The 118,894-nt window shown below is 40.5% G+C and overlaps 3 protein-coding genes across 3 annotated transcripts in view; 2 read left to right on the top strand and 1 right to left on the bottom strand.

The window, feature by feature from the left end:
- The window catches only part of LOC140536188 (B-cell receptor CD22-like), a 25,154-nt gene extending 39 nt beyond the window's left edge, over window positions 1-25,115 (bottom strand). The window contains exons 1-19 of the mRNA XM_072657875.1: window positions 24,811-25,115; window positions 24,064-24,130; window positions 22,602-22,928; window positions 22,020-22,256; window positions 20,668-20,925; window positions 20,309-20,578; window positions 19,987-20,213; window positions 10,591-10,609; window positions 7,788-8,045; window positions 6,897-7,166; window positions 5,863-6,117; window positions 4,717-4,986; window positions 3,939-4,196; window positions 3,589-3,849; window positions 3,418-3,499; window positions 3,254-3,296; window positions 2,532-2,618; window positions 2,333-2,413; window positions 1-529 (exon numbers count right to left, since the gene is read on the bottom strand). The exon at window positions 1-529 is cut by the window's left edge and continues 39 nt beyond it. Of these exons, the coding sequence (XP_072513976.1) occupies window positions 509-529; window positions 2,333-2,413; window positions 2,532-2,618; window positions 3,254-3,296; window positions 3,418-3,499; window positions 3,589-3,849; window positions 3,939-4,196; window positions 4,717-4,986; window positions 5,863-6,117; window positions 6,897-7,166; window positions 7,788-8,045; window positions 10,591-10,609; window positions 19,987-20,213; window positions 20,309-20,578; window positions 20,668-20,925; window positions 22,020-22,256; window positions 22,602-22,928; window positions 24,064-24,130; window positions 24,811-24,843 (3,324 nt within the window). The 5' untranslated portion in view covers window positions 24,844-25,115 and the 3' untranslated portion in view covers window positions 1-508. The remainder of the gene's footprint in view (window positions 530-2,332; window positions 2,414-2,531; window positions 2,619-3,253; window positions 3,297-3,417; window positions 3,500-3,588; window positions 3,850-3,938; window positions 4,197-4,716; window positions 4,987-5,862; window positions 6,118-6,896; window positions 7,167-7,787; window positions 8,046-10,590; window positions 10,610-19,986; window positions 20,214-20,308; window positions 20,579-20,667; window positions 20,926-22,019; window positions 22,257-22,601; window positions 22,929-24,063; window positions 24,131-24,810) is intronic.
- Window positions 25,116-41,417: 16,302 nt separating this feature from the next.
- Window positions 41,418-86,459, top strand: LOC140535542 (sialoadhesin-like). Its single transcript, XM_072656942.1, has 15 exons — window positions 41,418-41,682; window positions 42,033-42,299; window positions 44,452-44,703; window positions 44,810-45,079; window positions 45,185-45,442; window positions 45,549-45,818; window positions 45,924-46,153; window positions 67,236-67,254; window positions 69,440-69,697; window positions 69,787-70,056; window positions 70,162-70,419; window positions 70,526-70,795; window positions 84,102-84,341; window positions 84,995-85,109; window positions 86,405-86,459. Exons 1-15 carry the CDS (start codon window positions 41,418-41,420, stop codon window positions 86,457-86,459), a joined length of 3,297 nt encoding a protein of 1,098 aa, XP_072513043.1.
- A 4,560-nt stretch (window positions 86,460-91,019) lies between these two features.
- On the top strand, window positions 91,020-115,591 carry LOC140535541 (sialoadhesin-like). The gene is made up of 21 exons (XM_072656941.1): window positions 91,020-91,062; window positions 91,428-91,766; window positions 92,148-92,387; window positions 93,511-93,768; window positions 93,875-94,126; window positions 94,233-94,502; window positions 94,608-94,865; window positions 94,972-95,241; window positions 95,347-95,604; window positions 95,711-95,980; window positions 96,086-96,334; window positions 96,427-96,508; window positions 101,256-101,368; window positions 101,510-101,596; window positions 102,475-102,636; window positions 107,586-107,924; window positions 108,306-108,545; window positions 109,199-109,405; window positions 109,563-109,702; window positions 115,236-115,302; window positions 115,458-115,591. The coding sequence occupies exons 1-21, from the start codon at window positions 91,020-91,022 to the stop codon at window positions 115,589-115,591; spliced, it is 4,278 nt and encodes a 1,425-aa protein (XP_072513042.1).
- Window positions 115,592-118,894: the final 3,303 nt, after the last annotated feature.

Raw genomic sequence — 118,894 nt, 5'->3', positions numbered from 1 at the left:
ATGAAAGACAGTAGAGAAAGAACATTTCCAAAGCAGACTCTAAAAGCTGAACGCTGCTCTTAAAGCTTCTAAATTTCTCTTTCTTTAGTTCACTTTTCATCCCGATGTTCTACCCAGTACATCACTGCTAACCCCGGCAGTCAGTTTCCTTTCTGACTGCAAGTGTTTTACAGTGTGGACTCCACATGCTGGACTCGGAGGCTTCTCAGATGGGGTGGGACTTACTGAAAGGTCTGCACACTTGGACTCCCAGGCATGGATTTGAGCTGCTGATCTCCAACAAGTTGTTTTAATCTGAATTAAGAAGCAGCTGCAGAAACATTGCTGTATTTGAAGTAAGTCCAGATCTCTGACTGTTAAACTGATCTCAGATCTGCACTAAAGTACTTTAATCATTTCAATACTGAACACCTCACTCAGTTACAACCAGTACAGCATCACTCCACACCCCTCTTCTCACACTCTGTTGGGTGGATCTGATCAGTCTGAGTGGTTTCCATGGTGACAGTCAGTGTTGCTTTCTCACAGTCTGAAAGAAAAAAGAACAAACACAGGAAACTGTGGTGAAGCTTCACAGTCACACACACCCTGAAGACGTGACAGAGGACATAAACACTGTGAAAACACAAACGTACACAATATAGATGTAGCCTATATAATATTATATATGTGAAGTATAATAATAATAATAATAATAGTAAGTAATATAGACAAAGCTGCAACCCAAGACTTTAAGCATGATTCAGCAGAATGGGCCAACTAGGTCTACAAATGCCTCCTGCAGTTTGGGCTTTATTTAGAGAGAAAGGATGATGCCTGCGGTCAGTCAGAGTTTATCATTGGTCATAATTGTTGAGAAGTGCTCTATGAACACAGTCTGTGCTTAATTTCATATGAACTGATCTATTGGGGTCAGGATGGTCACTGAGGTCTGTTCAGATCTTGACCTTTGTATAATAAGCTGTAGTCTGTGCATGAAGAAGTCAAATGCCAGACAAGGAGTCCAATTTCTGACATTATATGTAATAGCAAAGTTATTCAGGTCAGAGAACTGAGTCAAACGGTACCATCTGTTTATCTATAGACATCATAATATCAGCAAAATAAGAATTACAATGATAGTATGTAGCGCCCCCTTACGGCCAGTCTGGACCAAAATTTGCACACCTGATCAGAGTCTCAACTTGTTCATGTGTTTATAATTTTGTGATCATCAGACCAACTGCTGATAAGGTAAAGCAATATAAGTGCTTACCAAGCACCAATACCAAGGCTGCAATGATTCATTGATAGAGAGAATTGTACAAAACTACAAGACAAAATACAAGGACTAAAGTAAAAAGTGTGTTTTTGTAATAGCAAAGTTTAAAAAAAAAAGTTGTACTTTTTGTTAGATTTTTCCTCCCTGTCTATGTTAAGACACTGAAAGTTGATTGGCCAGAATTTAATTTGTTGCACTGATCGACACTGCCTGCAAAATTTCAGCTTAATGTACAGATACTGAAAATCAGTCATGTAGCATTTACAGCACCCCTAATGAGATTCATGAGTTGATGGGCTATCTTAGAATTTAATCTAGTCATTTTTTTATTAAGCATTCTTGAGATGTAGAATTTATTAATAATTGTAATAATTCCTTCCAATAATATTGCTTAGTATATGTCATCCATATTACATACAAATCTCAATATGTGATTATAACTGAGTTTCTAAATTTAGATTTTTTCACACCAGTTATCTGAGGATTGAGAGAAAAATCTAGTACTAGTTTGCAAACGTAGGTGGGGCATATTATGCAAATCAGCTAAACAATCTACATAGGTGGAGCTTTACACTCCTAATTTAGGCAAAAAATATGGAAAAAAGTCTTTGTCTCAAAACTTTGTCTCTAAAAACTTTTTAAAACAAAAATGTGTCAACCTGTGCTGTAATGCCCCCTTATGGCTGACTGAATTGAGTAGTTTACGAAGTTTCGTGTCTCTATGACTTAGGGTTTCTTCTGGCTGATTCGTATCAGGCGAGAACCAGATGATGAGAACAACATAAGGACAGAATAACAGACAGCAGAGGATGTCAGCTGATAGAGACAGAAGAAGAGCTGAAAAAGCAGATGAAGACTCCAGCAGGATCATGGAGGAAGAAGAATCATGAGGAAGACAAACAGAAGAGCTGAGAAAACAGATCCCAGTACAAACTCCACAGATGAAGAACGTGTGAAGCTGTTCAGCTGCTAGTGAAGGAGAGTCCAAAGTGGAGACGCTGGTGGAGCTTAAAGTCTACCAGATCTTCCAAGAGCTCCAAAACAGTCCTCAGTACAAGTGGATTCACTCACTGCTAGAGTGTCGTACTCAGGAGATCTGCACTGAGGATCCAGAGCTGTGTAGACATCATCAGCAGGTCTGGAATCAACAGTCTGTTTGAGGGAAAGACAGAATGAAGCAGAGGAGGAGAAATGAAGACATTTGGTGTTTGTAGGAGTTCTTTCTGAATCTGAATGTCTGAGTGAACTGTGTTTCTGAAGAGACACTTACTGCAAGTGTGTTGTACACATCATCAGAGGACCTGGACATGGGGTGAAGAGCCGTGTACGTGTCATCCTGAGCATTAGGGTCAGCGTTCTGGAGAGAGGAGGGTTAGAGAACAGGAGCAGTTTGAACACAGAACTAAATAAATTCACTCATTCATTAAATCCATTCATCAGAATCTCCTAATTTAACCACAGCCTGACATGTTTGATGCCTCACTTCAAGAAGCTCCAGCAGGAATGTTCACCAGTTTTATCCAGGATGTTACAGAGCTAAACACTGCTCAGTGTAAAGGACTGTTCTCAACTAAGACTATGGAGACGTTTCCCAGAAAACACATCAGAGTGAAGATGTTGAGTTGGTTGTTGACTCGTAAACTATTTCTGAAAGTTTAAGAATCACAGTTTTCTCTCATTCTTCTGGTCTGTGATGTTCATGAAGTGTTGTTGTGAGCGGAGGTGCTGAGAGTGAATCACAGTGCTGGAGAGTCCAAACTGCAGAGCTCTCAGTCAGCACCTTGGACAGCCCTCTTACTTTACACCTGTGCTTCTCTACACACACGTCTTATCCAGTACTGCCATCTACAGGTGGAGATCTGTAATGACTCCAGCTGCTGAAGTTCCTCTACACTGCAGAGTGGAGTGTTTACCCTGCTCGAACCCACTGAATCAGCTCAACAGGTCAGAAACAATGCAGCTTCTCTCCAACAGCAGTCTTTAACAGCTCACCTGGTGGTCGTGTTCCTCCACCTTTCTCTTCTTCTTCTTGTTCCTGCGTTTAGAAAAAAAGTTTGTCAAGAAGGACATCTCTGCAGTTTTGCTACATGAAGGAACATTGACAAAGAACTGATTCACATGTATCAAAATGCGTCCATACAGATGTTCATTCTTACCACGTCAAGAAAACAACAGCCATAATCGCTGCAATCCCACAGAGTCCGACTGCGACCCCCACACACAGAACCATGGAGCATTCTGCTGAAAGACACATAAAGCCAATGTTTTCTACACTACTAAACTCCACCCAACATCTAAACATTTTCATATGACATTTCATTAAGGACCTTGTAAAGTGACGGGTACAGCAGATGATCTTTTAGATCCGTGTTCATGCTGAGCCTCACAGTAGTACCATCCACTGCTTTTGGAGTCCAGGGTAAAGCTGTAACTGTGTCCAGATCCAACAGATGAGCTTCCACCTTCTTTAAACCAGGTGTATTTCTGCACAGGTGGGTTTGCATCACAGCTGCAGGTCAGAGTCACTGAACTGCCCTCCAGTGTTTCCCCAGAAAATGTGATGGACACTGAGATGCTCTTTTGAGGATCTAAAATAAGATATATAACCACAGTGACATCATCACATGACTTTTAATCTTTAGATAAGTAATCTCTACAAAATGCAGAATGCACTCACACAGAACATCCAGAGTTACAGTATCAGAGGATTTCTCTCCATGTTCATTACTGGATTTACACTTGTATCCTCCACTGTTCACAGAGCTGAGCTTCTTCATTGTGAAGGTCTCCCCTGTTGCTACTAATGATGTTCCTTTAAACCAGGTGTAGTTCTGCACAGGTGGGTTTCCATCACTGCTGCAGGTCAGAGTCACTGAACTGCCCTCCACTATTTCACCAGAGGGACTGATGGACACTGAGATGCTCTTTGGGCCATCTAGAGGTAGAATGACACATTACACTTGAAAATTATTTTCTCTTGAATAAGTAAAGCATAAACATCCTACAGATCTTCCTGATGGTTTATTATAGATTTGGCCCAAGATGTTTCTTTTATTCTGTAGGTAACAATAAATAGATATTTATAATTTTCTTTCTTTAAAGTTCTTTATAAGTGTCCTGAAGGGGCAGAGTCAGTCTTACAGGACTGTTTTGAGTGTGCTGACTAAGAGGTGTTAAAATAGCTGCCATCAGTGACTCTCCTGTTGATGAACAGTGAAGTCCACAGTCTGCTGAAAGCATGCACTGCCGCTTTCAAATCTAGCAGCAGTGAGGAACTCAAACAGGCCAGACGCAAAGAGTCCTAACAGCATGTGCCAACCTGCTGGCTGCCCTCTTCATGGACATCTTCAACATCTGTGTATTTATTGTATTTATTTTCATTTTGTCTATTGTCTTTGCATATCACCACACAGAGCCCAGCATGATTATTGACGAAGAACCAAAAAAGAACTTACATAGAACAGTTAATGACTTGTACTCTGATGATCGAGACCCTTGTGTGTTGGCTGCCATGCACTGATATTCTCCACTATCTGCAGATCTGATGTTTGTGATGCTGTACATCTGATTGGTCCATTTCTGCACAACTTCTTTATCCACCTTCTTAAACCAGGTGAATTTCTGCACAGGTGGGTTTCCATCACTGCTGCAGGTCAGAGTCACTGAACTGCCCTCCACTATTTCACCAGAGGGACTGATGGACACTGAGACGCTCTTTGGAGGATCTAGAAAAAAACAGAAATATCATTTTTAATATTTGAGAAGTGGGGCTGCAGTGATTAGTCGATGTAATCGACAGTGATGGTTCGTTGTTAATCTGCAGTGCTGGGGGCAGAATCGCTTCCCTGGTCTACCATGACTGCATTCTGTATTAATGAAGAAGAACATACTGAATGATGGAACAGTGCAGAGAGCGTGAAGAAGATGAGGGAAAAGGCAAAATAAAACTAAAATAAAACATTTATAGGAGCAACAGAAATAAACCAGTGAAACAAGTTGAATGCAGACACTGAAAAGCAGGGTTGTGATTTCATGCGTTGATGCATGAGCATCTGAAACGCCACGAAGCTCCCTGAAGCCATGATGCCTAACATTACTCCAGATGGGTAAGTTTCAGCTAATGCATTGTGCTTTAGCCGGCTAATGTTAGCAATGTTCATTAGATTACCTGTCAGAAAACAAGGCCTCATATATAGTTCTTGCTAAGAGAACGCTAATGCAGTTCTGTTAGCTAGCTGACGTGTTGAGAGCTAAAGTTAATCAGTGATTTATAGGAGTAACATTAGCCTAATGTTAGCCTGCCTTGTCTTTCCTGTTTTACCTCGACTTCACGGTAGCTAGCTGGTCTCTGTGTCAATAATTCAGGTGCAAGAGATTTACTTTGTCATGATTTAGTTAGCATAGCCAGTGCACTATCTGTGAGAAACCATTATAGATAGTCTTTAGCTTGTGATAATATAGCTTTTAGTTTAAAAATAATTGACAGTTTGGCTGACACCCTCTGTAATCATTATTTACAGCCCCAATGAGCAGTCTGAGTGTTTCAGTGTTTTTTAATTTTATGAGTTTAAGTTACTGGTGCATATTAATGAACTACTCACACAGAACATCCAGAGTTACAGTATCAGAGGATTTCTCTCCATGTTCATTACTGGATCTACACTTGTATCCTCCACTGTTCACAGAGCTGATGTTCTTCATTGTGAAGGTCTCCCCTGTTGCTACTAATGATGTTCCTTTAAACCAGTTATATTCCACAGGTGGGTTTCCATCACTGCTGCAGGTCAGAGTCACTGAACTGCCCTCCACTATTTCACCAGAGGGACTGATGGACACTGAGACATTCTTTGGGCCATCTAGAGGTAGAATGACACATTAAACCTTATGAGAATTATTCTCTCTTTAAATAAGTATAAACATCCTACAGATCTACCTGAAGGTTAACTGCAAATTTCCTTCGTTAACTTCAACGTATGAAGATGACTTGGCTTGAAAATGAATTTCACTAAATGACTCACAATAACCAGTCCAAACCTGTCGTACGACCACACGGCCACATCACTCAAAAACAAGGGGGTTGTGTGCGTTTGTCAAGTCAGCAGCAGTTTAGCACCTCTGCACCTCTGACTTGGGGTTCATGATGGTATGATGCAGGCCCTTTTTCCTTCCTCAAGAAATGTGCCATCATCATTGTGACAGTATATATTTCCCCGTAAAGCAATGCTAAGCTAGCACAAACCACACTAGCAAATGATATTAGCAAGCAGCAGTCTCCAAGCGTCTGCACACCTTAGTGGGGGATTTTAATCAGAGTGATCTCAGAACAGTGCTCCCTAACCAACCCACCATTTCTTTCTTGAACGACTACCGTCCCATTGCTCTCAAAAGCCATCAACATCTCCTCTGACCACACGCACCCTAGCCACTTCCTGTTCCAACCCCTGCCATCTGGAAAGGGGTACAGGAACATCAGAACCAGAACTACCAGACTGACCAACCACAAACTAAATAGATACACACTCAGGTTGCTACTGATCACTCGGATCCTTCTGGTTGTTAAATTTAATTGAATATCACCACAGAGCCAGACCTGATTATACACAAAGAACCAAATAAGCACTCATATAGTACTCACATAGAACAGCTAATGACTTGTACCCTGATGATCGAGACCCTTGTGTGTTGTTTGCAATGCACTGATATTCTCCACTATCTGCAGATCTGATGTTTGTGATGCTGTAGATCTGATTGGTCCATTTCTGCAGAACTTCTTTATCCACCTTCTTAAACCAGGTGTATTTCTGCACAGGTGGGTTTCCATCACTGCTGCAGGTCAGAGTCACTGAACTGCCCTCCACTATTTCACCAGAGGGACTGATGGACACTGAGACTCTCTTTGGAGGATCTAAAAAAAAAACAGAAATATCAGAAAATGTTTTTAATATTTGAGTGGTTAGTCGTCGTAATCAACAGTGATGGTGTGTTGTTAATCTGCAGTGCTGGGGGAAGAATCGCTTCCCTTATCTACCATGACTGCATTCTGTATTAATTAATACAGAATGCAGTCATGGTAAATAAAAGGAAGGAAGAAAGCAAGCTAAATAAAACAAAAATAAAACAAATCTAGTAGCAGCGGAAATAAACCAATGAAAGTGGAATGCAGACCTAAAAAAAAAAACAGGGTTGTCATTTTACAGGAGCACTACAGTGAGCACAGTAGCTAGCTTTTCTCTGTGTTGGAGTACATCAATTATTCAGGTGTAAGACAGTTTATGTTATGGTTTAATTAGCATAGCCAGTACACTATCTGTGATAAACTACGATACGTAGTCTTGAGCTTGTGATAATGTAGGTTTATGTTTAAAATAATCGTTGATTAATCGGCCAGTCGAAAAAATCATTGGCAGTTTTGGTACCCCAATAATCATTATTTACAGCTAATAAGCCAATAAGCAGTCTAAGTGTTTCATGTTTTTAATGAATTTTAGGAGTTTAAGTTGCTGGTGCATATTAATGAACTACTCACACAGAACATTCAGAGTTACAGTATCAGAGTATTTCTCTCCATGTTCATTACTGGATCTACACTTGTATCCTCCACTGTTCACAGAGCTGATATTTGTCATTGTGAAGGTCTCTCCTGTTGCTACTAATGATGTTTCTTTAAACCAGGTGTAGTTCTGCACAGGTGGGTTTCCATCACTGCTGCAGGTCAGAGTCACTGAACTGCCCTCCACTATTTTACCAGAGGGACTGATGGACACTGAGACGATCTTTGGGCCATCTAGAGGTAGAATGACACATTACACTTTAAAAATGAAAATTTAGTTATAGAGCCTTTTTCACACATGTGGAAGCTTAAAATGCTTTACAAAAACCCCCACACACAGATCATCATCAGACAAGCATGTTAAATAAATGCTAAGTTAAAAATATGCTCAGCTGCCGGACTGTGAGGGGTAATGAGTTATGGATGGTACTGTATCTCTGGGCTCTTTGGATCACTAAAAGCAATCTCAGACACCTGTGATAATTAGTCTGACAGATGAAATATAAATACTTAAGAAGGATGTTTCACATTATTAGGCAGGCCACGGGTTTCAAGCAATATGGGAAAGAAGAAGGATCTCTCTGCTGCCAAAAAGTGTCAAATAATGCAATGTCTTGAACAAGGTATGAAAACATTTAGATATTTCACAAGATCTTAAGTGTGATCATCATGCTGTTAAGAGATTTGTTCAGAGCACAGACAGGATTTGAGCAGATAAAAGCATAACGAGGAAGGTGTGTGCCACACAAATTAATTGGATTAAGAGAGTAGCTGCTAAAATGCAATTACAAAGCAGCAAACAGGTATGTGACGTAGTTGGTGCCTCTGGAGTCCTGCGAACCTCAAAGTGGAGGATCCTCTAGAGGCTCACAGTTTTGCATAAACCTTACTATTTAGCCGCCCCTAACCAGTGCTCACAAGCTTAAACAGTTGCAGTGGGCCCAGATATACATGGAGGATTTTCAAACAGTCCTGTTTACTAATGACTGCTGTGCAACCCTGGATAGTCCAGATGGATGGAGTAGTGGATGGTTGTTGGATGGCCACCATGTCCCAACAAGCCTGCAACGTCAGTAAGGAGGTGGCGGAGTCATGTTTGGGCTGAATTTATGGGAATAGAACTGGTAGCCCCTTTAGGGTCTCTGAAGGTGTGAAAATGACCAGGGCAAAATATATAGAGTTCCTAACTGACCACTTTCTTCCATGGTACAAAACAAAGAATCATGTCTCTCTATCATTGGCTGCTATGGGCATAAAGAGAGAGAAACTCATGATGTGGTCCTGCCCTGACCTCAACCCTACTGCGAACCTTTGGAGTATCCTCAAGCAATCTATGAGGATGGAAGGCAGTTCACATCAGAACAGCAGCTCCGGGAGGCTATTCAGACATCCTTTATGAGCCCATGAATGCAAGAGCTGTGAAGGCGATATTAAGGAAGGTGTCCTGTGTTAACATGTAATTTGGCCTGTTAAGATGTTTTGGATTGAAATAGCTTTATATTTCAGTAAATTTGCTGAGTTTACTTTACTTACTTACTTTACTGAGTCAGACAGTCACATTATTGCTGAATTATTACTTTACTGAATTATCTTACACAGAAATAAACAGTAAAATATGAAGCTCATGTGGAATTAATTAAACTGTTCATAAAAGAGCAGATATTGTAAGTTATTATTACTATTAATGGAGGTAAAAAAAAAAAACGTTGCAGCAACACTTTGTGATACTGTTGTCTATCATGTAGATGTGACAATGCATCATAGGTAACAGTCCTTCTGTTAATTATGATATCTAATCACTTGCTTTGTAAAAACATCAAATTTGTGTACAGTCACACCAATCAGCAACCCTCTCTGGATCTTTTTGTCCCCATGCCTCCCAGGTCTTGTGTCGTTAGTAGATTACGTAACACTCAGTTTTCTTTATTCAGAATTAGTCCAGATTATTTTAAGAATATTGAATCATGAACCCAATATCATCAATCTAATCAGATTATGGGCTGAGTGTACAGTCACACCCCTGTTTGTTACATTAAATACATAAATATATATATGACAATAAACCAGCAGCAGCAGGAGAGCAGAGATACATGCTCTAATGACCAAACTCTTCATGATCACAGGTGGGTTCGAGCAGAGAGAACACTAAGCCTGCAGCACACAGGACCTCCAGGCCTGGGTTAATGAACACAGTTCTACAGTAAAGGGGGTTTGTTCTCCCTGTGTAAAAATATCATGAGAGCTCTAGAGAACGTCTGTATTTATTCAGAGCATCTATTGATTTAGAGCTTTATAAAGAAGCAGCGTCAGCTTTGGGTTCAATTAGAGCACAATCAGCTCAACATGAACCCTCAGCTCTGTTTGTTTTCTGAGACTGAATGAATGAATCTGTACTTACGACTGACATTAAGAGTGACCTCAGGAGAGTGAAGCTTCAGATCCTCTACAGCACAGTGATACCTGCCTGCATCCTCCCTGCTGACCGACTGCAGGTGGAGTTGGTCAGTTCTGGAGGGTAAAGGAGCTCCATTTCTGTACCAGGTGAATGTTGGTCTGACAGTCAGAGTGAGGCTCGGTTTACATGTGAGAGTGACTTCACCTCCCTCTATCACTCTCTCAGGAACCTCCACCTGGAGATCTGGAAGACAAAGAAAAGCAAACCTGAAAATTAGGATGAGGGTGATCTATGATCTCAGTGCTGGATAGTAATCCTAGATCAGCACTCTTACTCTGATATAGAGACACGTTTTTATCAATGAATAAATAATTCTGTACTTACACAAGACATTAAGAGTGACCTCAGGAGACCTCTGACCATCTGCAGCACAGTGATACCTGCCTGCATCCTCCCTGCTGACCGACTGCAGGTGGAGTTGGTCAGTTCTGGAGGATAAATTTCTACAGAAAGTTCCATTTCTGTACCAGATGAATGTTGGTTTGACAGTCAGATTGCAGGTGGTTTTACATGTGAGAGTGACGTTACCTCCTTCTATCACTCTCTCAGGAACCTCCACCTGGAGATCTGAATGAATGGGTAAATTATGTTGTGAATATACAATCAGGTCCATAAGTATTTGGACAGTCACACATGTTTGTAATTCTGCTTGTGTAAACCACAACAATGGATCTAAAATGAATCAATTAAATATGACTGAAGTGAAGAGTTTCAGCTCGAGGGATGTAAGAAAATATTGCCATAATCATTTAGGAACATAATTACATCATTATGAAGATAAGGATTCATTTTAATAATCAGAAGGAAATACTTTGTAGTTAATGATGGCCTGAAGTCTAGAAATCTAGAGTTTCCTCCCTTGAGATGCTTTGCCAGGCGTTTACCTCCTTCAGTTACTGATTTGTGGGTCTGAGAATTCTGGTTCTCCAGTTCTAAGCAGTGTTCTTCAGGGGTGGTTTGAAGGACTGATGTGATTATATTACAGAACTACTGGAGGAATCCTGTTCACCAGTGAATGAAGTACAGTGTCTTATTTCTGCTGATGGAGCTTACCTGTGACTGAAAGATCTACTCCATCTTTACCCTGAAACTTTCCTCCTTTATCTGTTAGAAATCTGAAGTAGTATTTCCTCTGGTCCTTTTCTCTCACATCTCTCAGTTTTAAGCTGCAGTCGTCATATTCATCTATGAGATATTTACCCCTGTCTTTGTACTCTGGATCCTCTAACAGATCAGGAGGTTCTGCATCCACAGAAGAAACTTTGCTCCAGAAAGCTTTTTTAAATTTCTGACCCTGTGGAGGTCTGTAAGAGCAGACCATGTTCACTGCAGACCCCTTTAGAGCACAGACAGATTTAGGCTTGTATTTCACACCCCAATCCTGAGCAACAGCTCCTGCAACACAGAATCCAGAAGTGTGTAAATGGAGACTCTGTGGGTCTCAGTCAGTAAAGCTGCTACAGAAAGTCTCACTTCAGCTCATTTCTAAGGCTGTTCATTTCAGCTGAGTTTGGAGTAATCAGCTGCAATAAGCTGAGCTCGTTTGGAGCTAAAAGCACAAAGTGAGAAGATCCACAGCTCCTGCAGTAGAGTGGAGGAGGAGCTGCAGAGGAGCAGAAATCAACACAACTGCACACACTGCAAACTCAACTATGAAACCACACACACACACACACACACTCACAGCTGATCAGATCATATACATAAAAGCAGCATTTTGAATTATAATAAGAAATTTACCTGAGATGAAGATCAGAAACAGCAGAGGAACAGTCAGACACACTCTGAGTGACATCATCACTTTAACCTGTACAATCAGATCATAGATGACTTTCATTCTGCTGTACAAAGAGCTCTGAGTTCATACATGCTGTTCCTTCACTTCCTGTTACAGGACTGTTCTGGGTTGAGCTTTTTATCTTATTGAGTTTTTATCTACAGGCCTTGTGTTGCTGATCCACTGCTTCTGGTCATTTCTTAGGTCTTTTATAATTGAACTGACTCTCAGATGTTGGGCTATGCTGTAGTTTTGTATGGGTACACTGCTGGGTTATTGTCTGGGTCAGTCTCAGAGACCTGATTAAGGGTTAGCTTGTCTTGTTAGCAACCCAGCTCTTTCAGCACCTCGTACTATTAAGAAGGAAGCAGCTTGGGCTGCCACTCCTACTGGGAGACCCCCACTAGGAGAGATCAGGTAGGTATACCCATATGTTTTAATTCCCCAATAACTGGTTTAATAAAGTGGCGTCTTGGTGAAGGGGCAGGCCTTCTGCTGACCTCTTCACAATGATGTAACTCAGGTCATTGTGTACCATTAATAAATCCATCTGTGTGATCTGAAACCAACATGAAGTTTAACCTACGGGTCTGCACTGTTTATTATTCTAGACTGTGATTAAGAGCATCATGCTATGCTAACTCTTAATGCTGTTTTATGATTGGAGAGATTCTGACATTACTCATGTAATTGAATCTTTATGGAGTTTATTCAATATTGATTTATTGATTTAATCAGTTTTGTTTTATGGATTTAATCTTCACCAGTCCAGGTATTTTGTTGATGAATCAGGTTTTCAGGGTAGAGATATGCAGAGATAAAAATAAAAATTACAGAGAAAAAGTCAACAAACACCTGCCAACCTGCAACAAAGCAAATGTTCCTACCAGTTAATCTATTCGCTATAAATTTATGCCTCTTTAATAAATCTCTTAATAAGACCAAGATTATTTTCCTACCTTCACTAAGCGACGCTCCTCTCCTGAACCCAGAGACCCAGTTTAAACTGTTGGACTGTGTGTAGTTAAAGTGTTGCTGACTTCTTTCTACATACGCTGACGAGTGTTAATCTGCTTGTCTTCTGTAGGCAGTGTGAGGAACGTCAGCTAAAAATTTCCTTACACTAGACCCTCCTTTCTCTGAACACCCCACACTCTGAGAGCACATCTCATTAGCATGATCAGATAAGGCCGGCCAGTTCAGTGCTAAAAACACTCTACATCTCACCCACCCTTATTGGCTTGTTGATGATGATTGTGTTTCAGCTGCACCTTCCCCCATTCTGTTCACCATCCTCATCCTCATCATCTTCATCATGCCATGTAGTGCTTAGCTTTGACTTCAGGAGAGCTGATTCACAGTGGGATGGACAGAGCGGGACAACTGATAAACATTTAACAGTAAAAAGAAACTGTGACTTTTTAGTTCAGTGCTGATGTCATTTCCTGTGCAGAAGTAACCTCATATAAACTTAGGACAGGGAGGGATATTAATGCTCTCTCTCTCTCTCTCTCTCTCTCTCTCTCTCTCTCTCTCTCTCTCTCTCAGGCTGGTTTGTGGTTCTTTTATTCTGATTGGTCTCTGTGGTGATGATGTCAGAGCTGGTTTCTACTGTTGGTTCATGCTGCCATCTAGAGGAATGTTGGTGTATTTACATGCACACTGTCCCATCAGACCCATCACACAGTGTGTGCAGTCCTGAAGAAAAAATACAGCTTTTACTTTATACTTTTTAAATTCTATGGTTTTATGTCAGGACACACAAAAAAAACATCTGGTCCTTAGCAGGTCTTAATATTAGGAAAATACAACCTCAGAAGAACTAAAACACACAACTGATTCCAACATGAGATTATTTATTACAAAAAATGGATGAGTTTGTTGATGTTCAGGATTCTCTCTCAATATCAGAGCATGGTATAATAATAAGAGTCTTTCAGGCTTTAACTGGATGAGTTTGTTGATCTGACAGGATTCTCTCTCAGCTCTTCTGGATGGAGGCTAAATCAGGACGGCAATAATGGAGGAAATGGGAGATATTTAGAGAGTTTTCTGTGAATATTAGCCACTAAAAGTTTGTCAGAAGCGCTCTGTGAACTGCTGACCGTTTTACACAAAGCTTAGAAAACATCACTTCAGCTTTCTGATGGGATTTCTCTCGTCCTACAGTGGAAACATGGAGCTGGGCTAGTTAGCTAGTGCTAACGCTATTCTCCTGAGCTTCGATCCTGAACCAGTAAAAGTAGGGCGTCCGATATTCAGAATGAAAGACTAAATGCTAACTGCTGTGTGAAAAAAACTCCAAATAGAGGAGACAAATTAAGTAAATCCACTATCAGTTTACATAGCTTAAATATACAGCCAATATTAAACCCTTTTTATTAAAGTATTTTCCACAAAGAGGTAAGAAATTAATGTTATTGTGAGAAATGAGATGAAATGTCCTGATGATTCAAGGTTAAGGTGTTTCAGATGGATTTACCTGTCATATATATATATATACAGTGAGTCCAAGAAGTATTTGATCCCTTGCTGATTTTCTTCGTTGGCCCACTAATAAAGACATGATCATTCTATACTTTTAATGGTAGATGTATTCTTACATGGAGAGACAGAATATTAAAAAGAAAATCCAGAAAATAAATCTAAGGAATATATATTAATTGATTTGTATTTCATGGAGTGAAATAAGTATTTGATCCCTTAGTATTCATTAGCAGTTCTGGCTTTTACAGACCAGTTAGACACTCCCAATCAACTTGTTACCTGACCTGAAGCCACCTGTTCTCACTAATCACTTGTGTGAAAAACACCTGTCCACAGAATCAGACAGATCACACAGATTTCAAGTCTCCAACATGGGTAAAACCAAAGAGCTGTCACAGGACCTCAGAGTCAGAATTGTTGACCTTCACAAAGCTGGAATGGGCTACAAAAAGATTAGTAAGGTGTTGGATGTGAAAGTAACAACTATTGGTGCAATTATCAGAAAGTTTAAAGAGTATAACATGACAATCAACAGACCTCGGCCCGGTGCTCCAAAGAAGATTTCGCCTCGTGGGGTGGCAATGATGCTGAGAACAGTCAGAAATCGTCCTGCAACCACTCGGCAGGAGTTAGCAAATGACCTGAAGGCAGCTGGGACCACAGTTTGCAAGGAAACAATTGGCAACACTTTGCGCAACAATGGATTCACATCCTGCAGTGCCCGAAAGGTACCCCTGCTGAAGAGAGCACATGTGGAGGCGCGCCTCAAGTATGCCAATGATCATTTGAAAGATGAACCAAGTTATTGGGAGAAGGTTTTGTGGTCAGACGAGACCAAAATTGAACTTTTTGGCCTCAACTCCACCCGCCATGTGTGGAGGAAGAAAAATGCTGCCTATGACCCCAAGAACACTGTGCCCACCGTCAAGCATGGAGGTGGAAGCATAATGTTTTGGGGGTGTTTCTCTGCCAAGGGTACAGGGCTACTTCACCGCATCACTGGGAAGATGGATGGAGCCATGTACCGCACAATCCTGAGGGACAACCTCCTCCCCTCTGCCAGGGATCTGAAAATGGGCCGTGGTTGGGTCTTCCAACATGATAACGACCCTAAACATACAGCAAAGGCAACAAAGGATTGGCTCAAGAAAAATCACATTAAGGTCATGGAGTGGCCCAGCCAGTCGCCAGACCTCAATCCGATCGAAAATCTATGGAGGGAGCTGAAGGTCAGAGTTGCCAAGCGACAGCCCACCAACCTTCATGATTTAGAGAGGATCTGCAAAGAAGAGTGGGCCAAAATTCCCCCTGGTGTGTGTGCTAAACTTGTGGTTAACTACAACAAACGTCTCACCGCTGTGCTTGCAAACAAAGGCTTTGCCACTAAGTATTGAGTGTGTTTGGCAAGAGGGATCAAATACTTATTTTCCTCATTGAAATACAAATTAATTAAAATATATTCTTTAAAATTATATTCTGGATTTTTGTCTTGATATTCTGTCTCTTCATGTTAGAATATATCTACCATTAAAAGTGCAGAAGGATAGTGTCTTTATTAGTGGGCAAACAAAGAAAATCAGCAAGGGATCAAATACTTCTTGGACTCACTGTATATATATATATATATATATATATATATATATATATATATATATATATATATAGTGTCTCTTTATCTGGATCTTCTGTGTGACTAGAAGGTCGTTAAAGCATTTCACTGCTATTCGTACTGTGTATAACTGTTTATGTGAGAAACTTTCTTCCAGGAAAATGATGGACCGGGTAGAATACAGGATATAATACAGTAAAATTTAACTATTTTGACTTCTATCTTTAAATGTCCACAAAAAATAAAGTAAAAAGTCACTGGCCTCTCTATCGTAGGCACTAGTAGGCCATAGTGAGCTCTTAGACAGAAGGTTCATCATGGGATGATCTTGCTGGTTTGTCACTAACTGTTGGTTCATGCTGCCATCTAGAGTTCACTAGTGTGTGTGTGTGTGTGTGTGTGTGTGTGTGTGTGTATGTGTACTTCCACAGATGGGTCAAATGCAGAGGACATATTACACTGTACATAGTACAGTGACAAATACTTGCACTTTTACCTTTTACTTCTAGACGAATGTGGGTGTAATTACATGGACACTGTTCCATCAGAGCCAGGCTTTAGGCTTTCCTTTATTTGTCTCCATTGGAAAAGTCCTCCTGGTCTTCTCTGAATGTTAGATTATAAAGGTATATTTTAGCAACAGACCAAAGAGAAGGTATTAAGCTTGTGCTTGGATACAGAGTACAACTTTACCAAATATTGACTTTGCACTTATACAGTTCTTAAAAAAAACACATAAAGAACAGCATAAACATCTTATTCTTTATTCTTCAGCTTAAAACACAATTAGTCTAGCTGAACAGACACGTCTTCAGCATTACGTTCAGTATTAATGTTGTCTAATTACAGGTGCTATAAATAAAGAAACATTTATTTAGTAGTTAAGTAGTTATTTAATGTTTAAATAGTAGAGATGTGACTTTGGTTGGGGAGAAATGCTCTTATATCATTAAACAAGCCTACTGACCTGTTTTACAGCTCTGTTTTGGTTCTGCTGGATGTTCTTTTGAAGGAGGAACAACACTGTTTGAGCTACTTCCGTGTACTAAACTTTCATTATTCTACCAGAACCAGTAGTATTCTTGCTTTTCTATTCTAGTGGTTAAACATATAAAAATATATGATGTGTGTATAAATATATATATATATATATATATATATATATATATATATATATATATATATATATATAATGTTTAACATTTTCCAATAAGTTTAAAATGAATGTATTTTAAAATATATTTAGTACATAGGAAATATATTCTGAAATACAGTTTACTGTGTGAAAGGCATTTTGGAATAAAATGCCGTTTATTTTAAATGTATAAAAATACATGTCCAGATAATTTCTTTCCATAGGGAACATATGCACAACTTCCAATAACAAATCATTGGACACAATATAGAACAAATACAAAATATATGGTAAAGCAAAAACATTATGACATAAGTATATTCAAGTGAAGTATAAAATTCTTTCCATATGGTCACATTAGGTGTGACAATATCCTGGCGCACTCTTTCCATTGAAAAGATACAAGCAGGAAAAAGCTAAATATTATATTTACATTCAACTTCTCTTTGGGATCTTGACCGAAAGCATTTAAGAGAATACAACAATTGTACTTTGTCTAGTAAGGAAATGACAGAAATCCAGTATTACAAGGGACGCAAAGCAAACAGTTAAAGTCAAGATGCTACTGGATTCTACAGCAGATTTTACAGCAGAATTCTCTCTATAAGTTGCTGTGTAGGAAATTGTCAGTGTCGTTTGGGTAAACATGCATTTGTGGTCAGCAGTTGCACATGCATCATGCACTTTGCACTGTGTTTTTTTTCGTAGGTTCAAATGTGGTTTGACCTTGTTGATGGATGGGTATTTAACAGTAGTCTGATAATAATAATCCAGAGAACATCCTAAGGCTGTCACACTGACTGATGTACGAAATAGCCATGGAGAAATTGAGGATTAGGTGCATGTAAAATGTGGTTTACGTGGAACTGATAACATGTCTTCACCATCCAGGGGGCATCCAGTCGAAATTTGCAGATGAAAGCTGTACCCCTGGGTTAATTGACACTGCTGTAGATCACTGAGGAACCCTCAAGTGGTGATGCAGCAGACCTGCAACAACAGAACAGTGTTATCCACCTGAAACTGATATTAAACTATATGTCCAAATGTTTGTGGACACCTCTTCTAATGAATGCATTCAGCTACTTTAGGTTGCACTCATTGCTGACAAAGATGTGCAAAAGTGTGCACACACACACAGCTTGTCTAGACCCTGTAGAGAGATCTTGCCAATATAGCCACTTATATATAGCCACCTTTGTCCAAGCAGTGTATCTTAGTTTTAAAAAGGACAAAACAACTTATTTTAACAGCTTAGTAAGGTTGGTTCCTCTCACCTGTCAGGAGCACCAGTGCGGGCAAATCTGAGACTAGCATACTTAACGTTGTTACCATCCACCTTTTCTGTCTCTTCATCTTGGCGGTGCTGAACACTGGCATACTGGACCTCTTCATCAGTTCCAGAGGACGAAGCTTTCACTGCAGAGCTTCCAGCATTCCTGGGGTGTTTAATACTGGCGTAATGAATACCATCCTGATTGAACTGATTTGGATCAGGTGTTGTCTCGCAGGCTGCTGATATCACTGCCACATTACTATAAACGTTCTCCTGAAGAAAAAAAAAAAAAAAAGACAAGAGAAATGCTGATGAGGTCTTGCACACAAGCTTTGTGGACATTAATAGCAGAGTTTATAAGATAATTTTCTCAAATCAGTGCCTTTGAAAGTTCACTGAAAATACATCTCTAATTAGTTATTTTAGAAAAATAGCAATAGAGATTCAAAACAATAACAAAAACAAAAAAACAACATTTGATGGTGTGTTTTATCTGGTGTGTTTTAGGTGACTTGCCTTTTTCTTGTCTACATCATCAGCTGCATCTTTCTGTCTTTTTCTCCTGATAATAATAATAAAATAATAACAAAAACAATGATATTATTATTATCAATATATATAATAATATAATATTATTAGAAAAGTGGTTCCCACTGCTAGGCTGTTACTAGGCTGTTAATATGGTATCCCAGGTGGTTGCTCTGGAGCTGTTAAGTGATTGCCAGATGGTTGTTCTGGTATCCCAGGTGGTTCCTGTGGTGTTGCTAAATGGTTACCGAACTTTTAATAAGTGGTTGCTAACATGTTGTCATGGTATCACAGGTGGATGATATGATATGGTGTTGCCAAGTGAATACTAGATGGGTGCTATAGTGTGATGATATGATTGTTATAGTATTTCATGGGGTTTGTTGTGATGCATCACAGATGGTTGTTGCTGTGGTGTTGCTAAGTGGTTGCTATGGTATCACAGGTGGTGCAGTGGTTTTGCTATATGGTTGATAAGGTTTTCCAGGTGGTTGCTGTGGTATTGCTAAGTGGTTGGTAGGTGGCTGCCATGGTGTTTCTAGGTTGTTGCTGTGGAATCCCAGGTAATTGCTATGGTGTTGCTAAATGGTTGCTATGGTATCCCAGATGGATGCTATGATGTTGGTAAGTGAACGCTACATGGGTGCTATATGGGTGCTGTGTCTTATCAAAAAGCTGTATACCAAATCACATACCTTAGACAAACAGCAGCGATGACTAATATACATCCACAGAAAATGGCCACTCCAAGAACTGCATACAGCACTGCATATATCGACTCTGTGAGCCAGTTAATGATCAAATAATTAGGCAGTTATTCTACATTTAAGGAATATAACTGAAAGTTAATCAGCCAAAAATCGTTTTCCACCAACAGTACCTTTATTGACCAGCGAAGGTATTCTGACCATCTTTGCAGCTGCTATCCGAGAGCCATATGTATTCTGAGCTACACAGTAGTAGGATCCACTCTGTACAGCACTGTAACTGTGTCCAGATCCTACAGGTGAGCCTTCACCTTCTTTAAACCAGGTGTAGTTCTGCACAGGTGGGTTTGCATCACAGCTGCAGGTCAGAGTCATCATACTGCCATTTAGTGTTTCACTGCTGGACACCAAGACATTCTTTGGAGCATCTATGAGATTAAATGGTAGAAAGGTATCTGTTAAAACAAAGATAGATGTCTCCGAATACATCAGGTTGAATTTTACAAAGAGAACAAGAACTTACATGAAACATTTATTGACTTGTACTCTGATGATCGAGACCCATGTGTGTTGGTTGCAATGCACTGATATTCTCCACAATCATCAGAGCTGATGTTTGTGATGCTGTAGATCTGATTGGTCCATTTCTGCAGAACTTCTTTATCCACCTTCTTAAACCAGATGTAGTTCTGCACGGATGGGTTTCCATCACTGCTGCAGGTTAGATTCACTGAACTGCCCTCCACTATTTCACCAGAGGGACTGATGGACGCTGAGACATTCTTAGGAGGATCTAAATATGTGTGAGTAAGTGATCTAATCAACGCAGTATATTAAACAAACAGAAAAGGGAATAACAGAAAGAAGTAAACAATCACTCACACAGAACATTCAGAGTTACAGTATCAGAGTATTTCTCTCCTTGTTCATTACTGGATCTACATTTGTATCCTCCACTGTTCTCAGAGCTGATGTTCTTTATTGTGAAGGTCTCTCCTGTTGCTACTAATGATGTTCCTTTAAACCAGGTGTATTTCTGCACAGGTGGGTTCGCATCACTGCTGCAGGTCAGAGTCACTGAATTGCCCTCCACTATTTCACCAGAGGGACTGATGGACACTGTGATGTTCTTTGGGCCATCTAGAAGTAGAATGACAATTTACACATTTAACAGGTGCCTTCCTATTAGAATACTGACACATAATGGCAATAGGTCATATAAAATGTCTGGGAGGGGAGGGGCAGGGGGAAGTAAAGAGTAAGCTGAAAAACATTCCTATTGGACAATCCCTGATCTGTCTGGGAAGTGGCACAGAATGTTCAATACTAAGACCAGAAAGATTAAAAGATTAAGTGTCTATCCCCAAGACTTCAGATTTCCAAAATCATTTTCCAGTCCACTTATTATTATTATTATTATTATTATTATTATCACAGTGGCATGCAAAGGTTGTGTCATACATGATCAGAATATCTAAATCACTATAAGGACAAAAGTATTGGGACACCTGCTTATTCATTGATTTGATTGCATTCAGCGACAAGCGCATTAGTGAAGTCAGGATGTTGGACGATCACCACCCCACCTCATCATCCCCAACTTCCCAACTCATGGTGCCATGAGGTTCATGTTTATCAGCTCCAGAGAGTCCTATTCTATTTGGCACTACCTCTCTACACGGACTAGAAAAGCTGTGTGTCCCCAAAGCACCACCATGCTTAACAGTTGGCGAGTTGTTCTTTTCGTAAAATTCTGCACTTCTGTTTTTCTAACATACTTTTGCTCATTGCAGTCTAAGTTTCTATTTTAACTTAATCAGGCCACAGAGCTTGTTTCCAAATCCTATTGTTTAGATGTTCCTCTAAAACTTCTAAACATACATTTCAGACTTTTTCATAAAGTTCATTCTTGTGCAGGTGTCACTGCACAGTAGAATAGTGCACCACCTGCTGAAGGTTTTTTGCAGTCAAACATGGGTCTTTGTGCTCTGCTTGTGGGCATCAATTATTTAAAAAATTGATTGGTAGCTGTTTAAAGGAGCCAATTGATTTCTGAAGTTTCTCTCAATTCTTAATACAATGTTCTCCTCTTCACTTATCTAGTCACAATAACATACATTTTGACTAGAGGTGCCCAAGCTCTTGCATGCCACAATTTAACAAGGAACCAGTAGAAAACCAACAATGCTTGCATTTCCTTACACCATGCTTTAGCTAAATAATTCTGTACTTACACAAGACATTAAGAGTGACCTCAGGAGAGAGCTTCTGACCCACTACAGCACAGTGATAGCTGCCTGCATCCTCCCTGCTGACCGACTGCAGGTAGAGTTGGTCAGTTCTAGAGGATAAAGGAGTTCCATTTCTGTACCAAGTAAATATTGTTCCGACAGTCAGACTGCAGGTGGTTTTACATATGAGAGTGACGTTATCTCCCTCTATCACTCTCTCAGGAACCTCCACCTGGAGATCTGCCAACAAGAGAAAACACACAGCGGCATGATCAGTGTGGAAGAGTAAAGCCAGCACAGACCTCCTGTGAAGTGTATGATAGTTAATAATGTAGTTAATGATTTACTGTCAACACAGCACACTTAAACATAGTAAAACTTTGCAATGCACTTTCCCAAACTCTCCATGACTGCTGTTCTGTTGCTTGTAAGTCTCAATTACAAAGCTATATCTTATTTTAAATAAATAATTTCTTTCTAAAGCAATCTTGAGGTGCAAGAAATGTGCTTTTAAATAGAACAAAGGAATAAATGTGATTCCAGGTGAATGAAGTACAGTGTCTTATTTCTGCTGATGGAGCTTACCTGTGACTGAAAGATCTACTCCGCCTTTACCCTGCCACTTTCCTCCTTTATCTGTTAGAAATCTGAAGTAGTATACACCTTTGTCCTGTGCTGTTATATTTTTCAGCCTGAGGCTGCAGTCCTGTTGAGTATCTCCAATATACTGTGAATCACCTGACAGTCCAGTAGGTTCTGAACCACCTACAGGCCAGGATTTTGTCCAGAATTTGTTTTGGACGGTGTAACGAGTTGGATATGTGTAAGTGCAACCCATGGTCACTGTAGATCCCTTTAGAGCACAGATAGAGTTAGGGTAGTAATACACACCCCAATCTTGAGCACCAACCCCTGCAAAACAGAATCCAGAAGTGTGTAAATGATGACTGTGATTGTCAGAGTTTATATTTTTATAGTTTATACTATACATGCAAAACTGTACAACCCTGAACAATATTTGGCCACTGTTAATATGTTAAGTACTGTTAAGTAAGTAGAAGATGAAATTATATAACTGTATTCTATAAAAATAAATATTATTTTGACAATTTAAGGAAAATTAGTCCCTACAAGATGTTTAGTGTTACATAACTTTTACCAAGATCTCAGGTTAATTAGCTTATTGGAGCTGTGGCTTGTTGACAGTCATCGTTAGGAAAGACTGGGTAATGGAAATGTCAAAGCTTTGTAAATACTCTGACTCATCAAACCTTGTCCCAACAATCAGCAGCCTTGAGCTCCTATAAGCAGCTGTCTAGAACTCTGGATATTAAAATAACTGATGCAGGAGAATACTGTAAGAAGCAGAGTGTTCTCAGATATCCGTTTCCTCAATTTGTAATATAGTTAACAAATAGCAGTTAACAGGGATGGTGGAGGTGAAGTTAGGGTACAGAAGACCAAGAAAACGGTTTGACAGAAAATTAATAGGATTGCTTTAAAGGCAAATAAAAACCTACATAAGACCTTCAGGAAAATGTGGTGGTGCACTGATCTACTGTACAGTGACACAATTATAACATTCATAAAAACATTAAAAAAAAACATTCAGTTTGTCCTCACCACAAAAACCATCAGAAATTTGTGGATAGAACTGAGCGCAACAAAACTGCCTAAGAATCTCACATCAAAAGAAGCCTTTTGCAGGAAGAATGGGTGAAATCCCTCAAACAAGAACTGAAAGACTCTTCTGAAACTGTAAAGGATGATAATTAAAAAGTAATCTTGCTTAAAATATTTTAAAAATGTTTCATCTTTAAGCTTTTAGGCTCTTAACTGTTCACAATAACAGCAATTAGGATGGAGGGTGCCCCATCTTGCATGCCACTGTACTTTTTTAACACATGGGTCTCATATTTCACAGTATGCAAACAACTACTGGAATGTAGAGCGTGAGGAAGAATGTGTCACCGTTCTTTCTGGTCTCTCATATAAAAATAAATTGTTGCAGATCACATTTCTATAAGTAATTACAGCTCTGACTCACCTGAGAAGAACATAGGAATCAGCAGAGAAACAGTCAGAGACTTTCTGAGTGAAACCATGGCTGAAACCTGTATAATCAGAACATTTATTACTACAAAACTGTTGATTTACCACCTTCATAGTTTGAGTTTAGTACTTTTAAATTACACACTAAATTGCAAAGAAGAACCAAGTTTGGTTTCTTTCTATTCGATTTTCTAATAGAGATGTGTGAGTGTAAAGAACCCAAAAATGTTGATGTAAGGGTTCTTTATCAATTAAGGATCAAAAGGTTACATCTCTATTACAAAAAGTGGTTCTTCTATGGCAAAGAACCTTTTGTAGCACTTTGAATTTTCTAGTGTAGAGATAAATATGACTATAGGGTTAGGCTTAGGGTTGCTGTTTTCTGTTTCTGCTGATATTCATGTGTAAATGTACACACAACTTGTCTAACCCCTGTATGCCAATAAAATAGGACTCTCTGGAGCAGATGAACATCAACCTACTGGCACTACTTTTTTTTAATTATTTGGGGTGGTGATCATTCGATATCCTGACATAACTCGCATGCTTGTAACACTCAATACAGTGAAACCCCCACAGCAGTGTTCCTCTAAAATCTAATAGAAAGCCTCCTTCCCTGGACAGAAGAGACATTTACTCCAACAAAAGCAGGAAAAACTCTTTTTAATACCCTTGATTTCAGAAGAAACAGTGAAAGAGCAGGTGTCCCAATACTTCCTAAAAACTATGATTATTTTCTTACCTTGGTTAAACAACATTTGTCTCTTTTATCCATAGAACAAACAGCAGGACAGAAGAAGCTTCACCTGTCAAATGGTATGCGGTTACAACAGTGCTACTGCTATCTTGTTGATTATGCTGGTGTTTCTTCTTCCTCTTTTCAGTGAATCAACCCTTCCTCCTGCCAGTACTTGTAAAAATTTACATATTTACACAAGCTGTCTTTCTAAATTTCCTTTCAGTAACGTAGCCATAGCAGTTACCGACTATATATCTATATCTACTTAGAAGAAACTACTGCTGATCAGAGCCAACCTTTCACTTTACATCACTGATCATTTTCTGTAGACAGTGTGGGTGCCTTTAGCTGATCAGCAGCCCATGGCTGATTTCATAATAGAACTTCCTCTTTTCTTTGAGCGCTCAGACCACATCTCATTAGCATGATCAGATTACAATCACTCTTCTGTGTTAACATTAAAGAAACATGCACATGGTTTAAACTTGACCGAGTAAGCCCTTGACTTCCTCCAGTGACAAGAACTGAAACATACATCTTCTTCCATTCTGTTGATCAGCATGCATGACTGAGGAAGATGAAGGTGGGAGTGGTCTTCTCCTTCCAGAGAGCTGCATTAATACTTTTTTTTTCTTGTTCCCGTCACACCTCCACCAGTGCCAGTAGAAGCATTTGGAAAGACCATCCTTTACAGCCAGGCAATTTTGTCTCCACATTTAACTCATCCATGAACACACACACAATATTGAGAGTGAGCACAAACCTGGAACTGTGATGGGCAGCCACCTCAGCACCTGGGCAGTAGTTTTAAAAAATTATGTGCTTGGCTCAAAGTCATCTCGGTCATGAATGTTAAAGGAGGTGTGTGGGACTGAGCCGGTGACCTTCTGGTCCAAAGCCCGCTTCTCCAAACGCTAAGCCACATCCGCTTTTGTCTGCAGTTCAGAAGTAGTCTAAATGCAAATTTAGAATGAGGAGGAAGAGAGTCGTTCAACAGTGACAATGGTTCATGCTTCACATCACAGCAGAGCTGCTATGTTTTGTCACTGTCACACAAAAACACTGTATCTCCAAAATGGCAACTTTACAGAACAATTCAAAAACTTTTAAATGGAAGTCAATGTAAAAACACTTTTGGCACAATGTAAAAAACAACTACCAGATTCACATTCTGTACAAACTGCAAATATGCTTGTCTAGTCTCTGTAGAGAAGTACTGCTAATAGAACAGGACTCTCTGAAGCGGATCAATATTAACCTATTAGCACCATGCTGCCAAATGCCAGGTGTGGGCTAGAGGAATATAAGGCCCAGCAGCATTGAGCTGTGGAGCAGTGGAAGAACGGTGTTCTCTGGAATGATGGTGCTTCGTGGAGTGGTGATCATCACCCAACATCCTGATCATGCTGATGCTCTTTTCACTGAATGCAATCAAACCCTCACAGCAATGCTCCAAAATCTAGTTTAAAGTCTTCTTTCCTGGACAGTAGAGATGGTTACTCCAACAAAAGCAGGAGAAACTCTTTAATAACCTAATAACTCTTTAAAGTCCCAATACTTTTGTCCATATAGTGTATTTAACTGTTTGATATCACATGGAAAGAATCTTGGTTCTTTGACACTTTAATAGTAAACTCTATTGCAAACATAATTCTTTATGGAACTAAAAGTGGTTCTTCTATGGCATCCCTCAAAGAACCATTTAAGGCAGTTATTTTTAAGAGTGTCCTGGGATAATCTCAGCTGATTTGATGTTGGTTTGTACAGTGTTCTAGATTCATGTATAATTCTATGTAATAATCAGAATTTAAAGTCCAGAAACGTTATGGGAACGTTCTGCGATGTTTGTGAAAGGTTACAGGAAGGTTAGCCTGTAACATTATAAGGTTGTGTAAATTTGTGAGATAATAATGATTTGCCTCACAGCGTTATTGAAACATTTCCTACACAACATCCCCAGTTAGACAAAAAACTAACATTATGGAAATTAAATCTACACTAACTCACAAAATACAAAAATACAATAAAAAACACAATAAACACATCCAAACAGATACATAATCAAACTGATTTGAGTCTGATCAATCATATTTTGAATATGTCACGAAACATTTTATAACCTTAAGAAACTGAACACTTTTAAGAAAACATTACTTTTAAGAAAAATGTCTGTAACTGTGAAAATAAACGAATTTAAAAATATGTTTTATTTTTGTCCAGAAAACTTTAGATTGAATATTTTGAAAACTGTAATGTTTAAAGTGTTCATCTAAAATTGTATTACATTCTACCTGTCTAATGAACTTATAAAATCTACATTTACTCTTAACTATCTACCAGTCCTATTATTACCACTATTAACTATCACTACTCTCATTACTCTTGCCATCACTGCTATGAATATACTAAGGTTTACTACACCATGATTATAATAGACATATTATACACCAGTATAAATTGCTTCACAATTTGAGTATTCCATCCCTCACAGTAATCGGATTTCCATCTGACTAACCAGAGACGCATTTGTAAGTTTGATCAAAATACAAACCACATACTGGTTACATTAAGTTTCAAGGTGTAAACAGGATCCATTATGAATTATTTCTTTTTATCCACATCTTCTTGATCATTTACAGTGGATTCAGAGCCTGCCTGGAATTATTGCTCCCATCTAGAGGAATGTAGGTGTCATTATATGCACACTGTCCCATCAGATTTACATAATTGTGTAATGGTGTAAATTATTTATGGTATTGCTGGTGTGGTAGAAGATTTAAAAACAGGAAATAACATCAACATTGTAATTTGTAAAAGTGAATTGTACTTCTTAATCATCCTCAACTGTGTAAATACTGTTAACTGTAAAATAACCAATTAGATAATAGATCAGATTTATCCCTCAGTTATGATATGACAGTTATATGATTGTACTATTAAACATATTTATAAAGTCAGTGTAAACATATTTTATTGTGTTATTTTACAAGTAACTTTGAAACATTTCTATTGGTCCATTCATCATACATTTTAAAAACAATGTAAAGAAAAAGAACAACTGTCATAATCAATTAAAACATGTTATTAATATTTTTACTCTAAAGAATTAAATGTGGCTGGGAAAATGAAAATATAGGACTCTTTCCAGATTTCCAAATTTCCATTGAATGTGGTTTAGCTGATAACTCCAAAATACCAGTTGTGGTATATATACTGTAAATAAACAGTATTTTGTCATCCATGATCTTCTTGTACGGGCTGTGCTGATGATGTCCCTCAGGATGTCTCAGACTATTCCTCTGCTGTTTCTAAACTTCATCTCAGGTCAGACAGAGCTGTAACTTCTCTTCTCAAAATGTTCATATTGTTTTTGTAAATATCATTCTGGCCAGTTCTGCTTTGTATGTTCAGAGTGACATTTCTGCTCCTCTGCAGCTCCTCCTCCACCCTACTGCAAGAGCTGTGGATCATCTCACTTTGTGCTTTTAGCTCCAAATGAGCTCAGCTTATTGCAGCTGATTATTCCAAACTCAGCTGAAATGAACAGCCTTAGAAATGAGCTGAAGTGAGACTTTCTGCAGCAGCTTTACTGACTGAGACCCACAGAGTCTCCATTTTTTCCCACACTTCTGGATTCTATGTTGCAGGAGCTGTTGCTCAGGATTGGAGTGTGATATACAAGCCTACATCTATCTGTGCTCTAAAGGGGTCTACAGTGAACATGGGCTGCAGTTATTTACTCAGTCCAAAAACATACTGGAGAATTACATATGCTGTGGACCCTTAGATGATCCAAAGTACAGAGGCAGGGTTCAGTATCTCACAGATAAACAATGTGACTGCACTCTCAGACTGAGAGGATGCAAGTGCAAGTCTAATATAATAGATAAGTGATATCTCCAAATGTTTGTGGACACCCCTTCTAATGAATGCATTCAGCCAGAATTCTCTACTACACCGATTCTCTACTTCCTGTAAAGAAGTATTGCCAGTAATGTTTTTGGCACTGAATGTAATCAAATCATGATAACAATGCTGCAAAATCTAGTAGAAAGCCTTCTTCTCTGGACAGTAGAACTCCAACAAAAGCAGGATACACACTTTTGAATATCCTTGATTTTAGAAATAACAATGAATGTGCAGGTGTGCCAATATTCTTGTGCATATAGTGTAGGAACAAACAGGAGACTATTATTGGCAAAATAAACAATATAACTAAGATTGAGAACTGGACAGGCAAAACAGAAAAGAGATCCTCAAGCAGTTCTGTAATATAATCACATCAGTCCTTCAAACCACACCTGAAGAACACTGCTTAGAACTGGAGAACCAGAATCCACAAAGCATTTCAGAGTAAGAGAGCTGATCTAGGATCAGTTTCTGTGAATGAGATCTTCATAAACAGGACTGGATCTGATTGTAGGTCAGTATGATCCACCCCTTCCTCATGTCTCTTCTTCCTCCATGATCCTGCTGGAGTCTTCATCTGCTTTTTCAGCTATTTTTCTCTCTCTTTATCAGCTGATGTCCTCTGCTGTCTGTTATTCTGTCTCCATGTTGTTCTCAGCTTCTGAAAATGTCTTTGAGTGACTTAACACTACTTTTTGCTTCTTCTTCTTATTATTGTTATTATTATTTTGTATTCTTAAAAATATAAAAATATAACACAGGCTACATCTATATTGTGTACATTTGTGTTTATGTCCTCCGTCACGTCTGTTGTGACTGTCTGTCATAATGAAAACCACTCAGACTTATCAGATTAAAATAAAAAAAACATTCTATTAAAAATCTGTAATATTGGTTTTGTATATTTAATATTATTAAAGGTATCAGTGTGTGTTTAAAAGAACTCGTCTTTATACTTTTTCAGATTTTCTATATATTTGTTTTTTAACTTGCAAAATACAATTATCTTTATGCAATATTTACTTCACAATATTGATTATTATGGATATACATTTTTTAGAGTCCCTCATATCTAATAGTGTATTTTATTTTTTCTTCATTTTAGTATTACTGTTATCATTCCCTACTCTTTTCACTTTCTACAGTCACCCTGGGTATCTTTAAGGTCACTTACAAATATAATGTTAGTTATTATTATTATTATTATTATTATTATTATTATTTAAATATGATAAACGTTTCATTAAAAATATAGTTATTTAAAAATAATGTATATAATATGCTGTATATTATACATTATATATAATGTAAATATATAAGTACAATACAATTACATTATATTCCTTTTTACAACTAATCATTTTTAAATATCTGTAGACTAGTATTCATTCTTCAGTTTATTTTCATTATTTTTTATTATGGTACTTTTTTATTAGTGATTTTTTAATGTATGCTTTGTGATCTACTGAATGAAAGATGGTGTAGAAATAAAGTCTGCTAGTTTTCACCAGATGAAGAGTCAGGTGAGTCTCTACAGAGCTCCAGATATCAGTCAGTCAGTGATGGTCTGATGGGACAGAGTGCATGTAGTTACACCTACATTCCTCTAGATGGCAGCATGAACCAACAGTAGGTGATAAACCAGCTCTGACATCATCACCACAGAGACCAATCAGAATAAAAGAACCACAAACCAGCCTGAGAGAGAGAGAGAGAGAGAGAGAGAGAGAGAGAGAGAGACACAGAGACACACAGAGAGAGAGAGAGAGAGAGAGAGCAGTAAAAGTGAAAGCTTTCTATTTACCTGATAAACTTTCTAGAGATTTATTTTAGCCCCGCCTCCATCAGCCATGTTGGCCAAAAGTTTCGCTGCGCTGCATCATAGGATGAACTTATCAGTTAAAGAATGTAAGAAAGGAGACAGTCTTCTTGTCGGGGAGCATCCTATAACATAAAATACCCAGTGTTGCCAACTCCTCAGTAAGGAAAGTGGCTATTGGCCACCCTATAAGTCTCTAAATGACGTCATTAACTAATTTGCATAATCGTTAATTTGCTTGTATTTGAAGATGTAGAATAAAGGAATAGCGTTCTGGGAGAAAAAGAACTGAGTAAAAACACATTTTTTTTGGCCTTTGAAGTAGGCTGTCACGTCATGACTGCTTCATCTAGACCCACATTACATAAATCATTTTACATTTTACAAAGTGAGAAACACCTTAGCAGAATTGCTTTTCATGTTTTTTTAGTTTCAAACCTAATATAGACAAATTGTTCTGGCTCATAGAAAGAGTAGGTCATCTTTATTTTGTTTTTGTTTTTATGGCAGGTTCAGCTGAGGGAGCTGTTCACCTCAGAGTCTTCAAAATTCCCAAGTAACACCAGAAAAAATCACTAGATCACTTTTCTTACAAAAAGTCGCTAGAGGGGTCTGAAAAGTCTAAATATACTAAATATTGCGACAAAGTCGCTGAGTTGGCAACACTGAAAATACGTCTAAGAGCTCACTAGTTTTTAAGACAGACCATGTGCGTCACTTCCTCTTTACTAAAGGAGAAGTTCTGTCCAGTCAGGATGATGTTCATTGAACCACTGAGAGTCAAAACCCCAGGAGTGAAGAGCTGAAGAGCTAATCTGATTCTTTTTAAAGACGCCCTACTTTTACTGGTTCAGGATCGAAGCTCAGGAGAATAGCGTTAGCACTAGCTAACTAGCCCAGCTCCATGTTTCCACTGTAGGACGAGAGAAATCCTGTCAGAAAGCTGAAGTGATGTTTTCTAAGCTTTGTGTAAAACGGTCAGCAGTTCACAGAGCGCTTCTGACAGACTTTTAGTGGCTAATATTTACAGAAAACTCTCTAAATCTCTCCCATTTCCTCCATTATTGCCGTCCTGTCAGGAGCCGCTCGGCTGCTAAAGCGCGGGAAAGCAGCTGCCTGTAGGCTAATGGTGGAGATTCAGAGCAGGTTAGCTCCAAACAACACGACTTTCCAGCCCAAATGCTCTCCGATTCAGAGCGGCTTTTCTCTCCATAGAAGATCAGCACACTTAATAACATCCGACTGAAATGTGGAGCATGTTCTAGAGAGTTTATGGGGAAGAATTCCTCACACTGACCATCAGTCCTGATTTAGCCTCCATCCAGAAGAGCTGAGAGAGAATCCTGTCAGAACATCAACAACCTCCTCCAGTTAAAGCCTGAAAGACTCTTATTATTATACCATGCTCTGATATTGAGAGAGAATCCTGTCAGAACATCAACAAACTCCTCCAGTTAAAGCCTGAAAGACTCTTATTATTATACCATGCTCTGATATTGAGAGAGAATCCTGTCAGAACATCAACAAACTCCTCCAGTTAAAGCCTGAAAGACTCTTATTATTATACCATGCTCTGATATTGAGAGAGAATCCTGTCAGAACATCAACAAACTCCTCCAGTTAAAGCCTGAAAGACCCTTATTATTATACCATGCTCTGATATTGAGAGAGAATCCTGTCAGAACATCAACAAACTCATCCAGTTAAAGCCTGAAAGACTCTTATTATTATACCATGCTCTGATATTGAGAGAGAACCCTGTCAGAACATCAACAAACTCATCCAGTTAAAGCCTGAAAGACTCTTATTATTATACCATGCTCTGATATTGAGAGAGAACCCTGTCAGAACATCAACAAACTCATCCAGTTAAAGCCTGAAAGACTCTTATTATTATACCATGCTCTGATATTGAGAGAGACTCCTGTCAGAACATCAACAAACTCATCCAGTTAAAGCCTGAAAGACTCTTATTATTATACCATGCTCTGATATTGAGAGAGAATCCTGTCAGAACATCAACAAACTCATCCAGTTAAAGCCTGAAAGACTCTTATTATTATACCATGCTCTGATATTGAGAGAGAATCCTGTCAGAACATCAACAAACTCCTCCAGTTAAAGCCTGAAAGACTCTTATTATTATACCATGCTCTGATATTGAGAGAGAATCCTGTCAGAACATCAACAAACTCATCCAGTTAAAGCCTGAAAGACTCTTATTATTATACCATGCTCTGATATTGAGAGAGAATCCTGTCAGAACATCAACAAACTCCTCCAGTTAAAGCCTGAAAGACCCTTATTATTATACCATGCTCTGATATTGAGAGAGAATCCTGTCAGAACATCAACAAACTCCTCCAGTTAAAGCCTGAAAGACTCTTATTATTATACCATGCTCTGATATTGAGAGAGAATCCTGTCAGATCAACAAACTCCTCCAGTTAAAGCCTGAAAGACTCTTATTATTATACCATGCTCTGATATTGAGAGAGAATCCTGTCAGAACATCAACAAACTCCTCCAGTTAAAGCCTGAAAGACCCTTATTATTATACCATGCTCTGATATTGAGAGAGAATCCTGTCAGAACATCAACAAACTCCTCCAGTTAAAGCCTGAAAGACTCTTATTATTATACCATGCTCTGATATTGAGAGAGAATCCTGTCAGATCAACAAACTCCTCCAGTTAAAGCCTGAAAGACTCTTATTATTATACCATGCTCTGATATTGAGAGAGAATCCTGAACATCAACAAACTCATCCAGTTAAAGCCTGAAAGACTCTTATTATTATACCATGCTCTGATATTGAGAGAGAATCCTGAACATCAACAAACTCATCCAGTTAAAGCCTGAAAGACTCTTATTATTATACCATGATCTGATATTGAGAGAGAATCCTGTCAGAACATCAACAAACTCATCCAGTTAAAGCCTGAAAGACTCTTATTATTATACCACACGACGTCACGCGGGAATTGTCCCATATGACATTGTCGCCTAGGTAGGTGTCTGCGAATATATTTTTCATTTTTTCACGGTAGGAGCGTGGGAAAATGTTTTTACATTTTTGCCCACAATAGGACTTTTTTTCCAATGTATTTTTCCTACCATAAGATTATGTAGGAGTGTGTGAAATTTATTTTCTATAATTTTCTATAATCTATAAATTCTTTATAGATTCTCTTAATAAATTCTTTATTAATCCCACATCAACAAATGTAATATTTTAAGGACATATATATATAGCTTTTTTAATGAAATACAAAGACCCTTCAGTCAGAGAGAAGTCATATGTTATTTTGGTTTGACGTTTGGGTTTGAGAAAAGTAAGGCGCGCGTTTCCATCAAACAGCTGCCCCTTTCTGTAAAACATGACAAAAACATAATTGTAAATGGTCGGGGGTGACGTTAGGGGTGGAAACAAAAGTAGCGATACAGAACTGCTTTAAAAACCCCACCTCTGACTGTAGGTCTTCCACACATCACCAGCGAAAGAGCGGGACCCCAAACCCACACACACATCCACTTTGAGGAAACTCAGTATGGATTCCAGCCAACTTCCCAAAGAGGATCTTGAACTGATCGGACTACTTTCGCCAAGGAAACGTACGAAGAATGCGCACGAAAAAACCTGCATTTGCACAACGTACCCGTTTCCCTGTGGCCTAAAAAGTTGCGGGAGCAAATGGGCGTACTGTCAAAGATGTTGCAACAATATTTTCAAGGCCTTTAACATCCCTTCGGAATACTGGCCGTCCGTTATCAGAGAGGAAATGAAATGTGATTTCGAGGGTGAAACCTCCGGGGGATAAACGTGATAAAAGGATGATGAGAAACAAAACGTCACGCTGGGGAAAAGAAGACCGAGCGACTTTGATTTCCGGTACTCTGATACTGTTCAAACGACGCCAGATTAAAGACTTTGAGGGGAAATGGTCTCTGGTCATTTTACCCAAAAAGAACAAAAACGGGAACGTTACGTAGGTTTTCACAAGTGCACCTTTTCTGAGAACTGTAACCTGAGCAATGTGACGCTGAGAGAGAGAGAGAGAGAGAGAGAGAGAGAGAGAGAGAGAGAGAGAGAGAGATGTACATGCTCAATCAAACCATCCCGAACCAAAACAGGTTGGTGAAATCCATTCTATGCTGGTTCAGACACGAAACACCAGACCCACCGTTCACGATTCGGGCTCCTCTGTGTCTGTAAGGAAAGGTGACTGATAAGCGTTAAGGTGAGATCAGCCTTTCAACAACGACGCACAACTCTGATCATCTCGCTATACGGACCAGAACAACGCCTACAGAGTTCAGCTGGAGGTGCGAAGGCTGAGGTCGTACGAAAAGAAGGTTTGTGTGAAAATGACGAGGATCAATGGGTTTACTTTTTCACTCCACTCGAAAATGAGATCGAGGAGATCATTGAAGGTTCGCTGCTGGAATCTGAACTTTTAGACATCTGTGAAACGACCCGTCACATTTTGACCGGTAAGTAAAACGGGTTTTTGTTTTACCTTAATCAGCTTCCAGAGTTCATGTGTAAGAGATGCCTTATTTTTGACTATTCAAATCACAGTAATCACGTACGATCCTTTCAAGAATTTTCTTTCTCTGTCACCAGCGAGCGACAAGTGCACCTGCATCGACTGCGACATACCTGGGACGAGAGAGTGCTGCTGACCAGTCAAAACGACCAGGACGACGAAGATGAATTTGAAAACAACAAACGGGTGAGGTGGTCCTCACCTTCGCTGAGCGAGAAGCAAAACGGCATTGAAAGTCGGGCCGGTTCTCCCCTCACAGACGAGGAAAGTTCCGAAGACGATGTGATAAACGCAAAGATGACAAATTTGACATCCTCCGGGGGCGATGATGATGATGAGGATGAAACCGCGGTGAGCGACGGATCTGAGGATGTAAAAAATTGGTTGTTAAAGAATCGGAGGTTGTTGATGATGATTAGGTGAAGGATGAGGAGTTCACGACGTGAAGAAAAAAAAAGGTTTTGAAACGGGTCTGGAGAGTGAAACTGGGGAACCAAGAAATTATCAAATGACAGAAATGTCAAAGCTTTTGGAAACGATCTGCGCACGAGCTCAGATATAAAGCATGTTTTATATTATTAATACAACGTATTATGATATTTAGCATATTTAAAAAATAGAATCCAATATATATATTTATTTATTTATTTATTACTTATTTTGCTTTTTACTTACTCCTGAGAGAATATTTTAGTCCCATCGAGGCATCTTTGGCGGTTAAAAACGGGACTGAAAGGCGTAGCGGGGGCAGGAAACGCCATCCACCGTCAAACAAAGATTCTACATCAAAGTGATGAAAATGTAAAGGGTTGCGAGTGTAAGACCTGCTAAAGGCTAAAGTGAGTTTCACGCCCGTCAAGATGATGACTTTTCTGACGTACAGCAGAGTCGACAGTGTGCGTAGTTTATAGCCGGAGTTTTGATCAGAAGACATCAAAACAAGTTCGTTTTTATTATGCACCAGTCTAAGTCTCACGTCCACGGAAGTTTTTTTTTCCTGAAATCCAAAATCGCTGTGTTCGTGTCTCAGCAATTAAACAAAAAGACCCGGCTCCGTTCGCTGAATTCGCTCCTCCACGCCAGACCCTGGTTCTCTCCAGTGGGGTCAGCGTCGTCCATATGCCCGCAGTATCCATTCTAAACATGCCTGCGGAAAATTGAGATCCCAGGGTCTCCTTAGAATAATTCAGCAAACACTCTATGACTGTTCGGAAGGCGTAGGCCGAACTGATCTGGGAAATCAGTTTATCGCCCAGAGAAACGTCCACCTGGCTAAAATGCTCGCGATAGGGTAGTTGATCAAACCGACCTTGGTGTCGTGCGCTAAATCAGAACCGTCCGGATTCGTAATTTTGCCAAACCGCGAATAAGAGGGAAAACGTTTACGTGAATCCCGATTTATTTTTACAAGAATAATAATAAGAAAAAAAACAAACAACAAACATGTCTCTGATACACCCCGCTTCTACAGAGTGTATGAAATCAGAGTTGGACTTATTTACTCTGCCTATGACACAAACCAGCATCGAATCCTACAAATATGTGGGAACGCCGCCTATCACGTCCATTCACAGACACCGGTTCCATTGATTTCTTCTTAGCAGGTTCGGGAGACGCGTATCAGGATTTAATAGTTCGCTGTTGTACCTGACCTGCAAAATTACGAGGCGTGGACCAGCATAGAATGGATTTCACCAACCGGTTTTGGTTCGGGATGGTTTGTACAGCTCTCTCTCAGTCAGCGTCACATTGCTCAGGTTACAGTTCTTTTCCTTCTCAGAAAAGGTGCACTTGCGAAATCCTACGTAACGTCCCCCGTTTTGTTCTTTTTCGGTAAAATGACCAGAGACCATTTCCCCTCAAAGTCTTTAATCTGGCGTCGGAGGAACGTTGCAGGCCTTGAAAATATATTGAGCCGTTGCAGTATCTTCGGCCTTAGGTGTGAGATCCTCTACGCCCATTCGCAACTTTTTAGGCCACAGGGAAACGGGTACGTTGTGCAAATGCAGGTTTTTTCGTGCGCATTCTTCGTACGTTTCCTTGGTGAAAGTAGTCCGATCAGTTCAAGATCCTCCTTGGGAAGTTGGCTGGAATCCAAACTGAGTTTCCTCAAAGTGGATGTGTGTGGGTTTGGGGTCCCGCTCTTTCGCTGGTGATGTGTGGAGGACCTACGGTCAGAGGTGGGGTTTTTAAAGCAGTTCTGTACCGCTACTTTTGTTTCCACCCCTAACGTCACCCCCAAACATTTACTATTATGTTTTTGTCACGTTTTACAGAAAGGGGCAGCTGTTTGATGGAAACTTGCTCCTTACTTTTCTCAAACCCAAACGTCAAACCAAAATAACATATGACTTCTCTCTGACTAAAGAGTCTTTGGTGCAGTTGTCGCGCGCACACTCAGGAAAACTGTGGGAAAATTGAATTAAAAATTCCCAAGCTCCTACAGTGTGACACTGTGTGACAGAACAGCTGGTTTATAGAAATCTATACCGTATTTTGTTTCTTGCAAACGTAAAAAGCGTAAAACGTTACGAGCTTGTTTTGACTACACTGTGGGTATTCAGCACAGCTGTCGTTTAGGAAATACCTAACATGAGAAAACAAAAAGCTAAAGTAGGATAGAAATCCGCCGTAAGTTGCTTGGGCAACTCCTTCGGACAGAATCTAGGCTCAGACGGTGGTATTTATATATACATTTATATATGATATATATAATGTTGTCTGATGTGGGAATAATAAAGAATTATCTTAAATTTCCCACACTCCTACATAATCCTATGGATTAAAAGTCCTACCATGGCCCAAAATTTGAAACATTTCCCACACTCCTACATAATCCTATGGATTAAAAGTCCTGACGTGGGAAAAAACTGGAAAAATATTCGCACACACCTACCTAGGCGATGATGTCATATGGGACCATTCCCGCGTGACGTCGAGTGGGAAAGTTCCCACGTGTCGACACACCCCCAAGTGACATCACATTCCCACGTGAAGTCACGACGAAATTTCACACGGTCATAAATCTTTTTGGCATAAAGTGGTACTTATTACTACTAATCCTGTCAGAACATCAACAAACTCATCCAGTTAATAGCATGATTGTCTAAATATGTTAGAACTGCATAATAATTCTGAATAAATTAACTTCTTCTGTTGATTCTTTTTTGTATTAAATAGGCTGTCACCTCCCAAAATAACTTTATTACTTTAATGTTTTGTCTAGACCCACATTACATAAATCATTTGTACATAAATCAACTGTCTTTTGTTGGTAAATGTTAGCATATCAAATTTAGTCCAAAGACTATGTGGGGTGGAACTGCTACTCTACGCTCAACCCTCCTCCTATCTCTGGCCTTGGACTGGCAAAGTGACTTTAAAAGAGACACTTTGGTGGAGTTTTTTTTTATTATATTATATTATATATATATATATATATATATATATATATATATATATATATATATATATATATATATTGCAGTGTGGACGTGGAGTGGTGTGGGTCTCCTCTGACTGTGAGACTGAACAAGGTAAGTGAACAGATGCTAGACTTTTATGACAACCTTACTGAGTCTGATTTCTGTCTGCTGTGCTGAGGCCTGTTAGACCCCCTGCTTCTTCCTCACGCTATATTTAGATGAGGCTACTTCTGCCCTCCAGACACACAGGAAATTACCTCAGAACTGAACAAAAACATCACAGCTTCTACTTTTCGCTCTGTCTAGTCCATTGTGAATCAGCTCCATTTTTTATCTGCTAAAGCTAAAGCTAAGCTCCATTTCTCAGCAATTGAGTTTTTTTTCTGCAGTCCTGCTCTGATCTTCACAAGGGTTCTTTTTTGTTTGCATATTTTGTTATGAAACCAAACATTAAACAACCAGTTAAAGCTAGTCATAAATAGTTATTGCCATTAAGCAGATATTTAATGGAACTTTGACAGCACTTTTTGTTTCCATGTGGTGATTGTTTGGTCTTGAAACCAAAACTTGCATTGGTTACTGCATTGCGGCACAGAAACGTTTAACAGAAACTTTTCAAAAGTGCATTTCCTCAACCAGTAAATGCTGGGATAAAAGTACAACCTACTAAAAGTAGAACAATCTAGCCATGCATAGAGTATTTAAGTCAGAGTTGCTATCGGTTTCAGTATTTAGAATTGGCAGATACTTGGAAATCTGGTATTGGTTATGGAAAGGAAAGAGTGGTATTGGTGCATCCCTAATGATGATGGTGATGATGAAGATGGTGAACAGAATAGTGGGGAGGTGCAGCTTTCAGTGCTCCTCACTGGAGAAACTCAACACAATCATCGTCAACCTCTGACCCATAAGGGTGGGTGAGCTGTAGAGTGTTTTTAGCATTGGCACTCAAGAAATGACCAACCTTACCTGACCACCTAGAGAGACGTGGTCTGAGTGGTCAGAGATAATAAAAGGTCTTGTGTGAGAAAATGCAGCAGGAGTCTCTCACACGGACGATACCTTATGACGGCATCTTAACCACATCCCTTTAGTCTGTTTAAACTGATGAAGCTCCTCCAGTTCTCTGCATTCGTATTCTGGGTTCAGGAGATGAGCGTCGCTTAATGAAGGTAGGAGAACACTCTCAGTGCTTTTAGAATTAGTGAAGAGTGATGAATTTAGAGTTATTGAGTGGAGAAATTGACTCGCTGAACAAGTGGAGTTGGACTGTTGGTCTCTAGAGGAGATTTCTACTGTAAACTTTCTGAACCCTTTCATTAAACAGAGAAAAATATCATCATCAGAATAATAATGTCATCTAATGATCGTTAAAATATGATGAAAAGTCACTTGTAAGGAACAGAAATAGTCTTCAGGATGAATGTTGAGAAATATTACAGTCAGCCATAACATTAAATGGCTGTGCTTGAACTCCACAATACCTCTGAAGGTGTTCTGTGATATCTGGCACCAAGCAGCAGATCCTTAAACTCTTCTAAGTTGTGAGGTGAGGCCTCCATGAGCATCAATGAGCTTTGGGCGCCCCGACCCTGTTGCTGATTCACCGTTTGTTCTCCCTTGGAGGACTTTTTATAGGTACTGACCACTGCATACGTGGTACACCCCACAAGACCTGCCTGTTCTGACCCAGTTTTCTAGCCATGGTTGTCTCAGATTCTAACGCTCTTCCATCTTTCCTGCTTTTAACCCCATCATCACCTTCAAGATCTGACTGTTCACTTGCTGTCTGATATATCCACCCATTGACAGGAGCCTTTAGAACCAGATCATCAATGTTATTCACTTCACCTTTCAATGGTTTTAATGTTATGGTTAAGGTGAGGATTAAACCCATAAACCTAGGCTCTTGTTGCGAGGGTGGAGAAGTAGACTTTAGGCATACAGATCTTGTCTTGATCTGGAAGGCATGGCTGGAGCAGGGGGCGGAGTCTGTACAGTTTGAAATCCAGCAGTCCTGCCCCACGAAGAAGTGAATCTTTATTCTGGCATCATACAGAACCAGGAAATAACACATCACACGATTCACCTCTCCTCCATCTTGGATTTTCATTCCACGTCTGCCTCTGCCTCCATCCTCGTTTCAGAACTCTCAATGGAGCCTCTTTATTCCACATACAGGCCCAGTTCTAGTCCATCAGAGCTGAAGCAGCATCCTCACTGAAATCCACTGGGGGGCTGTCTGTTACTGACAGTGCGTCAGCCTCTAGTGTGTAGCCCCCCATCCCCCCCCCCCCCCCGTCTGCTGCTTAATAACCAAATATGAAGCCTGTAAAAGCTCACAGCATCAAAATATTATCAAATATTAATGATGTAAATAAACAGTATTGTGTGGTATATGTTCATACAGGCTGTGCTGATGATGTCACTCAGGATGTCTCTGACTGTTCCTCTGCTGTTTATGATCTTCATCTCAAGTTAGTCAGAGCTGTCTCTTCTCAGCATCATGTGATCCGAACTGTATTATTATTATTATTATTGTATGCATGTGTGTGAGTGTGTGTGTGTGTGTGGTTTCATAGTTGAGTTTGCAGTGTGGGCAGTGTACTGGTTTCTGCTCCTCTGCAGCTCCTCCACTCTACTGCAAGAGCTGTGGATCTACTCACTTTGTGCTTTTAGCTCCAAATGAACTCAGCTTATTGCAGCTGATTATTCCAAACTCAGCTGAAATGAACAGCCTTAGAAATGAGCTGAAGTGAGACTTTCTGCAGCAGCTTTACTGACTGAGACCCACAGAGTCTCCATTTACACACTTCTGGATTCTGTGTTGCAGGAGCTGTTGCTCAGGATTGGAGTGTGATATACAAGCCTAAATCTGTCTGTGCTCTAAAGGGGTCAACAGTGAACATGGCCTGCACTTACACACATCATATTGATCACAGAGTCCAAAAAGCTTTCTGGAGTAAAGATCTGGTTACAGATGGAGAACCTCCTGATCTGTTAGAGGATCCAGAGTACAGAGGCAGGGTTCAGTACCTCGGAGAAAAGCATGACTGCAATCTCAGACTGAGAGATGTGAGAGAAAAGGACCAGAGGAAATACTACTTCAGATTTCTGACAGATGAAGGAGAGAAGTTTCAGGGTGCAGATGGAGTAGATCTTTCAGTCACAGGTAAGCTCCATCAGCAGAAATAAGACACTGTACTTCATTCACTGGTGAACAGGATTCCTCCAGCAGTTCTGTAATATAATCACATCAGTCCTTCAAACCACACCTGAAGAACACTGCTTAGAACTGGAGAACCAGAATCCACAAAGCATTTCAGAGTAAGAGAGCTGATCTAGGATCAGTTTCTGTGAGTGAGATCTTCATAAACAGGACTGGATCTGATCCTAGGTCAGTATTTTAATTGATCAGGGTTTAGGTTTAGGTTTACTTTCAATTCTTCTTTAAGTTTGATTTCTTCTTTAAGACACCAGTGAGTTCTGACCCATTCATTCAGCTAATGTGAGGATGATGCAGTAGAAGTGGGTTTCTCTTGTTGGCAGATCTCCAGGTGGAGGTTCCTGAGAGAGTGATAGAGGGAGGTGAAGTCACTCTCACATGTAAAACCACCTGCACTCTGACTGTCAGACCAACATTCACCTGGTACAGAAATGGAACTCCTTTATCCTCCAGAACTGACCAACTCCACCTGCAGTCGGTCAGCAGGGAGGATGCAGGCAGGTATCACTGTGCTGTAGAGGGTCGTAAGCTTCACTCTCCTGAGGTCACTCTTAATGTCAGATGTAAGTACAGATTCATTCATTCAGTCTCAGAAAACAAACAGAGCTGAGGGGTCATGCTGAACTGATTGTGCTCTAATTAAACCCAAAGCTGATGCAGCTTCAGGATCATCAGTGATCTCTGTCATAAGAGCATGTAAACATCTCCAATCTCCTGGTGTTGATAACTCTATTTACAGTGTCCGCCTTAATTATTGGCACCCCTCATAAAGATGTGTTCTTAGGCTCATAATGATAATATAGGACAACTATACAACAAAAAAGAGAAAAATCTTTATCTTTAATTCAAGTGCATTTATTCAGTGGAAAGAAAACCCCACATTAAGAAATAATTATTTTACATTACATTATCTGTGCCATTGATGTTAATGTACAACCCCCTTTTGCCAACAACACTTAATCTTCTCCCATAACATTTCACAATATGGGAGAATACAGAGAGAGGGATCATCCACTATTTCTCTTTGCACAATCTCTGTAAATCGTCCAGAGAGATTTGGCCACATGTTTAGCGTTATTATCTTGTTGAAAGACCAAGTGCGATCCATCTTCAGCTTGGGGGCAGAGGCCAGCGGATTTTGATCTAAAATGTCCTGGTATTTCAAAGAGTTCATGATGCCATGCACCTTAACCTTTGGAAGAGAAAAGGGCCCACAGCATCACCAATCCTCCCCCATACTTCACAGTGGGCATGAGGTGCTTTTCCGCATACTCATCCTTTGTGTTACACCAGACCCACTTCGAGTGTTTGTTGCCAAAAAGCTGACCAAAGCAGAGGGTCCCAGTTGAAGTCCCAGTACCGCCTAGTGAACTTCAGACGTTTATGTTTATGCTTGTAAGTGAGAAAAGGCTTTTTCCATGCATGCCTCCCAAACAACTTGTTGGCATGTAGATATCACCTGATGATTGTTATGGAGACTTTGTGACCCCAAGATGCTGCTCTTTGATGCAATTCTCTAACAGTGAGCTTTGGAGAACTTTTTACTTCTTTTACCATCCTCCTCACTGTGTGTGGTGGCAAGAACAACTTGCGTCCTCGTCCAGGCTGGTTTGCCACTGTTCCAGTTGTTTAGACGTCTTGATGACTCCTCTGACTGTAGATACGGGCAGGTGTAGGCGAGGGGCTGTTTTATTGTAGCCATTGCCTGACTTAAGAAGGTCGACACAAATCTGCCTTATTTGTATGATGTGTTTTCTTGTCTTCGGATAAGATAAGATGGATAAGGTGTATTTTGGAGTGGATGAGAGAAATAGGCCTCTGGCTCACGTAATATTTATACCACAGGGAAACAGAAAGTGATTAAATTAATAATTAAAATGAAAAATATTTCTACTGTAAACACTACAGTAGAAATACTTCAATTAAATTTGTTTTCTAGGAATTGTTAGGGGTGCCAATAATTGTGGAACAGGTGATTTTATTTTTTAAGTTTTTTTTATTCACTTTAGTAAAAGGTTACATTTTTCTACAATTTTACAATTTTAAAATGGAGTGTGAGATTATGCTTCTGCAATAACCATTGAATTTATTTTAAGGCTTTTGACACATCTTAACCAGGGGTGCCAATAATTGTGGAGGGTGCCATATATTTAATATAGTAATGCTTGCTTATATGTTCAGCTGTTTGTTGAAAACAATCAAACAATCAACTACTTTCTGTTTCAGTAGCTGAACTTCAGAGCATTAATCAGGTCAGTGTGAGGTACCAACTCCAAAGTACTGGGTAATTATTTTAGGTAGCTCCAAGACAGTCAAGCTAAAGAACGTCACAAAATTACAGACTTTAGCTGTGGCATGAAGGTTAGAGAAGCAGGCTTGGGACTGGAAAGACCTTCAATCTCCTGGACCTGCAGGAAGCTGGGATGCAGGTCTTTATTATCAGCTTAATGGTTAGAATTTGCATTCAGTAAATTTCGGAGTTGTCTGGTTACTTTCTCCTCATTGTACCTTAAACAAATACAGAGCACTTTGAAACTCGTACCTCACACTGGTCCAGTTAATAACTAGAACCTGTGGCATTTTAGTGCAATTAACTTAACCAACTGTTAATGACTGATATCTGGAACAAAACATGGGGTTCTTCTTAAGGGTGTTTGTAGCTTTCTTGTTCAAACAGAAAAAAATCTCTCTGTAATGTGTCATTCTATTTTCTAGATCCTCCAAAGAGCGTCTCAGTGTCCATCACTCCCTCTGGTAAAATAGTGGAGGGCAGTTCAGTGATTCTGACCTGCAGCAGTGATGGAAACCCACCTGTGGAATATACCTGGTTTAAAGGACCATCATTAGTAGCAACAGGAGAGACCTTCACAGTGAAGATCAGCTCTGTGAACAGTGGAGGATACAAGTGTAGATCCAGTAATGAACATGGAGAGAAATCCTCTGATACTGTAACTCTGAATGTTCTGTGTGAGTAATTCATTAATATCCACTAATGAGGAACTTACTGACTTTCATTAAGATCACTGGAACTCTCACAGTCCACTCATATATTCTCATATTTTCTATTTTCTAGATCCTCCAAAGAGAGTCTCAGTGTCCATCAGTCCCTCTGGTGAAATAGTGGAGGGCAGTTCAGTGACTCTGACCTGCAGCGGTGATGGAAACCCACCTGTGCAGAAATACACCTGGTTTAAGAAGGTGGATAAAGAAGTTCTGCAGAAATGGACCAATCAGATCCACAGCATCACAAACACCAGATCTGCAGATAGTGGAGAATATCAGTGCATGGCAACCAACACACAAGGGTCTCGATCATCAGAGTACAAGTCATTAACTGTTCTATGTAAGTTCTTGTTCTGCTTCATTTAGAGTTGAAATGATGAAACTGACATAATCTGAGACGTCATCTCTGTATTTAAAGAAGCTCTACTATCATTATATTTCATAGATTCTCCAAAGAGAGTTTCAGTGTCCATCAGTCCCTCTGGTAAAATAGTGGAGGGCAGTTCAGTGATTCTGACCTGCAGCAGTGATGGAAACCCACCTGTGCAGAAATACACCTGGTATAAGGGAACATCATTAGTAGCAACAGGAGAGACCTTCACAATGAAAAAGATCAGCTCTTTGAACAGTGGAGGATACAAGTGTAGATCCAGTAATGAACATGGAGAGAAATCCTCTGATACTGTAACTCTGAATGTTCTGTGTGAGTAATTCATTAATATTCACTAATGAGGAACTTACTGACTTTCATTAAGATCACTGGAACTCTCACAGTCCACTCATATATTCTCATATTTTCTATTTTCTAGATCCTCCAAAGAGAGTCTCAGTGTCCATCAGTCCCTCTGGTGAAATAGTGGAGGGCAGTTCAGTGACTCTGACCTGCAGCAGTGATGGAAACCCACCTGTGCAGAAATACACCTGGTTTAGGAAGGCGGATAAAGAAGTTCTGCAGAAATTGACCAATCAGATCTACAGCATCACAAACATCAGATCTGCAGATAGTGGAGAATATCAGTGCATGGCAACCAACACACAAGGGTCTCGACCATCAGGGTACAAGTCATTAACTGTTCTATGTAAGTTCTTGTTCTGCTTCATTTAGTGTTGAAATGATGAAACTGACATAATCTCAGACGTCATCTCTTTATTTAAAGAAGCTCTACTATCATTATATTTCATAGACGCTCCAAAGAAAGTCTGGGTGTCCATCAGTCCCTCTGGTAAAATACTGCAGGGCAGTTCAGTTAATCTGACCTGCAGCAGTGATGCAAACCCACCTGTGCAGAACTACACCTGGTTTAAAGAAGGTGGAGGCTCACCTGTAGGATCTGGACACAGTTACAGTGCTGTACAGAGTGGATCCTACTACTGTGTAGCTCAGAATACATACGGCTCTCAGACAGCACCTGCAGTGCCGGTTACTCTAGAAGGTGTTAATGGTGGGAAAAGATACATTAAGTTGAATATCTCTCATTAATATTCATAAAAATTAGCATAATTTCTAACTGAGTTTGTCTGTTATCTGCACACAGGGGTCAAGAGTATTGGTCTGTATGCAGCTGTTGGAGTGTCCGCTGGCTGTTTGTTGGTCATTGGTTTTATTGTGTGTGTAAGGTAAGAGTATGAAGCTTAGATGATCAACAAGCTGAAAAAATGAACATTAAAATGAATATTAATGCAGATTATAATTATCATCATTACTAATTTTCAGGAGAAGGACAAGAGTTGACGGGAACAATGTTCAGTATGCTACTGTCAAGTTTACCCGCACTGGTGCTCGTGGCAGGTGAGAGGAACCGACCTTATCAAACTTGCTTAGACCAGTGACCGATAGTCTACCTGAGACAGGATGATATAAACAGTACAGTCTGACATTGCAAATGACTGTAGCTAAGCTAACAGCTAAAGTTTGTCTGACCTATTTTGATCAGTTTTCTTCAAGTATTATTTTCTTAGGCTAAAATCTTAGCTTTAGGTCTTTAGCCTTAGGTCTAGAGTCTGAGTTAAGCCCCCATCTCTGAAACTAGACAAAGAAAAAAAAATAGAAAATCACACATGGATAAATGTCATGAAAAGGACGTCAGGCTATGCTAGCATTCCTGTAAACACAGCAATAAGTGGACTAGTCTTTTAGAGTCCTCCTGTAATATTTACCATGTTTGCTGTGTTTCTGCAGGTCTACTGCTTCCACCCTTGCAGATCCCTCCATTATCTACAGCCATGTGAAATAAAAGACGTTCATACTTAGAGAAAATAAAGTCCAACAATTAAAACATAATTCAAAATATTTCTTGTCCAGTGGAGGAGAAAGCCTTCACAGAAAATGCTTCTGAAGATATTGAATGCCTAGTTTGTGTTTGGTAGAACTTCTTCGTCTTCTTTTTTTACGACTTCTTCGTATTTTTACTGTTACAGCTTTTTTTTCTTCATTTATTGTTGATACACACCAATGACTGTAGAAAACATGGACGCTGTGCTTCCGTTCCCTTCAGTTCTATAGAAATTAAGCCAAAACTGTCCACCATGTTCTCAAATTTGCAACCAGAGACCAAAGGCAGAGTCAGACTCGCCTACTTCATTTGGTAGACCCGCCTCTCTGGCAGACCAAGCCTCAGTGTCTCAGACCACCTTCATTGAGCTTACAGCGAAGAAGCAGAGCGGATTTTCCCCTGGATTCCCATTTTGTCCAGTAAATGGACGCTCCAACAGTAAAAGTGAAGCTCATGTAAGATCCTCTACAACTCACCTCCTCCATGTAAGGAACAGAAAGGGGGACATGCAGACTAACTGCTGAGGTTTGGGGACACTGGAGATGAAAAGACAGTTTAGAGAAAAATGAGACGGTAAATGGGCAGAGTTATTTAATTGAAACATATAGGAATGAGTGGCGCTACATATCGTACTGCAACCAGCCAGTAGAGGCACTACTGTGGTTGCTTCGCTTTTGAGATATGCTGCTGTCCGTGTTTTCTACAGTCTTTGGTATAAACCTTAAACCAGTCTGTATTTTGTGTCTTCTGCTTCACTCAAGTCCCACTTGTTAAAGGTCTATGGACCTTTTACTTTTATTTCTAAGAAAACTTGAGATCATTGTAATGGAAGTGGATGTAAAAAAGATCTTATTCCAGGTAATGGGATGTTTCTATTAGTCCATTCATCAAGATCTTTTGACACACTGTAAAAAACAACTGCCAGATTCACATCATGGAGAAAAGGGAAAAAATTGCGATATATAATTTTTCAGTATATTTTTATGTTGTGTCCTAAAGTCATATGCAAAAGTTCAGTAGAGGACATACTTGTTCATGCTTAGAACATCAACAGTACATATTTCCATACGACTATGTCTGCAGCTTCAGCATGTGTTCTGTATTTGTTTTTGATAATTTTTTATTTAATTACATGATGTTGTGTTTGATCTTTGCCTTAACATTTAGAAGTTTTGGATTTCTCTTTGAGAAATACAAATTTGATTTTAACTATTAAAAAATCTTCAAAACAATTATTATTTAGAAGTGTCAAAAAGAAATAAGGTATTACACTTCTATCCAGTCTGAGAGTTCTGACTGTTGAGGAAAGAGAGGCGTTCTGTAGGGGGAGCTTCTGATTAGGGGAAAATAAAGTGTAAAAGAGCCACAGAATGCACTTATTGTTTCTTCTGAATCAAGGCTATTAAAAAAGAGTTTCTCCTGCTTTTGTTGGAGTAACAGTAGTATCAGTTGGAGTTTGTTGGAGTATATACCAGGGGAGAAGGCTTTCTACAAGGTTTGGAGGAGCACAGCTGTGAGGATTTTATTGCATTTAGTGACAAGAGTTTTAGTAAGGTCTGGATGTTGGATGACCACCACCTCATCCCCAACCTCCTAACTCCTCCCAAAAGTACAGTGGCTTGCCAAAGTATTCATGACCTTTATCACATTTTGTCACCTTACAACCACAAACGTAAATGTATTTTTGAGATTTTAAGTGATAGACCAACACAAAGTAGCACATAAACTATAAACTATTTTCTATTTAACTCTTACAACCTTTACATTAAAACTGGTACTGGTAAATAACTGGTACTGAACTGGTAAATATAATACTGTATATTTTATACATTCTTAGAATTCAATTGTATTCTATGGAATCTGTGTCTTCTATACTATAGAGACTGAGTTTTTATGTATGTTTTGTGATCTACTGAATGAAAGATGGTGTAGAAATAAAGTCTGCTAGTTTTCACCAGATGAAGAGTCAGTTGAGTCTCTACAGAGCTCCAGATATCAGTCAGTCAGTGATAGGTCTGATGGGACAGAGTGCATGTAGTTACACCTACATTCCTCTAGATGACAGCATGAACCAACAGTAGATAATAAACCAGCTCTGACATCATCACCACAGAGACCAATCAGAATAGAAGAACCACAAACCAGCCAGAGAGAGAGAGAGAGAGAGAGAGAGAGAGAGAGAGAGAGCAGTAAAAATTAAAGCTTTCTATGTAGCTGATAAACTTTTACAACACACTGAATTCATGTTTGAAGGGAAATCAAATTCAGGAAGGTCCAGTTAGAGGATGGTTCCTCAAGCTAAGGTCCGAATCATGGTAATGTCTGACCTGCATTATGATTCAGGGCCGTATCCTGTTTACTGAAGTAGTCTAGTAGCTCTACCAGCACTTTATGCAGCAACACCTGAACCTCCAATAAACTACAGTACAATTCAGCTCATTTCAGCAATATTTACACTGAACTGAACCAATAATAAAGAAGAAATCCTCTAAATAAATCTTCTTTTCTCATTTCAAGTGAGCGACCTACTTTTACTGCTTCAGGAACGAAGCTCAGGAGGTTAGCTCCAAACAACACGACTTTCCAGCCCAAATGCTCTCCGATTCAGAGCGGCTTTTCTCTCCATAGAAGATCAGCACACTTAATAACATCCGACTGAAATGTGGAGCATGTTCTAGAGAGTTTATGGGGAAGAATTCCTCACACTGAACATCAGTCCTTATTTAGCCTCCATCCAGAAGAGCTGAGAGAGAATCCTGTCAGAACATCAACAAACTCATCCAGTTAAAGCCTGAAAGACTCTTATTATTATACCATGCTCTGATATTGAGAGAGAATCCTGTCAGAACATCAACAAACTCCTCCAGTTAAAGCCTGAAAGACTCTTATTATTATACCATGCTCTGATATTGAGAGAGAATCCTGTCAGAACATCAACAAACTCATCCAGTTAAAGCCTGAAAGACTCTTATTATTATACCATGCTCTGATATTGAGAGGGAATCCTGTCAGAACATCAACAAACTCCTCCAGTTAAAGCCTGAAAGACTCTTATTATTATACCATGCTCTGATATTGAGAGAGAATCCTGTCAGAACATCAACAAACTCCTCCAGTTAAAGCCTGAAAGACTCTTATTATTATACCATGCTCTGATATTGAGAGGGAATCCTGTCAGAACATCAATAAACTCCTCCAGTTAAAGCCTGAAAGACTCTTATTATTATACCATGCTCTGATATTGAGAGAGAATCCTGAACATCAGCAAACTCATCCAGTTAAAGCCTGAAAGACTCTTATTATTATACCATGCTCTGATATTGAGAGGGAATCCTGTCAGAACATCAATAAACTCATCCAGTTAAAGCCTGAAAGACTCTTATTATTATACCATGCTCTGATATTGAGAGAGAATCCTGAACATCAACAAACTCATCCAGTTAAAGCCTGAAAGACTCTTATTATTATACCATGCTCTGATATTGAGAGAGAATCCTGAACATCAACAAACTCATCCAGTTAAAGCCTGAAAGACTCTTATTATTATACCATGCTCTGATATTGAGAGAGAATCCTGTCAGAACATCAACAAACTCCTCCAGTTAAAGCCTGAAAGACTCTTATTATTATACCATGCTCTGATATTGAGAGAGAATCCTGTCAGAACATCAACAAACTCATCCAGTTAAAGCCTGAAAGACTCTTATTATTATACCATGCTCTGATATTGAGAGAGAATCCTAGTAGTAATAAGTACCACTTTATGTCAAAAAGATTTACGCCTGTGGGAAATTCCCACTGGAATGTGACGTCACGTGTTGTGAATGTGATGTCACTTGGGGGGGTGTCGTCACTCGGGAATTGTCCCATATGACATATGTCCCATATGACATCATCACAAGTCAAGTCAAGTCAGATTTATTTGTATAGTGCTTTTTACAAGAGAGAGGTTTTGTCACTGTTAAGAAGAAGGACGTTATGTGACATCCAGAGTTTTATATCCTTTACACAGTCCTCCATTTTCTGTAATCTAAATTTATCGTCAGGTTTGGCTGATATATAGAGCTGTGTGTCATCTGCATAAAAATGGAAATTAATGCCATGTCTGCTTATAACTGAGCCCAGTGGTAACATGTATAATGTAAATAATACCGATCCTAAAATTGAGCCTTGCGGAACTCCATATCTTACTTCTGTGTACTTTGAAGATAAATCTTTTGTCTTTACGAACTGATAGCGTCCCGTTAGATATGATTTGAACCACAATAGGGCTGTTCCTATGATTTCAACCATGTTCTCTAACCTTTCTATTACTATAGTATGATCTGTTGTTTCAAAGGCTGCACTGAGGTCTAGTAGAGCTAATAAAGATACATAGCCTTGATCAGAGGCAAGAAGGAGATCATTTGTAATCTTCACTAGAGTTGTCTCTGTGTTGTGATTGGGTCTAAATCCAGATTGGAATTTCTCGTACATGTCATTCTTACTCAGGTATAAGCAGAGTTGTTGGGCCACAGCTTTTTCTAATATCTTAGATAGGAATGTTAAGTTGGAGAAGAGTCTGTAGTTAGACAATACACTCGGATCAAGATTTGGTTTCATGATTAAAGGTTTTATGACTGCTAATTTAAGGGTTGTACGGCGGTTATTGTGCACTTTAGACAGTGTTGGGGGGGTGGCTCAGGAGATTAGATAATGATATTACTGAGCTTTGAGGTAGAATATTTAGATGATCAATGCTAACAGCCAAGGTTAGGACTAAATCTAGGGTATGATTACAGTTATGTGTGGGCCCAGTTACGTTTTGTATGATTCCGACAGAATTTAAAATTGGTACAAACACCTTTTTTAATGGATTGTCTGCTTTTTCAATATGAATATTAAAGTCTCCTACTATTATAACTTTGTCGCTGCACACTGTCAAGTCTGCAGCAAAATTAGTGTGAATGCATTTTTATTTGTGGCTGGATTTGACATATTATTGTGGAGAATCTCAAAAGAAGTGAAGGTGTTACAGTGTTTTTGAATAATCTCTAGTGTATTCTGGTAGATTATACATACTCCACCTCCTCTGCCTGATAATCTAGGGCTATGTACATTTATATAACCTGTGGGCAGAAAACGTCTAGTTTCTGATCACATATAATTTCATTTACGATGACTGCTTTCGAGGTTAATGATCTACTATTAAGAAGACCGAGCTTTAGGTCTGAGGTGGTGCTGTTATAGTTTGATTGTGAGAATTTAACACTGATTAAATTATTAAAACGTGCTGGTCTAGATGTTCTATGTTTGGGTTTAATTCGGGGCACAGACACAGTCTCAATACGGTTAAACCTGGGTGACTCCTCAAAGCAGCTCGCAGACGGTGGGTTTAGCCGGTCTGTCTGCGGCCTGGTCCCAGCTCTGGATTGTCAGCAGTCTTTAACGCTACTCTGCCGACTAACTAGCAGACTAGTCAGACCCGTGTGGAGTGGACACCATCCCTACCTAAATAAAAAAAACAGGCTTGCCCTCAAACTTTAACCAATTATCTATGAAGCCCACATGATTTTCAGCGTGGTGTTCCAGTGGGCTAGCTTCGGCCTTAGCCCTAGCATTAGCCTTAGCTTTCCGGCTACTGTCAGAAAAAAGCTAAGCACTGACCATGAAGCCACCCCCACAGGTTATATAAATGTACATAGCCCTAGATTATCAGGCAGAGGAGGTGGAGTATGTATAATCTACCAGAATACACTAGATATTATTCAAAAAAGGGGGGGGGGGGGTGCTAGCTCTCCCTAAGACATCCGGGGCTGCTACCAGTATCCTTTAGTGACACTTGCTCTCTATCCTTTAGCTCTCTATCCTTAAGTAAGTGTGTGTGAATATTTTTTATCCAATTTCTTTTTCCTACCATAGGAGTGTGTGAAATTTAAGATACTTCTTTATCATTCCCACATCAACAAATGCAATATTTTTAAACAATATACAGACAACATAATTGTAAATAAATATACAGGCGACAGCTGTGCTGAAGACCCACGGTGTAGTCAAAAACAAGCTCCTAACTTTTTATGCTTTGACGTTTGCAAAAAACAAAATACGGTATAGATTTCCATGAACCAGCTGTTGCTCTCTGTCACACGTGAATTGTCCCCACTGTAGAAGCTTGGGAATTAATTTATGAAATTGTTCCACAGTTTTCCTGTGTGTGAGAAAAGTAAGCAGCGCGTTTCCATCAAACAGCTGCCCCTTTCTGTAAAACATGACAAAAACATAATAGTAAATGTTTGGGGGTGACGTTAGGGGTGGAAACAAAAGTAGCGATACAGAACTGCTTTAAAAACCCCACCTCTGACCGTAGGTCTTCCACACATCACCAGCGAAAGAGCGGGACCCCAAACCCACACACATCCACTTTGAGGAAACTCAGTATGGATTCCAGCCAACTTCCCAAAGAGGATCTTGAACTGATCGGACTACTTTCACCAAGGAAACGTACGAAGAATGCGCACGAAAAAAAACCTGCATTTGCACAACGTACCCGTTTCCCTGTGGCCTAAAAAGTTGCGGGAGCGAATGGGTGTAGAGGATCTCACACCTAAGGCCGAAGATACTGCAACGGCTCAAAATATTTTCAAGGCCTGCAACGTTCCTCCGGAATACTGGCCGTCTGTTATCAGAGAGGAAATCAGGTCTGAAAATGTCGTTTCGAGGGTGAAACCTCCGGGGGATAAACGAGATAAAAGGATGATGAGAAACAAAACGTCACGCTGGGGAAAAGAAGACCGAGCGACTTTGATTTCCGGTACTCTGATACTGTTCAAACGACGCCAGATTAAAGACTTTGAGGGGAAATGGTCTCTGGTCATTTTACCCAAAAAGAACAAAAACGGGGACGTTACGTAGGTTTTCACAAGTGCACCTTTTCTGAGAAGGAAAAGAACTGTAACCTGACCAATGAGACGCTGACAGAGAGAGAGAGAGAGAGAGAGAGAGAGAGAGAGACACAGAGACACAGAGAGAGAGACAGAGAGAGATATGTACATGCTCAATCAAACCATCCCGAAAACAAAACCGGTTGGTGAAATCCATTCTATGCTGGTTCAGACACGAAACACCAGACCCACCGTTCACGATTCGGGCTCCTCTGTGTCTGTAAGGAAAGGTGACTGATAAGCGTTAAGGTGAGATCAGCCTTTAACAACGACGCACAACTCTGATCATCTCGCTATACGGACCAGAACAACGCCTACAGAGTTCAGCTGGAGGTGCGAAGGCTGAGGTCGTACGGCAAGAAAGCTTGTGTGAAAATGACGAGGATCAATGGGTTTACTTTTTCACTCCACTCGAAAATGAGATCGAGGAGATCATTGAAGGTTCGCTGCTGGAATCTGAACTTTTAGACATCTATGAAACGACCCGTCACATTTTGACCGGTAAGTAAAACGGGTTTTTGTTTGTTTGTTTTACCTTAATCAGCTTTCAGAGTTCATGTGTAAGAGATGCCTTATGTTTGACTATTCAAATCAAAAAACTCGTTTTCATGTATTTCATGTTATTTATATATATTTTATAATATATAATATATAAAGCATTATATAAATAATATATAAAGCATGTTTTATATTATTAATACGACGTATTATGATATTTAGCATATTTAAAAATAGAATCCTATATATATATATATATATATATATATATATATATATATATATATATATATATATATGTATGTGTGTGTGTGTATTACTTATTTTACTTTTTTACTTACTCCTGAGAGAATATTTTAGTCCCATCGAGGCATCTTTGGCGGTAAAACGGGACTGAAAGGCGTAGCGGGGGCAGGAAACGCCCAGATTCTACATCAAAGTGATGAAAATGTAAAGGGTTGCGAGTGTAAGACCTGCTAAAGGCTAAAGTGAGTTTCACGCCCGTCAAGACGATGACTTTTCTGACGTACAGCAGAGTCGACGGGGTGCGTAGTTTAAAGCCGGGTTTTGATCAGAAGACATCAAAACAAGTTCGTTTTTATTATGCACCAGTCTAAGTCTCACGTCCACGGAAGTTTTTTCCTGAACTCCAAAATCGCTGTGTACGTGTCCCAGCAGTTAAACAAACAACAGTAAATAAAACGGCTCCGTTCGCTGAATTCGCTCCTCCACGTCAGACCCTGGTTCTCTCCAGTGGACGATTTAGCGAACTATTAAATCCTGATACGCGTCTCCCGAACCTGCTAAGAAGAAATCAATGGAACCGGTGTCTGTGAATGGACGTGATAGGCGGCGTTCCCACATATTTGTAGGATTCGATGCTGGTTTGTGTCATAGGCAGAGTAAATAAGTCCAACTCTGATTTCATACACTCTGTAGAAGCGGGGTGTATCAGAGACATGTTTGTTGTTTGTTTTTTTTCTTATTATTATTCTTGTAAAAATAAATCGGGATTCACGTAAACTTTTTCCCTCTTATTCAGAGGATGGTTCTACTTCTCCATAGAAGGTCCAGCGCCTGCTTTCTCAAAACTCCTTTTCCAAGACCAATGCTCCTGTCACTCCCGCGCCGCCGCGCCCGCCCCAGGGGCGGTCCCGGGACGCGGCTCACAGGCGATCACGAACTCCCCCTATCACGGTCATGTCACGGACTCTAATTATGAAAAGGACTTTTATGTTGACACTCATGTTTTGTTCTCGCTTCACGGTTCTGTTGCTTTCCTGTGTCTGACTTCACGCTCTGTTGGTGTGTTTCACCTGTGGGCTGGTGTATTTAAGGAGGGCTAGCGCAAGCAGCCAGGGCTGAGAATTTACTTTAGTTAACGCTTAGTAGCTCTGGTCATCTCTGGTCATCTCAGGTCAACACTGGGTTGGATCTGGTGTCTCGTAGTGCTGGCATTATCCGTTGGGCTCTCCAACGGCCTCTGCTAATGCAAGCTTAACCTCCTCTGTCTAGGGACTCAGGTGTGGCTGCCGAACCGCTACTGCCTGCTCACCTTCGGTCATAGAGCACCGTAAGGAGTATCAGGGGCTTGTTCGTGGGAGTGCGCTCTGCGTGGGAAGTCAGCTCTGGTGCGCGCTCTAGTTATCGCCTGTGTTCTGGTAAGCTAGCCCCGTCATAGTATCGGTTCTGTTGGGTTCGGCAGCGGATTCCTCGGCTCCGGAGGTCCAGTAAGTCTCGGAAGAAGTCTCGGTTTAGGTTTTCTGTATCGTTCTGGCTCAGCCCTGGCACGCAAGCCTAGCCCCCGTCCCTCACCAGCCACAGGTGTGCTCTTTGGTTTGCCCAGTTTGGTTGTCACGTTTGTCTTTTGTTCATTAACCCTGTTAATCTGTTGCTGCTTTTTCCTTGTTTTCTGCCCTTTTGCGTTAATAAACTCTCTTGCTTTGGTCCATCTCCTGCGAGTGTTCTCCCTCATTGACCCAGTGGATCATGACAGCTCCAGAGGTTTGGTCTTGGAAAATGAGTTTTGACATGTACAGGGAATCTTTTCCGGGACTTAGGTTTGGTTTGCCGTGTTTTTAAAAAAGGTTTCAGTCTAGTCCGTCCACACCTGAAGACGACTGCTCAGAACATTGCTAAAGATGTTTCTGCTGTGGGGGACAAAGCGGTTCAAAGAATTATGGACCGTCAAGAGGGCACGGGTCTTACCGCGCTCAGGCGCGTGCACATGCGTGTCTAACCCCCCATAAAAACAGAGGATCTCGTTACAAAGGAGACGCTCTAAGCAAAGGGACTGAGGCGCTGGACCTTCTATGGAGAAGTAGAATCATCCTCTGAAAAAGACCAAAACCGCGAATAAGAGGAAAAAAGTTGAATCCTGATTTATTTTAAAAAGAAGAGAGAAAACAAACAACAAACATGTCTCTGATAGACCCCGCTTCTACAGAGTGTATGAAATCAGAGTTGGACTTATTTACTCTGCCTGATTGATTTCTTCTTAGCAGGTTCGGGAGACGCGTATCAGGATTTAATAGTTCGCTGTTGTACCTGACCTGCAAAATTACGAATCCGGACGGTTCTGATTTAGCGCACGACACCAAGGTCGGTTTGATCAACTACCCTATCGCGAGCATTTTTAGCCAGGTGGACGTTTCTCTGGGCGATAAACTGATTTCCCAGATCAGTTCGGCCTACGCCTTCCGAACCGTCATAGAGTGTTTGCTGAATTATTCTAAGGAGACCCTGGGATCTCAATTTTCCGCAGGCATGTTTAGAATGGATACTGCGGGCATATGGACGACGCTGACCCCACTGGAGAGAACCAGGGTCTGGCGTGGAGGAGCGAATTCAGCGAACGGAGCCGTTTTTTTTTGTTTTGTTTAACTGCTGAGACACGAACACAGCGATTTTGGATTTCAGGAAAAAAAACTTCCGTGGACGTGAGACTTAGACTGGTGCATAATTAATTAATAAACTAATTTGTTTTGATGTCTTCTGATCAAAACCCGGCTATAAACTACGCACACTGTCGACTCTGCTGTACGTTAGAAAAGTCATCGTCTGCCTTTTGCCCTGAATGCTGGGATAGGCACCAGCTCCCCTGACAGGTTTGAGAGAGAGATGATGATGATTTTAATAATGTTTTATTCAGTGTATAATACATAGTATTGTAAATAAAAACTGTTCTATTTTTGTTAGCTTAGAACGAGCTGATTGTGCTCCCATGTTTCTGTAACTTAGAATGGTTCAATCAAGTGTCACATAATTTGTTTGTATTTATCAAATTAGTTACATTTTAACAATTTATTAAATTCGTTATTAAATATGTGCCCCTTTACAAATGTAAAAACGACTGTGACCAAAAGCTCATGTTCATGTTAAACAAATACAAAATATGTAATGCTCTTTTATTGATAAGATTAGTAAAATGTTAAAATGGAATGTTTCTAATTTGATACATTAACTATAGTTAATTTTGTTTGGAAAATGTTTCTGACGAGAAGAGTTTCCTGTATATTAAAAAAATACATGCATTTTATTTAGCTGCCTTCATTTGTATATTTTAACATCGCTTATCCAAGAGATTAGTCTTGTCATGTTATTTTCTTTATATGAATTAACGTGCAAGTTCATTTGTCATTTGTTGATCAAAATCATAATTTTTCTTTCTATTAACAGGACACATGCAGGCCAGTGGAGTGTAAATCGTCTCATTTAGGCAAGTAAAAATATTCTGTATGCATAATATTTTCTCTATTCATCACTGACTGCACAATGTAAATGTAAAAATGTAGATCAACGTTTTAATGCCACACATTGTCTTTTTATTTACAGGGTTTTCAAGACAAGCCAATGCAGTGGACAGCTTAGGACTTAGGTCAGCTTAGGAGAAGGACAGATTGACAGGTTTCCACGCTGGTGTCATCAGAGAGAAACAGTAGGCCTCCAGTGTTATGAGATTGTTATGTCATGGTCATGCAAAATTTGTGATTTCAGGGCATCAAAACGTTTAGAGCTCTTAAAGCATTATAGGTTGAAACATCTACATATAATTCAAGGCCGCTCACTACCCTGCTTGTACTCTGACTGCCCTTGTTCATTTAAAGGTTGGGGTGCACCGTGCACATTTGTCTAGAGACCATACACAAAGTGAACATTTAGGGCAAAATGTTTTGTTTTCGTGTCTGACATGTAACTCATGTTTTCACACTGAGAGGCAATACTTTGAACACCTTGGAACTCATCTCAAAAAGCATCAAACTGTTAACTGTGTTTTTAAAGATTGTGACTACAGTACTAATATATATTCAACTTTTGCTTCACATAAAAGTAGGAAGCACAATCCACATTGCCTTGGAGATTTTAAACATGCTGTGTTTCAGACATATTCAAGCCAAGTAGCAGAAGACAGTTTGTTGGTAGATGAAATTGAAGCTGAATCTCAAAAAACATGCGTCAGTGAAGGTGAAGATTTAGTTAGTCATTGTTGATCAGCTTGGTTCCTTATTTCTTAAATTAGACTGTGTCTTCAATGTGCCGAATAGATGTATAGATGAGCTTGTAGAGGAGCTTCGGTTTATCACCTGTACAGCATCTGCACCTGCTATAATTAACGTTGTCCGTGACACATTAGAAAAATATAACTGTGCTGTTGAAGAATTGGCAATCACAGATTTGGTAAATAGTATTTGCCAGTTAAATCCTCTAAGTGCAGCCTTAAGTGAAAAAGGTCCACTTGGCACGGCATACCAGAGAAATAGGTATGTAAAGGAACTTTTCTCTGTTGTTGAACCAATAGAGTATATACTTGATGCAAAAGAGGGAAAAACATTTCAATATGTACCTATTTTGCAGTCCTTGTCACAAATTTTGAAAAATAGTGACATTCAGGAGAAGGTGTTGAGAGCACAACATTGTTGTTCTTCACGCCGATATACTAGTTTTCGTGATGGTTCCCACTTTAAGGAAAACAATTTCTTATCTGAAGAGGAGTTAAGACTTGCACTTTTGTTGTACTCTGATGATTTTGAAATATGTAATCCTTTAGGAACCTCTCGTAAGAAGCACAAAGTAAGCTGTGTTTACTGGGTGTTTGCTGATATTCCAGCTGTATTAAGGTCTACATTATCATCAATTTACTTAGCCGTTTTGTGCAAGGCAGATGACATTAAGAAATTTGGCTATCCGCGAGTGCTAGAGCCATTGCTAAGTGATTTGAAAAGCTTTGAAGAGGAGGGTCTTTTTGTACCATGTTTGGGAAAAATCATAAAGGGAACTGTGTTTTCTGTAATTGCTGATAACCTTGGAGCCCACTCACTTGGGGGGTTTGTTGAAAGTTTCAGTGGTTCACACGTTTGCCGATATTGTGTTGGAGAGCGGTCCCAGTTTCAGCAACTTGAAGTCAGGACTGGAAAGTTTCCTAGCAGAACAAAACACCACCACCAGTTTGATGTTGAAGCAGCTTTGGCTAGTTTTTTTTGTACGTTTTTGTGTCAGTATTAGGATTTAGAATGCCCTATATATAATGTACACTCCTTTCATTTTGCATCAGACCATGCGGTCCAGTTCCTGACATGCTTTCCGAACTTTTGTCATTTCAGATTAAAGAGGAATTTAGAAGAATAACTACAGTTTCCCTAGAGCAGAGCTTCATGTACAAACTTGACTACTACACTCCAAAACTTCTTGTCCTGATGAAGTCCAAGGGTGGTGTTGTAGGCACCAAGCTGAGGCCTCACTTGGACAAAGTATATGAGGTGTGTTTATTACAATTTGTGCTTGTTAAAATTTTTGTTAGTCTTTCTAAAACTCAGACATACTGCCCCATGCATACACATACAGCACATGTCCTCGCCCTCCATGCATACTCTGTGCTCCCCAAATCACTGCTCCTTGCAAATAAATGCTTGTGTGCTTACTTGACAGTTCATTGTGAATAATATATGGTATGGTATGGTATGAACCATTAATAATGATGCATTGTTAACGCCGTTTTCATCTGTTTGCAGAAACAAAGCATTGAAATGAGAAGAGATGCTGTTATACGCAGCCTCATACTGTACCTGGGTGAGAAAGAAGAACTGTTTGAAGATTGCCTGGTAAATTGTGCTTTTTCAGTACAGTTTAAAAATTTATTTAATTTGAAATTCAAGTTAACCCTATTCAAGCCATTCTACTTGTTTTTCAATACATTTTTGTGTTATTGTAAATTCTGTGCAGGAGGACAATCACAGTGATGTCACTGAACCCATCTTCAAGATCTTGGTCACCCGTGGTGCTAAAGGCGAGGATCCAGTGGACGTTTCCATCCATCTTGATGGCACAGAGATTTTGCCGGGATGTCGCAACACTGCTAAAGCTTGCGCGCTGCTCATGGGACTGATTTATGCTCTCAATCTGGCATACCCTCCAACGCTACGATACACTTTTGAGGTCTTCCAGAAGCTTTTCCTCGAACTGGATGCGATCAAACTGTCCCCAAAGGTACAAGCATTAAAGTCTAAGCTGCTATCTTAGATACTACTGCAGTGGCATGCACTTTACATCTTACTGCTGTCACACTCCATTTGACTGTTTTGCATCCTACAAATGACTAACAACAACTTGTCAAGGCTGATCGCTACACTGGACCTTCCCTTCATGAACAGCCGTTTGTCTCTACATGGAACATCCACTGTCCAGACACAGACATTAAACCTTTGAAACGTTTATCAATATTTTTGGGCTGTCTGTTTGCATTCATGTGTCCAAGTTCCAAGTTGTGGGACATTGCCCATCTCCCAGAGTTTGCTTGTCAAGTCATGCCTCTCCGCTCTTTCCAAATAGTAGGGCAGAACTCTTCAGAGGTACCCCATGTTTTTCCTTTTACTAACATTTATTACAGTTTAATGGGTAACAGTTTAGTCTTTATTGAGAACTATTGAAGGTGAACTCCACTGAGGCATCAAGAGTGGTGGAGATGGGAACAAGACAAAAGTCTCTCAAGGTTGATTGCTGTGAAATGCTGGTTTATGAGGCATTGCTATTGTCATAGGTGACCAAGTGTTTTCTTCTAAAATATTTCATCAATACATTTAATTCCAGATGGAACTATTACATCTGGGGTGTTTTTGTCCCAAGAGAACTTTTTTTTTTTTTTTTTTTTTTTCTTTTCTTCAAACTTTTACTTAAAACTTGTTGAAAGCCATGTAGAGTACCTGGTCATTGTGGATATTAACATTGCTATTGTTATATACATGACAACACACAGGTTTCTATCTCCACAACTGTAAAAACAAATCTGTTTCTCTTCTCAAACACTGAAGTATAAAAACATTGGAAAAAATGTAAATCATAAATGTTTTAATGCATTAGTACACTAGTTCAGAGTGTGAGTTTGAACGTTGTAATTGCAGTTTCAAATGCCAGTTCCATTTAAGTTTTATAAATGAATGGCACCAAATTTGTTGGGTGTAGAAGATTTGTTAAATATCCAAGATGATATTTACTGACAAGCCAACAAATGTTTCGACCCAATTTAAGTTAAAGTAGTCTACAGCATTATATACTGTATAATCCTTGTGCAAGAACATAGTGTTGGGAGTGGTGCTGATTTAGATGAGCATTGTTAATGTTGATAATTCCAAAAACGCTGCTAGAATGTCAGTATTTTCTATCTCTGTCAGGTTAAAGCCCTTATCTTCTGTTGGTGTTATGTTATGTGACTTTTTTTTTTTTTTTTTTTTTTTTTTTTGTATATATTTTTCATATATATTTTGTGTCTATACTAATAATAATGCATTGGAACAGCAGACAGTTTTACTTGCATTTTTCAATACAGTAAAATTGCCATTCTAAATTGGGTAACGTTTTTTTTTTTTATTATTATTATTATTGTCATGTTGCTGTTGCATAATTGAAAAAGATTTTATTTTTCTTCATTTCTCTTGTTTAAAATAATTTAAAGTTTATAATAATTTAAAATTTATTTTTTTTTATTCTGCAGTTGCTTTAAATGTTGGTCCTATGAGGTTTCAGGTTTTAGTAAATGCACTTTGAAATAATTTTTATGTCATGTGAACATTTTTAGATGTTTTTAGAATGTTGACGAATAAACTGTTGAAATGTTTCATGTTCATGGGTTTTTTGTTTTTTTTTTCAGGGTAAAAGTATATTTAGACTACATTTGGTAAAGTGTAATAAAAAAATCATTGCAACATTTATGTAAAAATAGTGAGTAATAGAAATTTGTAAAACCAAGTAATTGGAAATGTAGAACAGAAAAAAACATACAATTTATGTATATATTTCATGACACATTTACTTAATATTTTGATGTAATTATATTTTGGTCTAGGAAGAAAAACTAAATGGACTGTACATAATTAATTTAAGTACATATAACTTTTACCTTCAATATAATTAAGTAACCTTTACTTAATATATTTAAAGATGTAAAGTTTAGTGGTATGTACATTTTACTTGATTTTTACAAGTAAAATATACTTAATATTACAGCAGTAAGATTTACTTAAAGAATGTTAGTGCAAATTGTTACGAGGATTTTATCAAGTAAATCTTACAAGTTTGTTTTTTCAGTGAACTACATAATAATTCTGAATAAATTAACTTCTGTTGATTCTTTTTTGTATTAAATAGGCTGTCACCTCCCAAAATGACTTTATTACTTTAATGTTTTGTCTAGACCCACATTACATAAATCATTTGTACATAATTCAACTGTCTTTTGTTGGTAAATGTTAGCATATCAAATTTAGTCCAAAGACTATGTGGGGTGGAACTGCTACTCTACGCTCAACCCTCATCCTATCTCTGGCCTTGGACTGGCAAAGTGACTTTAAAAGAGAGGTGGAGTTTTTATTATATATATATATATATATATATTGCAGTGTGGACGTGGAGTGGTGTGGGTCTCCTCTGACTGTGAGACTGAACAAGGTAAGTGAACAGATGCTAGACTTTTATGACAACCTTACTGAGTCTGATTTCTGTCTGCTGTGCTGAGGCCTGTTAGACCCCCTGCTTCTTCCTCACGCTAAATTTAGAGGCTACTTCTGCCATCCAGACACACAGGAAATGACCTCAGCACTGAACAAAAACATCACAGCTTCTGCTTTTCGCTCTGTCCAGTCCACTGTGAATCAGCTCCATATTTTCATCTGCTAAAGCTAAAGCTAAGCTCAATTTCTCAGCAATTGAGTTTTTTTTTCTGCAGTCCTGCTCTGATCTTCACAAGGGTTCTTTTTTGTTTGCATATTTTGTTATGAAACCAAACTTTAAACAACCAGTTAAAGCTAGTCATAAAGAGTTATTGCCATTAAGCAGATATTTAATGGAACTTTGACAGCACTTTTTGTTTCCATGTGGTGATTGTTTGGTCTTGAAACCAAAACTTGAATTAAAACAACTTGTTTAAAGGCTTCCCTACTTGCATTTGTTACTGCACTGCGGCACAGAAACGTTTAACAGAAACTTTTCAAAAGTGCATTTCCTCAACCAGTAAATGCTGGGATATAAGCACAACCTATTAAAAGTAGAACAATGTAAATATCAGGACTAGCCATCCATAGAGTATTTAAGTCAGAGTTGCTATCAGATCAGTATTTAGAATTGGCAGATACTTGGAAATCTGGTATTGGTTATGGAAAGGAAAGAGTGGTATTGGTGCATCCCTAATGATGATGGTGATGAAGAAGATGGTGAACAGAATAGGGTGAAGGTGCAGCTTTCAGAGCTCCTCACTGGAGAAACTCAACACAATCATCATCAACCTCTGACCCATAAGGGTGGGTGAGCTGTAGAGTGTTTTTAGCATTGGCACTCAGGAACTGACCAGCCTTATCTGACCATCTAGAGAGACGTGGTCTGAGTGGTCAGAGATAATAAAAGGTCTAGTGTGAGAAAATGCAGCAGGAGTCTCTCACACGGACGATACCTTATGACGGCATCTTAACCACATCCCTTTAGTCTGTTTAAACTGATGAAGCTCCTCCAGTTCTCTGCATTCGTTCTCTGGGTTCAGGAGATGAGCGTCGCTTAATGAAGGTAGGAGAACACTCTCAGTGCTTTTAGAATTAGTGAAGAGTGATGAATTTAGAGTTAATGAGTAGAGAAATGAACTCGCTGAACAAGTGGAGTTGGACTGTTGGTCTTTAGAGGAGATTTCTCCTGTAAACTTTCTGAAACTTTTTATTAAACACAGAAAAATTGTAAAGAACAGAAATAGTCTTCAGGATGAATGTTGAGAAATATTTCAATCAGCCATAACATTAAAACCACCTGTCTAATACCATGTAGGCATCCTAATGCCGCCAAAACAGCTCTGGCCTGTCTGTGCTTGAACTCCACAAGACCTCTGAAGGTGTCCTGTGGAATCTGGCACCAAGCAGCAGATCCTTTTTGTCTATGAGGTAAAGTTTCCATGAGCATCAGTGAGCCTTTGGCCCTCCTGGAGTACTTTTCGTAAGTAATGATCACTGAATACATGGTACACCCCACAAGATCTGCCTGTTCTGACCCGGTTTTCTAGTCATCATAGTTTGGTTCTTGTCAAAGTGTCTCGGATTCTTATGCTTTCTTTTAACCCCATCACCACCATCAAGAACTGACTGTTCACTTGCTGCCTAATACATTCACCACCTGACAAGAGCCCTAGAACCAGATATTCCATGTTATTCACTTCCCCCTTTAGTGGTTTTAATGTTATGGCTAGAGTGAGGATTGAACCCATAACCCTAGGCCCTTGTTGCGAGGGTAGAGAAGCAGACGTTGCGCATGTAGGTCTAGTCTTGATCTGGAAGGCATGACTGGAGCAGGGGGTCGAGTCTGTACAGTTTGAAATCCAGCAGTCCTGTTGCTGTGCAACACTAACCTGACAGTTTTCATCCCAAGTCTGCCTCTGCCTCCGTCCTCGTTTCAGAACTCTCAATGGAGCCTCTTTATTCCACATACAGGCCCAGTTCTAGTCCATCAGAGCTGGAGCAACGTTCTGACTGAAATCCACTGGGGGGGCTGTGTTACTGGCACTCCATCAATCTCTAGTGTGTAGCCCCACCCCCCTCACTCTCTCCACCCAATAACATAAACTGCATCACATGACCAAATATGAAGCCTGTAAAAGCTCCCAGCCTCTCTCACAGCTCTCACTGTGTTGTGTTGAACGAGAGATGACCACAACAGAAGTGGTTGCTATAGTGTTGTGAATCAGCTGCTATGGGGTCGCAAGGTGGTTGCTATGCTGTTAAATGTGGTTGCTATGGTATTGCTCATCAGTTGCTGTACTAATCCAAGATCGTTTCTATGTTGTTGCCAAGTGGTTGCTATGCTGTTCAGCTGTGTTTAGAGTTTAGTTAGATTACCTCCAGATCTCCTAATGTTTTCCACATGACTGTATGAACTGAAAGCTTGTGATTGGACAGATTTAATGATACTGATGAGCTGTGAAATATTAATGATGTAAATAAACAGTATTGTGTGGTATATGTTCATACAGGCTGTGCTGATGATGTCACTCAGGATGTCTCTGACTGTTCCTCTGCTGTTTCTGATCTTCATCTCAGGTCAGACAGAGCTGTCTCTTCTCATCATCACGTGATCCAAACTGTAAAGTCCTGATTTTGTCCTGGTTAACAGTTGTGTTTTCTGCAGTGTGTTGGTTTCTGCTCCTCTGCAGCTCCTCCTTCACTCTACTGCAAGAGCTGTGGATCTTCTCACTTTGTGCTTTTAGCTCCAAATGAGCTCAGCTTATTACAGCTGATTATTCCAAACTCAGCTGAAATGAACAGCCTTAGAAATGAGCTGAAGTGAGACTTTCTGTAGCAGCTTTACTGACTGAGATCCACAGAGTCTCCATTTACACACTTCTGGATTCTGTGTTGCAGGAGCTGTTGCTCAGGATTGGAGTGTGATATACAGGCCTACATCTATCTGTGCTCTAAAGGGGTCTACAGTGAACATGGCCTGCACTTACACACATCATATTGATCACACAGTCCAAAAGGCTTTCTGGAGTAAAGAGCTGATTACAGATGGAGAACCTCCTGATCTGTTTGAGGATCCAGAGTACAGAGGTAGGGTTCAGTATCTTGGAGACAAACGCAGCTATTGCACCCTCAGACTGAGAGATGTGAGAGAAAAGGACCAGAGGAAATACTACTTCAGATTTCTAACAGATAAAGGAATGAAGTTTCAGGGTAAAGATGGAGTAGATCTTTCAGTCACAGGTAAGCTCCATCAGCAGAAATAAGACACTGTACTTCATTCACTGGTGAACAGGATTCCTCCAGCGGTTCTGTATTATAATCACATCAGTCCTTCAAACCACACCTGAAGAACACTGCTTAGAACTGGAGAACCAGAATCCACAAAGCATTTCGGAGTAAGAGAGCTGATCTAGGATCAGTTTCTGTGAGTGAGATCTTCATAAACAGGACTGGATCTGATCCTAGGTCAGTATTTTAATTGAGTGATCAGGGTTTAGGTTTAGGTTTACTTTCAATTCTTCTTTAAGACACCAGTGAGTTCTGACCCATTCATTCAGCTAATGTGAGGATGATGCAGTAGAAGTGGGTTTCTCTTGTTGGCAGATCTCCAGGTGGAGGTTCCTGAGAGAGTGATGGAGGGAGGTAAAGTCACTCTCACATGTAAAACCTCCTGCAGTCTGACTGTCAGACCAACATTCACCTGGTACAGAAATGGAACTCCTTTATCCTCCAGAACTGACCAACTCCACCTGCAGTCGGTCAGCAGGGAGGATGGAGGCAGGTATCACTGTGCTGTAGAGGGTCATAAGCTTCACTCTCCTGAGGTCACTCTTAATGTCAGATGTAAGTACAGATTCATTCATTCAGTCTCAGAAAACAAACAGAGCTGAGGGTTCATGCTGAACTGATTGTGCTCTAATTGAACCCAAAGCTGATGCAGCTTCAGGATCATCAGTGATCTCTGTCATAAGACCATGTAAACATCTCCAATCTCCTGGTGTTGATAACTCTATTTACAGTGCCCGCCTCAATTATTGGCACCCCTCATAAAGATGTTCTTAGGCTTATAATGATAATATAGGACAACTATACAACAAAAAAGAGAAAAATCTTTACCTTTCATTCAAGTGCATTTATTCAGTGGAAAAAAAATCCCACATTAAGAAATAAATATTTTACATTACATTATGTGTGCCATTGATGTTAATGAACAACCCCCTTTTGCCAACAAGAATCTTCTCCTATAACATTTCACAATATGGGAGAATACAGATAGAGGGATCATTCACTATTTCTCTTTGCACAATCTCTATAAATTGTCAAGAGAGATTTGGCCACATGTTTAGCATCATTATTTTGTTGAAAGACCAAGTACGACCCATCTTCAGCTTGGGGGCAGAGGCCAGCAGATTTTGATTGAAAATGTCCTGGTATTCCTGGAGTTCATGATGCCATTCACCTTAACCTTTCGAAGAGAAAAGGGCCCACAGCATCACCAATCCTCCCCCATACTTCACAGTGGGCATGAGGTGCTTTTCTGCATACTCATCCTTTGTGTTACACCAGACCCACTTTAAGTGTTTTTTGCCAAAAAGCTCTATCTTGGTCTCATCTGACCAAAACACAGGGTCCCAGTTGAAGTCCCAGTACTGCCTAGTGAACTTCAGACGTTTATGTTTATGCTTGTAAGTGAGAAAAGGCTTTTTCCATGCATGCCTACCAAACAACTTGTTGGCATGTAGATAGCACCTGATGATTGTTATGGAGACTTTGTGACCCCAAGATGCTGCTCTTTGATGCAATTCTCTAACAGTGAGCTTTGGAGAACTTTGTACTTCTTTTACCATCCTCCTCACTGTGCGTGGTGGCAAGATCAACTTGCATCCTCGTCCAGGCTGGTTTGCCACTGTTCCAGTTGTTTAGACGTCTTGATGACTCCTCTGACTGTAGATACGGGCAGGTGTAGGCGTGGGGCTGTTTTATTTTAGCCATTGCCTGACTTAAGAAGGTCGACACAAATCTGCCTTATTTGTATGATGTGTTTTCTTGTCTTCGGATAAGATGGATAAGGTGTATTTTGGAGTGGATGAGAGAAATAGGCCTCTGGCTCACGTAATATTTATACCACAGGGAAACAGAAAGTGATTAATTTAATAATTAAAATTAAAAGTATTTCTACTGTAAACACTACAGTAGAAATACTTCAATTCAATTTGTTTTCTAGGAATTGTTAGAGGTGCCAATAATTGTGGAACAGGTGATTTTATTTTTTAAGTTTTTTTTATTCACTTTAGTAAAATTTAGTAAAATTTATCTACAATTTTACAATTTTAAAATGGAGTGTGAGATTATGCTTCTGCAATAACCATCGAATTTATTTTAAGGCTTTTGACACATCTTAACCCGGGGTGCCAATAATTGTGGAGGGCGCCGTATATTTAATATAGTAATGCTTGCTTATATGTTCAGCTGTTTGATGAAAACAATCAAAACCTTTCTGTTTCAGTAGCTGAACTTCAGAGCATTAATCAGGTCAGTGTGAGGTACCATCTCCAAAGTACTGGGTAATTATTTTAGGTAGCTCCAAGACAGTCAAGCTAAAGAACGTCACAAAATTACAGACTTTAGCTGTGGCATGAAGGTTAGAGAAGCAGGCTTGGGACTGGAAAGACCTTCAATCTCCTGGACCTGCAGGAAGCTGGGATGCAGGTCTTTATTATCAGCTTAATGGTTAGAATTTGCATTCAGTATATTTCAGAGTTGTCTGGTTACTTTCTCCTCATTGTACCTTAAACAAATACAGAGCACTTTGAAACTTGTACCTCACACTGGTCCAGGTAATAACTAGAACCTGTGGCATTTTAGTGCAATTAACTTAACCAACTGTTAATGATTGATGTCTGGAACAAAACATGGGGTTCTTCTTAAGGGTGTTTGTAGCTTTCTTGTTCAAACAGAATAAATCTCTCTGTAATGTGTCATTCTACCTCTAGATTTAAAGAAGCTCTACTATCATTATATTTCATAGATCCTCCAAAGAGAGTTTCAGTGTCCATCAGTCCCTCTGGTGAAATAGTGGAGGGCAGTTCAGTGATTCTGACCTGCAGCAGTGATGGAAACCCACCTGTGCAGAAATATACCTGGTTTAAAGGAACATCATTAGTAGCAACAGGAGAGACATTCACAATGAAGAAGATCAGCTCTGTGAACAGTGGAGGATACAAGTGTAGATCCAGTAATGAACATGGAGAGAAATCCTCTGATACTGTAACTCTGGATGTTCTGTGTGAGTGCATTCTGCATTTTGTACAGATTACTTATCTAAAGATTAAAAGTCATGTGATGATGTCACTGTGGTTATATATCATATTTTAGATCCTCCAAAGAGCATCTCAGTGTCCATCAGTCCCTCTGGTGAAATAGTGGAGGGCAGTTCAGTGACTCTGACCTGCAGCAGTGATGGAAACCCACCTGTGCAGAAATACACCTGGTTTAAGAAGGTGGATAAAGAAGTTCTGCAGAAATGGACCAATCAGATCTACAGCATCACAAACATCAGATCTGCAGATAGTGGAGAATATCAGTGCATGGCCACCAACACACAAGGGTCTCGACCATCAGGGTACAAGTCATTAACTGTTCTATGTAAGTTCTTGTTCTGCTTCATTTAGAGTTGAAATGATGAAACTGACATAATCTGAGACGTCATCTCTGTATTTAAAGAAGCTCTACTATCATTATATTTCATAGATCCTCCAAAAAGAGTTTCAGTGTACATCAGTCCCTCTGGTGAAATAGTAGAGGACAGTTCAGTGACTCTGACCTGCAGCAGTGATGGAAACCCACCTGTGCAGAAATATACCTGGTTTAAAGGAGCATCATTAGTAGCAACAGGAGAGACATTCACAATGAAGAAGATCAGCTCTGTGAACAGTGGAGGATACAAGTGTAGATCCAGTAATGAACATGGAGAGAAATCCTCTGATACTGTAACTCTGAATGTTCTGTGTGAGTAATTCATTAATATCCACTAATGAGGAACTTACTGACTTTCATTAAGATCACTGGAACTCTCACAGTCCTCTCATATATTCTCATATTTTCTATTTTCTAGATCCTCCAAAGAGCATCTCAGTGTCCATCAGTCCCTCTGGTGAAATAGTGGAGGGCAGTTCAGTGACTCTGACCTGCAGCAGTGATGGAAACCCACCTGTGCAGAAATACACCTGGTTTAGGAAGGTGGATAAAGAAGTTCTGCAGAAATGGACCAATCAGATCTACAGCATCACAAACATCAGATCTGCAGATAGTGGAGAATATCAGTGCATGGCAGCCAACACACAAGGGTCTCGATCATCAGAGTACAAGTCATTAACTGTTCTATGTAAGTTCTTGTTCTGCTTCATTTAGAGTTGAAATGATGAAACTGACATAATCTGAGACGTCATCTCTGTATTTAAAGAAGCTCTACTATCATTATATTTCATAGACGCTCCAAAGAAAGTCTGGGTGTCCATCAGTGAATCAGCTTGGAGCACTTCAGTGACTCTGACCTGCAGCAGTGATGGAAACCCACCTGTGCAGAACTACACCTGGTTTAAAGAAGGTGGAGGCTCACCTGTAGGATCTGGACACAGTTACAGTGCTGTACAGAGTGGATCCTACTACTGTGTAGCTCAGAATACATACGGCTCTCAGACAGCACCTGCAGTGCCGGTTACTCTAGAAGGTGTTAATGGTGGGAAAAGATACATTAAGTTGAATATCTCTCATTAATATTGATAGAAATTAGCATCATTTCTCACTGAGTTTGTCTGTTATCTGCACACAGGGGTCAAGAGTGTTGGTCTGTATGCAGCTGTTGGAGTGTCCGCTGGCTGTTTGTTGGTCATTGGTTTTATTGTGTGTGTAAGGTAAGAGTATGAAGATTAGATGATCAACAAGCTGAAAAAATGAACATTAAAATGAATATTAATGCAGATTATAATTATCATCATTACTAATTTTCAGGAGAAGGACAAGAGTTGACGGGAACAATGTTCAGTATGCTACTGTCAAGTTTACCCGCACTGGTGCTCGTGGCAGGTGAGACGAACCGCCCTTATCAAACCTGCTTAGACCAGTGACCGATAGTCTACCTGAGACAGGATGATATAAACAGTACAGTCTGACATTGCAAATGACTGTAGCTAAGCTAACAGCTAAAGTTTGTCTGACCTATATTGATCAGTTTTCTTCATGTATTATTTTCTTAGGCTAAAATCTTAGCTTTAGGTCTTTAGCCTTAGGTCTAGAGTCTGAGTTAAGCCCCCATCTCTGAAACTAGACAAAGAAAAAAAAAATAGAAAATCACACATGGATAAACGTCATAAAAAGGACGACAGGCTATGCTAGCATTCCTGTAAACACAGCAATAAGCGGACTAGTCTTTTAGACTGCTCCTGTAATATTTACCATGTTTGCTGTGTTTCTGCAGGTCTGCTGCTTCCACCCTTGCAGATCCCTCCATTATCTACAGCCATGTGAAATAAAAGACGTTCATACTTAGAGAAAATAAAGTCCAACAATTAAAACATAATTCAAAATATTTCTTGTCCAGTGGAGGAGAAAGCCTTCACAGAAAATGCTTCTGAAGATATTGAATGCCTAGTTTGTGTTTGGTAGAACTTCTTCGTCTTCTTTTTTTACGACTTCTTCGTATTTTTACTGTTACTTTTACTGTTATTTTTTTTTTCTTCATTTATTGTTGATACACACCAATGACTGTAGAAAACATGGACGCTGTGCTTCCGTTCCCTTCAGTTCTATAGAAATTAAGCCAAAACTGTCCACCATGTTCTCAAATTTGCAACCAGAGACCAAAGGCAGAGTCAGACTCGCCTACTTCATTTAGTAGACCCGCCCCTCTGGCAGACCAAGCCTCAGTGTCTCAGACCACCTTCATTGAGCTTACAGCGAAGAAGCAGAGCGGATTTCCCCCTGGATTCCCATTTTGTCCAGTAAATGGACGCTCCAACAGTAAAAGTGAAGCTCATGTAAGTTCCTCTACAACTCACCTCCTCCATGTAAGGAACAGAAAGGGGGACATGCAGACTAACTGCTGAGGTTTGGGGACACTGGAGATGAAAAGACAGTTTAGAGAAAAATGAGATGGTAAATGGGCAGAGTTATTTAATTGAAACATATGGGAATGACTGGCGCTACATATCGTACTGCAACCAGCCAGTAGAGGCACTACTGTGGTTGCTTCGCTTTTGAGATATGCTGCTGTCCGTGTTTTCTACAGTCTTTAGTATAAACCTTAAACCAGTCTGTATTCTGCTTCACTCAAGTCCCACTTGTTAAAGGTCTATGGGCCTTTTACTTTTAATTCTAAGAAAACTTGAGATCATTGTAATGGAAGTGGATGTAAAAAGGTCTTATTCCAGGTAATTATGGGATGTTTCTATTAGTCTATTCATCAGGATCTTTTGACACACTGTAAAAAACAACTGCCAGATTCACATTATGGAGGAAAAGGGAAAAAATTGAGATATATAATTTTTCAGTATATTTTTATGTTGTGTCCTAAAGTCATGTGCAAAAGTTCAGTAGAGGACATACTTGTTCACGCTTAGAATATCAACAGTACATATTTACATACGACTATGTCTGCAGCTTCAGCATGTGTTCTGTATTTTTATTTAATTACATGATGTTGTGTTTGAGCTTTAACATTTAGAAGTTTTGGATTTCTCCTTGAGAAATACAAATTTGATTTTAACTATTAAAAAATCTTTAAAACAATTATTATTTAGAAGTGTCAAAAAGAAATAAGGTATTGCACTTCTATCCAGTCTGAGAGTTCTGACTGTTGAGGAAAGAGAGGCGTTCTGTAGGGGGAGCTTCTGATTAGGGGAAAATAAAATGTAAAAGAGCCACAGAATGCACTTATTGTTTCTTCTGAATCAAGGCTATTAAAAAAGAGTTTCTCCTGCTTTTGTTGGAGTAACAGTAGTATCAGTTGGAGTTTGTTGGAGTATATACAAGGGGAGAAGGCTTTCTACAAGGTTTGGAGGAGCACAGCTGTGAGGATTTTATTGCATTTAGTGACAAGAGTTTTAGTAAGGTCTGGATGTTGGATGACCACCACCTCATCCCCAACCTCCTAACTCCTCCCAAAAGTACAGTGGCTTGCCAAAGTATTCATGACCTTTATCACATTTTGTCACCTTACAACCACAAACGTAAATGTATTTTTGAGATTTTAAGTGATAGACCAACACAAAGTAGCACATAAACTATAAACTATTTTCTATTTAACTCTTACAACCTTTACATTAAAACTGGTACTGGTAAATAACTGGTACTGAACTGGTAAATATAATACTGTATATTTTATACATTCTTAGAATTCAATTGTATTCTATGGAATCTGTGTCTTCTATACTATAGAGACTGAGTTTTTATGTATGTTTTGTGATCTACTGAATGAAAGATGGTGTAGAAATAAAGTCTGCTAGTTTTCACCAGATGAAGAGTCAGGTGAGTCTCTACAGAGCTCCAGATATCAGACAGTCAGTGATGGGTCTGATGGGACAGAGTGCATGTAGTTACACCTACATTCCTCTAGATGGGAGCATGAACCAACAGTAGATGATAAACCAGCTCTGACATCATCACCACAGAGACCAATCAGAATAGAAGAACCACAAACCAGCCTGAGAGAGAGAGAGAGCAGTAAAAGTGAAAGCTTTCTATGTAGCTGATAAACTTTTACAACACACTGAATTCATGTTTGAAGGGAAATCAAATTCAGGAAGGTCCAGTTAGAGGAAGGTTCCTCAAGCTAAGGTCCGAATCATGGTAATGTCTGACCTGCATGATGATTCAGGGCCGTATCCTGTTTACTGAAGTGGTCTAGTAGCTCTACCAGCACTTTATGCAGCAACACCTGAACCTCCAATTAAACTACAGTACAATTCAGCTCCTTTCAGCAATATTTACACTGAACTGAACCAATAATAAAGAAGAAATCCTCTAAATAAATCTTCTTTTCTCATTTCAAGTGAGCGACCTACATTTACTGGTTCAGGATCAAAGCTCAGGAGAATAGCGTTAGCACTAGCTAACTAGCCCAGCTCCATGTTTCCACTGTAGGACGAGAGAAATCCCGTCAGAAAGTTGAAGTGATGTTTTCTAAGCTTTGTGTAAAACGGTCAGCAGTTCACAGAGCGCTTCTGACAGACTTTTAGTGGCTAATATTTACAGAAAACTCTCTAAATCTCTCCCATTTCCTCCATTATTGCCGTCCTGTCAGGAGCCGCTCGGCTGCTAAAGCGCGGGAAAGCAGCTGCCTGTAGGCTAATGGTGGAGATTCAGAGCAGGTTAGCTCCAAACAACACGACTTTCCAGCCCAAATGCTCTCCGATTCAGAGCAGCTTTTCTCACCATAGAAGATCAGCACACTTAATAACATCCGACTGAAATGTGGAGCATGTTCTAGAGAGTTTATGGGGAAGAATTCCTCACACTGACAATCAGTCCTGATTTAGCCTCCATCCAGAAGAGCTGAGAGAGAATCCTGTCAGAACATCAACAAACTCCTCCAGTAAAAGCCTGAAAGACTCTTATTATTATACCATGCTCTGATATTGAGAGAGAATCCTGTCAGAACATCAACAAACTCCTCCAGTTAAAGCCTGAAAGACTCTTATTATTATACCATGCTCTGATATTGAGAGAGAATCCTGAACATCAACAAACTCATCCAGTTAAAGCCTGAAAGACTCTTATTATTATACCATGCTCTGATATTGAGAGAGAATCCTGTCAGAACATCAACAAACTCCTCCAGTTAAAGCCTGAAAGACTCTTATTATTATACCATGCTCTGATATTGAGAGAGAATCCTGTCAGAACATCAACAAACTCATCCAGTTAAAGCCTGAAAGACTCTTATTATTATACCATGCTCTGATATTGAGAGAGAATCCTGTCAGAACATCAACAAACTCATCCAGTTAAAGCCTGAAAGACTCTTATTATTATACCATGCTCTGATATTGAAAGAAAATCCTGTCAGAACATCAACAAACTCATCCAGTTAAAGCCTGAAAGACTCTTATTATTATACCATGCTCTGATATTGAGAGAGAATCCTGTCAGAACATCAACAAACTCCTCCAGTTAAAGCCTGAAAGACTCTTATTATTATACCATGCTCTGATATTGAGAGAGAATCCTGAACATCAACAACCTCCTCCAGTTAAAGCCTGAAAGACTCTTATTATTATACCATGCTCTGATATTGAGAGAGAATCCTGTCAGAACATCAACATACTCATCCAGTTAAAGCCTGAAAGACTCTTATTATTATACCATGCTCTGATATTGAGAGAGAATCCTGAACATCAACAAACTCATCCAGTTAAAGCCTGAAAGACTCTTATTATTATACCATGCTCTGATATTGAGAGAGAATCCTGTCAGAACATCAACAAACTCATCCAGTTAAAGCCTGAAAGACTCTTAATATTATACCATGCTCTGATATTGAAAGAGAATCCTGTCAGAACATCAACAAACTCATCCAGTTAAAGCCTGAAAGACTCTTATTATTATACCATGCTCTGATATTGAGAGAGAATCCTGAACATCAACAAACTCCTCCAGTTAAAGCCTGAAAGACTCTTATTATTATACCATGCTCTGATATTGAGAGAGAATCCTGAACATCAACAAACTCCTCATTGAGATCGCAGGGTCTCTTTAGAATAATTCAGCAAACACACTATGACTGTTCATAAACCGACCTTGGTGTCGTGCGCTAAATCAGAACCGTCCGGATTCGTAATTTTGCCAAACTGCGAATAAGAGGGAAAAAGTTTACGTGAACCCCTTTTTATTTTTACAAGAATAATAATAATAAAAACAAACAAACAACAAACATGTCTCTGATACACCCCGCTTCTACAGAGTGTATGAAATCAGAGTTGGACTTATTTACTCTGCCTATGACACAAACCAGCATCGAATCCTACAAATATGTGGGAACGCCGCCTATCACGTCCATTCACAGACACCGGTTCCATTGATTTCTTCTTAGCAGGTTCGGGAGACGCGTATCAGGATTTAATAGTTCGCTGTTGTACCTGACCTGCAAAATTACGAATCCGGACGGTTCTGATTTAGCGCACGACACCAAGGTCGGTTTGATCAACTACCCTATCGCGAGCATTTTTAGCCAGGTGGACGTTTCTCTGGGCGATAAACTGATTTCCCAGATCAGTTCGGCCTACGCCTTCCGAACCGTCATAGAGTGTTTGCTGAATTATTCTAAGGAGACTCTGCGATCTCAATTTTCCGCAGGCATGTTTAGAATTGATACTGCGGGCATATGGACGACGCTGACCCCACTGGAGAGAACCAGGGTCTGGCGTGGAGGAGCGAATTCAGCGAACGGAGCCGGGTCTTTTTGTTTTGTTTAACTGCTGAGACACGTACACAGCGATTTTGGATTTCAGGAAAAACTTCCGTGGACGTGAGACTTAGACTGGTGCATAATTAATTAATAAACTAATTTGTTTTGATGTCTTCTGATCAAAACCCGGCTATAAACTACGCACCCCGTCGACTCTGCTGTACGTCAGAAAGATCATCGTCTCGACGGGCCTGAAACTCACTCATGTCTCCGCACTGATGAGTTCAAATGCCAAGTATCCGCTGGAAGGTGTGACCGTTAAACTGATCGGTGCCCACGCCGGTAACCGCTGATCCAGTCAAGATCATTTGTTTCTGGGACAAGTGTCTAAATTTATAGCTTTGGGATTCGGCCTTTAGCAGGTCTTACACTCGCAACCCTTTATATTTTCATCACTTTAATGTAGAATCTTAATTTTGACAGTGGATGGCGTTTCCTGCCCCCGCTACGCCTTTCAGTCCCGTTTTACCGCCAAAGATGCCTCCATGAGACTGAAATATTCTCTCAGAAGTAAGTAAAAAAGTAAATAAATACGTATATAACATAGATTCTTTTTTTAAATATGCTAAATACCATACGTAATAATACCTTGTATTAATAATACAAAACATGCAATATGATTAATATATTAATTTAACTATTAATCAGTGAAGTTAAACACATTTACGTCAAAAACATGATAAATATGGATTTGGAATAATACAATGTTTTTCTGTCTACATCAAGGTATATGTGTGTGTGTGTGTGTATAACATGAAATACATGAAAACGAGTTGAGGAACATTTCGTTTAAAAAAAAAGAAAATGAAACTTCAGGCTTTCATTAGAATTTTATACAGGGATGCAGCAGCCTCTTCACACTGATCACTAAACTCCTCAGTGTGAAAATAACGAATCAACGCCTCAAAGGGATTTTTGGAAAGATAGTCGGACGAAGATTCTTCAGCTGCCAAATCATCTGGCAGCTGGTCGTAAAACTTTTTCAGGATACTCATTACAAATCCATCCGGCTGGTCGGTAACTCCAAACTCCAGAAGCATGGTCTCGCATTCATCCAGGACGCTGAATCACTTTTGTTTTAACACGTCTAGGAAACGAATCGGCTCACCTTCCAGGCAGGTGTGTTGATTTTGTGATGGATGGTCAATTGTACACACCTCACACTGTTGCTCATTCCACTCTCTGATGATGTCCTTTAGAGCTCGTGCGCAGATCGTTTCCAAAAGCTCTGTCATTTTATCATTTCTTGGTTCCCCAGTTTCACTCTCCAGACACGTTTCAAAACCTTTTTCTTCTTTTTCTTCACGTCGACCAAACTCCTCATCCTTCACCTAATCATCATCAACAACCTCTGATTCTTTAACATCCACATTTTTTGCATCCTCAGATCCGTCGCTCACCGCGGTTTCATCCTCATCATCGCCCCCGGAGGATGTCAGGTTTGTCATCTTTGCGTTTATCACATCGTCTTCGGAACTTTCCTCGTCTATGAGGGGAGAACCGGCCCGACTTTCAATGCCGTTTTGCTTCTCGCTCAGCGAAGGTGAGGACCACCTCGCCCGTTTTGTTGTTTTCAAATTCATCTTCGTCGTCCTGGTCGTTTTGACTGGTCAGCAGCACTCTCTCATTCCAGGTAGGTCGCAGTAGATGCAGGTGCACTTGTCGCTCGCTGGTGACAGAGAAAGAAAATTATTGAAAGGATCGTACATGATTACTGTGATTTGAATAGTCAAACATAAGGCATCTCTTACACATGAACTCTAGAAGCTGATTAAGGTAAAACAAACAAACAAACAAACAAAAAAATCTTTACTTACCGGTCAAAATGTGACGGGTCGTTTCATAGATGTCTAAAAGTTCAGATTCCAGCAGCGAACCTTCAATAATCTCCTCGATCTCATTTTCGAGTGGAGTGAAAAAGTAAACCCATTGCTCCTCGTCATTTTCACACAAACTTTCTAGCCGTAGGGCCTCAGCTGTTCGCACCTCCAGCTGAACTCTGTAGGCGTTGTTCTGGTCCGTATAGCCTGAGATGATCAGAGTTGTGCGTCGTTGTTGAAAGGCTGATCTCACCTTAACGCTTATCAGTCACCTTTCCTTACAGACACAGAGGAGCCCGAATCGTGAACGGTGGGTCTGGTGTTTCGTGTCTGAACCAGCATAGAATGGATTTCACCAACCGGTCTTGTTTTCGGGATGGTTTGATTGAGCATGTAGAGCTCTCTCTCTCTCTCTGTGTCTCTCTCTCTCTCTCTCTCTCTCTCTCTCTCTCTCTCTCTCTCTGTGTCTCTCTCTCTCTCAGCGTCACATTGCTCAGGTTACAGTTCTCAGAAAAGGTGCACTTGTGAAAACCTACGTAACGTTACCGTTTTTGTTCTTTTTGGGTAAAATGACCAGAGACCATTTCCCCTCAAAGTCTTCAATCTGGCGTCGTTTGAACAGTATCAGAGTACCAGAAATCAAAGTCGCTCGGTCTTCTTTTCTCCAGCGTGACGTTTTGTTTCTCATCATCCTTTTATCCCGTTTATCCCCCGGAGGTTTCACCCTCGAAACGACATTTTCAGACCTGATTTCCTCTCTGATAACAGACGGCCAGTATTCCGGAGGAATGTTGCAGGCCTTGAAAATATATTGAGCCGTTGCAGTATCTTCGGCCTTAGGTGTGAGATCCTCTACACCCATTCGCAACATATTTAGGCCACAGGGAAACGGGTACGTTGTGCAAATGCAGGTTTTCCGAAAGCATGCTTCGTACGTTTTCTTGGTGAAAGTAGTCCGATCAGTTCAAGATCCTCTTTGGGAAGTTGGCTGGAATCCATACTGAGTTTCCTCAAAGTGGATGTGTGTGGGTTTGGGGTCCCGCTCTTTCGCTGGTGATGTGTGGAAGACCTACGGTCAGAGGTGGGGTTTTTAAAGCAGTTCTGTATCGCTACTTTTGTTTCCACCCCTAACGTCACCCCCGACCATTTACAATTATGTTTTTGTCACGTTTTACAGAAAGGGGCAGCTGTTTGATGGAAACGCGCGCCTTACTTTTCTCAAACCCAAACGTCAAACCATAAAAAAATTACGACTTCTCTCTGAGTAAGGGTCTTTGGGGCCGCTGTTGCGCGCACACACACAGGAAAACTGTGGAACAATTTCATACATCATTACATAATCCTAGGGTAGGAAAAATAAATTGGAAAAAAAAGTCCTACCGTGGTAAAAATATTGTAAAAATATTCGCACACACCTACCTAGGCGATGATGTCATATAGGACAATTCCCGCGTGAGGTCTGGTGGGAAAATTCCCACGTGACGACACACCCCCAAGTGACATCACATTCGTAAACACATGGTCATAAATCTTTTTGGCATAAAGTGGTACATATTACTACTAATCCTGTCAGAACATCAAAAAACTCATCCAGTTAATAGCATGATTGTCTAAAAATGATAGAACTGCATAATAATTGGGTGGAACTGCTATTCTACGCTCAACCCTCCTCCTTTGTCCGGCCTTGGACTGGCAAAGTGACTTTAAAAGAGACACTTTGGTGGAGTTTGATTTCTGTCTGCTGTGCTGAGGCCTGTTAGACTCCCTGCTTCTTCCCCACGCTATATTTAAATCAGGTTACTTCTGCCCTCCAGACACACAGGAAATTACCTCAGCACTGAACCAAAAACATCACAGCTTCTACTTTTCGCTCTGTCTAGTCCACTGTGAATCAGCTCCATATTTTCATCTGCTAAAGCAAAAGCTAAGCTCAATTTCTCACTACAGCTAATGAGCTTGTTTCTGCAGTCCTGCTCTGATCTGCACAAGGGTTCTTTTTTGTTTGCATATTTTGTTATGAAACCAAACTTTAACCAGTTAAAGCTAGTCATAAAGAGTTAATGCCATTAAGCAGATATTTAATGGAACTTTGACAGCACTTTTTGTTTGCACATGGTGGTTGTTTGGTCTTGAAACCAAAACTTGAGTTAAAACAACTTGTTTAAAGGCCACACACTAAAGTTTAGTCCCTTTTTACATAAAGGTGTGTAGTTGAATGTGAAATTGCTCCATGAGCACTTTTTGTTTCTATACTGGCATGTTTTTTTTTTACTGCTCTGAAATGTATTTGGACGAGCTTAGCAGGATTATGCTTCCCTACTTGCATTTGTTACTGCATTGTGACATAGAAACATTGAATAGAAACTTTTCAAAAGTGCATTTCCTCAACCAGTAAATGCTGGGATATAAGCACAACCTATTAAACGCAGAACAATCTAGCCATGAATAGAGTATTTAAGTCAGAGTTGCTATCGGTTTCGGTACTTAGTATTGGCAGATACTTGGAAATCTGGTATTGGTTATGGAAAGGAAAGAGTGGTATTGGTGTATCTCTAATGATGATGGTGATGATGAAGATGATGAACAGAATAGGGGGAAGGTGCAGCTTTCAGTGCTCCTCACTGGAGAAACTCAACACAATCATTATCAACCTCTGACCCATAAGGGTGGGTGAGCTGTAGAGTGTTTTTAGCATTGGCACTCAGGAAATGACCAGCCTTACCTGACCACCTAGAGAGACGTGGTCTGAGTGGTCAGAGATAATAAAAGGTCTAGTGTGAGAAAATGCAGCAGGAGTCTCTCACACAGACGATACCTTATGACGGCATCTTAACCACATCCCTTTAGTCTGTTTAAACTGATGAAGCTCCTCCAGTTCTCTGCATTCGTTCTCTGGGTTCAGGAGATGAGCGTCGCTTAATGAAGGTAGGAGAACACTCTCAGTGCTTTTAGAATTAGTGAAGAGTGATGAATTTAGAGTTAATGAGTGGAGAAATGAACTCGCTGAACAAGTGGAGTCTAATACTATGTAGGCCTCCTAATGCAGCCAAAACAGCTCTGGCCTGTCTGTGCTTGAACTCCACAAGACCTCTGAAGGTGTCCTGTGGTATCTGGTACCAAGCAGCAGATCCTTTTTGTCTATGAGGTAAAGTTTCCATGAGCATCAGTGAGCCTTTGGCCCTCCTGGAGTACTTTTCGTAAGTAATGATCACTGAATACATGGTACACCCCACAAGATCTGCCTGTTCTGACCCGGTTTTCTAGTCATCATAGTTTGGTTCTTGTCAAAGTGTCTCAGATTCTTATGCTTTCTTTGAACCCCATCATCACCTTCAAGAACTGACTGTTCACTTGCTGTCTGATATATCCACCCATTGACAGGAGCCTTTAGAACCAGATCATCAATGTTATTCACTTCACCTTTCAGTGGTTTTATGGCTAGAGTGAGGATTGATCCCATAACCCTAGGCCCTTGTTGCGAGGGTGGAGAAGTAGAAGTTACACATGCAGATCTTGTCTTGATCTGGAAGGCATGGCTGGAGCAGGGGACAGAGTCTGTACAGTTTGAAATCTAGCAGTCCTGTTACTGTGCAACACTAATCTGACAATACAAAGACACACTGTGCCAAGCTGCCCCATGACGAAGTGAAATGTTATTCTGGCATCATACAGAACCAGGAAATAACACATCACACCAATTTACCTCTCCTCCATCTTGGATTTTCATCCCACGTCTGCCTCTGCCCCCATCCTCATTTCAGAACTCTCAATGGAGCCTCTTTATTCCACATACAGACCCAGTTCTAGTCCATCAGAGCTGGAGCAGCGTCCTCACTGAAATCCACTGGGGGGCTGTCTGTTACTGACAGTGCTGATTAGTGTGTAGCCCCACCCCCCTCACTCTCTCTGCCCAATACCATAAACTGCATCACATGACCAAATATGAAGCCTGTAAAAGCTCCCAGCCTCTCTCACAGCTCTCACTGTGTTGTGTTGAACAATAGATGACCACAACAGAAGTGGTAGCTAAAGTGTTGTTAATCAGCTACTATGGGGTCGCAACGTGGTTGCTTTGCTGTTCCATGTTGTTGCTATGAGCTATTCAGTTGGGTTAAGAGTTTAGTTAGATTACCTCCATCTCTCAGTGTTGATCACATGAAGATCAGATATCCAGATGGTTTCAGAAAAGGGTCTCCTCATTTTCTCACATGACTGTATGAACTGAAAGCTTGTGATTGGACAGATTTAATGATACTGATGAGCTGTGAAATATTACTGATGTAAATAAACAGTATTGTGTGGTATATGTTCATACAGGCTGTGCTGATGATGTCACTCAGGATGTCTCTGATTGTTCCTCTGCTGTTTCTGATCTTCATCTCAGGTCAGTTAGAGCTGTCTCTTCTCAGCATCATGTGATCCACACTGTAAAGTCCTGAGTTAACAATTTTCTGCAGTGTGTTGGTTTCCGCTCCTCTGCAGCTCTTCCTCCACCCTACTGCAAGCTGTGGATCTTCTCACTTTGTGCTTTTAGCTCCAAATGAGCTCAGCTTATTGCAGCTGATTATTCCAAACTCAGCTGAAATGAACAGCCTTAGAAATGAGCTGAAGTGAGACTTTCTGCAGCAGCTTTACTGACTGAGACCCACAGAGTCTCCATTTACACACTTCTGGATTCTGTGTTGCAGGAGCTGTTGCTCAGAATTGGAGTGTGATATACAGGCCTACATCTATCTGTGCTCTAAAGGGGTCTACAGTGAACATGGACTGCACCTACACATATCCAAAAGGTCACTCAGTCCAAAAAGCTTTCTGGAGTAAAGATCTGGTTATAGATGGAGAACCTCCTGATCTGTTAGAGGATCCAGAGTACAGAGGCAGGGTTCAGTATCTTGGAGAAAAGCATGACTGCAATCTCAGACTGAGAGATGTGAGAGAAAAGGACCAGAGGAAATACTACTTCAGATTTCTAACAGATAAAGGAGAAAAGTTTCAGGGTAAAGATGGAGTAGATCTTTCAGTCACAGGTAAGCTCCATCAGCAGAAATAAGACACTGTACTTCATTCACTGGTGAACAGGATTCCTCCAGCAGTTCTGTAATAGAATCACATCAGTCCTTCAAACCACACCTGAAGAACATTGCTTAGAACTGGAGAACCAGAATCCACAAAGCATTTCAGAGTAAGAGAGCTGATCTAGGATCAGTTTCTGTGAGTGAGATCTTCATAAACAGGACTGGATCTGATCCTAGGTCAGTATTTTAATTGAGTGATCAGGGTTTAGGTTTAGGTTTACTTTCAATTCTTCTTTAAGTTTGATTTCTTCTTTAAGACACCAGTGAGTTCTGACCCATTCATTCAGCTAATGTGAGGATGATGCAGTAGAAGTGGGTTTCTCTTGTTGGCAGATCTCCAGGTGGAGGTTCCTGAGAGAGTGATAGAGGGAGGTGAAGTCACTCTCACATGTAAAACCACCTGCACTCTGACTGTCAGACCAACAGTCACCTGGTACAGAAATGGAACTCCTTTATCCTCCAGAACTGACCAACTCCACCTGCAGTCGGTCAGCAGGGAGGATGCAGGCAGGTATCACTGTGCTGTAGAGGGTCAGGAGCTTCACTCTCCTGAGGTCACTCTTAATGTCAGATGTAAGTACAGATTCATTCATTCAGTCTCAGAAAACAAACAGAGCTGAGGGTTCATGCTGAACTGATTGTGCTCTAATTGAACCCAAAGCTGATGCAGCTTCAGGATCATCAGTGATCTCTGTCATAAGAGCATGTAAACATCTCCAATCTCCTGGTGTTGATAACTCATATTTAATATAGGAATGCTTGTAATGCTAGCCGAACTTCAGAGCATTAATCAGGTCAGTGTGAGGTACCAACTCCAAAGTACTGGATAATTATTTTAGGTAGCTCCAAGACAGTCAAGCTAAAGAACATCACACAATTACAGATATGAGCTGTGGCATGAAGGTTAGAGAAGCAGGCTTGGGACTGGAAAATCACTGCTTCAATCCCCTGGACCTGCAGGAAGCTGAGATGCAGGTCTTTATTATCAGCTTAATGGTTAGAACTTGCATTCAGAGTATTTGAGTATAGAGTCGTTGTCTGGTTACTTTCTTCTCATTGTACCTTAAACAAGTACAGAACACTTTAAAACTCGTACCTCACACTGGTCCAGTTAATACCTAGAACCTGTGGCATAAATGGGAACAAATGGGGTTCTCCTTAAGGGCGTTTGTAGCTTCTTATTCAAACAGAAAACATCTCGGTGTAATGTGTCATTCTAGCTCTAGATGGCCCAAAGAGCACCTCAGTGTCCATCAGTCCCTCTGGTGAAATAGTGGAGGGCAGTTCAGTGACTCTGACCTGCAGCAGTGATGGAAACCCACCTGTGCAGAAATATACCTGGTTTAAAGGAACATCATTAGTAGCAAAAGGAGAGACCTTCACAATGAAAAAGATTAGCTCTGTGAACAGTGGAGGATACAACTGTAGATCCAGTAATGAACATGGAGAGAAATGCTCTGATACTGTAACTCTGAATGTTCTGTGTGAGTAGTATATTAATATCCACTAATGAGGAACTTACTGTCTTTCATTAAGATCACTGGAACTCTCACAGTCCACTCATATATTCTCATATTTTCTATTTTCTAGATCCTCCAAAGAGAGTCTTAGTGTCCATCAGTCCTTCTGGTGAAATAGTGGGGGGCAGTTCAGTGACTCTGACCTGCAGCAGTGATGGAAATCCACCTGTGCAGAACTACACCTGGTTTAAAGAAGGTGGAGGCTCACCTGTAGGATCTGGACACAGTTACAGTGCTGTACAGAGTGGATCCTACTACTGTGTAGCTCAGAATACATACGGCTCTCAGACAGCACCTGCAGTGCCGGTTACTCTAGAAGTTGTTAATGGTGGGAAAAGATACATTAAGCTGAATATCTCTCATTAATATTGATAAAAATTAGCATAATTTCTCACTGAGTTTGTCTGTTATCTGCACACAGGGGTCAAGAGTATTGGTCTGTATGCAGCTGTTGGAGTGTCCGCTGGCTGTTTGTTGGTCATTGGTGTTATTGTGTGTGTAAGGTAAGAGTATGAAGATTAGACGATCAACAAAATTTAATGCAGATTCAAATTATTATTATTATTATTATGATTACTACTACTTTTCAGCAGAAGGACAAGAGGTGACGGGGACAATGTTAAGTATGCCAATGTCAAGTTTACCCGCACTGGTGCTCCTGGCAGGTGAGAGGAACCTTATCAAACCTGCTTAGTCCAGTGACTGATAGTCTACCTGAGACAGGATGATGTAAACAGCACATTTTGACTGTCATGATCTAACTAAAATCCCAGACACTGCAAATGACTGTAGCTAAACTAACAGCTAAAGTTTGCCTGACCTAATTTGATCAGTTTTAGGTCTTAGATTTAGATATTGAGCCTTAGATCTAGAGTCTGAGTTGAACTCTCATTTCTGAAACTAGACAAAGAAAGAAAAGCAGAATTTTAAACACTAGAAAATCACACATGGATAAACATCATGAAAAGGACGTCAGGCTATGCTAGCATTCCTGTAAACACAGCAATAAGTGGACTAGTCTTTTATAGAGCTCCTGTAAATGTCCTGGTTCTGTCCAGTTAGCCAGGCTTTTGTATGCATGTAAATGTATTTACCATGTTTGCTGTGTTTCTGCAGGTCTTCTGCTTCCACCCTTGCAGATCCCTCCGTTATCTACAGCAATGTGAAATAAAAGACATTTATACTTGTGAACAATTAAAAAACAATTAAAATGAATGTCTTGCCTAGTGGAGGAGAAACCCTTCAGAAAAAATGCTTCTGTAGACGTTGACTTACCAAATTGTGTTTGGTAAAACTGAGCTAACCTTTCGTCTTCTTTTTTTAGGGTATTTTTACTGTTACAGCTTTTTTTCCTTCTGTTGTTGATACACACCAATGACTGTAGAAAACATGGACGCTGTGCTTCTGTTCCATTCAGTTCTATAGAAATCAAGCCAAAACTGTCTGTCCTGTTTTCAAAATTGCATGTAGTGACCAGAGGCGGGACCAGACTCGCCTACTCATTTTGTAGAACCACCCCCTTTACCCAGACCAAGCCTCAGTGTCTCAGACCACCTTCATTGAGCTTACAGCGCAGAAGCAGAACGGATTTTCCCCCTGGAGTCCCAGTTTGTCCAGTAAGTGGACACTCCAACAGTAAAAGTGCAGCTCATGTAAGTTCCTCTACAGCTCCTCCATGTACTGAACATAAAGGGGGACATGCAGACCTTTTACTTTTATTTTGTATGGAGAAAAGTGAAAAATGAAAGATGCAAGACTTTTCTGTTACAGTATATTTTTATGTTGTGTCCTACAGTCATGTGCAAAAGTTTGGACACCCCTGTTCAAATTACATATGATGTTAATATATGAAAAAATCCTTTCCAGCAAACAAACTGAAATAAGCCACTTTACATGCTTAATTTTATCTTTTAGTTTTTTCATCATTTGTAAAAGAAAGCTCTGTACATTAAAATGAGCAGAAGTGCAACAACATCAACAATACACTTTTACATATGACTGTATGTCTGCAGCTTCAGCATGTGCTCTGTATTTGATTTTAATATTTTTATTATGATTTATGACATGATGTAGTGTTTGATCTTTGCTTTAACATTTAAAAGTATTTCTCTTAATAACTTGTTGTAAACTATTAACAAATAATAAAATATTTCCTTTTTACTATTAAAGAAAAACAGGTTTTTCAACTCATTATTATTATTTATAAGTTTCTAAAAAGAATGAAGGTATTAAACTTCTATCCACTCTGAGAGTTCTGACTGTTGAGGAAAGAGAAGCGTTCTGTAGGGGGCTTTTAAGTAGATTCTGGATGAGCATTGCTGTGAGGACTGCTCTACTGGTCAATGCTGAGGGGCTTTATACCCCTCTAGCCCGCACCTGGCATTAGGCAGCATGGTGCCAATAGCGTCATGATGATCTGACACAGATCCTATTCTATTGGCAGTATTTCTCTACAGTGACTAGACAAGCTGTATGTGTGCATTTGCACATCTGTGTCAGCAATTGATAAACTTAAAGTAGCTGAATGCATTCATTAAAAGGGGTGTCTACAATTATATGGACATATAGAGCATTTACACAATAAACTTTTGCATCAAGACAGCAAACTTAAATAAGGCCACTTCTGCACTCCAGACATACAGGAAATGATCAGCACTGAACTAAAAACATCACAGCTTCTACTTTTAAGCGCTGATCAGAGTCCCACTCTGTCCAGTCCACTCCTATCTTCATCTTCCTCAGTCAACCATAATGAGGATGAAGATGGTGAACAAAATGGGGGAAGGTGCAGTTTTTAGTGCTCCTCACTGGAGAAACTCAACACAATCATCATCAACCTCTGACCCATAAGGGTGGGTGAGCTGTAGAGTGTTTTTAGCATTGGCACTCAGGAACTGACCAGCCTTACCTGACCATCTAGAGAGACGTGGTCTGAGTGGTCAGAGATAATAAAAGGTCTAGCGTGAGAAAATGCAGCAGGAGTCTCTCACACGGACGATACCTTATGACGGCATCTTAACCACATCCCTTTAGTCTGTTTAAACTGATGAAGCTCCTCCAGTTCTCTGCATTCGTTCTCTGGGTTCAGGAGATGAGCGTCGCTTAATGAAGGTAGGAGAACACTCTCAGTGCTTTTAGAATTAGTGAAGAGTGATGAATTTAGAGTTAATGAGTGGAGAAATATAGTCGCCATCACAGCTCTTACCCTTTGGGGCATGGACTCCACCAGACCTCTGAAGGTGTCCTGTGGTCTCCGGCACCAAAACGTTAGCAGCAGATCCGTTAAGTCCTGTAGGTTGTGAGGTGGGGCTTCTATGAATCATGTAAGTGAGCCCTGAACATCCATGACCCTTTTCTCCTTTATGGCACTCTTGGTAGGTACTGGTCAGTAGGTACTGGTACTGGTTTGCTAGTCAGTTGCGTTGTCATTTCAAATGATCACTTTGCAGTTGCTATGGTATCCTATGTGGTTCTTATACAGTTCTACTCATTTGCAGCTGATGTTTTGCACATGGTTCTAATTCTACACCTTTGACAGATTATGTCAACGTCTGTGTGAACAACACTGTCCCTACCAACACTGTTCAGTGTTCCTCCAACAATAAGCCATGGATTAATCAGGATGTAGAGGCTCTCCTAAAAGAGAGAAAGAGGGCCTTCAGATCTGGTGACAAGGATGAGCTGAAAGCTGTGCAGAGGGAACTGAGAAGGAAGATCAGGGAGGGGAAAGCCAGCTACAGGAAGAAGCTGGAAGACCAGTTACAGCAGAACAGTGTCAGAGGAGTGTGGAAAGGCCTTAAAACCATATCTGGCCACACAAAGTCCAACTCCCTGGTGGTGGTGGACCAAAAGTGGGGGAATGAACTTCAACTATTTTTCAACAGATTTGATCAATCACAATATGTAGTTTAGAGCCAGCCCCCACGGGCTCATCTGCTGGCACCTCCAACCTCCCATTCACAAACTCCAGCCCCCAGCCCCCCTGCTCCAACCTGTCCTTCACAACAGCTCAGGTGAGAAATGAGCTGAGGAAAATCAAGACAAAGGAAGCTACAGGTCCCGATGGTATCAGTGCCAGGCTCCTCAAGTCCTGCTCAGATCAGCTGTGCAGGGTAGTTGAGCCTATGTTCAACATGAGCCTGAAATTGGGAAGAGAACCACACCTGTGAAAAACATCTTGTGTGGTACTTGCGCCGAAAACGCAGCACCCAAAAAAACAGCTACAGGCCGGTGGCACTGACTTCCCATCTGATGAAGTCACAGGAGATGCTGGTTCTTAACCACAGTCTGGTGTCGGGGTGGATGATGCTGTCATCTATCTACACAGAGCTCTTTCTCACCTGGAGAAGCCCGGCAGCACTGTGAGGATCACCTTCTTTGATTTCTCCAGTGCTTTTAACACCGTACAGCCAGGGCTCCTAAAGGACAAGCTGGAACATTGTGGAGTGGACAGTCACCTGTTGAACTGGATAGTGGACTACCTCACCAACTGACCAACTGATTCAGGACTTTGTTGACTGGTGTCTGCAGAACCACCTTCAGATAAACGTGGAGAAGACCAAAGAACTGGTGGTGGATTTCCGCAGGTGCAGACACCCCTCTCCATCAGTGAACATCCAGGGTATGGACAGAGAGTGGACTATGTATCTGGGTGTTCATCTGAACAACAAACTGGACTGGTCAATTAACACTGCTGCACGCTACAAGAAAGGCCAGAGTAGACTCTACCTGATGAGGAGATTGAGGTCTTTTGGAGTGCAGGGAGCACCCCTTAATATTTTTTTGACACAGTGGTGGCATCTGCCGTCTTTTATGGAGGGGTCTGCTGGGACAGACAAGAAGCAACTGAACAAACTTATAAAAAGGGCCGGCTCTGTCCTGGGAAGCCTCTTAGACCAAGTGCAGGTGGGTGATAACCAAGCTGGCATCCATGCTAGAGAACAGCTCCCACCCCATGCATGAGACTCTAGCAGCACTGGGCAGCTCCTTTAGTGACCGGCTGCTTCACCCCAAGTGTGTGAAGGAGGGGTATCGCAGGTCCTTCCTTCCTGCTGCCGTCAGACTCCACAACCAGCACTGCTCCCAGCGGACCACATACACACACACTTACACTACACACACATGTTCAGGGAATGCAGTTCCCTCAATGCAAAAATACATATGTTCAATACACCCCCCCACACACACACACAAACACACACACACACAAACACACATGTGCAATTAAGGGTCAATATGCAATAATCTGTAAATAATTACATTTTTCTCACAGTTTTTAACTTCTATTATTTATATTGTGTATTTACTGATAGTTTATCTATGTTTTTGCATCTGAATGTCTTGCTATCCCTTTGCTGCAGTGACGCTGTGAATTTCCCCACTGTGGGACTAATAAAGGATTATCTTATCTTGAAGGAGTAATGAATTTCTATTCATTCCACTCAATAAATGATGATTAAAACGTTTCTTCAGTTGTGTGAGTTTAGTTAGATTACCTCCATCTCTCAGTGTTGATCACATGAAGATCAGATCTCCAGATGTTTAAAGATGTTCAGAAAGGGGTCTCCTCATTTTTTTCTTATGACTGTATGAACTAAAAGCTCGTTAATAACCAAAATGAGGTGACTGGACAGATTTGGAGATATTGATGAGCTGTGAAATATTACTGATGTAAATAAACAGTATTGTGTGGTATATGTTCATACAGGCTGTGCTGATGATGTCACTCAGGATGTCTCTGACTGTTCCTCTGCTGTTTCTGATCTTCATCTCAGGTCAGTCAGAGCTGTCTCTTCTCAGCATCATGTGATCCAAACTGTAATATTATTATTATTTTTACACTGCTGTGCTGTGAGTGTGTGTGTGTGTGTGTGTGTTTTCATGGTTAACAGTTGTGTTTTCTGCAGTGTGTTGGTTTCTGCTCCTCTGCAGCTCCTCCTCCACTCTACTTCAAGAGCTGTGGATCTTCTCACTTTGTGCTTTTACCTCCAAATGAGCTCAGCTTATTGCAGCTGATTATTCCAAACTCAGCTGAAATGAACAGCCTTAGAAATGAGCTGAAGTGAGACTTTCTGCAGCAGCTTTACTGACTGAGACCCACAGAGTCTCAATTTACACACTTCTGGATTCTGTGTTGCAGGAGCTGCTGCTCAGGATTGGGGTGTGACATACAAGCCTACATCTATCTGTGCTCTAAAGGGGTCTGCAGTGAACATGGACTGCATTTACACATATCCAAAAGGTCACTCAGTCAAAAAAGCTTTCTGGAGTAAAGATCTGGTTACAGATGGAGAAACTCCTGATCTGTTAGAGGATCCAGAGTACCGAGGCAGGGTTCAGTATCTTGGAGAAAAGCATGGCTGCACCCTCAGACTGAGAGATGTGAGAGAAAATGACCAGAGGAAATACTACTTCAGATTTTTAACAGATAAAGGAGGAAAGTTTCAGGGTAAAGATGGAGTAGATCTTTCAGTCACAGGTAAGCGCCATCAGCAGAAATAAGACACTGTACTTCATTCACTGGTGAACAGGATTCCTCCAGCAGTTCTGTAATATAATCACATCAGTCCTTCAAACCACACCTGAAGAACACTGCTTAGAACTGGAGAACCAGAATCCACAAAGCATTTCAGAGTAAGAGAGCTGATCTAGGATCAGTTTCTGTGAGTGAGATCTTCATAAACAGGACTGGATCTGATCCTAGGTCAGTATTTTAATTGAGTGATCAGGGTTTAGGTTTAGGTTTACTTTAAATTCTTCTTTTAGTTTGATTTCTTCTTTAAGACACCAGTGAGTTCTGACCCATTCATTCAGCTAATGTGAGGATGATGCAGTAGAAGTGGGTTTCTCTTGTTGGCAGATCTCCAGGTGGAGGTTCCTGAGAGAGTGATGGAGGGCGGTAAAGTCACTCTCACATGTAAAACCACCTGCAGTCTGACTGACAGACCAACATTCACCTGGTACAGAAATGGAGCTTCTTTATCCTCCAGAACTGACCAACTCCACCTGCAGTCGGTCAGCAGGGAGGATGCAGGCAGGTATCACTGTGCTGTAGAGGATCAGGAGCTTCACTCTCCTGAGGTCACTCTTAATGTCAGATGTAAGTACAGATTCATTCATTCAGTCTCAGAAAACAAACAGAGCTGAGGGTTCATGCTGAACTGATTGTGCTCTACTTGAACCAAAAGCTGATGCAGCTTCAGAATCATCAGTGATCTCTGTCATAAGAGCATGTAAACATCTCTAATCTCCTGGTGTTGATAACTCTGTCATATTTAATATAGTAATGCTTGCTTATATGTTCAGCTTTTCAGTGTTTGATGAAATCAACCAAAAGCTCTCTGTTTCAGTAGCTGAACTTCAAAGCATTAATCAGGTCAGTGTGAGGTACCAACTCCAAAGTACTGGGTAACTATTTTAGGTAGCTCCAAGACAGTCAAGCTAAAGAACATCACACAATTACAGACGTCAGCTATGGCATGAAGGTAAGAGAGGCAGGCTTGAGACTGGAAAATCACTGCTTCAATCCCCTGGACCTGCAGGAAGCTGGAATGCAGGTCTTTTTTATCAGCTTAATGGTTAGAACCTTCATTCAGTGTATTTCAGAGTCGTCTGGTCACTTTCTCCTCATTGTACCTTAAACAATTACAGAGAACTTTGAAACTCGTACCTCACACTGGTCCAGGTAATAGCTAGAACCTGTGGCATTCAAGTGCAATTAACTTAAACCACACAGTGATGCAGCTGCTCAGGATGCTCTCTATGGTGCCTTTGTAAAAGATGGTGAGGATGGGTGGAGGGAGAAGCTGCTGGGCTTTCTTGGCTGTAGAGCAGGTGTTCAGGGTCCAGGTGAGGTTCTCTGCAAAGTGGAGACCAAGGAACTTGGTGCTCTTAATGATCTCCACAGAGGACCCATCGATGTTAAGCGGAGAGTGGCTGTGTCGTGCTCTCCTGAAATCAACAACCATTTCCTTGGTCTTGTCTACATTCAGGTGAAGGTTGTTGACTTCACACTAGTCTGTCAGCCGCTGCACCTCCTCTCTGTATGTTGACCCAGCACTGTTGTGTCATTGGTGAACTTTATGATGTGGTTTGAGCTGTTTTGCTGCATAGTCTTAAGTCAGCAGGGTGAACAGCAGAAGACTCAGAACACTGTAACGGTTTTCTTTTTAAAGATCCAATATCCTGTGATGATTAAAGTTCTGATGTTCTTTGATATTTAGATCCTCCAAAGAGAGTCTCAGTGTCCATCAGTCCCTCTGGTGAAATAGTGGAGGGCAGTTCAGTGACTCTGACCTGCAGCAGTGATGGAAACCCACCTGTGCAGAAATACACCTGGTATAAGGGAACATCATTAGTAGCAACAGGAGAGACCTTTACAATGAAAAAGATCAGCTCTTTGAACAGTGGAGGATACAAGTGTAGATCCAGTAATGAACATGGAGAGAAATCCTCTGATACTGTAACTCTGAATGTTCTGTGTGAGTAATTCATTAATATCCACTAATGAGGAACTTACTGACTTTCATTAAGATCACTGGAACTCTCACAGTCCACTCATATATTCTCATATTTTCTATTTTCTAGATCCTCCAAAGAGCGTCTCAGTGTCCATCACTCCCTCTGGTGAAATAGTGGAGGGCAGTTCAGTGACTCTGACCTGCAGCAGTGATGGAAACCCACCTGTGGAATATACCTGGTTTAAAGGACCATCATTAGTAGCAACAGGAGAGACCTTCACAGTGAAGATCAGCTCTGTGAACAGTGGAGGATACAAGTGTAGATCCAGTAATGAACATGGAGAGAAATCCTCTGATACTGTAACTCTGAATGTTCTGTGTGAGTAATTCATTAATATCCACTAATGAGGAACTTACTGACTTTCATTAAGATCACTGGAACTCTCACAGTCCACTCATATATTCTCATATTTTCTATTTTCTAGATCCTCCAAAGAGAGTCTCAGTGTCCATCAGTCCCTCTGGTGAAATAGTGGAGGGCAGTTCAGTGACTCTGACCTGCAGCGGTGATGGAAACCCACCTGTGCAGAAATACACCTGGTTTAAGAAGGTGGATAAAGAAGTTCTGCAGAAATGGACCAATCAGATCCACAGCATCACAAACACCAGATCTGCAGATAGTGGAGAATATCAGTGCATGGCAACCAACACACAAGGGTCTCGATCATCAGAGTACAAGTCATTAACTGTTCTATGTAAGTTCTTGTTCTGCTTCATTTAGAGTTGAAATGATGAAACTGACATAATCTGAGACGTCATCTCTGTATTTAAAGAAGCTCTACTATCATTATATTTCATAGATCCTCCAAAGAAAGTCTGGGTGTCCATCAGTCCCTCTGGTGAAATAGTGGAGGGCAGCTCAGTGACTCTGACCTGCAGCAGTGATGGAAACCCACCTGTGCAGAAATACACCTGGTTTAAAGGAACATCATTAGTAGCAACAGGAGAGACCTTCACAATGAAAAAGATCAGCTCTTTGAACAGTGGAGGATACAAGTGTAGATCCAGTAATGAACATGGAGAGAAATCCTCTGATACTGTAACTCTGGATGTTCTGTGTGAGTAGTTCATTAATATCCACTAAAGAGGAACTTACTGACTTTCATTAAGATCACTGGAACTCTCACAGTCCACTCATATATTCTCATATTTTCTATTTTCTAGATCCTCCAAAGAGAGTCTTAGTGTCCATCAGTCCTTCTGGTGAAATAGTGGGGGGCAGTTCAGTGACTCTGACCTGCAGCAGTGATGGAAATCCACCTGTGCAGAAATACACCTGGTTTAGGAAGGCGGATAAAGAAGTTCTGCAGAAATGGACCAATCAGATCTACAGCATCACAAACATCAGATCTGCAGATAGTGGAGAATATCAGTGCATGGCAACCAACACACAAGGGTCTCGATCATCAGAGTACAAGTCATTAACTGTTCTATGTAAGTTCTTGTTCTGCTTCATTTAGAGTTGAAATGATGAAACTGACATAATCTGAGACGTCATCTCTGTATTTAAAGAAGCTCTATTATCATTGTATTTCATAGATCCTCCAAAAAGAGTTTCAGTGTACATCAGTCCCTCTGGTGAAATAGTAGAAGATAGTTCAGTGACTCTGACCTGCAGCAGTGATGGAAACCCACCTGTGCAGAAATATACCTGGTTTAAAGGAACATCATTAGTAGCAACAGGAGAGACATTCACAATGAAGAAGATCAGCTCTGTGAACAGTGGAGGATACAAGTGTAGATCCAGTAATGAACATGGAGAGAAATCCTCTGATACTGTAACTCTGAATGTTCTGTGTGAGTAATTCATTAATATCCACTAATGAGGAACTTACTGACTTTTATTAAGATCACTAGAACTCTCACAGTCCACTCATATATTCTCATATTTTCTATTTTCTAGATCCTCCAAAGAGTGTTTCAGTGTCCATCAGTCCCTCTGGTGAAATAGTGGAGGGCAGTTCAGTGACTCTGACCTGCAGCAGTGATGGAAACCCACCTGTGCAGAAATACACCTGGTTTAGGAAGGTGGATAAAGAAGTTCTGCAGAAATGGACCAATCAGATCTACAGCATCACAAACACCAGATCTGCAGATAGTGGAGAATATCAGTGCATGGCAACCAACACACAAGGGTCTCGATCATCAGGGTACAAGTCATTAACTGTTCTATGTAAGTTCTTGTTCTGCTTCATTTAGAGTTGAAATGATGAAACTGACATAATCTGAGACGTCATCTCTGTATTTAAAGAAGCTCTACTATCATTATATTTCATAGACGCTCCAAAGAAAGTCTGGGTGTCCATCAGTGAATCAGCTTGGAGCAGTTCAGTGACTCTGACCTGCAGCAGTGATGGAAACCCATCTGTGCAGAACTACACCTGGTTTAAAGAAGGTGGAGGCTCACCTGTAGGATCTGGACACAGTTACAGTGCTGTACAGAGTGGATCCTACTACTGTGTAGCTCAGAATACATACGGCTCTCAGACAGCAGCTGCAGTGCTGGTTACTCTAGAAGGTGTTAATGGTGGGAAAAGATACATTAAGTTGAATATCTCTCATTAATATTAAAAAAATTAGCATCATTTCTCACTGAGTTTGTCTGTTATCTGCACACAGGGGTCAAGAGTATTGGTCTGTATGCAGCTGTTGGAGTGTCCGCTGGCTGTTTGTTGGTCATTGGTTTTATTGTGTGTGTAAGGTAAGAGTATGAAGATTAGATATTCAACAAGCTGAAAAAATGAACATTAAAATGAATATTAATGCAGATTATAATTATCATCATTACTAATTTTCAGGAGAAGGTCAAGAGTTGACGGGAACAATGTTCAGTATGCTACTGTCAAGTTTACCCGCACTGGTGCTCGTGGCAGGTGAGAGGAACCGACCTTATCAAACTTGCTTAGACCAGTGACCGATAGTCTACCTGAGACAGGATGATATAAACAGTACAGTCTGACATTGCAAATGACTGTAGCTAAGCTAACAGCTAAAGTTTGTCTGACCTATTTTGATCAGTTTTCTTCAAGTATTATTTTCGTAGGCTAAAATCTTAGCTTTAGGTCTTTAGCCTTAGGTCTAGAGTCTGAGTTAAGCCCCCATCTCTGAAACTAGACAAAGAAAAAAAAATAGAAAATCACACATGGATAAATGTCATGAAAAAGACGTCAGGCTATGCTAGCATTCCTGTAAACACAGCAATAAGTGGACTAGTCTTTTAGACTGCTCCTGTAATATTTACCATGTTTGCTGTGTTTCTGCAGGTCTGCTGCTTCCACCCTTGCAGATCCCTCCATTATCTACAGCCATGTGAAATAAAAGACGTTCATGCTTAGAGAAAATAAAGTCCAACAATTAAAACATAATTCAAAATATTTCTTGTCCAGTGGAGGAGAAAGCCTTCACAGAAAATGCTTCTGAAGATATTGAATGCCTAGTTTGTGTTTGGTAGAACTTCTTCGTCTTCTTTTTTTACGACTTCTTCGTATTTTTACTGTTACTTTTACTGTTATTTTTTTTTCTTCATTTATTGTTGATACACACCAATGACTGTAGAAAACATGGATGCTGTGCTTCCGTTCCCTTCAGTTCTATAGAAATTAAGCCAAAACTGTCCACCATGTTCTCAAATTTGCAACCAGAGACCAAAGGCAGAGTCAGACTCGCCTACTTCATTTGGTAGACCCGCCCCTCTGGCAGACCAAGCCTCAGTGTCTCAGACCACCTTCATTGAGCTTACAGCGAAGAAGCAGAGCAGATTTCCCCCTGGATTCCCATTTTGTCCAGTAAATGGACGCTCCAACAGTAAAAGTGAAGCTCATGTAAGTTCCTCTACAACTCACCTCCTCCATGTAAGGAACAGAAAGGGGGACATGCAGACTAACTGCTGAGGTTTGGGGACACTGGAGATGAAAAGACAGTTTAGAGAAAAATGAGACGGTAAATGGGCGGAGTTATTTAATTGAAACATATAGGAATGAGTGGCGCTACATATCGTACTGCAACCAGCCACTAGAGGCACTACTGTGGTTGCTTCGCTTTTGAGATATGCTGCTGTCCGTGTTTTCTACAGTCTTTAGTATAAACCTTAAACCAGTCTGTATTTTGTGTCTTCTGCTTCACTCAAGTCCCACTTGTTAAAGGTCTATGGGCCTTTTACTTTTATTTCTAAGAAAACTTAAGATCATTGTAATGGAAGTGGATGTAAAAAGATCTTATTCCAGGTAATTATGGGATGTTTCTATTAGTCCATTCATCAGGATCTTTTGACACACTGTAAAAAACAACTGCCAGATTCACATTATGGAGGAAAAGTGAAAAAATTGAGATATATAATTTTTCAGTATATTTTTATGTTGTGTCCTAAAGTCATGTGCAAAAGTTCAGTAGAGGACATACTTGTTCACGCTTAGAACATCAACAGTACATATTTACATATGACTATGTCTGCAGCTTCAGCATGTGTTCTGTATTTGTTTGTGATACATTTTTATTTAATTACATGATGTTGTGTTTGATCTTTGCTTTAACATTTAGAAGTTTTGGATTTCTCTTTGAGAAATACAAATTTGATTTTAACTATTAAAAAATCTTTAAAACAATTATTATTTAGAAGTGTCAAAAAGAAATAAGGTATTGCACTTCAATCCAGTCTGAGAGTTCTGACTGTTGAGGAAAGAGAGGCGTTCTGTAGGGGGAGCTTCTGATTAGGGGAAAATAAAATGTAAAAGAGCCACAGAATGCACTTATTGTTTCTTCTGAATCAAGGCTATTAAAAAAGAGTTTCTCCTGCTTTTGTTGGAGTAACAGTAGTATCAGTTGGAGTTTGTTGGAGTATATACCAGGGGAGAAGGCTTTCTACAAGGTTTGGAGGAGCACAGCTGTGAGGATTTTATTGCATTTAGTGACAAGAGTTTTAGTAAGGTCTGGATGTTGGATGACCACCACCTTATCCCCAACCTCCTAACTCCTCCCAAAAGTACAGTGGCTTGCCAAAGTATTCATGACCTTTATCACATTTTGTCACCTTACAACCACAAACGTAAATGTATTTTTGAGATTTTAAGTGATAGACCAACACAAAGTAGCACATAAACTATAAACTATTTTCTGTTTAACTCTTACAACCTTTACATTAAAACTGGTACTGGTAAATAACTGGTACTGAACTGGTAAATATAATACTGTATATTTTATACATTCTTAGAATTCAATTGTATTCTATGGAATCTGTGTCTTCTATACTATAGAGACTGAGTTTTTATGTATGTTTTGTGATCTACTAAATGAAAGATGGTGTAGAAATAAAGTCTGCTAGTTTTCACCAGATGAAGAGTCAGGTGAGTCTCTACAGAGCTCCAGATATCAGACAGTCAGTGATGGGTCTGATGGGACAGAGTGCATGTAGTTACACCTACATTCCTCTAGATGGGAGCATGAACCAACAGTAGATGATAAACCAGCTCTGACATCATCACCACAGAGACCAATCAGAATAGAAGAACCACAAACCAGCCGGGGAGAGAGAGAGAGAGAGAGAGAGAGAGAGAGAGCGAGCAGTAAAAATGAAAGCTTTCTATTTAGCTGATAAACTTTTACAACACACTGAATTCATGTTTGAAGGGAAATCAAATTCAGGAAGGTCCAGTTAGAGGAAGGTTCCTCAAGCTAAGGTCCGAATCATGGTGTCTGACCTGCATTATGATTCAGGGCCGTATCCTGTTTACTGAAGTGGTCTAGTAGCTCTACCAGCACTTTATGCAGCGACACCTGAACCTCCAATTAAACTACAGTACAATTCAGCTCCTTTCAGCAATATTTACACTGAACTGAACCAATAATAAAGAAGAAATCCTCTAAATAAATCTTCTTTTCTCATTTCAAGTGAGCGAACTACTTTTACTGCTTCAGGAACGAAGCTCAGGAGGTTAGCTCCAAACAACACGACTTTCCAGCCCAAATGCTCTCCGATTCAGAGCGGCTTTTCTCACCATAGAAGATCAGCACACTTAATAACATCCGCCTGAAATGTGGAGCATGTTCTAGAGAGTTTATGGGGAAGAATTCCTCACACTGACCATCAGTCCTGATTTAGCCTCCATCCAGAAGAGCTGAGAGAGAATCCTGTCAGAACATCAACAAACTCCTCCAGTAAAAGCCTGAAAGACTCTTATTATTATACCATGCTCTGATATTGAGAGAGAATCCTGTCAGAACATCAACAAACTCCTCCAGTTAAAGCCTGAAAGACTCTTATTATTATACCATGCTCTGATATTGAGAGAGAATCCTGAACATCAACAAACTCCTCCAGTTAAAGCCTGAAAGACTCTTATTATTATACCATGCTCTGATATTGAGAGAGAATCCTGAACATCAACAAACTCCTCCAGTTAAAGCCTGAAAGACTCTTATTATTATACCATGCTCTGATATTGAGAGAGAATCCTGAACATCAACAAACTCCTCCAGTTAAAGCCTGAAAGACTCTTATTATTATACCATGCTCTGATATTGAGAGAGAATCCTGAACATCAACAAACTCCTCATTGAGATCGCAGGGTCTCCTTAGAATAATTCAGCAAACACTCTATGACTGTTCATAAACCGACCTTGGTGTCGTGCGCTAAATCAGAACCGTCCGGATTCGTAATTTTGCCAAACTGCGAATAAGAGGGAAAAAGTTTACGTGAACCCCTTTTTATTTTTACAAGAATAATAATAATAAAAACAAACAAACAACAAACATGTCTCTGATACACCCCGCTTCTACAGAGTGTATGAAATCAGAGTTGGACTTATTTACTCTGCCTATGACACAAACCAGCTTCGAATCCTACAAATATGTGGGAACGCCGCCTATCACGTCCATTCACAGACACCGGTTCCATTGATTTCTTCTTAGCAGGTTCGGGAGACGCGTATCAGGATTTAATAGTTCGCTGTTGTACCTGACCTGCAAAATTACGAATCCGGACGGTTCTGATTTAGCGCACGACACCAAGGTCGGTTTGATCAACTACCCTATCGCGAGCATTTTTAGCCAGGTGGACGTTTCTCTGGGCGATAAACTGATTTCCCAGATCAGTTCGGCCTACGCCTTCCGAACCGTCATAGAGTGTTTGCTGAATTATTCTAAGGAGACCCTGGGATCTCAATTTTCCGCAGGCATGTTTAGAATTGATACTGCGGGCATATGGACGACGCTGACCCCACTGGAGAGAACCAGGGTCTGGCGTGGAGGAGCGAATTCAGCGAACGGAGCCGGGTCTTTTGTTTTGTTTAACTGCTGAGACACGAACACAGCGATTTTGGATTTCAGGAAAAAACTTCCGTGGACGTGAGACTTAGTTTGGTGCATAATTAATTAATAAACTAATTTGTTTTGATGTCTTCTGATCAAAACCCGGCTATAAACTACGCACCCCGTCGACTCTGCTGTACGTCAGAAAAGTCATCGTCTCGACGGGCCTGAAACTCACTCATGTCTCCGCACTGATGAGTTCAAATGCCAAGTATCCGCTGGAACGTGTGACCGTTAAACTGATCGGTGCCCACGCCGGTAACCGCTGATCCAGTCAAGATCATTTGTTTCTGGGACAAGTGTCTAAATTTATAGCTTTGGGATTCGGCCTTTAGCAGGTCTTACACTCGCAACCCTTTAAATTTTCATCACTTTGATGTAGAATCTTAATTTTGACAGTGGATGGCGTTTCCTGCCCCCGCTACGCCTTTCAGTCCCGTTTTACCGCCAAAGATGCCTCCATGAGACTGAAATATTCTCTCAGAAGTAAGTAAAAAAGTAAATAAATACGTATATAACATAGATTCTTTTTTTAAATATGCTAAATACCATACGTAATAATACCTTGTATTAATAATACAAAACATGCTATATATTGATTAATATATTAATTTAACTATTAATCAGTGAAGTTAAACACATTTACGTCAAAAACATGATAAATATGGATTTGGAATAATACAATGTTTTTCTGTCTACATCAAGGTATATGTGTGTGTGTGTGTATAACATGAAATACATGAAAACGAGTTGAGGAACATTTCGTTTAAAAAAAAAGAAAATGAAACTTCAGGCTTTCATTAGAATTTTATACAGGGATGCAGCAGCCTCTTCACACTGATCACTAAACTCCTCAGTGTGAAAATAACGAATCAACGCCTCAAAGGGATTTTTGGAAAGATAGTCGGACGAAGATTCTTCAGCTGCCAAATCATCTGGCAGCTGGTCGTAAAACTTTTTCAGGATACTCATTACAAATCCATCCGGCTGGTCGGTAACTCCAAACTCCAGAAGCATGGTCTCGCATTCATCCAGGACGCTGAATCACTTTTGTTTTAACACGTCTAGGAAACGAATCGGCTCACCTTCCAGGCAGGTGTGTTGATTTTGTGATGGATGGTCAATTGTACACACCTCACACTGTTGCTCATTCCACTCTCTGATGATGTCCTTTAGAGCTCGTGCGCAGATCGTTTCCAAAAGCTCTGTCATTTTATCATTTCTTGGTTCCCCAGTTTCACTCTCCAGACACGTTTCAAAACCTTTTTCTTCTTTTTCTTCACGTCGACCAAACTCCTCATCCTTCACCTAATCATCATCAACAACCTCTGATTCTTTAACATCCACATTTTTTGCATCCTCAGATCCGTCGCTCACCGCGGTTTCATCCTCATCCTCATCATCGCCCCCGGAGGATGTCAGGTTTGTCATCTTTGCGTTTATCACATCGTCTTCGGAACTTTCCTCGTCCGTGAGGGGAGAACCGACCCGACTTTCAATGCCGTTTTGCTTCTCGCTCAGCGAAGGTGAGGACCACCTCGCCCGTTTTGTTGTTTTCAAATTCATCTTCGTCGTCCTGGTCGTTTTGACTGGTCAGCAGCACTCTCTCATTCCAGGTATGTCGCAGTAGATGCAGGTGCACTTGTCGCTCGCTGGTGACAGAGAAAGAAAATTATTGAAAGGATCGTACATGATTACTGTGATTTGAATAGTCAAACATAAGGCATCTCTTACACATGAACTCTAGAAGCTGATTAAGGTAAAACAAACAAACAAACAAACAAACAAAAAAATCTTTACTTACCGGTCAAAATGTGACGGGTCGTTTCATAGATGTCTAAAAGTTCAGATTCCAGCAGCGAACCTTCAATAATCTCCTCGATCTCATTTTCGAGTGGAGTGAAAAAGTAAACCCATTGCTCCTCGTCATTTTCACACAAACTTTCTAGCCGTACGACCTCAGCCTTCACACCTCCAGCTGAACTCTGTAGGCGTTGTTCTGGTCCGTATATCGAGATGATCAGAGTTGTGCGTCGTTGTTGAAAGGCTGATCTCACCTTAACGCTTATCAGTCACCTTTCCTTACAGACACAGAGGAGCCCGAATCGTGAACGGTGGGTCTGGTGTTTCGTGTCTGAACCAGCATAGAATGGATTTCACCAACCGGTCTTGTTTTCGGGATGGTTTGATTGAGCATGTAGAGCTCTCTCTCTCTCTCTGTGTCTCTCTCTCTCTCTCTCTCTCTCTCTGTGTCTCTCTCTCTCTCAGCGTCACATTGCTCAGGTTACATTTCTCAGAAAAGGTGCACTTGTGAAAACCTACGTAACGTCCCCCGTTTTTGTTCTTTTTGGGTAAAATGACCAGAGACCATTTCCCCTCAAAGTCTTCAATCTGGCGTCGTTTGAACAGTATCAGAGTACCGGAAATCAAAGTCGCTCGTTCTTCTTTTCCCCAGCGTGACGTTTTGTTTCTCATCATCCTTTTATCCCGTTTATCCCCCGGAGGTTTCACCCTCGAAACGACATTTTCAGACCTGATTTCCTCTCTGATAACAGACGGCCAGTATTCCGGAGGAATGTTGCAGGCCTTGAAAATATATTGAGCCGTTGCAGTATCTTCGGCCTTAGGCGTGAGATCCTCTACACCCATTCGCAACATATTTAGGCCACAGGGAAACGGGTACGTTGTGCAAATGCAGGTTTTCCGAAAGCATGCTTCGTACGTTTTCTTGGTGAAAGTAGTCCGATCAGTTCAAGATCCTCTTTGGGAAGTTGGCTGGAATCCATACTGAGTTTCCTCAAAGTGGATGTGTGTGGGTTTGGGGTCCCGCTCTTTCGCTGGTGATGTGTGGAAGACCTACGGTCAGAGGTGGGGTTTTTAAAGCAGTTCTGTACCGCTACTTTTGTTTCCACCCCTAACGTCACCCCCGACCATTTACAATTATGTTTTTGTCATGTTTTACAGAAAGGGGCAGCTGTTTGATGGAAACGCGCGCCTTACTTTTCTCAAACCCAAACGTCAAACCATAAAAAAATTACGACTTCTCTCTGAGTAAGGGTCTTTGGGGCCGCTGTTGCGCGCACACACACAGGAAAACTGTGGAACAATTTCATACATCATTACATAATCCTAGGGTAGGAAAAATAAATTGGAAAAAAAAGTCCTACCGTGGTAAAAATATTGTAAAAATATTCGCACACACCTACCTAGGCGATGATGTCATATAGGACAATTCCCGCGTGAGGTCTGGTGGGAAAATTCCCACGTGACGACACACCCCCAAGTGACATCACATTCGTAAACACATGGTCATAAATCTTTTTGGCATAAAGTGGTACATATTACTACTAATCCTGTCAGAACATCAAAAAACTCATCCAGTTAATAGCATGATTGTCTAAAAATGATAGAACTGCATAATAATTGGGTGGAACTGCTATTCTACGCTCAACCCTCCTCCTTTGTCCGGCCTTGGACTGGCAAAGTGACTTTAAAAGAGACACTTTGGTGGAGTTTGATTTCTGTCTGCTGTGCTGAGGCCTGTTAGACTCCCTGCTTCTTCCCCACGCTATATTTAAATCAGGTTACTTCTGCCCTCCAGACACACAGGAAATTACCTCAGCACTGAACCAAAAACATCACAGCTTCTACTTTTCGCTCTGTCTAGTCCACTGTGAATCAGCTCCATATTTTCATCTGCTAAAGCAAAAGCTAAGCTCAATTTCTCACTACAGCTAATGAGCTTGTTTCTGCAGTCCTGCTCTGATCTGCACAAGGGTTCTTTTTTGTTTGCATATTTTGTTATGAAACCAAACTTTAACCAGTTAAAGCTAGTCATAAAGAGTTAATGCCATTAAGCAGATATTTAATGGAACTTTGACAGCACTTTTTGTTTGCACATGGTGGTTGTTTGGTCTTGAAACCAAAACTTGAGTTAAAACAACTTGTTTAAAGGCCACACACTAAAGTTTAGTCCCTTTTTACATAAAGGTGTGTAGTTGAATGTGAAATTGCTCCATGAGCACTTTTTGTTTCTATACTGGCATGTTTTTTTTTTACTGCTCTGAAATGTATTTGGACGAGCTTAGCAGGATTATGCTTCCCTACTTGCATTTGTTACTGCATTGTGACATAGAAACATTGAATAGAAACTTTTCAAAAGTGCATTTCCTCAACCAGTAAATGCTGGGATATAAGCACAACCTATTAAACGCAGAACAATCTAGCCATGAATAGAGTATTTAAGTCAGAGTTGCTATCGGTTTCGGTACTTAGTATTGGCAGATACTTGGAAATCTGGTATTGGTTATGGAAAGGAAAGAGTGGTATTGGTGTATCTCTAATGATGATGGTGATGATGAAGATGATGAACAGAATAGGGGGAAGGTGCAGCTTTCAGTGCTCCTCACTGGAGAAACTCAACACAATCATTATCAACCTCTGACCCATAAGGGTGGGTGAGCTGTAGAGTGTTTTTAGCATTGGCACTCAGGAAATGACCAGCCTTACCTGACCACCTAGAGAGACGTGGTCTGAGTGGTCAGAGATAATAAAAGGTCTAGTGTGAGAAAATGCAGCAGGAGTCTCTCACACAGACGATACCTTATGACGGCATCTTAACCACATCCCTTTAGTCTGTTTAAACTGATGAAGCTCCTCCAGTTCTCTGCATTCGTTCTCTGGGTTCAGGAGATGAGCGTCGCTTAATGAAGGTAGGAGAACACTCTCAGTGCTTTTAGAATTAGTGAAGAGTGATGAATTTAGAGTTAATGAGTGGAGAAATGAACTCGCTGAACAAGTGGAGTCTAATACTATGTAGGCCTCCTAATGCAGCCAAAACAGCTCTGGCCTGTCTGTGCTTGAACTCCACAAGACCTCTGAAGGTGTCCTGTGGTATCTGGTACCAAGCAGCAGATCCTTTTTGTCTATGAGGTAAAGTTTCCATGAGCATCAGTGAGCCTTTGGCCCTCCTGGAGTACTTTTCGTAAGTAATGATCACTGAATACATGGTACACCCCACAAGATCTGCCTGTTCTGACCCGGTTTTCTAGTCATCATAGTTTGGTTCTTGTCAAAGTGTCTCAGATTCTTATGCTTTCTTTGAACCCCATCATCACCTTCAAGAACTGACTGTTCACTTGCTGTCTGATATATCCACCCATTGACAGGAGCCTTTAGAACCAGATCATCAATGTTATTCACTTCACCTTTCAGTGGTTTTATGGCTAGAGTGAGGATTGATCCCATAACCCTAGGCCCTTGTTGCGAGGGTGGAGAAGTAGAAGTTACACATGCAGATCTTGTCTTGATCTGGAAGGCATGGCTGGAGCAGGGGACAGAGTCTGTACAGTTTGAAATCTAGCAGTCCTGTTACTGTGCAACACTAATCTGACAATACAAAGACACACTGTGCCAAGCTGCCCCATGACGAAGTGAAATGTTATTCTGGCATCATACAGAACCAGGAAATAACACATCACACCAATTTACCTCTCCTCCATCTTGGATTTTCATCCCACGTCTGCCTCTGCCCCCATCCTCATTTCAGAACTCTCAATGGAGCCTCTTTATTCCACATACAGACCCAGTTCTAGTCCATCAGAGCTGGAGCAGCGTCCTCACTGAAATCCACTGGGGGGCTGTCTGTTACTGACAGTGCTGATTAGTGTGTAGCCCCACCCCCCTCACTCTCTCTGCCCAATACCATAAACTGCATCACATGACCAAATATGAAGCCTGTAAAAGCTCCCAGCCTCTCTCACAGCTCTCACTGTGTTGTGTTGAACAATAGATGACCACAACAGAAGTGGTAGCTAAAGTGTTGTTAATCAGCTACTATGGGGTCGCAACGTGGTTGCTTTGCTGTTCCATGTTGTTGCTATGAGCTATTCAGTTGGGTTAAGAGTTTAGTTAGATTACCTCCATCTCTCAGTGTTGATCACATGAAGATCAGATATCCAGATGGTTTCAGAAAAGGGTCTCCTCATTTTCTCACATGACTGTATGAACTGAAAGCTTGTGATTGGACAGATTTAATGATACTGATGAGCTGTGAAATATTACTGATGTAAATAAACAGTATTGTGTGGTATATGTTCATACAGGCTGTGCTGATGATGTCACTCAGGATGTCTCTGATTGTTCCTCTGCTGTTTCTGATCTTCATCTCAGGTCAGTTAGAGCTGTCTCTTCTCAGCATCATGTGATCCACACTGTAAAGTCCTGAGTTAACAATTTTCTGCAGTGTGTTGGTTTCCACTCCTCTGCAGCTCTTCCTCCACCCTACTGCAAGCTGTGGATCTTCTCACTTTGTGCTTTTAGCTCCAAATGAGCTCAGCTTATTGCAGCTGATTATTCCAAACTCAGCTGAAATGAACAGCCTTAGAAATGAGCTGAAGTGAGACTTTCTGCAGCAGCTTTACTGACTGAGACCCACAGAGTCTCCATTTACACACTTCTGGATTCTGTGTTGCAGGAGCTGTTGCTCAGAATTGGAGTGTGATATACAGGCCTACATCTATCTGTGCTCTAAAGGGGTCTACAGTGAACATGGACTGCACCTACACATATCCAAAAGGTCACTCAGTCCAAAAAGCTTTCTGGAGTAAAGATCTGGTTATAGATGGAGAACCTCCTGATCTGTTAGAGGATCCAGAGTACAGAGGCAGGGTTCAGTATCTTGGAGAAAAGCATGACTGCAATCTCAGACTGAGAGATGTGAGAGAAAAGGACCAGAGGAAATACTACTTCAGATTTCTAACAGATAAAGGAGAAAAGTTTCAGGGTAAAGATGGAGTAGATCTTTCAGTCACAGGTAAGCTCCATCAGCAGAAATAAGACACTGTACTTCATTCACTGGTGAACAGGATTCCTCCAGCAGTTCTGTAATAGAATCACATCAGTCCTTCAAACCACACCTGAAGAACATTGCTTAGAACTGGAGAACCAGAATCCACAAAGCATTTCAGAGTAAGAGAGCTGATCTAGGATCAGTTTCTGTGAGTGAGATCTTCATAAACAGGACTGGATCTGATCCTAGGTCAGTATTTTAATTGAGTGATCAGGGTTTAGGTTTAGGTTTACTTTCAATTCTTCTTTAAGTTTGATTTCTTCTTTAAGACACCAGTGAGTTCTGACCCATTCATTCAGCTAATGTGAGGATGATGCAGTAGAAGTGGGTTTCTCTTGTTGGCAGATCTCCAGGTGGAGGTTCCTGAGAGAGTGATAGAGGGAGGTGAAGTCACTCTCACATGTAAAACCACCTGCACTCTGACTGTCAGACCAACAGTCACCTGGTACAGAAATGGAACTCCTTTATCCTCCAGAACTGACCAACTCCACCTGCAGTCGGTCAGCAGGGAGGATGCAGGCAGGTATCACTGTGCTGTAGAGGATCAGGAGCTTCACTCTCCTGAGGTCACTCTTAATGTCAGATGTAAGTACAGATTCATTCATTCAGTCTCAGAAAACAAACAGAGCTGAGGGTTCATGCTGAACTGATTGTGCTCTAATTGAACCCAAAGCTGATGCAGCTTCAGGATCATCAGTGATCTCTGTCATAAAACCATGTAAACCTCTCTAATCTCCTGGTGTTGATAACTCATATTTAATATAGGAATGCTTGTAATGCTAGCCGAACTTCAGAGCATTAATCAGGTCAGTGTGAGGTACCAACTCCAAAGTACTGGATAATTATTTTAGGTAGCTCCAAGACAGTCAAGCTAAAGAACATCACACAATTACAGACATGAGCTGTGGCATGAAGGTTAGAGAAGCAGGCTTGGGACTGGAAAATCACTGCTTCAATCCCCTGGACCTGCAGGAAGCTGAGATGCAGGTCTTTATTATCAGCTTAATGGTTAGAACTTGCATTCAGAGTATTTGAGTATAGAGTCGTTGTCTGGTTACTTTCTCCTCATTGTACCTTAAACAAGTACAGAACACTTTAAAACTCGTACCTCACACTGGTCCAGTTAATACCTAGAACCTGTGGCATAAATGGGAACAAATGGGGTTCTCCTTAAGGGCGTTTGTAGCTTCTTATTCAAACAGAAAACATCTCGGTGTAATGTGTCATTCTAGCTCTAGATGGCCCAAAGAGCACCTCAGTGTCCATCAGTCCCTCTGGTGAAATAGTGGAGGGCAGTTCAGTGACTCTGACCTGCAGCAGTGATGGAAACCCACCTGTGCAGAAATATACCTGGTTTAAAGGAACATCATTAGTAGCAAAAGGAGAGACCTTCACAATGAAAAAGATTAGCTCTGTGAACAGTGGAGGATACAAGTGTAGATCCAGTAATGAACATGGAGAGAAATGCTCTGATACTGTAACTCTGAATGTTCTGTGTGAGTAGTATATTAATATCCACTAATGAGGAACTTACTGACTTTCATTAAGATCACTGGAACTCTCACAGTCCACTCATATATTCTCATATTTTCTATTTTCTAGATCCTCCAAAGAGAGTCTTAGTGTCCATCAGTCCTTCTGGTGAAATAGTGGGGGGCAGTTCAGTGACTCTGACCTGCAGCAGTAATGGAAATCCACCTGTGCAGAACTACACCTGGTTTAAAGAAGGTGGAGGCTCACCTGTAGGATCTGGACACAGTTACAGTGCTGTACAGAGTGGATCCTACTACTGTGTAGCTCAGAATACATACGGCTCTCAGACAGCACCTGCAGTGCCGGTTACTCTAGAAGTTGTTAATGGTGGGAAAAGATACATTAAGCTGAATATCTCTCATTAATATTGATAAAAATTAGCATAATTTCTCACTGAGTTTGTCTGTTATCTGCACACAGGGGTGAAGAGTATTGGTCTGTATGCAGCTGTTGGAGTGTCCGCTGGCTGTTTGTTGGTCATTGGTGTTATTGTGTGTGTAAGGTAAGAGTATGAAGATTAGACGATCAACAAAATTTAATGCAGATTCAAATTATTATTATTATTATTATGATTACTACTACTTTTCAGCAGAAGGACAAGAGGTGACGGGGACAATGTTAAGTATGCCAATGTCAAGTTTACCCGCACTGGTGCTCCTGGCAGGTGAGAGGAACCTTATCAAACCTGCTTAGTCCAGTGACTGATAGTCTACCTGAGACAGGATGATGTAAACAGCACATTTTGACTGTCATGATCCAACTAAAATCCCAGACACTGCAAATGACTGTAGATAAACTAACAGCTAAAGTTTGTCTGACCTAATTTGATCAGTTTTAGGTCTTAGATTTAGGTCTTGAGCCTTAGATCTAGAGTCTGAGTTGAACTCTCATTTCTGAAACTAGACAAAGAAAGAAGAGCAGAATTTTAAACACTAGAAAATCACACATGGATAAACATCATGAAAAGGACGTCAGGCTATGCTAGCATTCCTGTAAACACAGCAATAAGTGGACTAGTCTTTTATAGAGCTCCTGTAAATGTCCTGGTTCTGTCCAGTTAGCCAGGCTTTTGTATGCATGTAAATGTATTTACCATGTTTGCTGTGTTTCTGCAGGTCTTCTGCTTCCACCCTTGCAGATCCCTCCGTTATCTACAGCAATGTGAAATAAAAGACATTTATACTTGTGAACAATTAAAACACAATTAAAATGAATGTCTTGCCTAGTGGAGGAGAAACCCTTCAGAAAAAATGCTTCTGTAGACGTTGACTTACCAAATTGTGTTTGGTAAAATTGAGCTAACCTTTCGTCTTCTTTTTTTAGGGTATTTTTACTGTTACAGCTTTTTTTCCTTCTGTTGTTGATACACACCAATGACTGTAGAAAACATGGACGCTGTGCTTCTGTTCCTTTCAGTTCTATAGAAATCAAGCCAAAACTGTCTGTCGTGTTTTCAAAATTGCATGTAGTGACCAGAGGCGGGACCAGACTCGCCTACTCATTTTGTAGAACCACCCCCTTTACCCAGACCAAGCCTCAGTGTCTCAGACCACCTTCATTGAGCTTACAGCGCAGAAGCAGAACCGATTTTCCCCCTGGAGTCCCAGTTTGTCCAGTAAGTGGACACTCCAACAGTAAAAGTGCAGCCCATGTAAGTTCCTCTACAGCTCCTCCATGTACTGAACATAAAGGGGGACATGCAGACCTTTTACTTTTATTTTTTATGGAGAAAAGTGAAAAATGAAAGATGCAAGACTTTTCTGTTACAGTATATTTTTATGTTGTGTCCTACAGTCATGTGCAAAAGTTTGGACACCGCTGTTCAAATTACATATGATGTTAATATATGAAAAAATCCTTTCCAGCAAACAAACTGAAATAAGCCACTTTACATGCTTAATTTTATCTTTTAGTTTTTTCATCATTTGTAAAAGAAAGCTCTGTACATTAAAATGAGCAGAAGTGCAACAACATCAACAATACACTTTTACATACGACTGTATGTCTGCAGCTTCAGCATGTGCTCTGTATTTGATTTTAATATTTTTATTATGATTTATGACATGATGTAGTGTTTGATCTTTGCTTTAACATTTAAAAGTATTTCTCTTAATAACTTGTTGTAAACTATTAACAAATAATAAAATATTTCCTTTTTACTATTAAAGAAAAACAGGTTTTTCAACTCATTATTATTATTTATAAGTTTCTAAAAAGAATGAAGGTATTAAACTTCTATCCAGTCTGAGAGTTCTGACTGTTGAGGAAAGAGAAGTGTTCTTTAGGGGGCGCTTCTGAGTGCTGTCCAGGGAAGAGGGCTTTTAAGTAGATTCTGGATGAGCATTGCTGTGAGGACTGCTCTACTGGTCAATGCTGAGGGGCTTTATACCCCTCTAGCCCGCACCTGGCATTAGGCAGCATGGTGCCAATAGCGTCATGATGATCTGACACAGAGAGTCCTATTCTATTGGCAGTATTTCTGTACAGTGACTAGACAAGCTGTATGTGTGCATTTGCACATCTGTGTCAGCAATTGATAAACTTAAAGTAGCTGAATGCATTCATTAAAAGGGGTGTCCACAATTATATGGACATATAGAGCATTTACACAATAAACTTTTGCATCAAGACAGCAAACTTAAATAAGGCCACTTCTGCACTCCAGACACACAGGAAATGATCAGCACTGAACTAAAAACATCACAGCTTCTACTTTTAAGCGCTGATCAGAGTCCCACTCTGTCCAGTCCACTCCTATCTTCATCTTCCTCAGTCAACCATAATGAGGATGAAGATGGTGAACAAAATGGGGGAAGGTGCAGTTTTTAGTGCTCCTCACTGGAGAAACTCAACACAATCATCATCAACCTCTGACCCATAAGGGTGGGTGAGCTGTAGAGTGTTTTTAGCATTGGCACTCAGGAACTGACCAGCCTTACCTGACCATCTAGAGAGACGTGGTCTGAGTGGTCAGAGATAATAAAAGGTCTAGTGTGAGAAAATGCAGCAGGAGTCTCTCACACGGACGATACCTTATGACGGCATCTTAACCACATCCCTTTAGTCTGTTTAAACTGATGAAGCTCCTCCAGTTCTCTGCATTCGTTCTCTGGGTTCAGGAGATGAGCGTCGCTTAATGAAGGTAGGAGAACACTCTCAGTGCTTTTAGAATTAGTGAAGAGTGATTAATTTATAGTTAATGAGTGGAGAAATATAGTCGCCATCACAGCTCTTACCCTTTGGGGCATGGACTCCACCAGACCTCTGAAGGTGTCCTGTGGTCTCCGGCACCAAAACGTTAGCAGCAGATCCGTTAAGTCCTGTAGGTTGTTAGGTGGGGCTTCTATGAATCATGTAAGTGAGCCCTGAACATCCATGACCCTTTTCTCCTTTATGGCACTCTTGGTAGGTACAGGTCAGTAGGTACTGGTACTGGTTTGCTAGTCAGTTGCGTTGTCATTTCAAATGATCGCTTTGCAGTTGCTATGGTATCCTATGTGGTTCTTATACAGTTCTACTCATTTGCAGCTGATGTTCTGCACATGGTTCTAATTCTACACCTTTGACAGATTATGTCAACGTCTGTGTGAACAACACTGTCCCTACCAACACTGTTCAGTGTTCCTCCAACAATAAGCCATGGATTAATCAGGATATAGAGGCTCTCCTAAAAGAGAGAAAGAGGGCCTTCAGATCTGGTGACAAGGATGAGCTGAAAGCTGTGCAGAGGGAACTGAGAAGGAAGATCAGGGAGGGGAAAGCCAGCTATAGGAAGAAGCTGGAAGACCAGTTACAGCAGAACAGTGTCAGAGGAGTGTGGAAAGGCCTTAAAACCATATCTGGCCACACAAAGTCCAACTCCCTGGTGGTGGTGGACCAAAAGTGGGGGAATGAACTTCAACTATTTTTCAACAGATTTGATCAATCACAATATGTAGTTTAGAGCCAGCCCCCACGGGCTCATCTGCTGGCACCTCCAACCTCCCATTCACAAACTCCAGCCCCCAGCCCCCCTGCTCCAACCTGTCCTTCACAACAGCTCAGGTGAGAAATGAGCTGAGGAAAATCAAGACAAAGGAAGCTACAGGTCCCGATGGTATCAGTGCCAGGCTCCTCAAGTCCTGCTCAGATCAGCTGTGCAGGGTAGTTGAGCCTATGTTCAACATGAGCCTGAAATTGGGAAGAGAACCACACCTGTGAAAAACATCTTGTGTGGTACTTGTGCCGAAAACGCAGCACCCAAAAAAACAGCTACAGGCCGGTGGCACTGACTTCCCATCTGATGAAGTCACAGGAGATGCTGGTTCTTAACCACAGTCTGGTGTCGGGGTGGATGATGCTGTCATCTATCTACACAGAGCTCTTTCTCACCTGGAGAAGCCCGGCAGCACTGTGAGGATCACCTTCTTTGATTTCTCCAGTGCTTTTAACACCGTACAGCCAGGGCTCCTAAAGGACAAGCTGGAACATTGTGGAGTGGACAGTCACCTGTTGAACTGGATAGTGGACTACCTCACCAACTGACCAACTGATTCAGGACTTTGTTGACTGGTGTCTGCAGAACCACCTTCAGATAAACGTGGAGAAGACCAAAGAACTGGTGGTGGATTTCCGCAGGTGCAGACACTCCTCTCCATCAGTGAACATCCAGGGTATGGACAGAGAGTGGACTATGTATCTGGGTGTTCATCTGAACAACAAACTGGACTGGTCAATTAACACTGCTGCACGCTACAAGAAAGGCCAGAGCAGACTCTACCTGATGAGGAGATTGAGGTCTTTTGGAGTGCAGGGAGCACCCCTTAATATTTTTTTGACACAGTGGTGGCATCTGCCGTCTTTTATGGAGGGGTCTGCTGGGACAGACAAGAAGCAACTGAACAAACTTATAAAAAGGGCCGGCTCTGTCCTGGGAAGCCTCTTAGACCAAGTGAAGGTGGGTGATAACCAAGCTGGCATCCATGCTAGAGAACAGCTCCCACCCCATGCATGAGACTCTAGCAGCACTGGGCAGCTCCTTTAGTGACCGGCTGCTTCACCCCAAGTGTGTGAAGGAGGGGTATCGCAGGTCCTTCCTTCCTGCTGCCGTCAGACTCCACAACCAGCACTGCTCCCAGCGGACCACATACACACACACTTACACTACACACACATGTTCAGGGAATACAGTTCCCTCAATGCAAAAATACATATGTTCAATACACCCCCCCCACACACACACAAACACACACACACACACACAAACACACATGTGCAATTAAGGGTCAATATGCAATAATCTGTAAATAATTAAATTTTTCTCACAGTTTTTAACTTCTATTATTTATATTGTGTATTTACTGATAGTTTATCTATGTTTTTGCATCTGAATGTCTTGCTATCCCTTTGCTGCAGTGACGCTGTGAATTTCCCCACTGTGGGACTAATAAAGGATTATCTTATCTTGAAGGAGTAATGAATTTCTATTCATTCCACTTAATAAATGATGATTAAAGACGTTTCTTCAGTTGTGTGAGTTTAGTTAGATTACCTCCATCTCTCAGTGTTGATTACATGAAGATCAGATCTCCAGACGTTTAAAGATGTTCAGAAAGGGGTCTCCTCATTTTTTTTTTATGACTGTATGAACTAAAAGCTCGTTAATAACCAAAATGAGGTGACTGGACAGATTTGGAGATATTGATGAGCTGTGAAATATTACTGATGTAAATAAACAGTATTGTGTGGTATATGTTCATACAGGCTGTGCTGATGATGTCACTCAGGATGTCTCTGACTGTTCCTCTGCTGTTTCTGATCTTCATCTCAGGTCAGTCAGAGCTGTCTCTTCTCAGCATCATGTGATCCAAACTGTAATATTATTATTATTTTTACACTGCTGTGCTGTGAGTGTGTGTGTGTGTGTGTGTTTTCATGGTTAACAGTTGTGTTTTCTGCAGTGTGTTGGTTTCTGCTCCTCTGCAGCTCCTCCTCCACTCTACTTCAAGAGCTGTGGATCTTCTCACTTTGTGCTTTTACCTCCAAATGAGCTCAGCTTATTGCAGCTGATTATTCCAAACTCAGCTGAAATGAACAGCCTTAGAAATGAGCTGAAGTGAGACTTTCTGCAGCAGCTTTACTGACTGAGACCCACAGAGTCTCAATTTACACACTTCTGGATTCTGTGTTGCAGGAGCTGTTGCTCAGGATTGGAGTGTGACATACAAGCCTACATCTATCTGTGCTCTAAAGGGGTCTGCAGTGAACATTGACTGCATTTACACATATCCAAAAGGTCACTCAGTCAAAAAAGCTTTCTGGAGTAAAGATCTGGTTACAGATGGAGAAACTCCTGATCTGTTAGAGGATCCAGAGTACCGAGGCAGGGTTCAGTATCTTGGAGAAAAGCATGGCTGCACCCTCAGACTGAGAGATGTGAGAGAAAATGACCAGAGGAAATACTACTTCAGATTTTTAACAGATAAAGGAGGAAAGTTTCAGGGTAAAGATGGAGTAGATCTTTCAGTCACAGGTAAGCTCCATCAGCAGAAATAAGACACTGTACTTCATTCACTGGTGAACAGGATTCCTCCAGCAGTTCTGTAATATAATCACATCAGTCCTTCAAACCACACCTGAAGAACACTGCTTAGAACTGGAGAACCAGAATACACAAAGCATTTCAGAGTAAGAGAGCTGATCTAGGATCAGTTTCTGTGAGTGAGATCTTCATAAACAGGACTGGATCTGATCCTAGGTCAGTATTTTAATTGAGTGATCAGGGTTTAGGTTTAGGTTTACTTTAAATTCTTCTTTTAGTTTGATTTCTTCTTTAAGACACCAGTGAGTTCTGACCCATTCATTCAGCTAATGTGAGGATGATGCAGTAGAAGTGGGTTTCTCTTGTTGGCAGATCTCCAGGTGGAGGTTCCTGAGAGAGTGATGGAGGGCGGTAAAGTCACTCTCACATGTAAAACCACCTGCATTCTGACTGACAGACCAACATTCACCTGGTACAGAAATGGAACTCCTTTATCCTCCAGAACTGACCACCTCCACCTGCAGTCGGTCAGCAGGGAGGATGCAGGCAGGTATCACTGTGCTGTAGAGGATCAGGAGCTTCACTCTCCTGAGGTCACTCTTAATGTCAGATGTAAGTACAGATTCATTCATTCAGTCTCAGAAAACAAACAGAGCTGAGGGTTCATGCTGAACTGATTGTGCTCTACTTGAACCAAAAGCTGATGCAGCTTCAGAATCATCAGTGATCTCTGTCATAAGAGCATGTAAACATCTCTAATCTCCTGGTGTTGATAACTCTGTCATATTTAATATAGTAATGCTTGCTTATATGTTCAGCTTTTCAGTGTTTGATGAAATCAACCAAAAGCTCTCTGTTTCAGTAGCTGAACTTCAAAGCATTAATCAGGTCAGTGTGAGGTACCAACTCCAAAGTACTGGGTAACTATTTTAGGTAGCTCCAAGACAGTCAAGCTAAAGAACATCACACAATTACAGACGTCAGCTATGGCATGAAGGTAAGAGAGGCAGGCTTGAGACTGGAAAATCACTGCTTCAATCCCCTGGACCTGCAGGAAGCTGGAATGCAGGTCTTTTTTATCAGCTTAATGGTTAGAACCTTCATTCAGTGTATTTCAGAGTCGTCTGGTCACTTTCTCCTCATTGTACCTTAAACAATTACAGAGAACTTTGAAACTCGTACCTCACACTGGTCCAGGTAATAGCTAGAACCTGTGGCATTCAAGTGCAATTAACTTAAACCACACAGTGATGCAGCTGCTCAGGATGCTCTCTATGGTGCCTTTGTAAAAGATGGTGAGGATGGGTGGAGGGAGAAGCTGCTGGGCTTTCTTGGCTGTAGAGCAGGTGTTCAGGGTCCAGGTGAGGTTCTCTGCAAAGTGGAGACCAAGGAACTTGGTGCTCTTAATGATCTCCACAGAGGACCCATCGATGTTAAGCGGAGAGTGGCTGTGTCGTGCTCTCCTGAAATCAACAACCATTTCCTTGGTCTTGTCTACATTCAGGTGAAGGTTGTTGACTTCACACTAGTCTGTCAGCTGCTGCACCTCCTCTCTGTATGTTGACCCAGCACTGTTGTGTCATTGGTGAACTTTATGATGTGGTTTGAGCTGTTTTGCTGCATAGTCTTAAGTCATTACTTTTTAAAGATCCAATATCCTGTGATGATTAAAGTTCTGTTGTTCTTTGATATTTAGATCCTCCAAAGAGAGTCTCAGTGTCCATCAGTCCCTCTGGTGAAATAGTGGAGGGCAGTTCAGTGACTCTGACCTGCAGCAGTGATGGAAATCCACCTGTGCAGAACTACACCTGGTTTAAAGAAGGTGGAGGCTCACCTGTAGGATCTGGACACAGTTACAGTGCTGTACAGAGTGGATCCTACTACTGTGTAGCTCAGAATACATACGGCTCTCAGACAGCAGCTGCAGTGCTGGCCACTCTAGAAGGTGTTAATGGTGGGAAAAGATACATTAAGCTGAATATCTCTCATTAATATTGATAAAAAATTAGCAATTTCTAACTGAGTTTGTCTGTTATCTGCACACAGGGGTCAAGAGTATTGGTCTGTATGCAGTTGTTGGAGTGTCCACTGGCTGTTTGTTGGTTATTAGTGTTATTGTGTGTGTAAGGTAAGAGTATGAAGATTAGACGATCAACAAGCTGAAAAAAGTGATTTAAAATGAACATTAATACAGATTATTTTACCTTATTTTTAATCAAACCAGATGTTTTACAGTTGAATCAACTTTCTATTAAAGCTAATAATAAAACATGAGATTCAGCAGAACATGAGACAGAGCAGGACTAACGTTCATAGTAAGGTAATGACTGATCAATAATAAATCATGCTGATAAAACACCGACTCTTCTCTGAAAGCAGGAACATGAAGAAGAAGAGAAAGGTGGAGGAACACGACTACCAGGTGAGCTGTTAAAGACTGCTGTTGGAGAGAAGCTGCACAGTTTAGTGTTTTCTGATCTGATTGAGCTCCTGAAGGGCTTGTTTCTGACCTGTTGAGCTGATTCAGAGGGTTCGAGCAGGGTAAACACTCCACTCTGCAGTGTAGAGGAACTCCAGCAGCTGCAGTCATTACAGATTTCCACCTGTAGATGGCTGTGCTGGATAAGACGTGTGTGTAGAGAAGCACAGGTGTAGAGTAAAAGTGCTGTCCACGGTGCTGATTGAGAGCTCTGCAGTTTGGAGTCTCCAGCACTGTGATTCAGTCTCAGCACCTCCGCTCACATCAACACTTCATGAACATCACAGACCAGAAGAATGAGAGAAAACTGTGATTCTTAAATTTTCAGAAATAGTTTACAAGTCAACAACCAACTCAATGTCTTCACTCTGATGTGTTTTCTGGGAAACATCTCCATAGTCT

The sequence above is a fragment of the Salminus brasiliensis genome, chromosome 15, assembly GCF_030463535.1.
Source record: "Salminus brasiliensis chromosome 15, fSalBra1.hap2, whole genome shotgun sequence".
In the NCBI taxonomy this organism is placed as follows: Eukaryota; Metazoa; Chordata; class Actinopteri; order Characiformes; family Bryconidae; genus Salminus; species Salminus brasiliensis.
Note: the sequence above shows the minus strand (reverse complement) of the source record. Positions and strands in the feature narration are given on the sequence as shown.

Coding starts and splice junctions, on each gene's coding strand:
- LOC140535541 (XM_072656941.1), top strand. CDS start 91,020: ATGTCTCTGACTGTTCCTCTGCTGTTTCTGATCTTCATCTCAG. Junction 95,242..95,346: donor CAAGTCATTAACTGTTCTAT/GTAAGTTCTTGT, acceptor TGTATTTCATAG/ATCCTCCAAAAAGAGTTTCA. Junction 96,335..96,426: donor TACTCTAGAAGGTGTTAATG/GTGGGAAAAGAT, acceptor ATCTGCACACAG/GGGTCAAGAGTATTGGTCTG.
- LOC140535542 (XM_072656942.1), top strand. CDS start 41,418: ATGGCCTGCACTTACACACATCATATTGATCACAGAGTCCAAAAAGCT. Junction 41,683..42,032: donor AGTAGATCTTTCAGTCACAG/GTAAGCTCCATC, acceptor GAGGATGATGCA/GTAGAAGTGGGTTTCTCTTG. Junction 45,443..45,548: donor TGTAACTCTGAATGTTCTGT/GTGAGTAATTCA, acceptor TCTATTTTCTAG/ATCCTCCAAAGAGAGTCTCA.